General features: G+C 46.0%; 2 protein-coding genes and 1 pseudogene across 3 annotated transcripts; 1 reads left to right on the forward strand and 2 right to left on the reverse strand.

Moving 5' to 3' along the window:
* The first annotated feature begins 5083 nt into the window (after positions 1-5083).
* On the forward strand, positions 5084-95349 carry LOC115507663 (transmembrane 9 superfamily member 2-like). Of its 2 annotated transcripts, XM_030306126.1 has the most exons (17): positions 5084-5307; positions 15187-15254; positions 17073-17166; positions 22123-22250; positions 23173-23302; positions 39420-39547; positions 44374-44485; positions 57539-57618; positions 61511-61619; positions 62520-62652; positions 63895-64014; positions 64217-64274; positions 73906-74065; positions 75940-76088; positions 78590-78701; positions 80562-80733; positions 94844-95349. In XM_030306126.1, the coding sequence occupies exons 1-17, from the start codon at positions 5122-5124 to the stop codon at positions 94909-94911; spliced, it is 2007 nt and encodes a 668-aa protein (XP_030161986.1). In that variant the 5' UTR covers positions 5084-5121; the 3' UTR covers positions 94912-95349. The 2 variants fall into 2 exon arrangements, with proteins under 2 accessions (XP_030161986.1, XP_032448122.1); XM_032592231.1 differs by lacking the exon at positions 94844-95349 and having other exon boundaries at positions 80562-80930.
* Positions 95350-104023: 8674 nt separating this feature from the next.
* GPR101 (G protein-coupled receptor 101) lies at positions 104024-105517 on the reverse strand. Its single transcript, XM_030305143.1, has one exon. It carries the CDS (start codon positions 105515-105517, stop codon positions 104024-104026), a length of 1494 nt encoding a protein of 497 aa, XP_030161003.1.
* Positions 105518-132296: 26779 nt separating this feature from the next.
* LOC115506902 lies at positions 132297-132673 on the reverse strand (annotated as a pseudogene).
* Positions 132674-143427: the final 10754 nt, after the last annotated feature.

Here is a 143427-nt window from a genome sequence, read left to right on the forward strand (position 1 = left end):
CACCAAAATACTCCTAATGGCACAGGAGGGAAAACCCACGTCTCCCTGGAGTTTGGGGCATAGCCTACATTACAAAATTAATTTCTTTGGGGCACCTGGGTGGCTTAGTCAGTGAAGCATCCGACTTTGGCTCAGGTCATGATGCCGTGGTTCGTGGGTTTGAGCCCCGTGTTGGGCTCTGTGCTGACAGCTCAGAGCCTGGAACCTGCTTTGGATTCGGGGCCTCCCTCTTTCTCTGCCCCTCTCCCGTTTGTGCTCTCTCTCTCTCTCTCAAATATAACATTAAAAAAAAAGAAATTAATTTCTTTGACTTTTATCTTTTTAGAAAAGTTTGTATCTAAATTCCAATTAAAATACAGTGTCATATTAGTTTCAGATGTGCAATATAGTGATTCAACACTTTCACACACCATCCAGGGCTCATCACATGCACAAGTGCATTTCTTAATCCCCATCACCCATTTAATCCACATCCCCCCCAACCTCCCTTCTTATAACAATTAGTTTGTCCTCTATAGTTAAGTGTCTGTTTCTTGGTTTGTGTGTCTCTCTCTCTTGAATTTTATCTTTTTAAAAAATGTTTATTGGGGCGCCTGGGTGGCTCAGTCGGTTAAGCATCCGACTTGGGTTCAGGTCATGATCTCGTGGTTCGTGAGTTCGAGCCTGGAGTCAGGCTCTGTGTTGAGAAGTCAGAGCCTGGAGCCTGTTTCAGATTCTGTGTCTCCCTCTCTCTCTGCCCCTTCCCCACCTGCACTCTGTCTTTTTCTCAAAAATAAATAAACAATTAAACAAATTTTTTTAAATGTTTATTTATTTATTTATTTATTTATTTATTTATTTATTTATTTTTTCAACGTTTATTTATCTTTGGGACAGAGAGAGACAGAGCATGAACGGGGGAGGGGCAGAGAGAGAGGGAGACACAGAATCGGAAACAGGCTCCAGGCTCTGAGCCATCAGCCCAGAGCCCGACGCGGGGCTCGAACTCACGGACCGCGAGATCGTGACCTGGCTGAAGTCGGACGCCCAACCGACTGCGCCACCCAGGTGCCCCAAATGTTTATTTATTTTTGAGAGAGAGAGAGAGAGTGCAAGCAGGGGAGGGTCAGAGAGAGAGGAGGGGGGACAGAGGATCCAAAGAAGGCTCTGTGCTGACAGCAGCAAGCACAATGCTCGCTCAAACCCACAAAATGTGAGATCATCACCTGAGCTGAAGTCAGATGTGCAACTGACTGAACCACCCAGGTCCCCTTGAATTTTGTCTTTTAAAAGCTTTGCAAATTTTGCATTCTACACCACAATATAGCCCCATTTATTTTGCTGTTACTTTTTTTTTTAATTTTTTTTCAACGTTTTTTATTTATTTTTGGGACAGAGAGAGACAGAGCATGAACGGGGGAGGGGCAGAGAGAGAGGGAGACACAGAATCGGAAACAGGCCCCAGGCTCCGAGCCATCAGCCCAGAGCCTGACGCGGGGCTCGAACTCACGGACCGCGAGATCGTGACCTGGCTGATGTCGGACGCTGAACCGACTGCACCACCCAGGGGCCCCAACTTTTTTTTTTTTTTTTTTTTTTTTTTTTTTTAATTTTTTTTTTTTTCAACGTTTATTTATTTTTGGGACAGAGAGAGACAGAGCATGAACGGGGGAGGGGCAGAGAGAGAGGGAGACACAGAATCGGAAACAGGCTCCAGGCTCCGAGCCATCAGCCCAGAGCCCGACGCGGGGCTCGAACTCACGGACCGCGAGATCGTGACCTGGCTGAAGTCGGACGCTTAACCGACTGCGCCACCCAGGCGCCCCCCAACTTTTTTTTTTTAAATACATCATCCTAACAAGTGGGGTTTATTCTGGAAATACGTGGCTGATTCAATATTTGAATATCAGTGTAATACATCATATTAATAGTATTTTCTTAACATTTATTTATTATTGAGAGACAGAGAGAGACAGAACACGAGCATGGGAGGGGCAGAATGAGAGGGAGACACAGAATCCGAAGCAGGCTCCAGGCTCTGAGCTGTCAGGACAGAGCCAGACGCGGGGCTCGAACTCACAAACCATGAGATCATGACCTGAGCCGAAGTCGGACGTTTAACCGACTGAGCCACCCAGGCGCTCCTCATATTAATAGTTTTAATAAGAAACACTGCCAAGGGGTGCCTGGGTGGCTCAGTGGGTTAAGCATCTGACTCTTGATTTCCACTCAGGTCATGTTATCATAGTTCATTGGATCTAGCCCTGAGTCAGGCTCTGTGCTGACAGTGCAGGGCCTGCTTGGGATTCTCTCTCCCTCTGTCTCTGCCCCTCACCTGCTTGTTCTCTCTCTCTCTCTCTCTCTCTCTCTCTCAAAATAAAATAAACTTAAAAATAAAAGAAACACTGCCCCCAAAATTGGGTAAAATTCAGTACCCAGTCGTGGTAAAAACTCTCAGCAAACTAGGAAAGAGAAAGGAACTTTCTTAACCCGATAGAGGACAAGTATAAAAAGCCTATTGCTGATGTCACACTTCATGGTTAAAGACAGAATGCTTTCTCCTTAAGATGGCAAACAGGGTAACGATGTCTCCTCTCACTTATACTCCATATCCTATTGGAAATCCTATTTGGTGCGACAAGGCAAGAAAAAAAAGAGGCATACGAATTGGAAAGGAAGAAATAAAACTGTCCCTATTTATAGGTGGCAGTCAGGCCCCACTCTGCAAGAGTTCTTCAAACTGGGGGAGGGGGAGCCTTGGCGTTGGGCAAAGCCAGGCCTCCCTAGTGATTAGCTTGCTCAAGACTGCCCAGGGGCTTCTGCATTTGGGGGGCGGGGTGGGGGACAAGAAGACGACTCCTAGAGCGCGGGGCAGCACAGAGAATCCACCGGAGTGAACCGCCTCCATTTCAGGCCCAGCAGGTGGGTGGAGCTGGTGACAGTCACACACTGGGGACACCAGGAGGGGCTGTATCTTGTAGCTGAGAACGGGGAAGTAGCCTTCGGTGACGCTCCACTTCTTAACAGACACGGCCCCGGCCGGGAGCTTTAATGGAAGGCCTCAATGCCACGGTTGGAGTTGTACGTGAAGAAGGTGATGGTGGGAAAAAAGGATCGCGAACACGCTCACCGCGGCTCTTTGCTGCTTATCCGTCTCTGGCGTCTGCGGAGGGGCGGGGGGCCGGCGGCCCGTAGGTGACCTGGGTGGCACACCCGCCCCGGGGAGCGCCGTCGCGTCCACGGTCCCCTCGCTCGCCGAGCCGCCCATGGCTCGCTCAGCAGGGCGCCCAGTCCCGCAGCCATCCCGGCTCCGCAGGGCCCTAGGGCAGCCGCCAGTCTCCCGCGCCCAGGCCTCGGAGGCTGGCCGGGCCTCCTATTTACGCGAACACGTACACTTGTCATCCAAGGCTGATCCGAGAGGGACGGTAACGCAGTGGTGAACGTAAGCTTTGTATTCAAGCTCTGGTGACTTCTAACCGTGACCGCCCTACCGCTCCCTACCTTCCCTTTCCCGTTCCTCTGCACAAACGGGGTCCTTTTCCAGATGGCCTTATCCTGTTCTCCACATCTTTGCAAGGGCTTCTCCGGCCCGCGTGCTCAAGTCCGGTCTTTCCACTCTCCCAACGCCCCGAATTCTGATCCTTGGTACATTTTCTCCTCCAACCGTTCCTGCCTCCCTGGTCCAAGAGTTAACTCGCCAAATTCTACATGCCTCTGCTAACGGCCAGCTCGCTGCCTTTGTTCTGCCTCCAATAGTCGCCTGCCAATCGGCAGAGGACAGACCTCTCCCAAGCGAGGGAATTTGGACAGAATGGCGAGGCGCACTCGTCTCTGCATAAACAAGTGACCTCTTGTTCTCCAAAGCTCTTGAGAGACAAGGAGGAAAAAAAGGATCAGCTCTTCTACTGTCCTGGGATGTTGTCCAACAGAAATAGAATGCGAGTGAACCCATACTAGGGTCCAACCACTATGCTGTGCACTTGAAATTAATATAACATTTTGTCAACCATACTTCAATAAAAAATTTAGGATACGCCCGTCTGACATTCTCTAGGATGTGATTATTGTGGTTTTCTTTCTTCAAGTGATTTTTATCTTGAGGTTTTTCAGATGATCAATGAATCATAATATAATAAACATACTCTGCTTAAGTCATGCATGTGAAATAAAAGTTGTATCTCCCGGGTAGAAATGATGGCACAACTTATTTCACATTGAGTGACTCATGTATCATCAGAGACAACATAAAAATATTAAACAGCTTAACTGGCTAGTTTGTATCACTGAATGGCTTTTTGGGGTCTGCTGTATTTTTTTTTTTGCGGCATTTATGTTAAAATTGCTTTAACAAAAAAATATGACGCGAGCCACGTCACTGTAAATATTCTGTTATAGCAGCCACACTTTATTTTTAAAAAATGTTTTATTTAACGCAATAGACCCAAAATATTGTCATTTCGACCTGCAATCAATATACGAATGCAGAGGTTTGCACTCCTTTTTCCAGGCAGTCTCTGATATTGGGTGTGCATTTGACACTTATGGAACATCCATTTCGGACTGGCTGCATTTCTAGCGCCTAATACCCATCATCCTGTACGGTCTGGCCCCGGAATTCCCCCCCTTTCCCTCTTTTTGTCCCCCCCACCTCGCAGGAAGAAGTGAAGATGATGGGGGGCGAGGCAACTTTGGGGCCGAGGCAAACTCGGGGAGGACGCAAGACCCTGTGATGTGACGTTGAGATGCTGAGAGACCTCTCAGCCAGACTTCCCTGTCCCCCTCCCCCGCACCGCGAGACAGCACCAAAGGCAGCTCTCGAGGTACAGCCAACCGCTGGAAAGTGCCGGGCTGCGGGTGGGGGGATGGGGGAATGGGGGACGCGGCGGGGAGGGGGTGGAAGGCGCCGCGGGGACCCGCACGCATGCGTATTGAATGCGCTCGCAAACACTGCCTGGCGCCCTAGCAACGGGTTCCAAGCCACTGTCTCGCCGGAATAAGTGGCCTTCCCAGGAGTTCTCGTCCAACCAGCCGGTCTAGGCTCCTCCCGGTCCACGGTTCTTCCTTATCATTCCCGCTTCTCCCTTCCACTGGTTCAATCTCGCCTTCTGGTGTGTGTTCCCGAGCCCTGAGGCGGTTCCTAACATGAGTACTCGTTTCCGCATGGCAACCAACCCCTGGCGCCTCAGGCTCGCCCGGCCCGGGCTGAGGTGGCTGCTGGGGCTGGGGCTGTTCCTGGGGCTTCAGGCTTCCCGCAGCGCAGCTTTCTACCTCCCCGGGTTGGCTCCAGTTAACTTCTGCGAGGCATCCCGAGAGACTGCAACCTGCAAGGTGAGGACCCCTGGGAGGCAGTGAGATGTGAGGGGAAGGCTTTGGGTTGGGGTACCGGGCACACCAGGGGAGACCATGGTCGTGAGCTCTTGGACTCGGACCCGGAACGCCATAGCCCTGTCCATAGGTGTGTCTCAACGTCCCAGTCTCTGAGCCTCGCACTTGGGAGTATCTGGACCTTTCTTTTTCCCGGATTCTATTTCCCTCCCTTTTGGCTCCTGCCCCGTGCTGTGCCTTCGTCCAACTCCCGCTCAGCTCCTTCTCCCTCATAGCTCCTCCTTTCCCCCCTTTCCCTCAGCTCCCTCCCTTTTATCTCAGCTTTCCTCTTCTCTTCACTCTGGGCTCTGCTCCTCCCTTCCCACCTTCCCTGATAGCCTCCCTGTCCATCCAGGCCCTGCCCTTCCCCTTTCTCTCTCCTGTAGGCCCCGCCCCTCCACTTATCTCCCCACTCTAGGCCCCGCCCAACCACCCAGGCCCCGTCCCGCCCCTTTCCTCTCCCTTCTAGGCCCTGCCCCTCCGCGTTCCTCTCCCCTCAAGGCCCTGCCTCTCGCCCTTATTCTACCATCTAGACCCCGCTCTTCCGACAAGGCCCCGCCCCTATACCGACACTCGGTCCCTCGACTTTTATCTCTTGTCTAGGCACCATCCCTCCCCTCTCCTCTCGCCTCTATGACCCTCCACTCTGCATGCCTTTCCCTTCTAGGCCCTCCCCACCCCATTCCTCTCACTTTAATGCCCCACCCCTCCCCTTTCCTCTCCCCTTTGTGCTCCACCCCTCCTATTTCCTCTCCCATCTAGGCCCCGCCCTTCCACGCAGGCCCGGCCCCTCCGCTTTCCTCTTGCCTCTAGGCCCCGCCCCTTCAACCACGTCCCTCCCTCCCACATTTTTTTCTCCCCTCTAGGGTCGCCCCTCCCCTTTCCCTTCTCTAGGCCCCTCCATTTCATGCAGTCCCCGCCCCTCCGCATTCCTCACCCCTCTAGGCCCCGCCCCTGCAACCAGGCTCCACCCATTATCTTTCTTCTCCACTCTTGGCCACGCCCCTCAATCAGGCCACGCCCCCACTCTATTGGCCACGCCCCTCAAACCCGCCCCACCCGTCCAGTTTTTTCTCCCCTCTACGACTGGCCCCTCAACTTTCCTCTCCCTTCAGTGTTCCCGTCCTCTCCCCAGGCCCCTCCCCTCCCCTCCCTTCCCCTCCTCTCCCCTCTCGAGGCCCAGGCCCTCCACTTTCCTCTCCACTCTGGGCCCTGTCCTTCCACTAACGCCCCGTCCCTCCACCCAGGCCAGCCTGGCCACTTTCATCTACCCTCTAGGCCCACCTCTCCAACCAGGCCCCGCCCTTCCACTTTCTTCTCCACTCTAGGCCCCTCCACTCCCTGGTCTTGTCTTCTCTAGGCCCTGCCCCTCAACACTGGCGCCACATTTCCCCTCCCCTCTAGGCCCCGCCCTTCCACCCAGGCCCCACCCCTCCACGTTCCTCTACTCTCTAGTCCCCGTCCCTCCAACCACACCCTGCCCGTCCAGTTTTTTCTCCCCTCTAGGACTCGCCCCTCAACTTTCTTCTCCCCTCAGTGTTCCCATCCTCCAGCCCCCTCCCCTCCCCTTTCCTCTCCTCTCTAGGCCCAGGCCCTCCACTTTCCTCTCCACTCTGGGCCACGCCCTTCCACTATGACCCCGCCCCTTCACCCAGGCCTACCTGGCCACTTTCATCTACCCTCTAGATCCTGACCCTCTTTTCTCTCCCCTTAGGACCAGCCCCTCCTCTTCTACTCTCTAGGCTCTGACCCTCCACTTTCCTCACCCCTCTAGGCCCCGCCTCTCCATCCAGGCCCTCCCCTCCCCTCTATGCCCCACCCCTCTCATTTCCTCTCCAGATTCCCAGCCTCCACCCAGGCCGCTCCCCTCCCCTTTCCTATCTTCTCTAGGGCATGCCCCTCCACTTTCCTCTCCACTGTGTAGGCCCCACAGCTCCCTTTTCCTCTCCCCTCTAGGCCCTGTCCTTCCACGCAGGCCCTGCCCCCCTGTGTTCCTCTCCCCTCTGGTACTCACCCCTCCAACTACGACATGCCCCTCGAACCACGACCTGTCTGTCCAATTTTTTCTACCCTGTAGGACCCGCCCCTCAACTCTCCTCTCCCCTCTGTGAACCTATCCTCCACCCAGGCCCCTCCCCTCCCCTTTCCTCTCCTGTCTAGGGCCTGGCCCTCCACTTGCCTCTCCACTCTAGGCTCCACCCCTCTCCCCTCTAGGCCCGCCCCTCCAACCAGGCCGAGTCCATCGACTTTCTTCTCCCTTCTAGGCCCCACCCTTCCACATCACTCTCCCCTCTAGTACCTGCCCCTAGAACCGCGACCTGTGTGTCCACTTTTTTCTACCCTCTAGGACCGTCCCTCAACTTTCCTCTCTCCTCCCAGGAGCCTCCCCCCACCTCTCCTCTCTTGTCTAGGCCCTGGCCCTCCACTTTCCTCTCAACTCTAGGCCCTGCCCCTCCCCTTTCCTGTCCCCTGTAGGCCCCTCCACTCCCCTTTTCTCTCAATCTAGGCCCTGCCCTTCCATGGTCCTCTCCCCTCTTGGCCACGCCCCTCCAACCAGACCTCGCCCAACCATTCTGCTCCCCTCTAGGCCCCGCCCTTCCACCCAGGCCCCACCCCTCCACCTTCCTCTCCCCTCTAGGCTCCGCCCTTCCAACCATGCCCCACCCATCCAGTTTTTTCTCTCCTGTAGGACCAGCTTTTCAACTTTCCTGTCTATGTCCACATTTTCCACCCAGGTCCCTCACCTCCTCTTTCCTCTTCCCTCTAGGCCCCACCCCTCCCCTTTCCTCTCTCCTCTAGACCCAACCTCTCCCCTTTCCTTTCCTTTAGGCCCCTCCTCTTCCTTTTCCTCTCTTCTCTAGGCCCTGCCCTTCCACGGAGAACTGTGCTTCCAAGTTCCTCTCCCCTCTACCTCCCTCTATGTCCCGCCCCTCCCCTCCCCTTATCTTTCCCCTATGGCCCTGCCTCTCCACCCAGGCCCCTCTCCTCCCCTTTCCCCTTCCCTCTAAGCCCTACCCCTCCCCTTTTCTCTCTCCTCTGTGCCCAGGCCCTCTCCTTTTCTCTCCCCTCTAGGCCCTTCCACTCCCAGGTCTTGTCCCCTCTAGGCCCCTCCCCTCCACACTGGCCTCCCCCTTCCCCTTTCCCCTCCTATCTAGGCCCTGCCCTTCCACTCAGTCCCCACCCCTCCGGGTTCCTCACCCCTCTAAGCCCTGCCCCTCCAGCCAGGCCCTGCCCATCCACTTTCTTCTCCCCTCTAGGCCCCGCCCCGCGTTCCTATTCCTTGTAAGCCCTGCCCCTCCAACCATCCCCCCATCCTCCCCTCTAGGACCCGCCCCTCAACTCTCCTCTCCCCTATCTACATCCTCCACCCAGGCCCCTCCCCTCCTCTTTCCTCTCCTCTCTAGGACCCGGCCCTCCATTTTCCTACCACTCTAGGCCCCGCCCTCCCCTTTCCTCTCCCCTGTAGGCTCCTCCAGTCCCCTTTCCTCTCCCTTGTAGGCCCCGCCCCTCTGCTTTGGTCTCCTCTCTAGGCCCTTCCACTCCCCTTTCCTCTCCCCTCTAAGGCCCGACCTTCCATGCAGGCCCCACCCCTCCGCGTTCCTCACTTCTCTAGGCCCCGCCCCTTCAACCAGGCCCCGCCTGACCACTTTCTTGTCCCCTCTAGACCCCGCCCCTCAGCTTTCCTCTCTCCCCCTTATGTCCCCATCCTCCACCCAGTCCCCTCCCCTTCCCTTTCCTGTCCTCTGTAGGCCCTGGCCCTCCACTTTCCTCTGCAATCCGGGCCCCACCGTTCCACCAAGGCCATGCCCCTCCACCCGGGCAACTTTCCTCTTCCCTCAAGACCCTGCTTTTCCCCCCGGCCCCGCCCCTCCCCTTTCCTCTCTTCCCTTGGATTCACCCCTCACCTTTATTCTACCCTCTAGTCCATGCTCCTCCCCTTTCCTCTCCCCTCTAAGAGTCGACCCTCTCCTTTATTCTACCCTGTAGGCCCCGCCTTTCCCCTTTTTTCTACCCTCCAGGCCCCTCCCTTCTACCCAGGCCCCGCCCCTCAATGTTCCTCTCCCCTCTAGGCTTGGCCCCTCCACTCAGGCACCTCCCCTCCCAATTCCTACCTCTCTGTGCTCCCCCCCTCCCCTATAGACCCTGCCACTCCGTCCAGGCCCCATCCCCTCTCCCTTCTCCCTCTAGGCCCCAATGCTCCCTTCCCACCGCTCCCGTCTGGGTCCCACGCCTCCCACCTAACTCCACCCCACCCTCTTTCTCTTCCCTCTTGGCTGGCTGTCTTCTCTTAGTTCCTCTGCTTCCTCCTTTCTAGGCTACTTCTCCACTGCCCTTCTGGGCTCCTCCTGGGCCTCCTCCCTCTCCCCCCTCCCTATTGGCTGCTCCTCCTCCTCCTCTGTCGGGCTCCTCTGCTTTCCCCCTCCTTGGCTCCTCCCTCTTCCTGCCCCTCTCCCTCTCCCTATTCCTTTTCCCTATCCCTGAGCTCAGTGGGTGGCTCAGATCTCTTGCAGGTTTTTGGGTTCAAGTCCTGCCTGGGGCTCTGTGGTGACGGCTCAGGGCCTGGAGCCTGCTTCAGATTCTGTCTCTCTCTCTCTCTCTCTGCCCCTCCCCTACCCAGGATCTGCCTCTCTTTCTCTCTCTCAAAAATAAATAAACATTTGAAAGGGACTTATTTTTCTGTCTCCTAGTTGCCTGATCTAGTGTATGAGGGAGTGTTCTGGCATACCACAAGGGCACTGAGAAGCTCAGAACAGTGCTGGGTGTGGTTTGACTACATTCTTAACCAACTTGAAAGTTCTGGGGTTTTCTAAAGGCCAGTTGTAGGTGCAGCAAGTTTGCTCTTAAAACTTGGAATTTGCCTTTTCCTGCGAGAAGTATTGATAGTAATTTCCTACAGAAATGGCCTTTAGGGGCACCTGGGTGGCTCAGTTGGTTAAGCGTCCGACTCCTGATTTCGGTTCAGGTCATGATCTCACAGTGCATGAGTTCAAGCCCCACATCGGGCTCTGCGCTGACCGTGCAGAGCCTGCTTGGAATTCGCTCTCTCCCCCCTCTGTCTGCCCCTACCACGCTTGCTCCCTCTCTCTCTCTCTCAAAATAAACTTAAAAAAAAAAGAAATGGCCTTTAAAAAATATTTTTATGTCTGCTTTCTCTCTGGTGATACCTCATCTTGGCTCTCTATTTCAGCAGGCTTCCTAGCAAAGAAACATCTTTAATCATAACAAATATCTGGAGTTTCTTTTCTGTGAACTCTTTTCTTTTTAGGCTGTTACTTGTATCCCTAATGTGTTCTACTTTTTATTCTGAGATTTTGCCTTCTGTCTTTTGGTGAATCTCTCATTTCTAGGTTCAACACTCCAAACTTCCTTCACTTGCTAGTGTCCAGCCCCTGGATTTTTTTTTAATATTTAAAAATTTTTATTTATTTTTGAGAGAGAGAGAGAGAGAGAGCAAGCACGAGCAGGGGAGGGGCAGAGGAGAAGCGAGACAGGGGAAGGGGAGACCCATGAACTGTGAAATCATGACTTGAGCCGAAGTCGGTCGCTTAACCAACAGCTACCCAGGTGCCCCAAGCCCCTTGATTTTTTAAAAAAGTTTATTTGTTTATTTTGACACACACACACACACACACACACACTCACATGAGAGCCAGGGAGAGGCAGAGAGAGAGGACGAGAGAGACAATTCCAAGCAGGTTCTGTGCTTTCAGTGTGGAGCCTGACATGGGGCTCGAACTCACGAACCATGAGATTGTGACCTGAGTCAATACCAAGAGCCTGATGCTTAATGAACTGAGCCAGCCGGGCGCCTGTTGATTTTTTTTTTTTTTTTTTGGTTTAAAAATTTTTACTATTACAGGGGCGCCTGGGTGGCGCAGTCGGTTAAGCGTCCGACTTCAGCCAGGTCACGATGTCGCGGTCCGCGAGTTCGAGCCCCGCGTCAGGCTCTGGGCTGACGGCTCGGAGCCTGGAGCCTGTTTCTGATTCTGTGTCTCCCTCTCTCTCTGCCCCTCCCCCGTTCATGCTCTGTCTCTCTCTCTGTCCCAAAAATAAATAAAACGTTGAAAAAAAAAATTTTTTTACTATTACAAAAGCAATAGCTCCTGTTGAGTTTTTTTTTTTTTTAGTTTAAAATTTTTTACTATTACAAAAGCAATAGCAGACAAGCAAAAATAAGAAAAGAAAAGCATTTATAATAACTATAGAATTACTACTTCTGATATCTTAGTATGAATTCCAGGGGCATCTGCCTGGCTCAGTTGGAAGAGTTCGTGACTCTTGATCTTAGGGTCATGAGTTTGAGCCCCACATTGGGTGTAGAGATTACTTAAAAAAATAAAACCTTGAAAACCACATATATTGTACATTTTTTTCTCTATATACTAATATCCACATTTGTATATTTAAAAATTTTTTCATGTTTATTTAGTGTTGAGAGAGAGAGACAGAATGCCAGCAGGGGAGGGGCAGAGAGAGAGGGAGACAAGATCTGAAGCAGGCTGCAGACTCCGAGCCGGCAGCACAGAGCCCGATGCGGGGCTCGAACTCACAAATCATGACATCGTGACCTGAGGTGAAGTCACTCCACAGACTGAGCCACCCAGGCCCCCTGCCACATGTTTATTTTTAGTAATATGCATTTGGTGTTCCTTTGTGCCTTTCCATGCCTTAATAGCTCATTTCTTTTCAGTTTTGAATAATATCCCACTGTCTGAACGTACCACAGTTCGTTTATATATTCACCTACTAAAGGACCTCCTGGTTACTTCCGTGTTTTGGCAATGATGAATAAAGCCGCGCTAGACATCGTGTAGGTTTTTGTGTGGACGTAAGTTTTCAGCTCCTCTGGGCAAATACCAAAGAGTATCCTCGCTGGATTGCACGCTAAGGATATGTTTAGTTTTGTAAGAAATTGCCAAGCTGTCTTCCAAAGCGGTTGTACCATTTTGCATTCCCACTAGCAATGAATGAGAGTCCACCTGCATTGTTTACCAACATCAAATCATAGTATCCATGTTATTTTGTAACCCGCACTTTTGTGTTAACTCCATCTTTCCATATGAACACATTTTTAGGGGCACCTGGGTGGCTCAGTCGGTTAAGCGTCTGACTCTTGGTTTAGGCTTAGGTCACGACCTCACAACTCGTGAGTTTGAGCCCCGCCTAGGGCTCTGTGCTGACAGTGAGGAGCCTGCCTGGGATTCTCTCTCTCTCTCTCTCTCTCTCTCTCCCTCTCTCTCTCTGCCCCTCCCCCACTCGCGCACAAGAGCATGCGTGCGCTCTCTCTCTCTCTCTCTCAACAAATAAATATTTAAAAAAATAGAAAACTGGGGCGCCTGGGTGGCTCAGTTGGTTAAGCGTCCGGCTTCGGCTCAGGTCATGATCTCGCAGTTTGCGGGTTCAAGCCCCGCGTTGGGCTCTGTGCTGACAGTTCAGAGCCTGGAGCCTGCTTCAGATTCTGCGTCTCCTCCTCTTCTGTGCCCCTCCCACGCTCGTGTTCTGTCTCTCAAGAATAAATAAATGTTAAAATTAAAAATAAAATAAAATAAAAAAATAAAAAACTGATTTGTGGACACTTTTAAATTAGGAAATGGGTCCCTTGTCTGTGACATCGTTTTCCTGTTTGTCAGTTGCCTCTTGGTTTTGCTTCTTGTGTTTTGTTTTTGTTTCTGTTTTTTTGCCATTTCGAAAAATTGACTTCTAATTTAGCAAAAGAAATTTTAGGGTAGCTCAGTCAGTTAAGCAGCCGACTTCAGCTCAGGTCATGATTGCATGGTCCCTGGGTTCAAGCCCTACATCTGTACTGTCAGTGTAGAACCTGCCTGGGTTCTCTCTTTCCCTCTCTCTGCCCCTCCCTGACTCATGCTGTCTCTCAAAATAAATAAATAAATAAAACACTCTTTTTGGGTCTGAGTTTTGTGCCCTGTTTCAAAAGGTTTTAACTAAGCCAGCTGAGATTCTAACGTAATTCTCCCCTGGTTTCTTTTATTACTTTCACGGTTTAAATTGTAACACATAAAATTGATATTTCCTGGTGTAACGTATGAGGTAAGCATCCAACTTACCTTTTTTTCCCCTCAATCACTGAACAGTTGTCTTAACGCCATTATAGAATAATTTGTCTTTTTTCCACTTGATCTGAGAAACTATTAAGGTTCTTTTAAATACATTAAGCTCCAAATATGCATTTTAAAATATAGTTCAAATCTTATGTACGTTGTGTTTTGGGATTCTAGATAAGAAGTATCATCCTTAATTATCTGCTGTCCTTTTAGAAACTTTTGCCTGTTCACCTTCCCAAAACTATGACTGATAAATGTTGCTATTGCTGACTGCCTGATTAGATTTCAATTAAGTGAAGATACGATGCTCTTATGGAGTTATAGTAAGGCTTGTATTTGTTCCCAAACTTGATTTTCTACATCCTTTTATTACAAAAAATCTAACCATATGGTAAAGATGATAGCGGATGTTCATATTTTTTTTTAAAAAGCAGTTTACGGAATTTTGAATAAAATGATTACCCAAGTTCTGCTGTTCTAGTGGTTTTAAAAATCCTGTCTTGTAAATGATCAGGAAAACAGCTGAGGTCCAGGAAAGTAAGAAGAAGTATCCTGTGAAAAGCCAGGATAGATGTCCTAATATTCATGTACTAACTCTCAAGCTCTTTAACAAATCTGCTGATTTATTCCACAAATTGAGGGCTTGCTTTCTAGCAGATGGGGGTGGGGTGGGGAGAAGGGAGAAGAGGCATCACGACAACTGACAGTTGAAAAGAAAGACATAAAATCTTTACCAAGAAGTTTAAGTTCTTTGGTAGGGGTGAGGAATGTGGGTATTAGGAGTGTGGGTAACACCAATGGCAATTTGGCTTTGGAGCAAATGGTTCTCACTTCAGATACTGAGTAAGTCACGGAGTCAAAGCTGGCACAAGGATTAAAGTTCAAAGTGACCCTGAACCATCAGGGAAAGTCACATTGTGATCATCACGTTCTGTTTAAGATAGGAAAGAGTGAAGTGTATTTTAGAATGATTCTTATAAAAGTGGTTAAAATAATACAACAGGTAGCTTTCCGACACGGGGCTTGAACTCATGAAACTGAGATCATGACCTGAGCCGAAATCAAGAGTCAGATGTTTAACCGGCTGAGCCGCCCAGGTGCCCCCCTCTTTTAAAGAAAATAAGTATCGGGGCGCCTGGGTGGCGCAGTCGGTTAAGCGTCCGACTTCAGCCAGGTCACGATCTCGCGGTCCGGGAGTTCGAGCCCCGCGTCAGGCTCTGGGCTGATGGCTCAGAGCCTGGAGCCTGTTTCCGATTCTGTGTCTCCCTCTCTCTCTGCTCCTCCCCCGTTCATGCTCTGTCTCTCTCTGTCCCAAAAATAAATAAACGTTGAAAAAAAAAAATTTAAAAAAAAAAAAAAGAAAATAAGTATCTCATTTTCTTAACCTGAATTCCATGGACTCCAAGGGTCCTATGAAGCCTCTTAAAACAGAGCCGTGACTTTGGTGAATACGTGTGCTTTTCTGGGGAGAGGGGCCATGGCTTTCATCAAGTTCTCAAAGGGTTCTATAATTAAAAAGGGTTAAGATGGCCGAGGTATCTGAAAAATTTATGTAGTCAGAGAATCCAATGATTCCAGCCAAATGAAATGTTATGAATTTATAGCTACACTATGTTAAAAATTTATAACACTGTACTAAGTTATAAATTTATAATTGCACAGTTATAAATTGATGGGAGCAATAGACCCCATTACCTTTCAGTTACTTCATTATGTATTTTGCAAGTGCTACCTTATTTTATCTTGTATTATTAACGAGTGTTTTCTTTCCATTTTGTAGTCCACAGTAGCACTGTTTGTGAATAGATTGGACTCCGTGGAATCTGTCCTACCTTATGAATACAATACGTAAGTTATAAGTATTATAATTATGTCTGATATAATTGATATAATTGTGGTTATATCACAATTATGATATTATTGTGTTAAAATGTGTTAAAGAGATTTTTTAACGTTTATTTTTGAGAGACAGGGAGAGACAGAGCATGAGAGGGAGAGGGGCAGAGAGGGAGGGAGACACAGAATCCGAAGCAGGTTCCAGGCTCTGAGCTGTCAGCACAGAGCCCGATGCGGGGCTCGAACTCACGAACTGTGAGATCATGACCTGAGCAGAAGTCAGACACTTAACCGACTGAGCCATCTAGGCGCCCTAGAATGTGTTAAAAAGTTTTTAATGATAGTGAATGAAAGCCCTGGATATATTAAAGATTTATGGTGCTAATTTTGTAATAAAGGTAACAGGAACGAAATGATTAGAATATAGAGATTTCGGGGCGCCTGGGTGGCGCAGTCGGTTAAGCGTCCGACTTCAGCCAGGTCACGATCTCGCGGTCCGGGAGTTCGAGCCCCGCGTCAGGCTCTGGGCTGATGGCTCAGAGCCTGGAGCCTGTTTCCGATTCTGTGTCTCCCTCTCTCTCTGCCCCTCCCCCGTTCATGCTCTGTCTCTCTCTGTCCCAAAAATAAATAAACGTTGAAAAAAAAAATAAAAAAAAGAATATAGAGATTTCAATGTGAGACAAGTGTTTAAAAATTTAAGAAGTTGCCATATTTGATTTTTCTAAGAAAAGCAAATTATAAATTTACTACCTTTTGAAGTTACAAAAATCTTCACAGATTTGTAATGTATTTCTAAAACATAGGCTAGTTAGGTTTATCCTAAGGTACTTAATGAATGCACCTGCTTAGTTTAATAGTGAGCATGTATCACATAATCAAGGTTAAGATCAGTCATTTGAGAATAACAAAAAATGATGTACTTAAAAAAATTTTTTTAATGTTTATTTATTTTTGAGAGAGACGGACAGAGCACGAGCAGGGGAGGGGCAGAGAAAGAGGGAGACACAGGATCCGAAGCAGGCTCCAGGCTCTGAAATGTCAGCACACAGCCGCCCGACCTGGGGCTCGAACTCACAAACTGTGGGATCGTGACCTGAGCCGAAGTCAGATGCTCAACCTACTGAGCCACCCATGCGCCCCACAAATGATGTACTTTTTAGAAAAATAATTGTAACTCCCTTTGATATTGCTTTATTTCCATTAATGAAACAGAGGTAAAATCAGGTCTAATTTTCATTAAAATACCAAGTTAAATGTTAAATGTTAATATAAGCATTTAAAATATTACACAAACCCACCAACTGATTTTATCTTCTACCATTTTATATTTGATTTTGTATATTCACATTTACTTAAAGGTAGTTGTAATTCTTTTCAGGTAGTAACCATTTGATCTGTGAGTGAATTTGTGGGCATATATTTGAGGAGGGGTTTTGTTTCAGTTTTCCTTTGATCAGAACCGATAATTGCAGTTTCTAGATGTCTCAGGTTAGAATTACTACACATTTTAAGCTATTGTTTGCTTATTTTTATGTAATTTGAAGTTTAGCCCTGAGAATACCATTCGTTTTTTTCTTTAAGATTGTGATTACCTACATTACAGAAGTCAAGAGCAGTAACATGAGCATTTTAAATAATGAATTCATAGCTATAAAAGATTAAATAATTTAAAAAGGAATCTACAATGAAGTCTATAAATCATAATTAGACACCTCTGGGTCATGTTTTTAGAAGCATCTACCATTAACAGTGGAGACGCTAGACGGATTACAAAGATGGATTTCTTTGCTGATTTTTTTTTTTTTTTATCTTACTGAGCTTCTCTTCTAGCTTTGACTTCTGTAAAGACTCTGAAAAGAGAAATCCTTCTGAAAATCTTGGACAAGTGCTATTTGGAGAACGAATATCATCATCTCCTTATAAGGTGATTCAACTGATCTTCTTATTAAATATTATTTCAAATTGAATCTTTTCCAAACTGGGTGCTTAAAATTGTAGCAAAGAGTCTTGGTTTTATTTATTTATTATCATTATTTTTTTTAGTAATCTCTACACCCAAAGTGGGACTCAAACTTTACAACCCAAGATCAAGAGTTGTGGGCTCCTCTGACTGAGCCAGCCAGGCGCCCCGAAGAGTCTTTGTTTGAGATATTTTTCATTTTTTAATGTTTATTTATTTTTGAGAGAGAGAGACGGAGCGCAAGTGGGGGAGGGGCAGAGAGAGAGGGAGACACAGAATCTGAAGCAGGCTTCAGGCAGGCTCTGAGCTGTCAGCACAGAGCCGGATGCGGGGCTCGAACTCATGCACCATGAGATCATGACCTGAGCTGGAGTCAGACGCTTAACTGACTGGGCCACCCAGGCCGTCCCTAAAGAGTCTTTGTTTTAAAAGGAGGTCGGGAAAAAGGAAAGGAGATAGAAGGTGGTGTTGCCAGAAGAATGCATTTAATATGTGCTGTTCAAACTGTCTGAGGTTCCACGTAAAGGTTTTGTCTTTGAGGTTTTACTTTTGCTTTGTAAAGGAAAGAAGCTTAATTTATGGTTCCTGCATATTTTGGGTAGGGTGATATAAGCAGATGTAATTGGACTGTCGTTCTCTATTGATTTTGCCTTCAATATCTTAATAATATTGGGATAGAGTAAGGATCTTTTCATAAGCAGTTATGATTATGAAGGCATTAACTTTTTCCTTCCTTCTTTCCAAATTCATTGAAATATACTTGAAGTACAGTAAACTGTGTGTATTGAAAGTGTGTAGTTTGGCCAATTTTATTTTTCTTTAATTAACAAAGTTCATTTATTTATTTTGAGAGAGAGAGAAAGAAAGTGCATGTGTGAGTGGGGGAGGGAGAGAGAGAGAGGGAGAGAGAGAATCCCAAGCAGGCTCAATGCTGTCAGTGCAGAGCCTGATGCAGGGCTCAGTCTCAGGAACCGTGAGATCATGACCCGAGCCGAAATCAAGAGCTGGACATTTAATCAACTGAGCCACCGAGGTGCCCCGATTGTAATATATGTAGACACTTGTGAAACCATCAGGCATTAGTTTCTTTTAAAACTTTTTAGTTTGAAATGATTATAGATTCACAGGAAGCTACAAAAAAATCTGGAACAAGGAGGTCTTGGTACCTTTGCCCAGATTTGCCCAACGGTAACACCTTCCTGTTTTTAAAGTTTACTCATGTATTATTTCTGAGAGAGAGACAGAATGCAAGCGGGGGGAAGGACAAGGGGGGGAGGAAGTCACAGAATCCGAAGCAGGCTCCAGGCTCTGAGCTGTCAGCACAGAGCCCGACGAGGGGCTGCAACCCATGAACCGTGAGATCGTGACCCGAGCTGAAGCCAGACACTTAACCGACTGAGCCACCCGGGCACCCCTCTTTTCAAGTCCTTTAATTTATTGCTTTGATTCCAGTGTAATTAATGTACGGTGTTACATTAATTTCACGTGTACAATATAGTGATTCAGCAATTTTATACACTACCCAGTGCTCATCGCGATAAATGGTTCTCCGTACCCGTCATCTGTTTCACGCATCCCCCCGCCCACCTCCAGTCCTCTCTGTTTCTACCATGTTATTGCAATTATGTTACACAAGTGGACTCATGCTGCCTGCAACCTTCTTGGGATCAGCTTTGTTTTCTGTCAGCATCATCCCCTTGAGATCCACGTGGGCTGTGTGCGTTCACAGTAGTACTGCATGGTGTGGACATTCCGGTTTCACTATTTACCCCGTTGAAGGACACTCGGATTGTTTCTCTAGCGTCCGACTGTGATGAGTAAGACTGCTGTGAACATTTAAAAAAAATTTTTTTTTTCAACGTTTATTTGTTTTTTTGGGACAGAGAGAGACAGAGCGTGAACGGGCGAGGGGCAGAGAGAGAGGGAGACACAGAATCGGAAACAGGCTCCAGGCTCCGAGCCGTCAGCCCGGAGCCTGACTCGGGGCTCGAACTCACGGACCGCGAGATCGTGACCCGGCTGAAGTCGGACGCTCAACCGACTGCGCCACCCAGGCGCCCCATGCTGTGAACATTTAGGTGGAGGTTTTTTTGTGTGCGGCTGGGTTTTCATTTTTCCGGTGTAAACATCCAAGAGCGTAACTGCCGGGTAATGTGACAGTGGCGTGCTTAATTTTGCAAGAAACCGCCTTTTTCCAAAGTGGCCATACCATTTACGTTCCGACCAGCAAAGTAGGAGTGACGGCGTTTCTCTGCGTCTTTGCCAGCATTTGGTGTTGTCATGACAAAAACCGTTCTTGAAGTATAGTTGACATACAAGGTGTTGTCATTTTTTATTTTAACCACTCCGATAGGTGAGTTTCGCCCTAGCTTTCATTTGCATTTTCCTAGCGCCTAATGATGTTGAACACCTTTTCATGTGGGCGTTTACTATCTGTATACGCTCTTCAGTGAGATGTCTCCTCTTGGACCCATCTTCTATTTGAATTGGTTGTTCCTTTACTATGGAGTTGCAGAATTCCTTATATATTCCGGGTGTGATTCCTTTGGTGCAACAGTAGTTCACGAATTGTTTCTCCCAGTCTGCAGCCTGTGTGTTTATCATCTACTTTTTAAAAAGATTTTATTTTTAAGTAATCTCTACACCCAATGTGGGGCTTGAACTCACAACCCCAAGATGGAAAGTCAGATGCTGTACTGACTGAGCCAGCCAGGTGCCCCTTCTTTTCTTTTAAAGCCTATTTATTTATTTATTTATTTATTTATTTATTTATTTATTTAATGTTTATTTATTTTTGAGAGAGAGAGAGAGCACGAGTGGAGGAGGGGCAGAGAGAAAGTGGGAGACACAGAATCCGAAGCAGGCTCCAGGCTCTCAGCTGTTGGCACAGAGCCCAACATGGGGCTCAAACCCATAAACTTTGAGATCATGATGTAAGCTGAAGTCAGATGCTCAGCCAACTGAGCCACCTAGGCACCCCGCTTTATTTATATTTTAGAGAGAGGGTGCGAGCAAGAATGGGAGGGACAGAGGGAGGAACAAAGGGAAAGAGAGAGAGAGAGAGACAGAAAGAGAGAGAATCCCAAGCGGGCTCTACACGTGGAGCCTGACTCGGGTTTCAATCTCATGAGTGTGCTGTCATGACCTGAGCCAAAGTCAAGAGTTGACTCTTGACCAACTGAGCCACCCAGGTTCCCCTATTTGTTTAGTTTTAAGTCATCTCTATACCCAACATGAGGCTTGAACTCATGACTGAGATCAAGAGTTGCATACTCTTCCAAATGAGCCAGCCAGGCACCCTTATGTTTTCATCTAAAAAATTTTTTTTAACGTTTTTAATTATTTTTTTAGAGAGATTGAGTGAGCAGGAGGGGGACAGAGGGAGGGGGAGACACAGAATCCGAACCAGGTTCCAGGCTCTGAGCTGTCAGCACAGAGCCCGATGCGGGGCTCGAACTCACGAACCGTGACATCATGACCTGAGCTGAACTCCGATGCTTAACCGACTGAGCCCTCAGGCACTCCTCACCTTCTTAACAGAGTCTTTCCCAGAGCAAACTTTGTTAACTTTTTATGAGGTCCAGTAGTCAAGTTTTCTTTTTATGGGTTGTGTTTTTGGTGTCAGGTCGAAGGAGATGTGATACAGCCTTTAGGTCTTGAAGATTTTCTTTTACGTTTTCTTCTAAAAGTTTCATAATTACTTTATATATTTAAGTCTGTTCTATTTGAGTTATTTTGTATGAGGTATGAGATTGGGTTGAAATTCCTTCTTCTTCTTCTTCTTCTTCTTCTTCTTCTTCTTCTTCTTCTTCTTCTTCTTTTTCTTCTCCTTCTCCTTCTTCTCCTTCTTCTCCTTCTTCTCCTTCTCCTTCTCCTTCTTCTTCCTCCTGTGCCTGTAGATGTCCAATTGCTTCAGCACCTGCCGTTGAAAAGACTATCCTTCCTCCACTGAATTGCTTTTGGACCTTTGTCAAAAAAAAATCACATGGACATAGTTATGTAGATCTATTTCTGGGCTCTTTGCTGATCTCTTCCTTTGGTCTCTGTGTCAGGCATTAGCTTTTTGACAATTAAAGTTGCCCAACATACACTTGTGGCATACCACTGTCCTCATGGAAAAGTGAACTTTTTCAAGAAATGGTGTCCCTTGGAATGAAGAAACAAACATGACCGTATTAAAAAGAAAGAAAGAACCCCGAGAGTGTTCTCCGCAGCTGCCAGTAGGGAACTTTGGGATTAATCTTTGTGTGCTTCCAGGATATGAGGTGCTAAATATAACACTTTTCATAGTTTATGCTTGCTCCTGATTTCCTGATTAATAACATTGGCACTTTACCCTGAGAATCCCTCATAGCTAGACTTTGTAAACAAGAGGCTTCATATGAAAAATATCAGATATTTTGTTATCACTTTTTTGGGAACAGCTCCACTGAGAGTTTCACATACCAAATAATTCACCCACTTCAAGTGTCCAGTTTTTTGTTAAGTAAGCTCTACACCCCAGGTGAGGCTTGAACTCATGGCTCTGAGACGAAGATTTGCATGTTCTGTTGACTGAGCCAGCCAGGCACCCCTTAAAGTGTCCACTTCAATGTTTTTAGTATATTGAGAGAGTTGTGTGACCATGATTACAATCACTTCTGTTACCACTTTTAAGTGAAGGGTTCTATATGAGAGTTATTGAAGAAGGCAAATTGGTCTTAGTCGTGAAAGCATATTGTGTGTGTGTGTGTGTGTGTGTGTGTGTGTGGTGTAATCATTTCAGGTATAAATCGAAAGTTAAAGGAGATAGTGTTGAGGATGATGGCACACTGAAGTCTCTGAAGGAAAGGTTTATCTGTAAGATAAATTGCCTATTTTGCAACCCTTGATTTATAAAACTTAGTCAAATCTTTTAATCTTTTAATTATTTCTCAACAGTTTCCTTTTAACAGGACAGGAACATGCATAAAAGTTTGTGTAAAATCCTATGATACAGCAAATGATGACCAGGAGAAAAAGCTGGCCTTTTTGAGGAAAGGAATACGACTGAATTATCAGCATCACTGGTAGGTTTGGCAAATGAGAGGACATGATTTAATTTTTCAAGTCCTTTCAGAAGTAGTTTTTTTAAAAAAAGGAAGTAGGTTTTTAAAAATTTTTTTAAGTTTATTTTGAGAGACACAGGGACAGCACGAGAAGGGGGGTGCAGAGAGAGAGAGGGAGAGAGAGAATCCCAAGCAGCTTCTACACCGTGAGCACAGAGCCGACACAGGGCTTGAGCCCACGTGAGATCATGACTTGAGCTGAAACAAAGAGTTGGACGCCTGGGTGACTGAGCCACACCCAGGTGTCCCTAAAAAAAAGTAGTAGTTTTTTTAAGTTTTTTTTTTTTTTTTTTTTTAATTTTTTTTTCAATGTTTATTTATTTTTGGGACAGAGAGAGACAGAGCATGAACGGGGGAGGGGCAGAGAGAGAGGGAGACACAGAATCGGAAACAGGCTCCAGGCTCTGAGCCATCAGCCCAGAGCCCGACGCGGGGCTCGAACTCACGGACCGCGAGATCGTGACCTGGCTGAAGTCGGACGCTTAACCGACTGCGCCACCCAGGCGCCCCAGTTTTTTTAAGTTTTTAAAAAATGTTTATTTATTTTTGAAGGAGAGAGAGACAGAGTGTGAGTGGGGGAGGGGCAGAGAGAGAGGGAGACACAGAATCCGAAGCAGGCTCCAGGCTCCGAGCTGTCAGCACAGAGCCCGACGCGGGGCTCGAATGCACAAACCGTGAGATCATGACCTGAGCTGAAGTCAGACGCTTAACTGACTGAGCCACCGAGGTGCCCCAAAAGTAGTTTTAATAGGTCCTTGAAATTGTATGCTATTTTTTGTAACTTTGATTAAAAACTTGAACTTAAATCCATGCAAGATGATGTTGGTTTTGCTTGGTGTGAAACGCTTGTCAAAACTTTTATTGTTAAAATATTTGTATTTAGGATTATTGACAATATGCCTGTAATATGGTGCCGTAATACAGGGGATGGAACAAAGTGCTGCACACCAGGATTTCCGATAGGATGTTTTATTACCAAAAGTGGCGAATCAAAACATGCCTGCCTTATCCATGTAAGTGTTGAGAACTTACTTAGAAATATAAGAATACTGCTTCACTTAACAATTTGCTTTCTAGGATAGTCACTTAGCAAACATTAATGGGACACCTACCATCTTCTAGGTTTTGGGAATACAAACTCAAGTAGACGTGGTCTTTGTCCTCTAGAAGTTCACAGTCCTGACTAAGGAGATAGACCTGTAGACAGATCAATACAACAGAATGTTCTATGATAGGAGACTGAGAGACAAGGAGGATATAATGGAGGGAGTGAAAATGTATTTGTGAAATAAATGGGTGGGTGAGCATTTCTAGGAGGGAAATCAGTGTGATCAAGAACTTGGAAGTCTGGGGGCACCTGGGTGGTTCAGTTGGTTGAGCATCTGACTTCAGCTCAGGCCACGATCTCTCGGTTTGTGGGTTCAAGCCCCGCGTCGGGCTCTGTGCTGACAGCTCAGAGCCTGGAGCCTGCTTCAGATTCCGTGTCTCCCTCTTTCTGCTCCTCTCCTGCTTGTACTCTGTCCCTCTCTCTCTCTCAAAAATAAATAAACATTAAAAAAAATAAAAAAAATAACTTGGAAGTCTGAAACAGGATGCTATGATTGGGGGACTGTGAGTAGTTGAGCATGTCTGTGGCATAAGGTTTAGGGTTTGGGAGGTGCAGCTAGAGATGATGCTGGAAAGGTGGCTGGGCAGAAGCTGGGTCGTGGAGGGAGGTCCTGTGTGCGATATTACTTCCTACAGTGCCTGATTTAATCCTTAGAACAGCCCTGTTGCTAGGACCCTACTGCTGCCATTTTATAGATGATGAAACTCAGTCTCTGAGAGGTTAAGTGACATGACTAGAGGCATACAGCTTGTTAAGTGCAGAAGTAGGAATCCAGCTCAGAGCTTTTTAGCTTGGAAGTCCCGATCTCACGGTCGGCCTTGTGGCTCTCCAGCAGTCTCCACTGGGCCCCAGGGTAACAGGAGTGTCTTCAGACTGCTGTGGAGACTAATGAAGAGGCTTGAATGGCCGCAAAATAGCTCAGCCAGGACAGCACTGTTTTAATTTGTTTTACGTGTCAAGACTCGATGTGGGCCAGCGATGGGGACAAAGGGGAAGAGAGAAGGAAGAATATAGGATGACTGCCCAGTTTCTTGCTTGGTTGTCTAACTGATGGTACTCTTTTTTTGTTTTTTTTAATTTGTTTTTTATTTTCTAAAATTTACACCCAAATTAGTTAGCATATAGTGCAACAATGATTTCAGGAGTAGATTCCTTAATGCCCCTTATCCATTTAGCCCATCCCCCTCCCACAATCCCTCCAGTAACCCTCAGTTTGTTCTCCATATTTAAGAGTCTCTCCTGTTTTGTCCCCTTCCCTTTTTTTATATTATTTTTGCTTCCCTTCCCTTATGTTCATCTTTTTTGTCTCTTAAAGTCTTCATCTGAGTGAAGTCATATGATATTTGTCTTTCTCTGACTGACTAATGTCACTTAGCATAATATCCTCCCGTTCCATCCACGTAGTTGCAAATAGCAAGATTTCATTCTTTTCGATTGCCGAGTAATACTCCATTGTGTATATATACCGTATCTTCTTTATCCATTCATCCATCGATGGACATTTGGGCTCTTTCCATACTTTGGCTATTGTTGACAGTGCTGCCATAAACATGGGGGTGCATGTGTCCCTTCGAAACAGCACACCTGTGTCCCTTGCCTAGTAGTGCAATTGATGGGTCGTTGGGTAGTTCTATTTTTAGTTTTTTGAGGAACCTCCATCCTGTTTTCCAGAGTGGCCGCGCCAGCTTGCATTCCCACCAACAATGCAAAAGAGATCCTCTTTCTCCGAATCCTCGCCAACATCTGTTGTTGGCCTGAGTTGTGAATGTTAGTCATTCTGACAGATGTGAGATGGTATCTCATTGTGGTTTTGATTTGTATTTCCCTGATGATGAGTGATGTTGAGCACTTTTTCATGTGTCGGTTGGCCATCGGGATGTTTTCCTTGGAGAAGTGTCTATTCATGTCTTTTGCCCATCTCTTCACTGGATTATTTGTTCTTTGGGTGTTGAGTTTGCTAAGTTCTTTATAGATTTTGGATATTAGCCCTTTATCTGATATGTCATTTGCAAATATTTTCTCCCATTCTGTCTGTTGCCTTTTAGTTTTGCTGATTGTTTCCTTCGCTGTGCAGAAGATTTTTATTTTGATGAGGTCCCAGTAGTTCATTTTTGCTTTTGTTTCCCTCGCCTCCGGAGACATGTTGAGGAAGAAGTTGCTGCGGCCAAGATCAAAGAGGTTTTTGTCTGCTTTCTCCTCGAGGATTTTGGTGGCTTCCTGTCTTACGTTTAGGTCTTTCATCCATCTTGAGCTTATTTTTGTGTCTGGTGTAAGAAAGTGGTCCAGGTTCATTCTTCTGCGTGTCGCTGTCCAGTTTTCCCAGCACCACTTGCTGAAGAGACTGTCTTTATTCCATTGGATATTCTTTCCTGCCTTGTCAAAGATTAGATGGCCATACGTTTGTGGGTCCATTTCTGGGTTCTCTATTCTGTTCCATTGATCTGAGTGTCTGTTCTTGTGCCCATACCATACTGTCTTGATGATTACAGCTTTGTAGTATAGCTTGAAGTCTGGGATTGTGATGCCTCCTGTTTGGTTTTCTTTTTCAAGATCTCTTTGGCTATTTGGGGTCTTTTCTGGTTCCATACACATGTTAGGATTATTTGTTCTAGCTCTGTGAAGCATGCTGGTGTTACTTTGATAGGGATTGCATTGAATATGTAGATTGCTTTGGGTAGTATTGCCATTTTAACAATATTTGTTCTTCCTATCCCGGAGCATGGAATCTTTTTCCATTTTTTTTTTGTGTCTTCTTCAATTTCTTTCATAAGCTTTCTATAGTTTTCAGTGTATAGATTTTTCACCTCTTTGGTTAGATTTATTCCTAGGTATTTTATGGTTATTTGTGCAACTGTAAATGGGATCGATTCCTTGATTTCTCTGTCACTTCATTGTTGGTGTATAGGAATGCAATCGATTTCTGTGCATTGATTTTATATCCTGCGACTTTGCTGAATTCATGGATCAATTCTAGCAGTTTTTTGGTGGAATCTTTTGGATTTTCCATATAGAGTATCATGTCATCTGCGAAGAGTGAAAGTTTGACCTCCTCCTGGCCGATTTGGATGCCTTTTATTTCTTTGTGTTGTCTGATTGCAGAGGCTAAGACTTCCAATACTATGTTGAATCCCTGTCTTGTTCCTGACCTTAGGGGGAAAGCTCTCAGTTTTTCCCCGTTGAGGATGATATTAGCATTGGGTTGTTCATATATGGCTTTTATGATCTCGAGGTATGCTCCTTCTATGCCTACTTTCTTGAGGATTTTTAAAAATTTTTTTTAACGTTTATTTATTTTTGAGACAGAGAGAGACGGAGCATGAACGGGGGAGGGTCAGAGAGAGGGAGACACAGAATCTGAAACAGGCTCCAGGCTCTGAGCTGTCAGCACAGAGCCCGACGCGGGGCTCGAACTCACGGACCGCGAGGTCACGACCTGAGCCGAAGTCCGACGCTTAACTGACTGAGCCACCCAGGCGCCCCTTGAGGGTTTTTATCAAGAAAGGATGCTGTATTTTGTTAAATGCTTTCTCTGCATCTATTGAGAGGATCATATGGTTCTTGTCCTTTCTTTTATCGATGTGATGAATCATGTTAATTGTTTTGCGGATATTGAACCAGCCCTGCATCCCAGGTATAAATCCTGCTTGGTTGTGGTGAATAATTTTTTTTAATGTATTGTTGGATCCAGTTGGCTCATATCTTGTTGAGGATTTTTGCATCCATATTCATCAGGGAAATTGGTCTATAGTTCTCCTTTTTAGTGGGGTCTCTGTCTGGTTTTGGAATCAAGGTAATGCTGGCTTCATAGAAAGAGTTTGGGAGTTTTCTATTTTTTGGAACATTTCTATTTTTTGGAACAGTTTTAAGAGAATAGGTGTTAACTCTTCCTTAAATGTTTGATAGAATTCCCCTGGAAAGCCATCTGGCCCTGGTCTCTTGTTTTTTGATTACTAATTCAGTTTCCTTACTGGTTATGGGTCTGTTCAAAATTTCTATTTCTTCCTGTTTCAGTGTTGGTAGTGTATATGTTTCTAGGAATTTGTCCATTTCTTCCAGATTGCCCATTTTATTGGCATATAATTGCTCATAATATTCTCTTATTATTGTTTTTATTTCTGCTGTGTTGGTTATGATCTCTCCTCTTTCATTCTTGATTTTATTTATTTGGGTCCTTTCCTTTTTCTTTTTGATCAAACTGGCTAGTGGTTTATCAATTTTGTTCATTCTGTCAAAGAACCAGCTTCCGGTTTCATTAATCTGTTCTACTGTGTTTTTGGTTTCGATAGCATTAAGTTCTGCTCTAATCTTTATACTTCCTGTCTTCTGCTGGTTTTGGGTTTTATTTGCTGTTCTTTTTTCCAGCTTCTTAAGACATAAGGTTAGGTTGTGTATCTGAGATCTTTCTTCCTTCTTTAGGAAGGCCTGGATTGCTATATACTTTCCTCTTATGACCGCCTTTGCTGCATCCCAGAGGTTTTGGGTTGTGGTGTTATCATTTTCATTGACTTTCATATACTTTTTAATTTCCTCTTTAACTGCTTGGTTAGCCCATTCATTCTTTAGTAGGATGTTCTTCAGTCTCCAAGTATTTGTTACCTTTCCAATTTTTTTCTTGTGGTTGATTTCGAGTTTCATGGCATTGTGGTCTGAAAATAGGCACGGTATGATCTCGATCTTTTTGTACTTACTTAGGGCTGATTTGGGTCCCAGTATATGGCCTATTCTGGAGAACGTTCCATGTGCACTGGAGAAGAATGTACATTCTGCTGCTTTAGGATGAAATGTTCTGAATATATTTGTTAAGTCCATCTGGTCTAGTGTGTCATTCCAAGCCACTGTTTCCTTGTTGATTTTCTGATTAGATGATCTGTCCATTGCTATGAGTGGGGTGTTGAAGTCTCCTACTATCATGGTATTACTATCGATGAGTTTCTTTATGTTTGTGATTAATTGATTTATATATTTGGGTGCTGCCACATTTGGCGCATAAATGTTTACAATTGTTAGGTCTTCTTGGTGGATAGACACCTTGATTATGATATAATGCCCTTCTGCATCTCTTGATACAGTCTTTATTTTAACGTCTAGATTGTCTAAGTATGGCTACTCCAGCTTTCTTTTGTTGACCATGAGCATGATAGATTGTTCTCCATCCCCTTATTTTCAATCTGAAGGTGTCTTTAGGTCTAAAGTGGGTCTCTTGTAAACAGCATATAGATGGATCTTGTTTTCTTATCCATTCTGTTACCCTATGTCTTTTGATTGGAGCATTTAGTCCATTGATGTTTAGAGTGAGTACTGAAAGACATGAATTTATTGCCATTATGATGCTTGTAGAGTTGGAGTTTCTGGTGGTGTTCTCTGGTCCTTTCTAATCTTTGTTGCCTTTGGTATTTATTTATTTATTTATTTATTTATTTATTTATTTATATTTTCATCTCTTCTCCCTTCAGAAAGTCCCCCTTAAAATTTCTTGCAGGTCTGGTTAAGTGGTCACAAACTCCTTTGATTTTTGTTTGTCTGGGAAACTTTTTCTCTCTCCTTCTGTTTTGAATGACAGCCTTGCTGAATAAAGAATTCTTGGCTGCATATTTTCCTGATTCAGCACACTGAATATATCCCGCCACTCCTTTCTGGCCTGCCAAGTTTCTGTGGATAGGTCTGCTGCAAACCTGATGTGTCTTCCCTTGTAAGTTAAGGACTTTTTTCCCTTGCTGCTTTCATGATTCTCTCCTTGCCTGAGTATTTTGTGAATTTGACTCTGATATGCCTTGTTGATGGTCAGTTTTTGTTGAGTCTAATGGGGGTCCTCTGTGCTTCCTGGATTTTGATGTCTGTGTCTTTCCCCAGGTTAGGAAAGTTTTCCACTATGATTTGCTCACATAACCCTTCTACCCCTATTTCTCTCTCTTCCTCCTCTGGGACCCCTGTGATTCTGATGTTCCTTTTTAATGAGTCACTGATTTCTCTAATTCTTAAATCGTCCTCTTTTGCCTTCATCTCCCTCTTTTTTTTCTGCTTCGTTATTCTCTATACGTTTGTCCTCTCTATCACTGATTCTCTGTTCTGCCTCATCCATCCTTGCCGCCGCTGCATCCATCCATGATTGCAGCTCAGTTATAGCATTTTTAATTTCATTCTGGCTATTTTTTACTTCTTTTATCTCTGCAGAAAGGGATTCTAATCTATTTTGGACCCCGGCTTGTATTCTTATCGTGATTCTAAATTCTGGCTCAGACATCTTGCTTGTATCTATGTTGGTTAAATCCCTGGCTGTCGTTTCTTCGTGCTCTTTCTTTTGGGGTGAATTCCTTCGTTTTGTCATTTTGAAGGGAGAAAAGGAATTAATGAGGTAGAAAAATTGAAATTAAAAAAATTAAAATTAGGGGCGCCTGGGTGGCGCAGTCGGTTAAGCGTCCGACTTCAGCTCAGGTCATGATCTCGCGGTCCGTGAGTTCGAGCCCCGCGTCGGGCTCTGGGCTGATGGCTCAGAGCCTGGAGCCTGTTTCCGATTCTGTGTCTCCCTCTCTCTCTGACCCTCCCCCGTTCATGCTCTGCCTCTCTCTGTCTCAAAAATAAATAAACGTTAAAAAAAATTTTTTTTTAAAATTAAAATTAAAAAAATATTAAAATTAAAAATTACGCACGCACACACACACACACACACACACATACAAATTGAATAGATGATGCTAGATCCTGGTTGTATTTTGGTCTGGGTGTTGAAAGTGGTTTGACAGAGAAAATAAAAGGGGGGGAAGAAAAAAAAGGAAATCTTTTGAGAATTTGAAAACATGAATACACTGAAGTAGACTAAAATGAGATGATGCAGGTAAAATTGAATTTGAAAATATATACACAAAAGTAAAGAGTAGAGAAAAATTAAAGAAAAATATTTTTAATAAAAATTAAAAATAAATATGAATTTTTTTCTTTTTCTGTATTTAAGAAAAAAGAAAAGAAACGAAAAAGAGAAAAAAGATAAAAAAGAAAAAAGAAATCGTTTGAAAATTTGAAAAAGTGAATACACTGTATTAGACTAAAATAAAATGATGGAAGTAAATAGAATTTGAAAAAGTTTACATAAAAGCGAAAAATATAGCAACAAAAATTAAAGAAAAGTATTTTTAAAAGAAATTGAAAGTAAAAATGAAGTTTTCTCTTTCTGCATTCAAGCAAAAGAAAAAAAAAGGAAATTGTTTGAAAATTTGAAAAGGTGAATACACTGAAGTAGACTAAAATAAAATGATGGAAGTAAAATAGAATCTGAAAAAATTTACACAAAAGGAAAAAATATAGTAATAAAAATTAAAGAAAAATATTTTTAATAAAAATTGAAAATAAAAATGCATTTTTTCTCTGTGTTCAAGAAAAAGAATTGTGAAAGAGAAAGAGAAAAAAGGAAAAAAAAGAAAGAAATATGAATAGATGAACCTAACAGATTAAAGTAGGACTGAAATTGCTTTGTTTTCCCTTAGATGTTAGTGTATGTAGCACTTTATAGTCCATAAACTAAGCTGGCAGTGAGACTTGTGTTCTTGAGAGCCAGGTTGGCCCAGGTGGGCGGGGCTCAGTGTAACGGCTCCGCTCTCCACTAGATGGCGCTGCTAGCCTACTGGGGTGGATTGTTGCAGTGCTCGTAGGTGCCTATGCGCATGCGCAGGAGCGGTGAAAATGGCGCCACCCAGCCTCCCTGTTTGTTCTCCTGGCTCAGCAATCACGCACCCGTCCTCTGTCTTCAGCTCTCCTCCACTCCCCGCTTTTTCACTCTCCGTCACCAGGACCCAGGCAGTGCCTCTCTCCGAAGTTTTGTCTCAGATGCGGCTGTGTTCCCTGGCCCCTTCCGAAGGACTTCGGTTTTGACCCGTTCCACCCCTCTGCGGGAGGGTCTCACAGAGCAAAGGCCGAATGAGCAATGGCCGAATGTCGGCTGCACCCAGGAACGCGGGTGGGACCCCGCCGCTGCCGGAGCCCCGAGACTGCGGCCAGGTGCCAGCCCGCCCCAGAAAAAGTTCGCGAGACAGTGTAGCAGCGGCGTCTCGGGGATGATGGAAAATCACAACACACACCTGGCACCAGGCTTCCCCCTCAACGACCCTGTTCCAGCACCAGCGAATGTGGCCGTTTTGCGGGGTCTGCTGGGACCAGGTGGCTTCAACAGTCTACCAAATATCCTTCCAGGGGTGGAACCGCTTCTCCCCGTGTGGCCCGAGAACCTTCCGGAGCCCACCCTGCTCCTGGGGATTCGCCCTTCCCACCAGAGCACCGTCAGGTATCGAACTGCAGAGTTGCAGCCTTTGCTTTCCCCTTGTTTATGGTCTTAATGGAATTTAAGCCCTCTCCTTTCTCTTTTCTCCCTTTTTAGCTCAGTCCTGCGGCTGTTTCCAATTTTCCACTTTCTCTCCAGCTGCTTTTGGGGAGGGGTGCTGTTCCCGTATTCTCCCCCCCCCCCAGTCTCCGTCCTCTCTCTGCCCGCAAAAGCAGTTCCCTACCTTTTGCGGCTTCTCGCTCCCCAAATTCACCTCTCCGCGCCGTGTACCTGCTGAATTCTGTGGTTCAGGTTGTGCAGATGGTTGTGTTTATCCTCCAGTCAGTTTTCTACGTGTGTAGGATGGCTTAGTGTTGGTCTGGCTGTATTTCATGGACACGAGATGCACAAAAAATGTCCATGCTCTGACTGATGATACTGTCAACTGTTTCTTTCCAGAGAAGAGGGCAGGTGCTTCCTAAATTTCAGTCATTTGTACACCATCTTGGTTTATTTTTGCCAGATCTGAGGCACCTGTGTTATTTATCTATTTAAATTAAAAAATTTTTTTTAATGTTTATTTTTTTGAGAGAGAAAGAGAGAGTGCTTGGCTAGCTCAGTTGGTAGAGCATTTAACTTTTAATCTCAAGGTTGTGAGTTCGATCCCCACATTGGTGTAGAGATTACTAAAGATAATTAAACTCAAAAAAATTTAAATAGCGGCACCTGGGTGGCCCAGTCGGCTAGGCATCCGACTTCGGCTCAGGTCACGATCTCATGGCTCATGGGTTCGAGTCCCACGTCGGGCTCTGTGCTGAAAGCTGAAAGCCTGGAGCCTGCTTCGGATTCTGGGTCTCCCTCTCTCTCTGCCCCTCCCCTGCTCACACTCTGTTTCTCTCTAGCCCCATTATTTATCTATCTTTAAAAAAATGTTTATTTATTGGGACACCTGGGTGGCTTGGTCAGTTGAGTGTCTGACTTCAGCTCAGGTCATGATCGCCTGGTTTGTGAGTTTGAGCCCCACCTCGTGCTTGTGCTGTCAGAGGGGAGCCCACTTCTGATCCTCTGCCCCACTCTCTGTGCCTCTCCTTCACGCCCGCTTTCTCTGTCAAAAATACACATGTTTAATTTATTTTGAGAGAGAGGGAATCCCAAACGGGCTCCATGCTGTCGCTGCAGAGCCGAAAGCAGGGGCTGGATCCCACAAACCACGAGATCATGACCTGAAGCAAAGTTAAGAGTTGGACACTTAACCACCTGAGCCACCCATGCACCCCCTTCTCCCCCTCACATGCATAGCCTCCCCCGGGATCAATATCACTCACCAGAGTGTGGTACGTTCGTTATAATTGATGAACCTACATTCTTGCACCATTACCACCCAGTTTACGGTAGGGTTCACTCTTGGTTGTACATTTTGTGGGTTCGGACCAATGTGTGACGACATGTGTCCACTGTTACGGTATCATACCCAGTAGTTTCACTGCCCCACAAATCGCCTGCCTTTTGCTTTCTGCCTATTCCCGGGTAATGGCTGTCTAGCGCCCTCTACTGACGAAACTTTTTTCGGCGCCAGCTTGCAAAGGGAAACTAAAGGGCCTAGATGATTTTCACAGAGACCAAAGGGAATGGATTTGGAGATGAGGGGCAAAAAGACAAGGACTGGCACACTTTATACGCGTGTACTCATCAATACTGTGATGAAAGCGAGCCCTCTGCGTACCTCCAGAAATCTCTGGGTAGCTCTCTTCTCTCTGGTTTTCTGCCCCACACCATCTGGCCCCTCGGTGTCCCTGGACTGTGAACTTGTTGTCTTCAATTCGGGGAGCCTGCAGGGCGCTGCTTGGGGCCCCTTTCCTTGCACCACAGCCTGGGAACTCTCTCTGGGAAGTAAGCTTGATGCAGTAGTAGGGCTCAGCGTATTCGTTGCCTTCCTCTTGGTGATCACTCTCTTAATGTTCTTTGTTGTCTGAGGTTCAAAAACTGTTGTTTTCATATACTTTATTACCCATTTTGGTTTTAGTTGTTTAAAGTGAAAGCGTAAGCGGCGCCTGGGTGGCTCAGTTGGTTACAAGTCCGACTTCGGCTCAGGTCACGATCTCGCGGTTCGTGGGTTCGAGCCCCACGTCGGGCTCTGTGCGACAGCTCGGAGCCTGGAGCCTGCTTCGGATTCTGTGTCTCCCTCTCTCTCCGCCCCTCCCCCGTTCACACTCTGTAACTTGGCCCTTCCTTTCTTTTTAATTTTTCAGAAACTCTTTATTTTCTTCAAAATTTTTAAGTAGTTTCCACATCCAACATGGGGCTTGAACTCACAACCCTGAGATTAAGAGTCCCATGCTCTACTGACTGAGCCAGCCAGGCACCCCAGAGCCTTTTTGTTTTAGATGTGTCTCTTATATACAATGTATTGTTGAGTTTTGCTCTGTGGTAACTTCTGAAAGCCCCTTTCCTCTTAATAGGTGAGTTAAACATATTTACATTTATGGATATGACGTTTGGTCTCAGTTCTGCTGTATTATTTTATGCTTTGTAAATTATTTTTATATCCCACATTTTATTGATTCTAAAACTCTATTTTCCCATATTTTAACATTTATGAAATTAGGATGTGTCTCTTTCAGATGATGGGTTGTCAAAGTTTAATTGGCAATGTTTTTTCCTAGCAGCACATAAAATAATGATGTTTTATAATTGGTGGCATTTGGGTTCTGTGAAGTATGATTAAAAAATTTTTTTTTTTATTTTTTTTTTTAAATTTTTTTTTTTTCAACGTTTATTTATTTTTGGGACAGAGAGAGACAGAGCATGAACGGGGGAGGGGCAGAGAGAGAGGGAGACATAGAATCGGAAACAGGCTCCAGGCTCCGAGCCGTCAGCCCAGAGCCTGACGCGGGGCTCGAACTCGCGGACCGCGACATCGTGACCTGGCTGAAGTCGGACGCTTAACCGACTGCGCCACCCAGGCGCCCCTAAAAAATTTTTTTAATGTTCATCTTTGAGAGACAGAGAGACAGAGCTTTAGCTGGGGGAGGGGCAGAGAGGGAGGAGGGGCAGAGAGAGAGAGGGAGACGGAATCCGAAGCAGGCTCCAGGTTCTGAGCTGTCAGCACAGAGTCCGATGCGAGGCTCGAACTCACCAACTGTGAGATCATGACCTGAGCCAAAGTCGGATGCCCAACTGACTGAGCCACCAAGATGCCCTGTAGTATGATTTAAGTAGGCTCCATGCCAACATGGAGCCCAATGTGGGGCTTGAACTCACAACCCCGAATCAAGACCTGAGCTGAGATCAAGAGTTGGATGCTTAACCGACTGAGCCACCCAGGTGCCCCTGGATTGGTGCCTTTTATCAGTTCTGGAATTCTCAGCCATTGTCATAACTTTTCTTCTGTCCTTTTCAGACTCCGATTAAACCTAGGTTAAAAGTTTTTATTTTCTCCTCTGTGTCTCTTAATCTTCCTTCTGTATTTTCCATTTTTTCCTGTGCCGTGTTCTTCTGCCCTATCTTCTAGTCTATAAATTTTCTTCCTCACTTGTTTCTTCTCTTATAAACACAAACATTGAGTGCACTTGTGATGAGCACTGGGTGTTGTATGTAAGTGATGAATTACTAAATTATTTCATCCATAAACAAACCTCAAAAATACTGAAAAAAATAAACATAGGCATTGATTTTTTTTTTTGAGAGACAGGGAGTGCAAGTGAGCGAGGGGCAGAGGGAGAGAGAGAGAGAAGCGGGGCTCACCCGAAGCAGGGTTCGTGTTTGCCCTAAGCGGGGCTTGTGCTCACCTGAACATAGGGATTGAATTTTTAATTTCAGTAATCATCTGTCTCATTTCTGCAAAAATTTTTAAAAGTTTTTATTTATGTATTTATTTTGAGAGAGAGAGAGTGTGCATGCAAGCAGGGGAGGGGCAGAGAGAGAGGGAGAGAGTATCTCAAGGAGGCTCCTCACAGTCGGCGTGGAGCCCTACATGGGGCCTCCCATGAACCCTGAGATCATGACCTGAGCCAAAGTCAGACATTTAACCAACGGAGCTACCCAGGCTGAGCTGTCAGCACAGAGCCTGACGAGGGGTTCGAGATCATGACCTAAGCTGAAGTCAGAAGGCTCAACAGACTCACCCACCCAGGTGCCCCAACATACACATTGTTCTCAACAATTGTTTGTGGAGTTTCTTTGAGCCCTGGGGTCAAAGTACTTTCCTCCAGAGAGGATTTTCATTGACTTCTTCCAGGGGTTTTTGGGAAATACCAGTCTGGGGCCGCCTGAAAGCAAATTCACGACTTGACTTTCCTGGGGCCACTTCGGTGATGGGACTCCAAACTGCATATATATGTTAGGGCTGGCCTGTGGCCACAACTGTTCAAGGACAGTTCCCCCACTGCCTTTTCTGTTTAGCACCAAGGCCATCTTCCCTGTAGTCCTTTGGGGGAGGAGAAAAAGCTTGCTTCCTGTTCGTCTTTACCCTGAGGGTATTGGTTTTGAGCGGAGTGGGTGGTCTCAGAGCCTTCTTGCCTGGGAGGGCCCTCCTCGAGTTCTCTGCTCTTTATTCCAGGAGGCTACCCAAACTGTCTTTCCAAGTTTGCCCAGGTCAGATGTCCCCAGGGCAAGAGCACCATCAATGCTCCCTCACGGAGGTTACCTCTCTGGTTTCCTGCTTTAGAATTTGACATGGCAGTTCTTTACTTTCTTGTCAGCTCACGTTTTGTTTTTGTTTTTAATTTAAAAGACTTTACTTTGGGGGCTCCTGGGTGGCTCAGTCGGTTAAGCATCCGACTTTGGCTCAGGTCATGATCTCACCTTTCACCAGTTCATGCCCCACATTAGGTGAGCTGGAGTCCCACTTCTCTCTCTCCCTCCCCCTTCCTCTCTGCCCCCATGGGATTCTCTCTCTCTCTCTCTCTCTCTCTCTCTCTCTCTGCCCTCCTTCACTTTGCCCTCTCTTTCTCTCAAAAAAAAAAAAAAGAAAAATTCATTTCCTGTTATGTGAAAAGAAAGAAAAAGAAAACTAAGGCGAATAAAGACTGACCTACAGAGGATTATATGGGGCAAAATCTGAATTGCATCCCAATGGTTTTTGATCCAAATCCTCGTCTCTTTGCAATATACCAAACTACCTCTTGCATTTTTTGACCCCCTGTAGGATATTAGCTCTTAGGACACAGTTAAGAAGTGCCTGGCACATAGTAGATGTTCAAAAATATTTTGCTGAATGGACGAATGGATGAATGAAGCAAAGTTCCCAGCCTTGTGATCTGCTGGGGAACACAGTTGACTAGGGGATGTAAACGTGTGAATACACTGACTACAATTTGATGTGGTCCGTGACTGGCATACGAGCCCAGTGCTATGAGAGCACAGCATAAAGAATTCTTTGTGGTCATTTACCTGGTTAGACGTAGAGACTGTGGCGGAAGATGAGGCTGGAGAGAGACGTGGGATTCGGATCCTTAAGGGCCTTGTTACCACTTTACCCATCACATTGGACCCTTTTGTGTCCCCGAGTGGTGGAGATGCTGTTCCTGGGGTGATTTAATCCTCACAGTACCCATTAAGATAAGTGCTGTTATTGGGCGCCTGGGTGGTTCGGTCAGCTAAGCGTTCCGCTCTTCATTTGGGCTCAGGTCATGATCTCATGGTCCATGAGATTGAGCCCTGCGCTGAGTGCAGAGCCTGCTTGGGATTCTCTCTCTTTCCCCCCTCTCTCTCTGCCCCTCCCCCACTCACTCTCTATCTCTAAAATAAAATAAAAAAGGTAAGTACTGTTACGATTTCTGCGTCATAGGTGTAGAAACCGAGACACTGAGGGGTTAAGCGACTTGGTCACACAGGCTAGCGGATGCTGTACCCGACTTTCCACCTTAGGCGGTTTGACTGTGGAGTCCACATCCTTAACCACTGTGCTGTGCTGCTTGTGCCGCTTCTGTTAGTACAGATCATGAACATCCAATACTGATACATGGTATCCCTCCATCCTAGTGCATGCAAATCTGCTAGCTGCATTTTATTGCTCTATATGGTTATTCCATATTTCATTTCACTGTCCTGATGGTCTTGTTTTCCAGTTTCTAGTTATTTGCAATAATGGACAGCATTGCCGTGAGCAGTACTTACTCTCCACCCCAAGCTGATTGTGATACTCCCCACAGGGGCACTCTTTTTTTTTTTTTTAAATATTTTTAAAAGTTTATTCATTTATGTTGAGAGAGAGAGAGAGAGAGAGCGCACAAGCAGGGGAGGGGCAGAGAGAAGGAGAGACAGAATCCCAAGCAGGCTTTGCGCCATCAGCACAGAGTCCGATGCGGGGCTCGAACCCACGAACTGTGAGATCATGACCTGAGCCAAGATCAAGAGTCAGACGCTCAATGGTCTGAGCCACCCAGTCGCCCAGCCCCAGTAGGATCACTCTTACCCTCTATCATCACTGTACTAAAGGATCTCTAAAGTTCCTTCAGGCCTGTCACTCTCAGTTCTGGGATTTGCAGAGCCATGATTCTTAATCTAGGAGTTCTGCGTGTTGCAGATTACTCAATATGGTAATTGACAAGGTTCATTTGGACTCATTTTCTGAAGATTGAAGGGCCTGGGTGATGTAACAGCTAGTATTTATTCAAGGCTTCCTATGCTAAGCACTTCACTAAGTACTTTACATACATGATTCTATGTAGTCCTCAACAGTTCTATGAGCAATCTTATTTTTTTAATTAAAAAAAATTTGTTTAAGTCATCTCTATACCCATCATGGGGCTTAAACTCATGATCCTGAAATCAGGAGTCACATACTGTACCGACTGAGCCAACCAGGTGTCCCTATTGTCCCCGTTTTTAAAAAGAGGAGGGGTGCCTGGGGAGCTCAGTCTGTTGAATATCCGACTCTTGATTTCGGCTCAGGTTATGATCCCACAGTTTGTGGGATCAAGTCCTGCATGGGGCTCTGTGCTGACAGCATGGAGCCTGCTTGGGTGTCTCTCCTCCTCTCTCTGCCAGTCCCCTGCACGGGCATACTCTCTCTCTCTCAAAATAAATAAACATTAAAAAAATTCTTAAAAAAATAAAAAGAGGAAACTGAGGGTCCAAGAGGTTAAATGACTTGTTTATGGTCATGCAGCTAGTAACCAGCTGTTTTTAAAAAAATTTTTTTTTTCAACGTTTATTTATTTTTGGGACAGAGAGAGACAGAGCATGAACGGGGGAAGGGCAGAGAGAGAGGGAGACACAGAATTGGAAACAAGCTCCAGGCTCTGAGCCATCAGCCCAGAGCCCGACGCGGGGCTCGAACTCCCGGACCACGAGATCGTGACCTGGCTGAAGTCGGACGCTTAACCGACTGCGCCACCCAGGCGCCCCAGTAACCAGCTGTTTGATTGCAAAGCTCATATTGCCAAGCCCTTCGTTTGCTAGGGCTGCTCTAAAAACACACTATAAAATTGGGAGCTCAAACCAACAGAAATTCATTGTCTCACAGTTCTGGAGACTAGAAGTTCAAGATCAAGGCGTCAGCAGCGTTGGTTCCTTCCGAAGGTTCTGAGGGAGAACTGGTGGTTGCCAGAGGGGAGGGGTTGGGGGATGAGCAAAAATAAATGAAAGGGATTACGAGGTACAAGCTTCCAGGTATAAAAAAAAAAAAAAGTAAGTTATGGAGATGAAAAACAGAGAGAATATAGTCAATAATATTATAGTGTATCTCATTTTTATTCCATGGCCAGATTTTATTTTTTTTAGTTTTTAAGAAAAGTTCAAGTTTCTTTAAAATTTCTTTATCTTTTTGCAGCCTGAATTCAACAAAAGTAATATTTACTTCCTCTTCAACCACGTTGATATTACTATTGCATACCACGAGGACAGTGGAAGAAATGGGGGTTTTGCGAGATTGGTTTCTGCTAGACTTGAGCCCCAAAGGTAATTAGAGAATATCTTTTTTAATTAGCTCCATTCATTTAAAAATTAATTCAGAATATGGAAGTTCTCAACTAGAATTCTCATTTTTAGGATACATGTGTGATGTCACGTCAGACATACAATTTGAAAAATCAAATAGGCAATTTATTCCCTTCTGCCTGTAGTTAGCGTTTGAATACCATGTAATGTGAGAAAGAATTGACAGATCTGGAAGGGAATAGACCTACTGAGGGCATCCTTACTCTCTTCTTTACTTGCTGCCCTATGATAAAGAGCTTAGATTTCAATTTGTGCTTCTTCAGAGGACAGGTCTCTTACTGGAGTCTATTAGGCAGGTATCACCTGAGTATAAGGAAGACTCTACTAACAGTTAGAGTTCTCTAACTCTAATTAAATAAGTAATCCCAAGAATTAATGAGTACTGTATCCCTGGATGTTACAGAAAGAGCCTGGATGACCCAGGTGTTGGAGAGTTCATAAGTAGGCATCCAGCACAGTGTCTGGTCCCTAGTACGTAAGTGCTCAATGAATTGTAAAGGACATTGGGTAACAGACTCGACAGGCGACCTTTAATGTTCCGACTCTAAGATCCTATAGGATAAATTAGTACTCTTCCAGTAAGACAGGTAGAGAGGGGAATATGGCACACAATGTATAAAATCATGGTCCATTATGGGAAAAATATACAAAACCTGAAATATTAAGATGAGGAAGTTGTCCCTTGAAACTTCCGTGAAGTATATTAAAGGAGGCACATGTGGTATAATTTTCTGAACACGGAGCAAGGAATTAGGAAATTTGGATTTTTAGTCTCATCTGGTTCCATTTTGGAAGTGAACCCTAAGTTTGTAGAAATGAGTCAGACTTCATTATTTTTAAGGCCACTACCCTATCTTACTTTAGCCACGGCTGTTCCATCTGTCACAGATGATGCTCAAAGAGAAAGAATAGAAAATGTATCATGCCAAGCTTTTGACCATGGGTAGGTTAACTTGATCTGTCATAGGCTTAATTTCCTCATCTGTGAAAGGACAGGGCTGAATTAGGAGTTTTTCACATGGCCCCTGATGTATCAAACCCTGGAAATTTTTATTGACGTGTATTTTCCTGGGGAAAAGGATCAGGGCATATTTTTTGAACAATAGGGAATAAACATAGCTACCAAGAGAGGCCAGGAAATACTCATCATTGTCAAGGGCAATCACCCGTGCTTTTTTTGTGTGTACGTCACTTCTGATATCTGGCAACAGAATTTTAGGACGATGGACTGTGAGGTCTATCTCAGGATGGCTGCTCATATTCAACGTCATTAGGTAGTAAACATACAAAGTATGATCATCCAGGAAGAAGCTAGTCTCATCAGCTATATGAAAATCAAACTTAAGGCTTTACAGTTATACCTCATATTCTCAGACTCAGAGTAAAAAGTGAAGAAAATGGTTTTTTAGAGTAGCATGTATCTAGTCATTGTAAAGGTCATTTTTGTGGGCCTCTTGAGAACGAGGACTGTGTTATAATTAATTTTTTTTTTTTTAGAATTAGACAATCTGTTCAAGGCCATAGCAGTGAGTTAGGCCTAATGGTGTTCTAAGCCTACCATCTTGTGTTGTCTTTTAGGTACTGTACCCAGCTAAATTTGCCTGATGGTTACCATGGCTGATCGTTCCTTTTTCCTAGAATCACTTGCTTAATTTGGCTTTGAGAATACCATACCTCACTGATTTTCTCCTGTCTCACTAGTTGCTTATCAGTTGTCTCCTCATTTCTCCAACATCTCAATATTGGAGGGTCCCGGGACCGAGTCTTTGAACTTTTTTTCTTCTTTATATATACTTACACATTGGCAATCTTACCCTGTCTCCTAGTGTTAGAGCCCACATTGACTCTTTGATCTGTAGACTTGTATATGCAGCTGTCTACTTGACGTGTTCATTTGGATGTCTAATAGGCACTTCAAATTTAACACGGCCAGAAATGAACTTCTAATCTTTCCTCCAACCTGTTTTTCCTAGTGACTTCTCCATCTCAGTAAATGGCAACTACATCCTTCCAGTTTCTCAGGCCCCCAAACTATGGCCACACCCTTAACTCCTCTTTATTATTCTTCATTCATACCCTGTATCCATGCCAACCTTTGGCAGATAACGTGGCTCTCTTCTTAAAATATATTCAGGATCCACCACCAGTTCTCATCACCTCCACCACTATCATCTGGTCCAAGACATCATTATATCTCAAGTGAATTAGGGCAAAACCCTCGCTGGTCTCCCTGGTGCCACCCTTGACTTCCAGCAGTCTCTTCTCAATACAGCTTGCAGAGTATTCCTTTTGAAATGTCAGCTCATGTCAGCCTTCTGCTCAGAATCTTCCAGTGACTTCCCATCTCACTTAGAGTAAAAGCCAGTTTTGAAAATGGCCTACAAGGCCTTATACAGCCCACACGCAAGGCCAGTGGTTTAAAATAGGGCTTTTACATTGATTAGAGATCTTTTTTTTTAATATGAAATTTGTTGTCAAATTGGTTTCCATACAACACCCAGTGCTCATCCCCACAGGTGCCCTTCTCCATGCCCATCACCCACTTTTCCCTCCCTCCCCCCCCCATCAACCCTCAGTTTATTCTCAGTTTTTAAGAGTCTCTTATGGTTTGGCTCCCTCCCTCTCTAACTATTTTTTCCCCTTTCCCTCCTCCATGGTCTCCTGTCTTTCTCAGGATCCACATAAGAGTGAAACATATGGTATCTGTCTTTCTCTGACTTATTTCACTCAGCATCACACTCTCCAGTTCCATCCATGTTGCTACAAAAGGCCAGATTTCATTCTTTCTCATTGCCGAGTAGCATTCCATTGTGTATATAAACCACATCTCCTTTATCCATTCATCAGTTGATGGACATTTAGGCTCTTTCCATAATTTGGCTATTGTTGAAAGTGCTGCTGTAAACATCGGGGTACAAGTGCCCCTATGCATCAGCACTCCTGTATCCCTTGGGTAAATTCCTAGCAGTGCTGTTGCTGGGTCATAGGGTAGATCTACTTTTAATTTTTTGAGGAACCTCCACACTGTTTTCCAGAGCGGCTGCACCAGTTTGCATTCCCATGATTAGAGATCTTAATACAATTTTTGCCGCATAATCTCATTGATGTGAAATGCAGATATTTCATGTGCTGGGTTCAAGGCCCAGACTTAAACAGGGAACCTTGGTATGCATTATCGTGCAGTCATTGAATTTTTTTCTGTAGATGTTGTTTGTTGGTAGCCTTAACAATGATCATTTTTAAAATTCATAGCTGTTTCACAATACAATTTGGCTTTCAATGAATTCACCCTCCAAATACTTAGTAAGGACATATCATATGTCAGACACTAGGGTGACAAAAAATGAATGGGAAGAGGTGAACATGAATGGCATCCGCAATTGTGAGTGAATGGCGTTATTGCACATGTACTTGTAGAAATAACAGTCCCACAAGGATTGCATATTATTCTTTAAACAGAAGCCAAGGGATAAATTATATGTTGAGCAGATAATTCAAAAGGGAAGCATCACTACTTCTCCTTTTGATTTTTCCATCTCCCCTTTATTCTTCTTTTATTTTTTGCGTGATATTGCAGTCTCTTTATTCCTTTTTCTTAAAGATTTTATTTTTAAGTAATCTTTACACCCAATATGGGCCTCGAATTTACAACCCGGAGATCCAGAATCACGTACTCTACCGACTGAGCCAGCCAGGTGCCCCACGAGAAGGTTCTTAGCGACACATTTTCTCTTGCTATCTGAAAGTAGAGCGTTCCTCTGAAAGCTTTTGGAAGTCGAAATGTCAAAAGCGAAGAAGCAATTGCCATTCATTTATACGGAAAATTTTGTGAGCATTTCCAGACTCCCCAAATCCCCTTTCTTAGGCTTTTCTGATACCTTAAGGCACATCTTGCTAATGGATGCACAAAATAAGCCAAGATAAAGCGCAGATGCTCACACAGTTCAGAGCTCTGGGGGCTTGATGTCGAAATGTCGAGTGTAGTTCCCCAGGAAGGAGCTGGGCGGCGCCACTCTCGCTACTGGGTGGGAGGGGAACTGCCTCTCTAATGGCTCCCTGCAACACCAACACTGAATGCTCTTTTTGATTTTTCAGAAAAGTGAAAATCCTCTTCGGATTTCTTTCACTTAGTGAAAACAGGTACTAATGGAGGTCTTTCGTAGAAGCCAAGTGGCATAAAGTGAGCTTTGGAAAAGCAGGGGATACCTGTTTGATGTGTTGGGCAGTATATTGACTCTTATTTGAGTGTTAGGGACATTTAGAAACAAGGCTATTTTTTTTTTTTTAAGTAGGCTTCATGCCCAGCAGGCTTGAACTCATGCCTCTGAGATCAAGACCTGAGCTGAGATCAAGAGTCAGACGCTTAAGCACCTGAGCCACCCTGGTGCCCCAAAACAAAAGTATTTAAAATCATAAAGTTTTGGGGTGCCTGGGTGACTCAGTCGGTTAAGCGTCCAGCTTCAGCTCAGGTCATGATCTCACACTCCGTGAGTTCGAGCCCCACGTCGGACCCTGTGCTTAGCAGCTCAGAGCCTGGAGCCTGCTTCGGATTCTGTGTCTCCCTCTCTCTCTGCCCCTCCCCTGCTCATGCTCTGTCTCTCTCTGTCTCAAAAATAAATAAATAACATTAAAAAAATAAAATCATAAAGTTTTAAATACTAATTATAATGAAAGGCAAATTTTTTCAACCTGCTACTGTTACATTCCTGAATAGCCATGAATCGGAAATTTACAACGGTAGTTTGGTATAAAAATTACTTTCTCTTCCTTCCCCCCTTCTTTCTTAGCTATAAGCATTCAGGTGAAGGCCGCCTAGCCTGTAATGGACCCCCTATGGAAATTCCTGAAGAACATACAGAGAAGTTTAATGTAACCTACACTTACTCTGTGCAATTTGAAGTAAGTATTCCACGCCATCATCTTACTTTTGTTCCAAATCAGGTACATAACTATCATATACTTCATTAATATTAAAGCCTTAATTTTGATCATCAGGGTTGTATAACCCAGCCAAAAGCCCGAGAAAGTAGGTAAGTTCTTTACATTCAAACCAGAGGACCATCCTTAAAGGAATATCTGTATTAAATCTACCACATTTCAGGTACTGTGCCAGGTAATTTACTTTCTCCTACTTCCTCAGAGGTTTGAAGGAAGTACGTGGGAAACCGGGGGTGTTGCCTGGGCTTGGCAGGTTGCTCGAGTGGGACCTGAAAGGAAGAGTATGTTGTGGAAGAGACAGAGGATAGGATATGTAGTGAGAAGAGCCTCCATATTGGGCTCAGACTGACCTGTGGTTCAAATTGAGGCTTGGCCACTTACTGGCCACGTGAGCTTAGGTAAGTCGTGGGATCTCAGGCTCGATTTCTTCTCTGGTCATTTGTTCCTCGTTTTCAGAATATATAAAGACCTTAGCATTGCACAGAATAGGTCCTCAACATATGGCATTCGTTATTGTTTCTACACATTTAATTCTTCTTTTGTAAGTAGCTATTTTTATGAAGTGGTGTGTATCTTCAGTGGCTAGAGAGACGTACAGACTGACTATTAACAGTCTGGTGAATAATCTAACAGCTCTCTGATGCCCGTGTTTCCCAAAGGTTTTTCTGGAAACTGGTTGCTTCACATTTTATTTATTTTTGCTTTATATTTTATTTTCTTCATATTTATTTTAAATTCATTTATTTTGACAGAGAGAGGGAGGGGCAGAATCCCAAGCAGGCTCAGCAAGGCTCGGCGTGGCCTCGAACTCACGATCTGTGAGATCACGACCGGAGCCAAGATCAAGAGTCAGACGCTCAACCGACTGAGTCACCCAGGCGCCCCTTATTTTTGCTTTGTGTTTTAAAGGGTGTTAGGTGAGAAAAGGGTCCTGCGATGAGGTTACTTTGGAGAATGCTAGGTCAAGCAATGTTAAAACAATGCATTGAGAGTATTCATTATGTTAAAAAACACTGAATTTTCAAAAGATAATTATAATACTTAGCATTTCATAGACCATGGCAGAACTCATGGGGATATAATGTTCTTTAGAATATACAAGGGCAACACTGCACGTGGTGCCAAAAAATATACGACTTTGTACAAATGAGATATTTACATGTGCTGTTTTCACTTCATGTGTATGTCATGGATGTCTTTCCGTGTCAGTAGAGTCACATCCTTTTTAGTTTTTAATTTTTAAAGATTTTTTTTTGATTAGAAAAATTTCTTTATTGTTTATTCCTTTTTTGAGAGAGAGACACACACAGAGCATGAGCGGAGGGCGGGCAGAGAGAGAGGGAGACACAGAATCTGAAGCAAGGTCCAGGCTCTGAGCTGTCAGCGCAGAGCCCGACGCGGGCCTTGAACTCACGAACTGAGATCATGACCTGAGCCAAAGTTGGATGCTTAACTGACTGAGCTACCAGGTGCCCCTATTTTTAAATTTTTAATATTTATTTTTATTTTAGAGAGAGTGCATGAGTCAGGGAGAGGGGTAGAGGGAGAGAGAGAGAGAGAGAGCGAGCGAGCGAATCTTAAGCAGGCTCCATGCTCAGTGCGGAGCCCATGTGGGGGCTCAATTCCACGACCCTGGGATCATGAGCTGAGCTAAAAATGAAGAGTCAGATACTCAGCCGACTGAGCCACCCAGGCGCCCCAGAGTCCCATCCTTTTTTTTATTTTTATTAAAAAATTTTTTTAATGTTTATTTTTTACACACAGAGAGAGAGAGAGAGGGAGAGAATGAGCGGGGGAGGGGCAGGGAGAGAGGGAGACACAGAATCCGGAGCAGGCTCCAGGCTCTGAGCTGTCAGCACAGAGCCCGACGCGGGGCTTGAACCCACAAAAAGTGAGATCATGACCCGAGCTGAAGTCGGACACCCAACCGACTGAGCCACCCAGGCGCCCCCCCCATCCTTTTTTTAATTTGCTGCCTACTACATTTAATGTGTAGGCCATGATTGACTTATTTATTGCTTCATTGAGAAAAACAACCCAAATGTCTAATTTTTAATTTAGAAACGGTGGTTTAATGAACATTCTTATGTTTCTTCTTGTGTGATTATTTCCTAAATTTCAATTCCTAGCACCAGGATTATGTAGGTAAAAGTGTGTGCAGATTTCGAGAACACATTGCCAAATTCTTGTCCAGAGAAGTTGCTGGGCCCGAGGATGTGCTGTTTCCTCACATACTCAGCAGTGCTAGGTTTTTGTCAATATTTTAAAATTTTGCTTCAGAGTTTTATTTTATTTATTTATTTTTTAACATTTATTTATTTATTTTGAGAGAGGCAGAGTGCGAGTGGGGAAGGGGCAGAGAGAGAGGGAGGCAGAGAATCCCAAGCAGGCTCTGCACTGTCAGCACGGAATCCCATGCGGGACTCGAACTCACAAAACCGTGAGATCATAACCTGAGCCCTGACCAAGAACCGTCCTGTGCTTCCGAATTTTAATTCTGTGACTATACCAAAGGGAGATCGATTCATATTAAGCAAACCCCTAAGGGTCCAATGTATTAACCAGAATACCGATTTATTAATTTACATGGAAAAATATGAGTGCCAGGGACCACACCATTCATGTTAGCTGGTTAGCACATCTGCCTGTGATAACGATATATGAGAAAGCAAATAGAAATAGAATAGCATAAATGGAAAGTTTGTTGGTGAGCCTAGGACCCCAGAGCAAAAGGAAGTGGGTATTAAAACATGATATTCATGGCCCTCTAGTCCTCTGCTTGCCCATGGGCCAGATGTTTATATTCATGAGCTGGGTACTCTTAGTCCTGGACAGTATTACAGGTGTTTCATCAAAAGATTAACTTGGGGGCTTTCCTTTTATAGGGAAAGCCTTTTAAGACTATATAGATTTATGCATTTCTCTTTTTATTTTTTTTAAGGCAATATCTCATATTTTTGAGTCGGCTTTGATCATACTTGATTTGGTGTAAATGACTTATTTCTTAAAGCTTTAGATGTGCTTTCTTGAGACCAAGCCCTAATCACATTATTGGGGATTAGGTCTCAAATTTCTTCAAACATTTACAAATTGTGCTCAGCTTGTGTCATTTCTATACATGACCTGCCAGCCATTACAACATGATTTTTTCCTAATCTCAGTCTGAAAGCAATCGCACCTTAGGGCTGCCTTGCTTTTGTCCCTATGTATCACCTATGTGGTTATATCCATTTTATAAATGAGGCTACTGAAGCCCAGTGAGGTGGGGTAATTTTCTCAGGATCATTGCTGGCGGGAGGTGCAAGTGATATTCAAACTGTCTGGCCCCCAAACTCATAGCTTTTCTGCTATACCATTCTGGCTTTCCGTATTAAAGGTCTATTATATCTTCTGTCCACAGAGTTACTCTAAAGAAAATGAGAAACGTTTATATTAGAAATGCGTGTGTGTGCTTTGGATCATCTGGCTAGAGGTCAGGATTACTTGAGCCTACATCCTGCGGTTTACGCAAAGTACAATCGGTGAAAACAGGCAATTTACTAGTCCAATATGGTCAGCCTTCTGATCTCTGGATGAAATACAGAAGTGTAATCTGGGGGAAGGAATGAAATACACCCTGAAGAAATTAAAATAACCTTTCCCTAATGATTGAGAACATTATTAAAAGTCTAAGTTATTATCAGAAGTTGATCAGGGGCACCTGGGTGGCTCAGTCGGTTGGGCGTCCGACTTCAGCTCAGGTCATGATCGGTCTCATGGTCAGTGAATTTGAGCCCCGCGATGGGCTCTGTGCTGACAGCTCGGAGCCTGGAGCCTGCTTCAAATTCTTTGTCTTCTCTCTCTGCCCCTCCTCTGCTCACATGCTCTCTCTCTCTCTGTCTCTGTCAAGAATAATAAATAAACATTAAAAAAATTAAAAGAAGATGATCAAAGAACTGAAGCCCTTCTACATTTTTATCACTTATTTGTCAGCTATACACATTTAAATGTAGTGGCACGCCTGGCTGGCTCAGTCAGTACAGCCTGCAATTCTTGATCTCAGGGTGGTGAGTTCAAGCCTTGCTTTGGGCATGGAGCGTACTTAAATTAAAAAAAAAAAAAATTTAAATGTAGGAACTTTTATGCATACAGTAAAAGCCAAGGGAACGCACATCTAAATTGAAGTTCAGATTCACACCGGGAGCCTCCGTGGTATGGAGCTAGTGGACTGTCTGCCTGTCAGGAAGCAACTGTGGCTATCGACCGAGCTGAAGCTCAAGTTCAGATGCAGCTGTACCAAATGGGGGGATTTGGGGAAGTCACGTTATTTGGGGTTAGGGCTTAATCCCTTGTTCCTTAACACACCTACTTTTGGAAGCTTTTCCAGAAGAGGGAATTCTTTCCCTCTCCTTGAAACTCACTTAGGGTTCTTAGGAGGCCCTTGGCCTCAATAAGTGGCATGATGCAAAGGCCCAGACGCACCTGAGTTTGAAAACTGGCGCTGACGTTTATTAGCTGTGTGAACTTCCTCATCTGTAAAATGGGGATAAAATCATCACCTCCAGTGATTATTCTGGGGTATGTGAGCTCACATAAAATGTTTAGCACCGTGCCTAGCCTGTAGTTGGCACACAGTCCTTTCCATTCCTTCTTGCGGACACGGGAGCACTTGATTTACAGGTGTCTCACACAGCAGCGTGAGATTGTGCGGTGAGAAAACACCACGCCGCCATAGTCTGTATCTGAACACCAGTGCGTTGCCATTGTAGGCGGGGGTGAGCGTAAGGAAGCATGCGGTTACACATCTCTGGTGCTGTTCATTTTATGGTCTTGAGTTGAAAAATGCTTTCTTAACCCGGTGATAATGATGCACATCAACCCTTCCCAAAGTGCACTCCCTAGAACACGAGTCAGACAAGTTTGGAAAATGCTGCTTTCTACTACTTCCTTTCTGAGCTTCCCAAAGCACATGAGTAAAATATTTAAAAGTCTCCTAATGAAGAAATCTGTTGACTGAGTCTAACTCAGCATTTTGCAACCACACTGGACTCTGGAGTACTCTTGTGGAGTAAAATCTATATTGCATCGTGGCTCCCACTTGGGGTGTCTCAAGTGTCCATGGTGGTTGCATCTTAGAGTAGCTCACAAAATCTTATTGAAACCACAACAGAGCTTGAGTTTTCCGCCGACAAATAAGAAGCAAACCTTCATATGTTGGTAACTGATATAAAAGAACTGAAATCGCATTATAGCGTATGAAGGATTTTGTCAGCTGGGTTGATATCATTATTTATTGAATTGCTTCAGTGGTAATAACTACTTGAAGTGGAAATTGAACGTGAATTTGAAAATCACTATTTTTCAACCTCCAATTAGGTAATTGATTCAGGCCAATAGTATCAATGGATGTTAAAATCGGAGATGAACGAGCGTTAGGAAAGCTGGTTGTTCTCACAGTGGGAGAGTGTCACCCCACGCATGACTTGCTAATTGCAAATGGGAAAATATAAAAATAAGTGAGTGGATAAGGAAATAAATGAACACGAGTTCGTATCAGTATCTCTGACCATAATGCAGACTACAGCGTTTGGGCTAGCCCTCTCCCCTTGCTGACTGCTAACTTCTTTCTCTGATGCTGAGAAATATGGCCCCCATCTTCTATAATGTGTTGATTTATTTGTTTTTTTTAAAAATTTTTTTGATGTTTATTTACTTTTGTGTGTGTGAGAGAGAGACACAGAGTGCGAGTGGGAGAGGGGCATAGAGAGAGAGAGAGAGACAGGGAGACACAGAATCTGAAGCAGGCTCCAGGCTCCAAGCTGTTAGCACAGAGTCCGATGCGGGGCTCGAACCCATGAACCGTGAGACTGTGACCTGAGCCGAAGTTGGACGCTCAACCAACTGAGCCACCCAGGCACTCCTGATTTATTTGTTCAGTCCTAGCATACATGTAGTGTCAAAACTGATAACCCATACCCCTGTGAGAGATTAATTAATTAATTAATTTATAAATGGGAAATTCTGATACTGATTTTTTAAAATATATTTTTAATGTTTATTTTTGAGAGAGGGAGACAGAGCGCAAGCAGGGGAGGGACAGAGACAGAGGGAGACAGAGTCGGAAGCAGGCTCCAGGTTCTGAGCGGTCACCACAGAGCCCGAAGCGGGGCTCGAACTCACTGACCATGAGATCATGACCTGAGCCAAAGTCAGATGCTTATACGGCTGAGCCACCCAGGGGTGCCGAGAGACAAATTTATTAACTGGAATACAGTGTATCTATAGCACTCATTTTAGTAAAGAAATACCTTGTGGTTTTTTTTTTTTTTAATCTTTGAAAGCCAGCACATATTTCACACAGCTCATCTCACTTAGGACTAGCCACATTTCAGGTGCTGGATAGCCACATGTGACTAGGGGCTACTACCTTGGCAAAGATCTAGACCTCCGTGCTTCCTGGGAATTTCCCCTCGGGTCCACGCTTCCGCGTGTTTCCCCCCCTTCCTGCTGCTTCTCACTCTCAGTGCAGAAAATCTCACCAGGTCTCGTGACACGGATGGATTCCAGGCCCTTGGCTGGATGAACTACACTGTCTCACCCCGTGCGGACTGCGGAAGGCTTCCATGTACCTCTGGCACACGGGGTCGTTCTCGGGGTCAGTGGGGGGAGGGGCAGGCACAATCCTGATGCAGGGACGGGGCAGGGAGATATGGACAGGAAGCCACACCCCATGCATACGTCAAACCACTTACAGGTGTCAGGACCATGCAGCAGCTGGGGCCCTCGACCACCTGACACCTCCTTGAACCTCCTCGACAGCCACCTGCAAACTGCTGTTTGGAAGCAGAGCTCACGGTCATCGGTGAGGTTGTGGGCCTCAGCCCCTGGTCAGGCAGCTACTGGCTACAGAAAGGTCCAGAGGCGGTATAGTTTTTAGTTACAATTCTTTTCGGGTTTTTATCCACGTTTTTTTTTTTTTTTTTTTTTTTTGGGACAGAGAGAGACAGAGCATGAATTGGGGAGGGGCAGAGAGAGAGGGAGACACAGAATCGGAAACAGGCTCCAGGCTCCGAGCCATCAGCCCAGAGCCCGACGCGGGGCTCGAACTCACGGACCGCGAGATCGTGACCTGGCTGAAGTCGGACGCTTAACCGACTGCGCCACCCAGGCGCCCCTCTTTTCGGGTTTTTAATTAAGCGTCTTGTGGGGCACCTGGGTGGCTCAGTCGGTTGAGCGTCTGTCTCTTGATTTTGGCTCGGGTCACGATCCCAGGGGCGTGAGATCGAGCCCTGCGTCAGGCTCCACCTGAGCTTGGAGCTTGCTTAAGAGTCTCTCTCCCGCTGCCCCTCCCCCACACTAATGCACGCGCTCTCTTTCTCTCTCTCTCTCTCTCTAAAAAAAAGAAAGCATCTTGTGTATTTTATGTTTTCAGAAAATGATTCATATTCCCAAATGGGTATACAGTTTGGAGTTTATATAACAAATATTTCAGAAGTTATTGAAGGATGGGTCATAAAGATTAATATCTGAGTGAAGACCTTTTATTCATACATTTATATGACAGATATTTGTCGAGTGCCTACTATATGCCTAGCCTGGGAATTTTTATTAAGTAACTTCTTTACCTTCATTTTTCACACTAGTCCTCTGAAAGCAGGTACTGTTTTAAAACTCCACTTTATAGAAAAGAAAACCGAGGGGCACGTGGGTGGCTCAGTCGGCTGAGCATCCAACTCTTGGTTTCAGCTCAGGTCACGGTCTCACAGTTCGTGAGATCGAGCCCCGCATGGGGCTCTGTGCCGACAGCGCGGAGCTTGCTTGGGATTCTCTCTCTCTCCCCTCTCTCTGCCCTTCCCCCACTCTCGCTCTCCCAAAATAAAGAAATAAACTTAAAAAGAAATAAAAACTGAGACCCATAGAGGGAAAGCCACTTGCCAAATGGCTTTTACAAATGTAAAGGATTATAGACCAAGATTAGTTTGACTAGAGAGTCCAGGCTCTTGACGCAGCCTCTATAATACATGGTGTGAGTTTAAAATGGGAAGGAATTATGGCAGGTGAATTGGCCAAGAAGGCTTTATAAGAGAGGAGTGTGAGGCATTGTGGGAAGGCCAATGGACTGAGTTAAGAGACCTAGATTTTAGGCATTTGGAGAGGAGCTAGGGTAGGGCTTTCTGGGTAAGAGTGTACATGGGAACAGTACCTATGGGGAAGAGTGAACAAAAGTCCAATCGAAAGAAAATTGTCTTCATTTGCTTATTCATTCATCAGATGATAGTAAATGCATTTTATGTGCCAGGGATTAGGTGCTGGGGTCCCTAAAGGCCCAAAAGATTCAGTTTGACACCTCAGACTTTAATCGTTTATATGGTATTGGTAGGAAGTTTAGAAAGATAGACTTGGGCCAGATTTTGAATGGCCTTGAATGCCAGGCTACGTATTACTATTCACAATACTTTTATTTCAGAAACTTACCGTTTTTATACCACGAACCAAAGGTTTTGTGGCTTCATTCTAATCACATTACTCTTAGCTATGTATGTGACTTACATAAGCTTCATTTGTGGGTTGGCCTGGGATCCTAGCCACATTTATAGCATTGGGTTTTTGTTCCCCCTGCAAAGCATATTCTTGATTTGTAGGCAGCATGGGCCAGTAACTGAATTGAGAAGCAGAGAATTTTGGTGCTGGCTTGCCTCAAGCTCATACTGTGACCTTGAGCAAGTTCGTTTTGCTCTCTGAACGTCAGTTTCCCCTGGAATAAAATGAGACAGTTGAAATGGATGTCCTCTTTTTTTTTTTTTAATTTTTTTTTCAACGTTTATTTATTCTTGGGACAGAGAGAGACAGAGCATGAACGGGGGAGGGGCAGAGAGAGAGGGAGACACAGAATCGGAAGCAGGCTCCAGGCTCTGAGCCATCAGCCCAGAGCCCGACGCGGGGCTCGAACCCACGGACCGCGAGATCGTGACCTGGCTGAAGTCTGACGTTCAACCGACTGAGCCACCCAGGCGCCCCTGCACTTCAGTTTTATTTTATTTTTTTTTTCAACGTTTTTATTTATTTTTGGGACAGAGAGAGACAGAGCATGAACGGGGGAGGGGCAGAGAGAGAGGGAGACACAGAATCGGAAACGGGCTCCAGGCTCCGAGCCATCAGCCCGGAGCCCGACGCGGGGCTCGAACTCACGGACCGCGAGATCGTGACCTGGCTGAAGTCGGACGCTTAACCGACTGCGCCACCCAGGCGCCCTCTGCACTTCAGTTTTTTTTTTTTTTTTTTTTTTCAACGTTTATTTATTTTTGGGACAGAGAGAGACAGAGCATGAACGGGGGAGGGGCAGAGAGAGAGGGAGACACAGAATCGGAAACGGGCTCCAGGCTCTGAGCCGTCAGCCCAGAGCCCGACGCGGGGCTCGAACCCACGGACCGCGAGATCGTGACCTGGCTGAAGTCGGACGCTTAGCCGACTGCGCCACCCAGGCGCCCCTGTCCTCTTTTTTTTTAATTTAGAGAGAGAGAGCATGACTGGGGGAGAGGGGCAGAGGGAGTGATGAGAGAGAGAGAGAGAGAGAGAGAGAGAGAGAGAGAATGAATCAGAATCTTAAGCAGGCTCCATGCTCAGTGTGGAGCCCGACATGGGACTCGATCCCAGGACCCTGGGATCATGACCTGAGAGGGGAACTCAAGATCCCGACACTCCACAGTCTGGGCCACCCAGGCGCCCTGATGTCTTATTTTAATATCAAATGTTTTCTCTGTCTCCCTTTACTACTGTAAATTCATATTTATAGACACTAGATGATTGAACCTGTCTGTACACCTAGTTTCAATAAACATCAGTATAACATCCTAACTATAATGTAAAAGAAAAAAAGTAATTTTTTAAGAAAATAGCATGTATTTCAGTACGTATTTCAGTCCCCGTCAGATGCATGCACCAATGTGTTTAATCAGTGTAAATGTCAGGGCTGTGAATGCAGATGAATATGAGAATAGCGTCCATTGGTAGCTCAAGTTCCACATCTTTCCGAGAGAGGGCATGATTTTCTGAGATGTTGATCAACTCGGTTCTGTGTTGTGCTCGTCTCCCAGGGAAGTGCCGTGTGGGTCCCGCCTTCTCTGCTGCTTCATCCCTGAAGTATCCCCTACGCATCCTCATCATGCCCCTTAGGGGGTGCTGCTCCCTCTGTTGCAATCACCTGGACCAGAAGAAACCCCAGCTGTCTGCCCATTTGATTCTCTGAGTCCCTGCGTGAATATTCTTTGAGTGACATCCATCGTGGGGGGTCCTGCGTCAGGACTCAAGAAGTCTGGTTTTGTTTCTACTTTTGCGGCTCGGGATCTCCGGTAGTGAACACGAAGGACTTGTTTACCGGCTGTGGTTTTGTGAGAACTGCCATGTAAAGAAGCGGAATAGCTCATTAGTGTTCGGGGGATTGAGGAAGTAGGTTTCACCGCTTAGTTACCTTTCTGCGTTTGTCATTTTGCTCTCAAATGTGCCTTAGGAGTTTTAAATCGTTCCTTATTTTCTTAGGGCAGAGTACCACGTGTTAGGGTCTGTTATTGCCAGCAGATGGCGATGTTTGGTGCAAAAACTGTCAGGCTTACCAGCTGCAGATTTTTCTAGGCTCTCTTAGTATTTAAAATTCAAACTTCATGGTGCATATTGGAAAGTATCTCTCCTTTTTGAAAGACCCGATATGAATTAACTTGCTTAAGGCAATGGGTAGGCTGGTGAAGAGAAGCCTGTAATTCAAATTTTTACAAATTAAGTCACATTTGACGACAGGCCCAGTATTTTAGTAGAACAGCTAAGATGTATGTTTTTATGCAGTGAGTAGTTGATCTCTTGATTTATCTGTAAATTCTGATTTCCTATTTATAGGTTTTAAGTGATAATTTATTTTGAAACAGTTTCAGACCACAGAAGGATTGCCAGAACAATACAAAGGGCTCCCCCAGTCCCTTTAATCAGAACCCCCCAATTGTTAATATTTTACCTCATTTGCTCCATGGTTCACCCTTCTCTCTGTGTCCATTATCATTAGTCTTTCTCTGAATCCTTTGAGAGCTAGATGTTCTATCGCCCCTAAACGCTCCAGAGTCCCCCAGACAAGATCATTTTCCTACTAGAATAGCATACAACTAGCATATAACTCTGCAAATCAGGAATCTGTATTGCTATCCCATTACCATCCCGTCCACATGCATCCATTCAAATGTTGCCAGCTGGCCAACAATGTCACTTTTTCCCTTTGTGGTTTGAGGTCCTGTCTAGGAGTATGTGTTGTTTAGTTTGTGGTCTCCAATCCAGACCCGTTCTTTAGTCTTTCCCTGTCTTTCACATCCTTGAAATTTTTATAGAGTACAGACCTTACAATCTGCAGGATGACCAGCAAACTGGGTCTGGTGGTTCTTATTTAAAAAAAAATTTTAAAAAACTTTTTTTATGTTTATTTAGTTTTGAGAGACAGAGCACAGTGGGGGAGGGGCAGAGAGAGAAGGAGACACAGAATCCGAAGCGGGCTCCAGGCTCCGAGCTGTCGGCACAGAGCCCGACGTGGGGCTCGAACCCACAAACTGTGAGATCATGACCTGAGCCGGAGTCGGACGCTTAACTGACCGAGCCACCCAGGCGCCCCCTGTCTGATGGTTCTTTATGACAAGGCTCGGGCTGTACGTTCTTGGCAGGGATCGCACCACAGACCTGATGCTGCATATGTCAGGAAGTACGTGATGTCAACCTGCCCCATCACTGGTAATGTTAACCAGGATCACCTGGTCATCAGGTTTTAACTAAAATCCATCATTGAATTAAAACCCAATTAAAATCTATCATGTGGGTTTTTTTTTTTTTTTTAAGTGGCATACTTTAGGGGCACCTGACTGGCTCCGTCAGTGGAGCGTTATCTCTTGATCTCAGGGTCATGAGTTCAAGCCCCATGTTGAGTGTGGAGCCTACTTAAAAAAAAGTAGGAAAAAAAGCAGTGTATATTAATTTTTCTCCATATTCCAACTCTAAACTTCGGGAAAAACACCTAACGCCCAGTTTTAAATAATAAGTCATTTCAAACATTACTTCGTCAATTTGTACCAGCATTTTCCTTTTGCTAAAAGCATGTTACTGATTTGAGCGGTGATTACACTGTATTAATGATGTAAGTGTTTATTGGGGATTCCCAGTTCCGAACTTCATCTATTGGGGCTGTTTTGTAAGAAAGCTACTGACAGTTTGAGGTTGATCACATGTCACAGAAACAGCTTGATTGGTAATTGTATTTTCTTTCTTTTTTTAAGTTTATTTCTTTATTTTGAGAGAGAGAGAGAGAGAGAGAGAGAGAGAGAGAGAGAAAACAGGGCTGGGGCAGAGAGAAGAGGGAGAGGGGAAGAGAGAAAAGGACAGAGAGAATCCTAAGCAGGCTGCATGCTGTGAGCACAGAGCCTGACTCCAGGCTTGATCCCACAAACCGTGAGATCATGACCTGAGCCAAAATTAAGAGCCGAATGCTTAACTGACTGAGCCACCCGAGCACCCCAGTCATTGTATTTTCTTATGGTTTATTCAGTATTGAAAAGTACAAAACTTAAAAACAAAGCATCTTTTATAAACTTGTTGCTACGACATCTCAAAATACTTAACATATAAAAATGTAGGGGCACCTGGCCGGCTCAGTCAGAAGAGCATGCGACTCCTGATCTTGGGGTTGTGAGTTCGAACCCCATGTTGGGTATAGAGATTACATAAAGAAGTAAACAAACAAATACTGAGTCTGTTTTTTTTTTTAAAGGTGCTATTTCTGGTGAACAGTGGCAAGCTACAAGTACTTTCTTCCTAGTTCCTTCCTGAAATGAAGAAGAATATCACTTAATAAAAATAAGATAAAAATGTCAGGACACATCTTAGTATTCCAGGAAGTTAGTAGTAAAGAAAAGGCGAAAATGTATGCAGAATAACTTTCTGTCTGTTTTAGGATTATAACCAGCAGAAGTCACTAGAAGTTTGGTCATATAACTGTATATTTTTGTTTGTTAGGAAAACAAAAGCATCAAGTGGGCATCTAGGTGGGACTACATTTTGGATTCCATGCCTCATACCAACATTCAGTGGTTGAGGTAAGTACTTTATTTTTTATTTTTAAGTTTATTTTCTTTAGTAACCTCTGCCCAACATGGGGCTCGAACTCAGCATGCTGAGGTCAAGGGTCGCATGCTCTTCTGACTGAGCCAGCCAGGTGCTTCTAGGTAACTACTTTATTTTATGTATGTATGTATGTATGTATGTATGTATGTATGTATGTATTTATTTTTAAATGTTTATTTTTGAGAGAGAGAGAGAGAGAGAGAGAGAGACAGAAAGACAGAGAGACAGAGAGTGAGTAGGGGAGGGACAGAGAGACAGAGGCAGAATCTGAAGCAAGCTCCAGGCTCTGAGCTGTCAGCACAGAGCCCAACGCGGGGCTCAAACTCACGAGCCGTGAGATCATGACCTGATCCAAAGTCGGACGCTTAACCCACTGAGCCACCCAGGCGCCCCCCCCTAGGTAAGTACTTTATAAAACAAAGAGTAGGTAGCTTCAGTAGGAGAAATGTAAATATATATTTGTATTAAATATACATATTTATATATATATTTATACCTTATATATATATCTTATATAAATCATATATATATCTTATATATATATCTTATATATATGTACATATATCTATATCTATATCTATATATCTATATATATCTTTAAGTTTATTTTAAGAGAGAGAGGGAGAGAAGCAGAGAGAAAATTCTGGGCTGAAAGCAAGGAGCTGGACGCGGGGGTCGAAGCCATGAGTGGTGAGATCTATATACCTATGTGTTTTAAAAAGCTATTTTGTTACGGGAGATGATCTTGAGTGACACCTTTTCCTCCCTGTGGCTGGTGTCCCCTCTCCTTCCTCGCACACACCTCTCCACGTGCACAAAGAAAGAGAAAAAGGAAGACGGGCCTTAAATACACGCCTGCGTATGCCGAAGGGAAGAGCGGCTTGAGGTGTCTGAGAGGTGCCTTGCGGCCTGCAAAGAGCACGGGGGGCGCGAAGTGGGCAGGGTGTGACTGCGGAAGGGGACACCGCGCGCGAGCCGGGAGGAAAACACAGTAGAGACTTGTGCTCCTGGGTTCCGAAAGTCTGAGGAAGAGGGCCAGGAGGAAGGTGGAGGCATTACATGTGAGACACCGAGACCTTTCAAGGGGCGCTTCATTCCCTCAGCGGGGCGGCTGACAGAGAGGACCGTGTGGGGGGCGAGGTGTGTCGGGGAGGGGCTGCTCGTGCCACTGGTGTGCTTCCTCGTTCCCGCGAGGCGGCCAGACGCCCTGTTGGGCTCTGGGGCAGACGGACTTCTGCTCCCGCGAGGCTTTGTGTTCGGGTGGATGCAGAGGACACGCGCTTGATCGCTCGGGAAGCTTCATCGGGGCCCAAACCGCAGAGGTGGAAGTTTCAGCCTGAAATGGGGGGAGGAACCAGTTGAGAACGTGACGATTGGGCGTGACTGTGGCCAAGTGCTGAGGGAGGTGGGGGGGTAGGTCAGTTTGGGGTGGAAGAAGACTACGAAAGTAAAAATGAAAGTGAGGGAGGGTGTGGTTCCGAGTATGGTCTCTTGAGGTGATGACCCTCCTTATGTACCCATTGCCTTTTAAGTGAGAATAACACCCCCCGCTCCTGTGTTTCTACACTTATTCCTTCGTGTCTTCCTGCTTTCCCCCCTCCTCCTCCTCCTCCTCCTCCTCCTCCTCCTCCTCCTCCTCATTATTATGATCATATGGGAGCTTTTCCAGAGTCTTCTGTTTGGGCAACTGTCCACGTCCCATTTTCTCACATCCCCAGAAGTCTCTTCGGGTAAAATTTATTTAAATGGTTTCTCCAAAGGGATTGGGAGACCAAAGGGCCTCCAGATACACTGTGGGGGCTAATCTCTAGTAGTATTCGTATTTATAGCATAATAAGGAATGTACTTTGTTTCAGCCATGATCTAATTCACTTACCACATTAACAGACGTTTTAGACATCAGTCATCTTTAAAATTTTTTTAATGTTTATTTTCGAGGGAGAGAGAGAAAGCATGAGCAGGAGAGGGGCAGAAAGAGGGGGAGAGAAAATCTCAAGCACACTCCACGTTGTCGGCTCAGAGCCCCACATGGGGCTCGAACCCACGAACCGTGAGATCATGACTTGAGCTGAAACCAAGAGTCAGACGCTTAGCCGACTGAGCCACCCAGGCGCCCCTGAAAGTTTTTATTTATTTATTTATTTTGAGAGGGACGCCTGGGTGGCTCAGTCGGTTAAGCGTCCGACTTCAGCTCAGGTCATGGTCTCGTGGTCTGTGGGTTTGAGCCCCACGTCGGGCTCTGTGCTGACAGCTCAGAGGCTGGAGCTTGCTTTGGATTCTATGTCTCCCTCTCTCTCTCTCTGCTCCTTCCCCACTCATGCTCTCTCTCTCTGTCTCTCAAAAATGAATAAATGTAAAAAATTTATTTATGTTCGGCATGAGAGTGTGCACACGCAAGCAGGGGAGCGGTCGAGAGAGTGGGAGACAGAGAATCCCAAGCAGGCTCCGCGCTGTCAGCGCAGAGCCTGGCTCAGGGCTCGAACTCACGAACCGTGAGACCATGACCTGGGCTGACGTCGGACGCTCAACCGACTGAGCCACCCAGGCGCCCCTCCTATGCTGTACCTTTTATCCCTGTGACTTATTCATTCCATAGCTGGAAGGCCGCACCTCCCACCCCCTGCACTCATCTTGCCCATCCCCCCACACCCCCTCCCCTTTGGCAGCCACAAGTGACTTATTTGTTTTATAACTGGAACTTTGCACCTCTTAATCTCCTTCATCTATTTTGCCCATCCCCCCATACTACCTCCTCTCTGGCAACCATAGACATCAATCATCTTATTGGCATCTTTTTTTAAATTTATTTTTGAGAGACAGGGAGAGTACAAGCGGGGGAGGGGCAGAGAGAGAGGGAGGGAGACAGAGGATCTGAAATGGGCTCCGCGCTGACAGTAGAGAGCCTGATGTGGGGCTCAAACTCACGGACTGTGAGATCATGACCTGAGGGAAAGTCAGATGCTTAACTGACTGAGCCACCCAGGCTCCTCCTTATTGGCATCTTTCTAGAACAGTGTTGGTCTTTTCAGATTCTGGTGAAGCTTTGTTGATGTGTTCGGGTTTGGCTGGGTGGTGGGATGGCAGAAGGGATTGGTTTTGATTTGGGAATAATTTTGAAGTTTAAATTTTAGAAACAGTAAGAGCTGGGAAGTACAGTGACCATGGGGTCATTACCCTGAAGCTCATAAAAAGACCACAACCTTGGTCTATCAGTTAAGAAGTCAGTCAGCCATTAGTTCAACCTTGATTCCTGGACTTTCATTCTCAGTTCCATGCTCTGGAATTGAGTTTCTGTTAATTGATCTTATTTACTTCTTCTTGCTTCTTTTTGGGAATGTACCCTTAAAAAATTCTAAAATCACCTTAAGAATAATGTTGCTTATATTGCTTTATTTGGTTTGGTTTTGTTTCTTTTTAGTGTTTATTTTTGAGACAGAGAGAGACAGAGCATGAGCGGGGGAGGGGCAGAGAGAGAGGGAGGCACAGAATCCGAAGAAGGTTCCGAGCTGTCAGCACAGAGCCCGATGTGGGACTTGACTTCACGAACCGTGAGATCATGACCTGAGCTGAGGTCGGACTTAACAGACTGAGCCACCCAGGCGCCCCTATGTTGCTTTATTTGTAATACAGTTTTGTGGATTATGTGTATTAATACATAATGTCAATATATTGTGTATTATAATATATTAAGTTCATTTAATATACTGATGTATTCAGCTTTTGATCTAAGTTTAACCTTGGAAAAGTGATCAGCATGATGATAATTTGAATGCCTTTCTTTTATATGTACCCACATTTTCTTCTCACGGTTTAAATAAGGAACTTGAGGTTTAACTTCTCGTTTTTCTTCTTTAAATTTTCTAGTATTATGAATTCCTTTGTTATCATTCTCTTCTTATCTGGCATGGTGGCTATAATTATATTGAGGACTCTTCATAGAGATATTATCAGATACAATGAGATGAGTTCTTCTGTAAGTAAAAATGCACATATTTGATTCAGCAAATATTTGAATGCCTACTCTGTCCACTTGTCAATGTTATATTTTTACTTAGGGCATATAATACCTCGAATACGGCACATTTCGACGTCTAGCAATTTAGCCTATTATACCAAATCAGAAAGTATAGAGTTGCGTAGGTTCTATCAGAAAGTATAGAGTTGGGTATGCTCTGTAAAAGTAGAAGTCAGTTTATTAGAGAGGTATTTGTTACCCACTCTGGTTCTATTCCTTTTTATATGTTTCTGAACTTTTAAAGTATTATTTAATGTTTCCATTAATTTGGAGTATGAGATAAATGTATCAAACATTGCAAAATGTTATCATTTGGGTTAAATTTAGTTAAAAAAAATCTTTTAACATTTATTCATTTTTTGAGAGACAGAGTGAGACACAGAGTGTGAGCGGGGGAGGGGCAGAGAGAGAGGGAGACACAGAATCGGAAGCAGGCCCCAGGCTCTGAGCTGTCAGCACAGAGCCTGATGCGGGGCCTGAACTCACAAACTGTGAGATCATGACCTGAACCGAAGTCAGACGCTCAACCAAGTGAGCCACGCAGGTGCCCCGAATTTTAAATTTCTATAAAAATTGGCCGATTCCCTCTGTATATTAAATCATTTCACTTTCTTCATGCAATTAAGCCAGGTGTGTTCCTTGTATGAGGAACACATTCCCTCTAATGCAAAACTTAGAGTAAGGGAGTGCCTCATTTGGATGGCAGGATCACCTACCTTCCAGAGGGCTGCTGTATCCTGAATGAGCCATTGGCTTCCAGTTAGTCTGTCTTTAGAGGAAAATTCATTTCCGTCTAAGTTTGAGAGTTCTGGTAACTTTCTGCCACAGTGTGTTTACCAAAGATTTTCTCATATGCAGGAAGACGCCCAGGAGGACTTTGGTTGGAAGCTGCTTCATGGGGATGTATTCAGACCACCAAGGAGTAGAATGTTGCTGTCAGTTTTCCTGGGCCAAGGAACACAAGTTTTGATCATGACGTTTATCACCTTACGTAAGTAGGCTCAGATCGATATGCGTCATCTTAAACATTCTTAGTGAACTGTTGCCGTATGTTAAATTTTGATCCACGTGTACAAAAGGGCTTTGAAAATACCCTAAAGTTTAAGAAAATGTATGTTTTATGGTACTTACAATTCTATCTTCTCAAATCAAGGATAGGAATCTGAATATGTTCCTGTCTCCGGGACCTTTCATGGCTTCTTCAGTTGTGAATAATTTATTGCGCTGTCCAATACACAAAGTCCTTGCTTTGCAAAAGAGAAGCTTTCTTGAAAATCAGCATGTGGGTAGAATTATATTTTAAGTGGACTAAGGGAATTCATAATTAAACACTAGCATTTTGAAATGCTGTGGCAAGCCTAAGTGCTGGTCTTTAAACGTATAAACAGAATGGCATCTTTAGGAGGCTCACAATGGCTGTTGAACCCTGGCTGCCTTCATGTATAAAGTAAAAATGGAGCCTGTCGATTTTTGATGGCCAGAGTGGTGATTTTCATAAACAAGGCTGCTATAAAAAAAAAAAAAAAGGCTTGTTAGGTGTTTCAGATGTCAGTGCTAACTTCAAAATTCAGCTTTCAAGATTGTATTTTCCTGAGACCAAGTCTCGCTTTGATTAAAAAAAATTTTTTTAATGTTTATTTTTGAGAGAGAGAGAGAGAGAGAGAGAGAACAGGGGAGGGGCAGAGAGAGAGAGGGAGACACAAAATCTGAGGCAGGCTCCAGGCTCTGAGCTGTCAGCACAGAGCCTGACATGGGGCTCGAACTCATAAACTATGAGATCATGACCTGAGCCAAAGTCGGATGCTTAACCGACTGAGCCACCCAGGTGCCCCACTGCTTTGATCTTTTCTTTATTCTTCCCCTTGAATACAAGGAAGCAGAAGGAAATGTTTGTGGGAAAATGATTTTCTGTTTAGGGAATGATACTAGAGTAGGGGGGATTGTTTATTTAATTTTGATTTAAATGGTGAGGTAAAGACTAGATCCAACTTGGAAACTGAACTTCACTTGCCTTGTCTTGAAAATCACACCTTTTCATTAAGACAAAATTGTCATTAGTTAAGGGAATAACATTCATTCACAGTGTCACTTAAGATCTCACATGACAGAATATCCTTGTGTGCTGTTACACATAATATGTCTTAATCAGTGGGTCTTTAATTTATTACAAAGTCTTGTGTGCTTCTGAGGCTATGATCGTAACTGGTTTGATATTTCTTTTTTGTGCCTTTAGTTCTGGCCTGCCTTGGTTTTCTATCCCCCTCCAACCGAGGCGCTTTAATGACCTGTGCCGTTGTGCTCTGGGTCCTTCTGGGAACCCCTGCCGGATATGTGTCTGCAAGAATGTATAAGAGTAAGCATTACATCTGCTCTCATTCCAGTAAGTTCATGCGTTCAGTGTAGAAATTAAAAGGCCGTAAAACACAACATTTGAGAATCGCATGGGGCATTTTAGCCGACCCATCCAAAGGTACTTGTGTCCTGGTCATAAAGTAGGTCTAAAGTGGACTGAAATCAAGTTGCGACAGTAACTCTTCTGTCTTTTCCTTCCTCAGCACTTAAAGGTGTTAAATGGAAGACAAACTTTTTGCTGACGGCACTATTATGTCCTGGGTGAGCATTGCACGTTCTCCGTTCTCTATGCAATTACACTCTTCCTTAGACTTCGTCTTGGAGAAATCATCGTAGGCGATAATGAAGGGTCGAAGGGAGAGGAGTTTTCTGTAGCGGCAGCATTCTCTCTTTGTACAGCGTAGCCTCGAGTGCAAAGAGATAGCCAGGGTGCTGCTGTATTGAATTTTGATCTTCGGTCTTGGAGCACATTTCATAAATGCTCATCTCAGTTATACATCTTGCATTATATACCATATTAGAATGGCAATTTAGGCACCACCTGTGTTTGTCCCCTTGTCGCTGCCTTCTGTGATTCTTTCTTCCCGTCTCCCCTAGTGACTGCAGTGTCATTAGTGACTGCAGTTCGGGGGTAGAGTCATTGTCCAAGGGGGAGTGGGCGGGGCCGCACAGTGGCCGTGTGAGTAGCGCAGTCAGCCCCCTAGTTACAGACCTGCGGGATTGGTGGCCAAGCCGGGGAGCAGGTGTTCAAGGTCACGTGGGATGTCAGTAACAGAGCGCTATATATAACCGAATGTTCCCCCTGCATCCCGTCCTGGGATCTTCCCACAGAACCTCGCTGATGAAGTGCTGACTCACTTAGGGTTTCATCTCCTTAGCTCGGGCTGCCCTACCAAAATCCATAGACTGGAGGGGCGCCTGGGTGGCTCAGGCGGTTGGGCGTCTGACTTCGGTTCAGGTCATGATCTCGGTTTGTGAGCTTGAGCCCCGCATCCGGCTCTGTGGGCTCTGTGCCGCCGGCTCAGAGCCCGGAGCTTGCTTTGGATTCTGTGTCTCCTTCTTTCTCTGCTCCTCCCCGACCTGTGCTGTCTCTGTCTCTCAAAAATAAATAAATGTAAAAAAAAATCCCATAGAGTGGGGGGGGGGGGGGGGGTGAAACAAAACAGTACACATTTGATTTCTCATAGTTCTGGAGGCGGAAATGTTGGAGATCAGGGCACCAACAGGGTTGGGTCCTGGTGAGAAGTCTCTTCCTAGCTCTTGACGACTGCAGTCTTGCTGTTTCCCCACATGGCAGGCAGAGACAGTAAACTCTCTAGTGTCTCCTCTCATAAAGGCACTAATCCCATCATGAAGGCCTCATCTAAGCTTAATCACCTCCCAAAGGCCCCACCCCCAAATACCATTACCTTGTGGATCAGTGCTTCAATATATGAATTTGGGGAGGGGGACACAACTCAGTCCATAGCACGGTTCATTTCTCATATTCTTTCCTTGATGTTATGAAGGAAAGGTCTTTTTAAAAAAGGTTTATTTATTTTGAGAGAGAGAGACAGACAGATGGACAGACAGCACAAGTGGGGGAGGGGCAGAGAGAGAGGGGGAGAGACAGTCCCAAGCAGGGTCCGCACTGTCAGCCAGGAGCCTGATGCCGGGCTCGATCCCACGAACCACGAGATCATGACCTGAGCTGAAATCAAGAGTCAGATGCTTAAACGACTGAACCACTCAGGCTCCCCACCTCCCCCCCCCCACTTTTTTTGTTTTTTAAGGAAAAACTAGTGGATTCTATCTTAATTGTCATGTACTTTAGTTCCTATTTGTTACAAAATTCCCATGTCCTTGATGCTAGAGGTATGTCCCCATAGTGGAAGAGGTCCTATAATGAAAGTTATACATAGTAAACTCAGTTACATTATATGCTGATTGGTGACAAAGGGAGAGCAAAATGCTTTAACAATGCTCTGTGGCTGTGCATGATACCGTGAATGAGGCAACGCAGTGATAGATTCTGTAGACCCATAACCTTTTATCTCCATGTGGCTTGTTTTCCTTGAAACTCCGGGGAAAAAGAGGAGATCATTGAGAGGATTGAACATTACGAGTTTGCACATCAAATACAGGAACCTCAGAATTTTTGACTTATTTAAAGTAAGGACAATGCAGTCCCCTCCCCCTCCCCACCTTGACTAGAGCCATCTGCTTTTCCTGTAACTGTTTTCAAGGGAACTAGAATGGGTGGTCTTCTCTGAGGTGAATGCTTTATTACATTTATGTAAGAAAGCAATGTCCTTGACAATATTTCAGCTATTTGTTGCTTCAAGCTCAAGACTCAAATGAATCCCACACTGGATAAATTTGGCAGCAAAGTGCCATTGTGCAAGTGTCATTATACTGGGTTGTACTACAAGGGGCAGCACGTGCAGGAACCAGTCCACAAACCGTCCGCTGTTCTCTGCTTTAGTTCGTTACTCATTCGGCACACCCAGCGTGGTCTTTTTGGTTGTGTTTTGCTTTCGTTCTTACCCTATTTAAGGCATTATCCTAGGCACTGTAGAGGAAATTAAATACAAATTGTCTCTGAAACTGTCTTCGTGGCTTAAGAGGACTAATAATGGCCCAGCGTTCATCACACATGTTCCATCTTACTGTAAAAAGAAGCTACATCATAGAAATAGACAATGTAAGGGGCGCCCGGGGGGCTCAGTCAGTGAAGCGTCCGACTTCGGCTCAGGTCATGATCTCACGGTCCGTGAGTTCGAGCCCCGCGTCGGGCTCTGTGCTGGCAGCTCGGAGCCTGCTTCGGATTCTGTGTCTCCCTCTCTCTCTCTGCCCCTCCCCTGCTCCTGCTCTGTCTCTCTCTGTCTCAAAAATAAATAAAAACGTTAAAAAAAATAAAAAAAAATGTAAAAGAATTAGAATATATCATATCGCTAAGCTTGATGAGCCAAATTGAACAATCAGTGTCTGAGAAAAGCATTAGCATTCCCAATGCGCTATGAGCTGTTTTCATCATGTTTTCCGTGAGATTGATTGTGAAGCATGTTTTACACAGAGAAATTCAAAAATTCGAGTAGAAATCCATAATTACATGGCTCAGGTTTACATGGACTTTGCGATGACGCGGTGTCAAGACACAGTTTTGTCAAAGTAAAAAAAAAAAATGTTTTTGATTTGAAAAGCAACTGGGAACAGTGGTTGTGTCCTGGGTGGGTTTTCGGGGGGCTGGGGGACAGGAGTGTGAAGGAGACTATTTGTATTAGATTTACTTTTCGCTCTTTTTTTCCCCACCTTTTTGCATCATGTACCATATGCACGTGTTACCTGTTTTTAAGTAATTTCATTATGAACAACAGTAACACCAACTCAGAACCATATATTAAAGGGGAGAGGTAGTGCTAGAAGCTGACGGCACAGGCTTTAGAGTCGGACACACACACGCGCGTGTGCACGCACGCACACGTACCCTATACTGCAAACGTATAGAGTGGTTCATTTCCCAATTCTACCTCCTCCTAGTTACCGGGCCTTGAGCACATTGTGAGTAACGCTGCGACGAACATAGGCGTGCAGGTACGTCTTTGAGATCTTTGTCTTCTGTTCCGTCGCATAGATATTTTCTGTGGTGCCATTTCTGTTCCCTTGTCATCTATTTTACCATTTTTTTTTTTGAGTTATTCTCTTAGTGGTTACCTTACAGATTACAATTAGTGTCCCAATTTACACCAATCTAGTTCGGATGAATCCCAGCTTAATTTCAATATTAGACAAAACTTTGCTCCTATCAAGCTCCTTTCTCACCTCCCTTCTTCGTGCTGTCACTGCCATACAAATTACGTCTTAATACTTTGTATGCTCGTCAGCGCAGATTTAAAATTATTGAGCTACGCAGGTGTCTTTTAAATTCGGCAAAAAAAGAGCTTCAGATAATATTTACTAATCATGGCCTGTTGGGCAAGTGATGTTACCTCTCTAATCCCGGGTTTCCTCATGGGTCATATGGGAATAATGGTATCCCTTTCCTCCTGGTTGAGCTGTGAGGATTAAACGGGATAACGTACGTACTGCGTTTGGAACAGTGCCTCGCACATACTAAGTGCTCAGTGAATGGTAGCTGTGGTTATTAGCAACCCTTCTGCTATCATGCCTTTGCTCATGCTGTTCCATCTTTCTGTGTTGTTCCACCTTTTTGTAATCACTTCTTTCCAACCCTCCGATGCCAGATTTCTATTCATTGTTTTAAGCCCCAGCTCAAATGCCACCATTTCCATGTTTGAAATTGTACAGTGTCTCTCCCCATCGCTATACTACTTATCACAGTGTTCCTTAGATTACAGTTATTTGTGATATGTCTTATTCTGCATTCTAACGTTCATGAGGGTGAGTATGAGGTCTTATTCATTTCTGTATCTTTCACAGTGTGTAACCAAGTGCCTTATACAGAGTATAAGTGCCTTATATGGAATAAGTACTCAGTAAATAATCACTGTCTGATTGAATCAAGTGAATAATTTAAAAGTGCAAAACAGATTCAGTTTCCTAGTTCTGTTAGTAGAACTAAATGCAATTAAAAATTTTTAAATTAAAAAAAAATTTTTTTCAACGTTTATTTATTTTTGGGACAGAGAGAGACAGAGCATGAACGGGGGAGGGGCAGAGAGAGAGGGAGACACAGAATCGGAAACAGGCTCCAGGCTCCGAGCCATCAGCCCAGAGCCTGACGCGGGGCTCGAACTCACGGACCGCGAGATCGTGACCTGGCTGAAGTCGGACGCTTAACCGACTGCGCCACCCAGGCGCCCCAAAAATTTTTAAATTTTTTAAATTTTATTTTAGAGAGAGAGTGTGAGTGGGGGAGAGGGACAGAAGGGGAGAGAGAGAGCATCTTAAGCAGGCTCCACACTCAGTGGAGAGCCCAATGAGGGGCTTGATCCCATGACCCTGGGATCATGACCTGAGCCGAAATCAGGAGTCAGACGCTCAACTGACTGAGCCACCCAGGCACCCCTGAATGCAGTTTTAAAGCAGTAAACAGGCATGATACAAAGGATAGATTTCCCTCAAGTGGTTTAGGGGCCCTCTTAGGTCGATGGGAGAGAAAATCGTAAGGTACTGGCATTCTTATTTCTTAGAAAGTAGTAGGTTGAAAGAGAAGTTCGGTGCCTCGCAGTGTATAAATGTGTGAGTAGCTGATACAGTGCCATAAATGGGCAGTGTAGAACTGGCTTCAAATTTATTATTTAAAAAAAAATCAGGCTTTACATTTAAGAGGAGAAGCATTTAGACTAATGAACACTTATGTTCCCTAGAAGAAATGGAAGAAAGTAAGATTATTAAACTATATACGTTTCCTTCATGTAACCCCAAAAGTGGTAGGAAGGGAAAAGAAGAGGCAGCATAGTTTGATGGTCATGCACCCAAACTTAACAATTAGAAGAAGCAAGTCTGAATTCCAGCACTTAATATTAGGCAGTCAGTATTAGCTAAGTGACTTTGGGGAAGTCCTGTCCCCTTCCTGATTGTCCATTTCCTTGCCTGTGATGCCTGTGTCACAGAGTCGTTCAGAGAAATAAATGAACTAATGGATTGTGAAATTGTTTTGTGAGCTATAAAGTATTTTTGGTCACTCTTTTCTTCTGTGTTCCTACTGCTCTGTGTTTATCATCTGCTATAGCATTTTCCGTGTCGTGTTGTAATTTATTTGTTTATCTCTGTCCCCCACTAGACTGAGCTTTGCAGAGCAAAGATTTTTATTTATCTTTGAACACCAGGGCCTAACACATAGGTACTCAATAAATGTTTGATGAGTGTGTGAATAAATGTTTCAGGTAGGAGATGAACCCAGATGACCTCTCAAGTTTCCTTTTAGTTTTGCTGTTTAAGATTCCATGAAAAGGTCTAGAAATAATTAGAGACCAACAAAGGAAGAACTATTTAGAATATAAAAACTTGAAACTGAAGGGCAGTTACAGAATTGTTAAACACATATTAACATTCTAGAGTGTACTTTCAAAAGGGAAATCGTTGAGACAGGTTAATTGAGTTTATGTATAAGAAGGGAGGTTATGATTTGTCAAGTGAGAAGTAATTTTTTCTGGCCATGGAATGATAACGGCTGAAATGAATCTCTCAAAAGCTAGGAAATTTGGCAGAGGAATACTGTGGCTAAACAAATTCATTAGAGCAGAAAGGTATTAAGAAACATTTGAAGAAGTATGGTTAAATCATGGGAAACCAGCCTCCCTTATTAAGATGCCAGAAACCAATGAGACCTAAGGTGGAGGTTTACTGTGGTTGTATTTGTTGTTGTTTGAAAGGGTTAAAACCACAGCTCCAGCAGGGGCAAAGTATGAGCCTTGAAAAAGCACAGTCAATGTCCCTACCGACATAGATTTAGTACGCAGAAGAGATCGTACACACAAGGCGGGGGTGGGGGGGGGAGGTGAGGCAGAAATAGTAAAATGAAGGAACAAATGGCTGAAGTCAGTTTATCATGAGAGATGAGGAACATCCAAAAAAAAAAAAAAATGATCCCGAATCAGAAATTGGAAGGCAACATTAAATCCTAGAATTGGAATGGACCTTGAGAGAACTTCCAACTACAGGACTAAACCAGAGATTCCCTCGACGGGAGACCTCAAAGCCTTACCTGGTGCCTCATAATGTGGATGTTACCATGTTCCCTCTCTCTGGTCTTTGACTAAATGTCTGGGGGAAGGGAAGATACACCCGATTGGTGGTGGGGGGAGGTCCCCACCATAGAGGCTTTAGTATAGCATAGTGGGATGGAAACAGCTTGCCCTTAAAGAATCACACACACACGTGAATTCGAATCCTAGCTCTGCCTCTTATCAGCTGTCTGACCTTGAGGAAATTATTTAATATCCCTAAAAGACATTAAGAACTCTGTCTAGGGGCGCCTGGGTGGCTCAGTCAGTTAAGCGTCCGACTTCGGCTCGGATCATGACCTCATGGTATGTGAGTTCGAGCCCCGCATCAGGCTCTGTGCTGACAGCCTGGAGCCTGTTTCCGATTCTGTGTCTCCCTCTCTCTCTGACCCTCCCCCACTCACACTCTGTCTCTGTCTGTCTGTCTCTCTCTCTCGAGAATAAACATTAAAAAAAATTAAAAAAGAACTCTGTCTATTCAAGTAACTTCTATTTTGCATGTGCCTGGGTTGTCTATCTAATTTTCCTTTCTTTCGTTTTTTTCTTCTGTTCAATTTTTTTTCTTTTTCCTCCAGTTTTGTTGAGAAACAATCGACATACATCGCAGTTCAATTTACATATATTGTGAAATGAGTCCCACAAAGGGTTCGTCTCACGTCCGTCATCTCACGTAGATACAATAAAAAGAAAAGAAAGGGAAAAAAAGGAAAACAAATCTCTCCTTGTGATGATGAGAACTCTTGAGGATTTACTCTCTTAGCTTCCCTGTCACACGGCCGGCCGTGTTAGCTGTAGTCATCACATTGTACATCACGTCCCCAAGACGTACTTATCTTCTAACTGGAAGTTTTGACCACCTTCCTCCAATCCGTGCCTCAACCCTGGCCCCAGAAACCACAAGTGTGATTTTCTTCTTCTAGGAGTTTGGTTTGCTTTTGTTTGCGTTTTAGATTCCACGTGTAAGGAAGATCATACGGTGTTTGTCTTTCTCTGACTTATTTCAGTCAGCATAATGCCTTCAAGGTCCATCCATGTTGTGGCAAATGGTAGGATTTCCTCACTTTTTAGGCCGAATAATATGCTAATGTATATGTGCACCACACCTTCTTTGTCCACTCATCCTTCGATGGGCACTTAGGGTGTCTTCATTTCTTCTTCTCTTCCCCTCCCCTCCTCCTTATCCTCCTTCTGACGTGGGACTCAACCCACGAGCCTTGAGATCATGACCTGAGCTGTTACCAAGAGTCGGACGCTTAACCAGCTGAGCTACCCAGGCACCCCTAATGCTGCTTTCTAAGACATATCATTAGCTTTATATCCCAACCCTTTTACTGAGGTTTTAGTTCTCCTTGTCATATTTCTAATTCCTCTTGCTTCATAGTTGCAGTGCCTCCTCTAATCTCTCCGAGGATGTCAGTCACAGATTTTCCTTTTTAAAATTTTCTTCTGAGCTTCAGGGACCTTCTCTGAGAGACTAGACCTCCAGTCTTCTGCTGGGGTCAGGAAGGGAAGTTCCTTGGCTCTGCAGACTCGGGAGGGAGCCGGCAACCCTGTCAGTGTCTTAGGCTGACTTCCAACCAGTCCTGGTTTTAGCCACTCCTTCCCTCCCACTTCCAGAGGAACCCGGCGCTACAAATCCCTGAGCCTTTGTTGGAGCTCCTTGGTGTCAGCGGAGTTGCCTCTCAGCTTTCCCTACGGACGACTCAGGATCCCAGGTCTCCCTGTTCTACTAACTCAGTTACTACTTGTCCTTCTGCTGTCTGCTTTACAAAATGGGTTGCTTGTCTCCTGTGTCCCCCACCCTTGTGTATTCATACCCTTTTAAAGTTCTTTTACCATAATTTTATCAGAGTTTTGAGGAGGGAGCAGAGCCAAAGGTGTGATTTCCATGTACCATCTTTGACCAAACCTCTTAATTCTTCATGTGTTTCATATCCATCACTTGGGTTTTAACCATCACCACATTATACTGTTTCTTACCACTTTTTATCTAGTCTCCTGGTCTCTAGTTTCTCTTCCTTTAGGTCTGTCCTTTGCCATGCTGTGGACTCATCTGCCGGGAAGACTGTATTATGTACCTCACAGCTTTGAGCGTAAAAACCCTCCGGCCGCTTCTGGACGTCCGCATTCCTTACCCTGCCATTCAAAGCCTTCCACAATCTAGCCTCCGCCCACCTTTTCAACCTCATGTTTTAGGCTTTCAGAAACACTCGCATCCATATGGTTGTCCATACTCACCTGTAGCACTGAGCCAACTTGTCTGGAACAAATAGGGGCACGACAACTGGGCTTGCCTGGTGATTTATCCAGTAGATTCAGCAGCTGACCTGTTGATTTTGAGCGATTGACTTAAAGCTCTTGCTTTAAGTGAACATTTATTGGACTTGAGGCTTGTAGCCTATTTCAGTCTAGGATTCTAAAATCTGTCTTTAGGGGCGTCTGAGTGGCTCGGTTGGTTAAATGTTCGACCCTTGATTTCTGCTCGGGTCGTGATCTAGCGGGTTTCGTGAGCTCAAGTCCTACATCGGGCTCTGCACAGGCAGCTCGGAGCCTGCTTGGGATTCTCTCTCTCCCTCTCTTTCTCTCTACGCCCCCCCCCCCCACGGTCTTTGTCTCTCTCTCAAATAAAAACTTCACAAAATTAAAAAAAATCTGTTTTTATTATGCATTTTCTTTTTTTTTTTTAAAGTTTATTTATTTATTTATTTTGAGAGAGAGCACGCAAACGGGTGAGGGGCAGAGAGAATCCCAAGCAGGCTCCGCACCGTCAGTGCAGAGCCCGATGCCGGACTCCATCCCACGAACCGTGAGATGAGATCATGACCTGAGTCGAAACCAAGAGTCGGACGCTTAACCGACTGAGCCACCCAGGCACCCCTAGTCTATGCATTGTCTTTATTGTGTTCGCTCTATTGCATATTGAGTTTTTCCGTGGCATATTACTCCCCATCTCATTTATTTTCTGCTGGACTCTGGGGGTGCCAAGAAGAGTAGGATGTGGAAATGATGTCCTATAATGAACTGCTATCTTATTATATGGTATTGGGTTTAAGTCCCAGCTCAATGACTGGTTTCCCACAGTGAGATTTACTATTCTTTTAGGGTATAGCCTTATAATTTATTATATCCTTCTCACCAAAAGAACGTTCTGATATTCATCTCAAGTATGAGTTTAACATTTTCACGAAAGCATATTGCTTCCTGATGACTCTTTTTCTCCCCAGTGTCGTCTTTGCCGACCTCTTTTTTATGAACGTGATTCTTTGGGTGGAAGGTTCATCAGCTGCCATCTCCTTTGGTACTCTGATAGGGATTCTTGCAATGTGGTGTGGAATTTCAGTACCCCTAACATTTGTGGGTGCGTACTTTGGAGCCAAGAAAAAGGTAAATTTCTAAAATACTGCTTTTGACCATTGACTGATGTCTGAAATAATACCTAAACGTGTATATTACTATACATGGAATGTGAAATGTACCCTTGGAGAAAACTACGAAGAATAATCCTATTTATTTATTTCTTCATTTATTTAAATGTTTATTTTTTTTTTTTGAGAGAGAGAGAGAGAGAGAGAGAGAGAGCATGAGCAGGGGAGGGGCAGAGAGAGAGGGAGACACAGAATCCGAAGCAGGCTCCAGGCTCTGAGCTGTCAGCACAGAGCCTGACACAGGGCTTGAACCACAGACCGTGAGATCATGACCTTAGCCGAAGTTGGACGCCTAACTGACTGAGCCACCCCAGCGCTCCTAGAATACTCCTTTTTAAAAATATTTTATTTTTAAGTAATCTATATACCCAGCATGGGGCTCGAACTCACAACCCCAGGATCGAGAGTCACACATTCTTCTGACTGAGCCAGCCAGGCATCCTGGGATAATCATTCCAGAATAAAACATTTAAAAATGAACAAAAATGGAACCCAGTAACCCTTTAAAAGATGTTATTTAAAGTACTCCCCACTTTGGGGCGCCTGGTTGGCGCAGTCGGTTAAGCGTCCGACTTCAGCCAGGTCACGATCTCGCGGTCCGTGAGTTCGAGCCCCGCGTTGGGCTCTGGGCTGATGGCTCAGAGCCTGGAGCCTGTTTCCGATTCTGTGTCTCCCTCTCTCTCTGCCCCTCCCCTGTTCATGCTCTGTCTCTCTCTGTCCCAAAAAAAAAATAAATAAATGTTGAAAAAAAAAATTAAAGTACTCCCCACTTTATAGGTTGTTTAAATTTCTGTCTCTGTTGGAGAAAATTAAAAGGATATATAGTAGTAGGAAGGCTGACTTTAACCGAGTCAGAAAAGTATACAGCGGGGGAAGAAAGCTAAGGTACAGTCTGAAAATGGAACTGTTGAGTTTATAGATTTGAAGTTAGCTTATTCTACATACAGGGCAAAGGAGCAGGACACTGAAAAGACTACTCTGCAAAAGGAATGTATAAAGACATAGTGTGAGTTTGCACACTGTGTGCAAAGGGAGAAATCAGACAACACAAAACGGAAGCTGGAGGTCCACACAGAGCAGAAAAAAAGAAAAAATGTCTGAAAACTACCGACAGATTTTAAGGGAAATGCGTGAGACAAATTCTGAGACGACTTTTTGACATGTATTACTTCATATTGGAACAGGCACCACTAAATGTTGTCCGGTCTCTCCCTTGAAACTGACAGGAGATGATAAACATCGTCGTTGCCTTAGCTGTGTGCTTTCTCGTGTGCTGGCCACTGGCCACGTGTGATTTTTGAGGGCCTGAAATGTGGCTGCTTCCAAACTGGGATGTGCTGTGAGGAAGTGGAAGATCCACAGTGGATTGCAGACCGAACAGCAGCGGCCAAATAGAAAACATCTATTGACTACTTCTTTTTTTAAACAGTTTTTTGTGATGTGTATTTATTTTTGAGAGAGAGAGAGAGAGAGAGAGAGAGAGCGCGAGCGTTGGAGAGACTGAGCCTCCCAGGTGCCCCTACTGAGTCCTTCTTATAGCAGTGACACACGCAACTGAGAACATTTGTTGGATCCGATGAAATGGATTCACAAATTAATTCCACCTGTTTCTTTTTACTCTTTAAAATGCGGCTTCTAAAAGATTTAAAACTGCCTATGTGGCTTGCATTATCTTTCTATAGCACAGTGTCGGTCTAGCCTCTGCCCACATGACTGCTCTGGGAAGTGTTCTGCGTCCAGTTCCGATTCAGGATTCTGTCTTGTGATTATATGTCTATAAATTCACTTCAATTTCATGTCATTCTGATTTTCACTGGATTTCTCTTCGAGCAGTTTAGGTTTCCAGTTTGCACGAACCAGATTCCCCGTCACATTCCTCAGCAGAGTTTTTTTACGAAACCACTGTTTGGCATCATGATCGGTGGCATTTTACCTTTTGGCTGTGTTTTCATTCAACTCTTTCTCATTCTGAACAGTATTTGGTGAGTACGGTATCGTCACAACCTCAAAACATCTTAATTGTTGATAAACGAAGTTTCCTATATTTCAAGGAGGTTAGAGTCTGGGTATGGCAAAACTTCATTTGCCTCTGGTTTTATCCAGGAAATAGCCCTCTGACCCCTGGGGTGGGGGGGACTTCCTAGGGAACTGAGACTTAATTCACAAGTTTTTAAAGACAGTTTTTGATGGAAATTTCTACGCAGGTTTCCTTTTTTAAAAGCAGTAACCTCTTTTTAAGCCTTTCCAGATGACTTACAAAGTTGGCTCACACCACACTTCTCCGAGCCTTCGCAGGGGGTGGGGCGGGGGGGGGGGTGTCCCTTGGAAGGAGGCACCTAAAGACCGGAAGAGGCAGCCGTGATGTGTATCTCTTTTCCATACCGACCTTCCATGCAAGAGTTCAGAGTTCCTCTGCTAAAAATACTTTGAAGACTTACAGCTTCAAAGACTTACTTTGAGCTGTAAGTCATGTTTTTCGGCTCTCCTTTCTGTCAACTGTTAGTTCTGGTGTCCTCACAGCTTTCCTCGTTTTATCTGCTGCTTTGAATCTGTTGGGGTTTAAGAATTCTGATAGCCGGGGCTCCTGGGTGGCTCAGTCGGTTAAGCGTTCGGCTTCGGCTCAGGTCATGATCTCACAGTTGGCGAGTTCGAGCCCCGTGTCGGGCTCTGTGCTGACAGCTCAGAGCCTGGAGCCTGGTTCAGATTCTGTCTCCCTCTCTCTCTGCCCCACTCACGCTCTGTCTCTCTCTCTCAAAAATAAATAAACATTAAAAAAAAATCTCTAAAAAAAGAATTCTGATAACCAAGGGGCGCCTGGGTGGCTCAGTCTGTTGAGTGACCGACTTCGGTTCAGGTCATGATCTCACAGTCCGTGGGTTTGAGCCCCACGACGGGCTCTGTGCTGACAGCTCAGAGCCTGGAGCCTGCTTTGGATTCTGTCTCCCCCTTTCTCTCTGCCCTCTCCTGCTCATGCTCTGTCTCTGTCTCTCTCAAAAATAAATACATATTAAAAAAAATTTTTTTTAAAGAATTCTGGTAACCAAGACAGAAACGCACGTAAGGTGAGAACCCAGGCTTTCCAAAGTGCGACAGTTTTTACTTGCAAAGCTCCAGGTCCGTGACAGCTATTTCAGTTTCCCCCAGTCCCTTTTTCCTTAATTCCTGATTCTTGACTGCATTCTGGTTTCAGGAGCTGGGCAAGTCGGGTGTCGCTGCAGAGGGAGTTTTGGAGATGGGGCAAAGGCCCCATAAAATCAAATGGAGTAGCCAGCTGTGTGTATTTCTAACACTTTCATCCCAAAGCAATCTTTCAGACAAAGCTTTCAAGTCCTCAAAAGTGAGGTTTAATCATGCACATTAATTGCTCGCTTTTTAAACAGCATTGTGGCAAATTGGTTTAAAAGATAAGCAGTAAAATCTGTTACCTTGTCAGCAACGAAATATTTAACATGCTGCAAAATAGATTATGTAACTGTATTTTCCAGATGTTTTTGATGGGATAATTTTAAAGTGAAAACTAAAAGCTTCTTTGGACAAGTTAACTTTTGTTTCAATGAAAAAGAGGGTGCTTGCTGTGTACAACATTGTATATACTTATTGTCTATATACATGATGCTCCCCAACCCCCATTCTTCGTCCTTGCAACCAGGTATATACTCTACACGAGATTTAAAAAAATTTTTTGACGCTTATTTATTTTCGAGAGAGAGAGAGAGGGAGGCAGGCAGAGAGCAAGCGAGCAGGGGAAGGGCAGAGAGAGAAGGAGACACAGAATATGAAGCAGGCTCCAGGCTCTGAGCTGTCAGCAAAGAGCCCGTTGCGGGCCTTGAACCCATGGACTGCAAGATCATTTCCTGAGCCGAAGTCAGATGCCCAACCGACTGAGCTACCCAGGTGCCCCTGACTCTGTGGGGTTTTTTTGGTCGTATAATGTATTTGCTGATATTTATGGCATTTATAACCTTCCATTGCTAAAAAGAAAGCATGGCTTAAAGTGTGCGTGAAGAGGGGCGCCTGCGTGGCTCAGTCAGTTAAGCGTCCGACTCTTGATTTTGGATCAGGTCATGATCGCAGGGTCGTGCGATCGAGCCCTGTGTCAGGCTAAGCCTGCTTATGATTCTGTCTCTCTCTCCCTCTGCCCCTCTCCACCGCTTGCTTTCTCTCTCTCACTAAAAAAACAAAACAACCATAAAATGTGCATGAAGAAAATGATAGAGATACTGATGGTTCTTTAGTGAAAACTGAATTGCACGAGCAGAGAAATAGGGGTAAGTAGGAACACGGATTCGTACTGGAGGAGATCAGGCCAAACTCTGAAGCCACATTGGTCGGTCAGGGAATGGTTTTTGGATGTTGGATGGATCGATGAAGGTCTGGAGTGAATCTCTCAGGTTCGACAAACGTGACCGTCTCTTGTATTCATTTGGAATGGTCTTTCTGTGTATTGTGAAGTTAATTTTAAGGCTATCATTTTTATTTTCAGGTCTCATCAAATGTACTTCATGTTTGGCTTCCTTTTCTTGGTCTTTATAATTCTCCTGATTACCTGCTCAGAAGCTGCGGTTCTGCTGTGTTATTTCTACTTGTGTGCTGAGGTAAAGACCTAAGAAACGAATGCATCTTCTCCTTCCCAAACTCGCACTATTGGAAGCACATGTTAACTACCTGGTTTCTACAACTTGGGATCAGTTTCATATTGTGTTTTCCTGATGACACATGTTGATTTTGATGCAGCTTTGATGGAAAGTTAACGCTACTTTGATGGAAAATCTAAACAGAAAGCAATTTTTCTCCGGCTAGTTACTATAATTGCTGCATAATATTCAGTTAACATAGAAAAAAGCAGGGAACTGATTTGATATTTAGACATACAAAAGATCTGGCTCAATTGGTGTTTTGTTGTTTTTTTTTTTTGACAATTGAAGTTTTCACAGCTTGGGCCAGGATTGCATTTTATGGGTTTGAGATTGCTGCTAAAGGCCTTTTCTCTTACTTTTGGTTACCATGGGCAGAAGTAGTTTTGTCTACCCCACTGTACCCCCACTTTGTTTCTGATGTCCTTCTGGGTAACTAAGGTGGTAGTGAACGTTATTTTCTTAAATCCCCTAAATCCCTCTTGTTTTGGTAGTTAAATGTGACTCTCTAAACGTAACAATAGAGAGTTTTGGGAATGAGGATCATATACATGATGTTCTTAGAGCATTTTCTTCTTGAGCTACAAGTATAAGGGTGAAAAAATTAGAATTTTGTATATATTATACTCAGCTTCTCAGTTCTACGGTGTATTTTTTGTCACAGAAAACCCGCAACAATCGTGAATGAAGTATATACTCACAGGCAGATGATGTGTATATTTCTGTTTCTTAGAAGTGTTTTGAAGGCCCCCAAGACCACCCACATGTCTGGCGGTTCACTGGAAAGACTCGTGGGACTCAGCACACAGATGTACGCCTGGCTAGGGCTTAATATAGCCAGAGAACACACAACAGGATCGGCAAGGGGAAAAGACACAGGTGGAACCTGGAGAAATCCACGTCTAGTCTTCCTGTGCTTTTTCTTTTCCATGAGGGGACACACCAATTACGTTCCCTTTTTCAGCGATAAAAAATATAGTCATATATGTGCAGTGTTTCTGCCCAGGGAAGCCCATTAGAGACTTCACATCCAAGGTTTTTACTGGGAGCTGGTCACATAGGCACCCTCTGCCTAGCAATTACAACAATTCCAGACCCCCAAAAGGAAAGCATGTGTTCGCCATAAATCACACTGTTTGTACGGCCTAGGTATAGCCAACATGTCTTATCAGTCAGGGGATGATTAAATGCCGAATTCTCAGATATAAGCCAAGGGCCAACCTTGCAAGCAGGCCCTTCTAAAGATAGCAACTTCAGACCTGCTACGTTAACTCTTTTCTGCACTGTAGGTTCCCTTGGCCCTTGACCACAGTGCCTTTACAGTAAAATGAGCATCAGTTGGAGCCGTGGGGAAGGGTGAGGCAAACCTGTGTATTGACCTCAGTCATGCCCCCATGGGTCCTGAATTCAGCTGGGTGAGACAAATCCCATTCACCATAAAGCTCTATATGCAGTTTCTGTACTAACCTTTGTCTACCTGGCCCGAAACATCAATTCAGGCCCAGCTCCTGCCAGTAAATTGAAGCTGACCCGAAAGCCTTCCAAGGCTGAGGCAGTGTCATGAGAGAAAGGATGCGTGCATTACAAGTACGGTCCCCGAGGGCACACGTGGTCCCCCTGGAAACAGGGAGTTTATCAGTGTTAAGGCACCCCAAGCAGAACGTACATTAGTCCGACGGTTTCTTATAAAACTTCCCCTTGGATTTCTTCTAATCCATAATCTAATGGAGCCTGTTTCATGTGGTTTGTTATCACAATAATTGCTAACCCGTTTAGAGTTAGGTTTCACCTAAAGTGAATTTTTTCTACTTCTTTTTGCAGGATTATCACTGGTGGTGGAGAGCCTTTTTCACTAGCAGTTTTACAGCTGTTTATCTTCTGATATATACAGTTCATTACTTCTTCACCAAACTTCAAATCACAGGCACGGCAAGCGCCATTTTGTATTTTGGGTACACGATGGTCATGGTCCTGATTTTCTTCCTTTTCACAGGTAACCACAGAATGACTTCATGCATTTCACACTCTCTGAAGAGACTTGGAGATAGCCATAATGTGATAAGCATCAATTAACGACTAATGGGAGGAATAGGGAACAAAGTCATCATGTTCATTTTTATGCTTTGGGGATAAAAGATTGTAAAGCCTGGGAAACCGGAGGGACCTGATGTACTTAGCTTCAAGATTGTCCCTTGTGAATGTTTCTAAACAGTAGGGATGTGTTCCAAAGCACATAAAGGGTTATGTGTAATCACCTTTGAATAGCCTCCAAGCATAAAAATGAACTGACTTGAATAACTTTTAAATTAGCAAAAGTAGATGAAGCAAATGTGTGGCCATATAAGCAATTAGATGTGAGGGACAAGATGTATACTCCCCAGGATTACTCATTTGGGGTTGTTATTTGGGTTCAAGATGTGACAGCAGCCTTTCTGTAGATGAAGGCTTGTTGAAGTACGTGACAAAATGGAGTGGTTTATAAAATGATCCGGTTAAGGAAATTATGAGGTCAGAGAGCTTGGAACCCTTTTCAGTACAAGTGAGGCAGTGTTCCATCTCTATCTGCCTCACGTTTTTAAAAAAAGAGTTTATTATTTTATATTTTATTTTTTTAGATGTTATTTTTAAGTAATCTCGATACCCAATGTGGGGCTTGAACTCACAACCCCGAGGTCAAGCGTCACAAGCTCTTGGGGCGCCTGGGTGGCTCAGTCAGTTGGGTTTCTGACTTCGTCTCAGGTTATGATCTCGTGGTTTGTGGGTTCTAATCATCAGTGTGTCCACTATACTGACAGCTCGGAGCCCCAAGCCTGCTTCGGATTCTGTGTTTCCCTCTCTCTGTCCCTCCCCCACTTGCGCTCTGTCTCTCTCTCTCAAAAGTGAATAAACATTAAAAAAATTAAAAAAGAGTCGCATGCTCTTATGACTGAGCCAACCAGGCACCCATCTACCTGCTTCACTTAAAAAAAAAATGTTGAACTTATTTTTGAGAGAGAGAGAGAGAGAGAGAGAGAGAGCGCGCACAAGCGGGGGAGGGGCAGAGGGAGAGGGGGACAGAGGATCCAAAGCAGGCTCCATGCTGACAGCAGCAAGCCCGATGTGGGACTGGAACTCACAAACTGTGAGATCATGACCTGAGCCGGTCGGATGCTCGTCAACTGACTGAGCCATCCAGGCACCCCATACTTTTTCTTCATTTTTAAGTTCTAGTTTTAGCTCAAGTCACAGGTCATTTTGACAAATTTTAAGTTACTGTCTCGGATTTTAAGTCTCAGGTTCAACAAATGTGTAAAAATGCACAGTGGAAACTTGTCAGAAATCCAAGCCGAGAGGGGCGCCTGGGTGGCTCAGTTGGTTAAGTGTCCAATTCTTGGTTTCGGCTCAGGTCGTGATCTCACAGTTCATGGGATCGAGCCCCATGACAGGCTCTGTGCTGATAGCCTGGAGCCTGCTTGGGATTCTCTCTCTCTCTCTCTCTCTCTCTCTCTCTGCCTCTCTCCTGTGTGCATGTGCACTCTCTCTCTCTGTAAAAAGAAATAAACTTAAGGGGCGCCTGGGTGGCGCAGTCGGTTAAGCGTCCGACCTCAGCCAGGTCACGATCTCGCGGTCCGTGAGTTCGAGCCCCGCGTCGGGCTCTGGGCTGATGGCTCAGAGCCTGGAGCCTGTTTCCGATTCTGTGTCTCCCTCTCTCTCTGCCCCCCCCCCCCGTTCATGCTCTGTCTCTCTCTGTCCCAAAAATAAATAAACCAACAAAAAAAAAAAAAAAAAAAAAAAAAAAAAACAAATAAACTTTAAAAAAAAAAAGAAATCAAAGCCCTGAGACAGGTGTAAATGTCACCAGAGAAACCAAGGCATCTCGGTGGCGGCTCCTTTTTGATACCGTATTACCTGTGAGCTGCCGGTCTCAACTCCTCGGTACACAGAAGGCTGTGCAGACTTCCTCTCGTCTCTCAGCCACTGGACATTCTACACCCCTCGTGTCTTCTGTTTTGGATTTCTCCCCCAGGGACTGACTGGCTTTTATATTTGGGTGATATGGAGTTGGCTGTGTTGAGCACGGTAATTTCAGGCTTCTGTTTTCTTCATTACCTAGCACTTTGACTCCGGTTGCTTTTTTTCTGGAAGCCTCGTATTACAACAGCTTCTTTCCGAAGGTAGGTGGAATCCCGGATGGTCACACTGCGGGCAGAAATCTTCTCCCATTGGTTGGCTCCACCGTTTGCGGTGCCGTCTGTCACCCTCCCCCCGAATTCTGACTCGTGAAGGTTCCCGGTGATCCCTTGCCAGATCCAGTGGCCTTTCTCTAGCCTTCACCCTCCTGGGCTTCTGCAGCTCACTCCCCAACACCTATTCTTTTTTTTTTTTTTTTTTTTTTTTTTCAACGTTTATTTATTTTGGGGACAGAGAGAGACAGAGCATGAACGGGGGAGGGGCAGAGAGAGAGGGAGACACAGAATCGGAAACAGGCTCCAGGCTCTGAGCCATCAGCCCAGAGCCTGACGCGGGGCTCGAACTCCCGGACCGCGAGATCGTGACCTGGCTGAAGTCGGACGCTTAACCGACTGCGCCACCCAGGCGCCCCATCCCAACACCTATTCTGTGGAAGTCTCTCAGTGTGATTTGTGTCATGTTCCCTCTGCCCCTCTGGGCTTTCTTTTGCTTCCCTTCCCCTATCCTGTCACCTACCTCTAGCCTTTATGCAAGCTTCAGTCTTCAGCATTTCAGTCTCCTCTTTGTACCGCCTCCCTGGCGGAGCCCGTTCGGTCCTGTGGCTTTGTTTACCTGCTCGATGCCGACAGCTCCCGAGTCAGGAATTCTTAACATAGCCCTTTCGTGCCCGATAGCCGATTAAACTTCCCTAGTCGTGCTTCTTCGGAAGTTTCTCATCTTTGTTCATTCTGCCCAACTCTTGCTTTTGGTCTTGGTCGAGGCCTTTGTTCCCTGATGCCAGAATTGCTCCGACAGCCTCCTATTCAGTTGGCTGGACCCAAGTCTCTTCTTTCTAGCCCACTCCGCACAGTACCTGATGGTGAACTTCTGTCGTTTTTTTTTCATTATATTAATGCAATTCGGTCCAAGATTAATTTTAATATGTCAACACATATTTATAGAATGCTTACACTGCACAAGACACTATGCCGGGTGCTGGGGACATAGGGGTGAAGAAGACATAGGGGTCCCATGTTTTTGTGGCCCTTATATTCTAATGCAGGGAGACAAGCAATTATTAGTTGGATGAGCTTCATGAAAGAAATGATGTTAAAGAAGAGGTGGGTGGTCAACTGTTCCAAGCAGAGGTGACAGTGTGTTCAGAAGTCTTGACATAGGAAGGAATTTGACATCTTCAAAGAACACAGAGAAGCTTAGGATGGCATTAGAGGGAGGGGGGCTCTGGGAGACAATAGTGATGTTAGAGAGGTAAGGAGGGGTCAGATCTTACAAGGGTCTTAGAAACTATATTAAAGAATTTAGATCTTATTAGAGGAGCCATAGGAAGTTCAGGGAGTTTAAACAAGGGACTAATGTGATTGTATCATTCTTCTAATTAAATGTTTGTTTATTTTTGAGAGAGAGAGAGAAAGAGCGACCAGGGGAGGGGCAGAGAGAGAGGGAGACAGAGGATCTGAAGCAGGCTCCGTGCTGACAGCAGAGAGCCTGATGAGGGGCTTGAACTCATGAACCGTGAGATCACGACCTGAGCTGAAGCCGGACACTCAACCGACTGAGCCACCCAGGCGCCCATCATTCTTCTAATTAGAAAACTTTAATAGTGACGTATGTCCTTGTCTATCAAGGGTAAACTGACCTTGGGGGTTGGGCCCCTGTTCTGCCTACTCAGTGTATTTTCTAAGCCTCCTCCAGACTGTTTGAGCACGGAATTGGAATCTCCTTGAGAACAGGGACTATGTCTTATGCCTATTTTGTATCCTTCATTGTGCAAAGCACATGTTTCTTCTTGACTTGTGTAGAGTGTGAAAGAGAGGAGATACCATTATGGCGTGGTGTTTCCATATCTTTTTTAAAAATTACATCATAGGTATGAGAAACCTCCCAGGTAAATTCTGGTTATCGTTCGTATCAGAAAAAACATTAGTAAAATTATGAAGTGTGTTTTTGACGTCTATTTTCTAGAATTGTTTTTTAAGAATCCCTGTCTGCTCACAGACCTGTAAATGGCATCTCCTTACATTTCATCATCATATAGTTTTTTCCTGTTGAATTGCTTTTATTTTTTCATTATCATTGTATTTTGAGGTTCACGGCAGGAAGCAGGTCTTATTGTCTATGTTCATGTTGTTTCACTTTTGAGGAAGGCATCCTCAATTAAATCATTAGTCTTGAGAATATAGATGTACACAAGAGTACGGTTATTAATTGCTGATTACTCTTTCTTGCTGTAGACACATGCTTCTGAAAGTGATTTTTTTATTAAAAAAATTTGTTTCTAATGTTTATTTTTGACAGAGAGAGAGAGAGACAGAACGTGAGCAGGGGAGGGGCAGAGAGAGAGGGAGACACAGACTCCGAAGCAGGCTCCAGGCTCCAGGCTGGCAGCACAGAGCCCGACGCGGGGCTCGAACTCACAAACTGTGAGATCATGACCCGAGCGGAAGTCGGATGCTCAACCGACTGAGCCACCCAGGCGCCCCTGAAAGTGATTTTTTTTTAATGGCAACTTGGAAATTAGCAGTGTCCACTCATGGTAAAAAATGCTGAGGAGTTTCACACTTATTTAGAATAATTATGCATTCATCCGAAGCTATTCCTTGCGATCACCACATTTATCTTTGGTATTTGGATTCATCTGTGTCATCACAGCAGAAGGCTAGGACTTCACAGCTGTCATCTTTTAATACTGAGTATTGTGACTCTAGGGAAGACTCTGTATACACTATTTCCATGTTGCTACAAATCCTTTGTTTTTATTTATTTATGTATTTATTATTTTATGTTATTTATTTTTTAATTTTTTAAACATGTTTATTTGTTTTTGAGAAAGAGACAGTGTGAACAAGGGAGGGGGGCAGAGGGAGGGAGACACAGAATCGGAAGCAGGCTCCAGGCCCTGAGCTGATGCGGGGCTCAAACTCACAAACCGTGAGATCATGACCTGAGCTGAAGTCGGATGCTTAACTGACTGAGCCACCCAGGTGCCCCTATTATTTTAATTTTAATTAATTAATTTTTTAATTTTAAAGTTTATTTATTTTTGAGACAGAGAGAGACAGAGCATGAACGGGGGAGGGGCAGAGAGAGAAAGAGACACGGAATCGGAAGCAGGATCCAGGCTCTGAGCCATCAGCCCAGAGCCCGACACGGGGCTCGAACTCACGGACCGTGAGATCGTGACCTGAGCTGAAGTCGGACGCTTAACCGACTGAGCCACCCAGGAGCCCCTATTATTTTAATTTTTAAAGTGTTTTATTTATTTTTGAGAGAATGCAAGCAGGGGAGGGGCAGGGAGGGGGGACAGAGGATCCAAAGTGGTCTCCGTGCTGACAGCAGTGAGCCCTATGTAGGTCTTGAACTCATGAACTGTGAGATTATGACCTGAGCCGAACTTAGGCCCTCAACCGACTGAGCCACCCAGGTGCCCCTTTATTTATTTTTTAAAAATGTATTTATTTAAGTAATCGCTACACCCAACATGGGCCTCAAACTCGTGACCCTGAGATCAAGAGTCACACAGTCTACTGACTGAACCAGCCAGGCACCCCAAATAAGTTAAAGGCTTAAGAAAATGAATTGAAATAATAGATTTTTATATTGATAGGAAGGACAGAAGATCACAATAACCAATTAAGATCTAACCTTAGGATTCCTTCTCTAAAAGTCTATAGTGCTATGTTGTATTATAACGTATAGCCTAATGTAAACCTGGCTTCCATGGATATTGGGTAGTAAATGAAATATGTGATGATGTATATTTTAGGCAAGCAATGAAAAATGCTTTCATTTAGCCACAATCTATTATTCAGCCATTGAGAGCAGTGGTTCTCAACTAGGGGTGAATTTGCCCCTAGGGAACATATTTAGCAATATCTGGAGACTTTTTTTTTCAGTTTTTTAAAAATGTTTGTTTATTTTATTTTTTTTTTTTTAATTTTTTTTTTTAACGTTTATTTATTTTTGGGACAGAGAGAGACAGAGCATGAACGGGGGAGGGGCAGAGAGAGAGGGAGACACAGAATCGGAAACAGGCTCCAGGCTCCGAGCCGTCAGCACAGAGCCGGATGTGGGGCTCGAACTCGCGGACCGCGAGATCGTGACCTGGCTGAAGTCGGACGCTTAACCGACTGCGCCACCCAGGCGCCCCAAATGTTTGTTTATTTTTGAGAGAGAGAGAGAGAGAGAGAGAAGGAGACAGAGCGAGTGGGGGAGGGGCAGTGAGAGAGCGAGGGAGACACAGAATCTGAAGCAGGCTCCAGGCTCTGAGCTGTCAGCGCAGAGCCCGACGTGAGGCTTGAACTCACCGATTGTGAGATCATGCCCCGAGCCGAAGTCGGATGCTTCACCGACTGAGCCACCCAGGTGCCCCTGGAGACATTTTTGATTGTCATGACTGGGCGGTTGGTAGTGACATCTAGTGGGTGGGGGCCAGGGATTCTGCTAACCATCCTACTATGTGCAGACCAGCCCTCTACCACAAAGAATTATCTGGCCCCAAATGCCCAACAGTGCCACCGTTAAGAAACCCTGGTCTAGAGTTGAACTATTTCTGAACCTCACTTTTACCTGGGAGTTGATGCTGTTTTCAAAAGACAATTTTGATCGTCTCAGGAATCAAGATTATGTTTAGAATCTGAGACTCCGAACCACCAATCACTGTGCGGTGTTGAAGCCAGTGTGGTACAAGGAGCGTTTGAGACCCAGAAGAAGTGTCGGCCAGGTGCAGAGTGCCTTTCTGGTGGCTTTCTCACTAAGTGTCTGTGCTTTGAATATATTTCTATTCATTAAAAGAGCCTTACGACGCTCAATATGTTTTGAGAGTTTCTATTGTGTAATAGTTTATCAGTGTAAGATGAAATATCCTGAAGGAAAAGTCCAATTACCTTAACACACAAATGTTAGCTCTAGTGGGCCTTTTGTGTTTTACGACACCAAGTTGTCTCTGCCTTATTAAAGTTTTCGGCTCTAAAGGCCAAAAAATCAAAAAAAGGGATAAAGACGTATTAATGCTGATTGTTAACTGACAAACAAATATTTATTAAGCTTCTATGGGCTTGGCAATGTGCTAATAGGGAATACGGAAACACAGATCTGAGACTATTTATTTTTTGTTGAGTTGACTATGTACCAACTGTTTGCATATATTTATCTCACTTAATTTTCACCTAATTGTCTAATTATCATGACATGTTAGGTCATGTAACTCCCACTGTATGGGTGAGGAAACTGAGACCCAGAGAGATTAAGTGACTTGTTCAAAGTCACTCAGCTAGTACGCGTTGGAGCTATGATTCAGTCAAACCCAGGTTGGTCTGACTCCAAAGCTCGTTCTCGTAAATACAACTCTGCATGTCCTCCTCAAGAGAGAGACTCTCCTTGGGCGGAGGCCAAACCAACAACGGAAGAATGCCCACGGACTCTCCTCTGTGGTCCTCTGTTTGACCAGGTAGATTGCTCTTAATGGGGAGAGCTGATCGGCGCACGTAAGACAATACAATATCGCCCTCGGGAATCCATGATGAAAACAGAGTATCTCAAGTGTTTCCCATGCCCTTTTGGCCCTTCTTTCAAAAAAATAGAGGCACAAAAAACAAACAAACAAAAAAATAGAGGCACATTCTTCTAGTTTTTCCTCTGGAATAGTCTCATTACTTCTTCAGTCCCAGCTCATTTTGATTTCAACTTACATTTATGGCCCTAAGTGCTAAGTGCTGTAGAAATGAGCAGGACAGAGTCCCGTCGATTCTCAAGGATATTGAAAACTTCCGGCTCCCATTGTTTTTCCCAGCGCAAGTGGTTGCTGGCCTCCTCCAGCTCTGGGCCCCTAGTAGCCGGTATTCCTCTAGTTTGGAAGGGAAGCTTTCCTTTTCCCCGGAGGGGAGCAGAATCTGCATTCTCTGGCGTTCTCGTATTGTGTATTTTCCATTCTCTGGCATCTCATACCTGAACTGATGTCTCCTCCCTCCACCCCAAGCTTTTTGTGTCCAGCTGGTGCTTATTCTTCGAGGTCTTTCTGCACAGAGCAGTTCATGGTCACCTCAACCTGTATCGATCTCCCTAACCTGGAACAATCGGACGGGGTTGGCTTTGAGCTCCAGCTGTATTGCTTATTGGCTGGGTGTTGTGAGGCAAGTCAACGGGCTGTCTGAGCCTCTCTTTCCTCGCAGAGTGGGGAAAATCCTGGTACTTACCTCGGAGACTTCAACTCAATCTGATTGCACGTGTAAGCACTTAACCCAGAGCTGAGCATGTAAGTATTTAGGACACAGCAGATATGCTCATCATTATTAGCATTATTATCATCATATTGTCGTCGTCATGAACTACAAGTTTGGTCGTCTCATTCTCTGGCTTATGTGCCTTCATTGGCTCCCAGGCGCCTGCCTGATCAAATCCAAACTTCTTAACTCGCCATTCCCTATTTGGCTCTCACCTACTTTTTCTCCTATATGCTGTCTTTGGTGTTCCCTTAATTTGTACTTTTTTTTTTAATTTTTGAAAAATATATTCAAAGTTTATTTATTTATTTATTTTTAACTAATCTCTCTTCCCAACATGGGGCTCAAACTCACGACCCCAAGATCGAGTCGTGTGTGCTTCTGACTGAGCCAGCCAGGCTCCCCAATGTTCCTTTCATTCTTTGATGACACATCCTTAATGTCCCAATTCTTCTACCATGGTTCTCGCTGTTCCTTAACACTACCGGGGTTTAATTGTTCCAGGCCTTTATGGGTACTTTTTGCTCTGTCTCGAATAGCTGTCTCCCATCCTCCAATGCCCCTGAGTCCTGCTTTAGAGTACCTTCTCTGTGATGCCCTCTCCAAATTCTTGCCATTCATTCAAGAAGTATATATTGAATACCTACTGTGCGTCAGTCCTTAGAGGCCGGGACTGTAGCCGTGAGCAAAACTTTATATAACGGGATAAAAATCTCTACCCTCATGGAGCTTACATTGCTATGCAGTTCATTCAAACGGTTCAGTTTAACAAACGAGTGTCGTCTGCCTACAACATGTTCAGCACTATGCCAAGCACTGGGGGTACAAAACTGAGCAAGGCTTAACCCCTAGCCTCACGGCTACAGTCTGGAGAGAGAAGACCTCCAAATCATTTCCATGCATTGTGGCAAGGAGCCTAGTAGAGTGAAGCCCAGGGTTTTGTGAAAGCCCTGAACAGGGCCTCCCAGCTCAGGCATAGGTGGTGGGGGGAGCGAAGGAGATCAGAAAAAATTTTGCTGGAGAAAGTGATAGAGTGGAGTCTTGAGGGAAGACTGAGTCTTAACAGAGTGAAGGGGGAACTGACAGGCTGAGCAAGGCATGGTATGTGGAGATCTATAGGTAACTTTGGGCTGCCGGAGTTTGAAATGTAAGACATGGGTGGGGCGCCTGGGTGGCTCAGTCGGGTGAGCGTCCGACTTCGGCTCAGGTCATGATCTCGCAGTCTGTGGGTTCGAGCCCTGCATTGGGCTGTATGCTGACAGCTCAGAGCCTGGAGCCTGCTTCAGATTCTGTGTCTCCCTCTCTCTCTGACCCTCCCCTGCTCATGCTCTGTCTCTCTCTCTCTCTCTCTCTGTCAAAAATAAATAAACATTAAAAAAAAAAAAAGAAATTTAAGACCTGGGATGGCAAGTGGCAAGAACAAGTCCTAAAGAAGTAGGGTAGGGCCCAGTCCTGGAGGGCTTCGTGTGCCAACCCTAAGGAGTTGGAATTTTTATATCCAGTCGTCGTTTTCAAATGTGGGTGTGCATCCCATTCATTTGTGAAAATTATTTAAAACCAATATATCTGATGCCCATGGCCTATCGCACAGCCCTGAATCAGAATCCTTGCTGATGTTTATTTTTAACAGCTTAAAAGGTTTCTCCTACACTCAAGAGTTTGAGTGCTTCTGCTATGGGAAACAATGTAAGGTTTTAAGTAGAGGCATGGTAATCAAAATTGTGCTTTGGAAATCTCACCGTCACTCTGACAGAGTGGAAGATAGATTTGAGAGGGAGAGAGAGAGAGAGAGAGAGAGAGAGAGAGAGAGAGAGAGATTGGAGGTAGAAACAAGCCGAGAGAGTTTTCTAGATGAGAGACGAAAAGGATGTGGCTGGAGGCCCAGTCGCTGTGCAGTTGAGCAGACGGATGGAGGGGGTGATTCCAAAGGTCATAAGTAGTTGGAATTGGCAGGTCTTGGTGATGTGATCCACAAGATGTGGATGCAAATGAAGAAGGATTTAACGTGTTGTCTATGTAAGTAGAGATAGGAGTGTGTAGACATCACCTGAGATCAGTCCCTACGAGAGCCCTTGTCTGTCCTTCCCATTGGCCAGCAAGGGCCAGGCCCGGGGAGAGTGCTTCATGAATACTGAATCAAACATGGCTGAAGGGAGTCACGACCCTCAAGACTCTCTTCTCCAAACAAGCTTTCTCTTCATTCCTTCGTGCAACGCACGGCCTTAATTCCAACTTCAGGAAAAGCTTTCGTCTGCATGGTTTACTCAGTGCTGCACATTCTTAAATTAATGTGTATTGGAATTTAGCGCCCACCGTGGCTGTGGGAAGACCCTTTAAAGATTGGTTATATTGAGTAGAATGTGCTAGAACTGCAATTAGGGAAAAGACAAGGGGAAAAATGGGCTTCTCTGCTTGTCTTGGAGTGCCTCATCAAGATTCTGTGGTGAGATTGTCTTTTTCTTTTTTTTTTTTTTTTTTTAATGTTTATTTATTTTTTGGGACAGAGAGAGACAGAGCATGAACGGGGGAGGGGCAGAGAGAGAGGGAGACACAGAATCGGAAGCAGGCTCCAGGCTCCGAGCCATCAGCCCAGAGCCCGACGCGGGGCTCGAACTCACGGACCGTGAGATCGTGACCTGGCTGAAGTCGGACGCTTAACCGACTGCGCCACCCAGGCGCCCCAGAGATTGTCTTTTTCTTATGTATCCCCTGACCTAACGATAAAAGGTTATGAAGCTTAGAAAGAAACCGGGACATTTCTCGTATTGCGTTAGTACTTTCTCTGACCTGAGGCAAAAGTAGACAGAGACACCGAAGTGATCGTTGTTCTCTCCCTTTTTGGCCCGTCTCTGTTTTTCTACCTTCAAATTGTGCTACACCCAATTGAGTGGTAGAAAAAAAAATATTTTAATTTCTCCAGATCCTTTTAAGTTATTTTTTTCAATTGTGTGGCTCAATGACCTTCAGAAGAAGTTGGGGCGCCTGGGTGGCGCAGTCGGTTAAGCGTCCGACTTCAGCCAGGTCACGATCTCGCGGTCCGGGAGCTCGAGCCCCGCGTCGGGCTCTGGGCTGACGGCTCGGAGCCTGGAGCCTGTTTCCGATTCTGTGTCTCCCTCTCTCTCTGCCCCTCCCCCGTTCATGCTCTGTCTCTCTCTGTCCCCCAAAAAATAAATAAACGTTGAATGACCTTCAGAAGAGAAATTTCCCCACCTCTCTTTATACTTAATTATGTTTGCTTACATATAATGAAGGAAGGTAGGAAGGCAGGCAGGCTAGTCCAGAGGTTCTTTTTTAAAAAATTTCTTTTAATGTTTATTTATTTTTGAGAAAGAGAGAGAGCACGAGCGGGGGAGGGGCAGAGAGAGCGGGAGACACAGAATCCGAAGCAGGCTCCGGGCTCTGAGCTGTCAGTACAGAGACCGACGTGGGGCTGGAACTCATGAACCGTGAGATCATGACCTGAGCCGAAGTCAGGTGCTTCACGGACGGAGCCACCCAGCCGCCCCGCTAGTCCACAGGTTCTGAAACCCTGGTTGCATGTTAGAATCACCTGGGGAGGTTTTAAAAATCTTGACACTTAGATTGCATCCCAGATCAATTAAATCAGAATCTCTGGGGGTTGTGACCCAGGCATTAGTAGTTGTTAAATCTCCCTAGATGATTCCAGGGTACAGGCAATCTTGAGTCCTACACTAGTCAAATAAGCCCCATGTGACCATATTTTTCAATATGAACCTGTTTTTCAAATCAGAACATGAACGGCAGCTGTAATTTCTTGTAATTTCTACTCTGACGGGCACGCTCATGTATCTTACCTTTTTCTCTCAGGTCAAGCCTGTTATTTGGGTGGGAATATAACTCCTTTTCACTTAGGAGGAGCAGGAGAGATGGGTAGCTTGTTCTATATCATATAGCTAAGTGCCTGCCTGACTCCAAAGTCAGCTGACTGAGCTCAGTCGACTATCAGAACAGTGTGAGGGTTGCTGGATATTTGTGTTTGGGGTAGGAGACAATGTGGGTATTGTAAGTAGAGCCTCAAAAAGTTGAAAATTCATAGACATTTCCGTAGTTTATGGGGATAATATGCAGCAAACTGAAGTCAGGAATGTCTTAGATTCGGAGGCATGTGTTGGCTACACATTGCCGTCTCCTGAACCCTTAAAGTTGCTGGATTCAGAAGAGGAAGCTTAAAGTAGGAATTAGGTAGATTTGTGTCACTCCGGAGCCCATGGTCTTAGTCACTGTACCGTACTGACTGCTGAAAAGGAGCTTTGAAGGGAGGGAGGGAAGTGGCAGGACAGTGCATTGGATGGGAAGTTATTCTGAGCTTGGAGAATGGCAAAGAAAAAGGGACCAAATCCTGCCTAATGCTTTCTGTGGTTAAGATGTTTTCCTAGACAACTGAATTGTCTTGGGGTGCCCCGTTAGATTATAGGATCTGGGAAAGAGAACTGTTAGAGTTCTCTTTGATTGAGTCATTGAACCTTAATATCTGAGAATTGCTTTTATAACACGAACATCCATGAAATCCTATGGTAAAGAAAAATTTGCCCAGAATTGTATCACTGTAAATATAAAGGTATTTTCTTTTGTCCACGCTCTGCTCTATCTGGTCCTTGGGTTTAAGTGTATATACCGTGTCCACACTGGTGAGTTAAGGTCTGGCTTACCTAACACCATATTACAGAGATTGCCCCATGCTGCTTTAAATTTGTCATTTCTTAAAATGTTTCATTTAGAGAGAGAGAGAGCAAGCAGGGATGGGGCAGAAAGAGAGGGAGAGAGAGAATCGCAAGCAGGCTCCGTGTTGTTATCACAAAGCCCAAGGCAGGACTTGATCTCACAAACCGGGAGATTATGACCTGAGCGACCATCAAGAGTGGGACGCTTAACCAACTGAGCCACCCAGGCACTTTTGACGACTGTCTTATTTCATTGAGCAATTAGTCCAGCATTGAGCTAAGTCACCTATTTGGGGGCATTTGGTTTGTTTTTCATTTTTCAATATCATAAATCATAGTATTATGAATGCCATTTTTGGATGTAATTTTTTTCCCTTCTATGGGGTCATTTCTTTTAGATAAATCCCCAGAAATTGGATATTTCTCAAGTTTAATAAGACAAAACTTTGATTTATAAAACTAATATAGGGGCGCCTGGATGGCTCAGTTGATTGGGCGTCTGACTTCGGCTCAGGTCATGATCACACACTCTGTGAGTTCGAGTCCCACGTCGGGCTCTGTGCTGACAGCTCGGAGCCTGAAGCCTGCTGTGGATTCTGTGTCTCCCTCCCTCTCTTCCCCTAACCCACTCGCATTCTGTCTCTGTCTCTCTCAAAAATAAAGAAAGAAACGTTAAAAAAAAAAAAACAACTAATGTATGTCCAGGGTATGCAAGTAAATAATAGATTATTGCCACTTTTGTTACATAGAATGATAACGGTTATTTACATTTTCTAAATCGAAGCAAGTTCTACCAAGTTTATTATATTAGGAACAAGCCTTGGACCTCTTTGTATCCTTTTTGAAATAGAGAACTTAAGCTACTCCAGCCCTTCTGCTCATCCTCTTTGCTCGGCAAGAGAGCCTGGTGATTTTTTTATTTGATAAGGTACGAGTCTCGAGACTTAGAGAATCAGTGGCCCGCCTCAAAACTGACATGCTTTGGTTTGCTATAGTGTCTGGTTAACAAGGATCTTTTTTCATTTTCTTTCAGGGACAGTTGGGTTTTTTTCCTGCTTTTGGTTTATTATTAAAATCTACAGTGTGGTGAAAGTGGATTAAAGAACGTACCCAGGGGCTTCCAGGCACATCACCGTGGCTTTGGAATATACACATCTGTATCTAAATGAACATCTATAAATAGATATCACTTAAAAATCTCATTGTCTGGCTTCCATTTGTATGACACAAAATACCGAGTGTGTGGAAAAAACAGGTTGGGAAACAGGTTTATTCAAAGTCAGACCGTTCTGAAAAGATAGCATAAAAAAGCTTCAATTGAAAGCAATTAGAGCAAGGGAGGCACATTTCCTTACAAAATGAAAGGTGAGCACACTGGCTTTTCAGATGAAATGTTTTTTTTTTTTCTTTTTCCTTTTTCTTCCTCATTTTGTATACGGCGTCAGAACTATTGTCAAATAAACGTTAAATAAAACGTGAATTTTTCTAACGTCAGTGAATTGGACAAACTGTATTCCATTCTTGTAGTTGATCATTTTATCTATCTATCTATCTATGTATCTATCTCTATGCCCATTGTGGGGTTTGAATTCAGGACCAAGAGTCACGTGCTCTACTGACTAAGCCAGCCAGGTGTCCCTGGATGACCATTTTAAAAATGCACATTGGTTTAGCATATAAAGTTTATGAAATACCAGATACCGCTGTCATATTCCTCAATTAAATCTGCACATTTCTGGTTATTGGTTGTCTTTTTCTGTTTGCTGTCCTTTGGAGGTTGAGAATGTTCAAGTTTGACTTAGCTGTGTGTAGATTAAAAATCTTGGGACTCAATTTTCTTGGATTTATTTGCTTTGACTAAACAATAGTCAGGTGTCATAACTCCCCAAATGTCAGGAATTTGTGTGGCAAATATTCTCCCAGCTTGCCGTTTTGGGGAAGCAGTCATGAAAATCATACATTTCCTGTGATAAATTTTATTGATAATTATTGGCCTTATTGGGGAAAACGTTTGAAAACAACGTACACATATGCTTCAATTCATGAACATTCTCAAAGCCGTCCTTAAGCTGAGGAGTACTTGTTTGTGTGTGTGTGCTGGGGGGGGGGGGGGGGGGGGGCAAAGAAGTCGGGTTACCCTTGAAGGGGAGATTGAAATTCAGAAGGACAGGGTCAGAGAGTTGCATTCTGAAGGAGAGTTGGGGGGACGTGGAACTTGACTGGTTTCCTCACGGAGGGAGGTAATTCCCGAACCACTAGGATGCCTTTGTCTACATTGAAGGATCAGGGCTCTGATTGGTGGCAAATAGGCCTGGGACCTGGAGCTGGCCGGTGAGAGAGGAGGGAGTGGCTACGCAAGGTCAAAGGTGTCTCTTAACAGTGGAATTTTCAGATCCTCTCGACTTTCTTCCATTCAGTCTCAGAATCATAGGCTGAGCCCTGTGAGGAGTAAGTGCAGTTACGAGATTCATTGGAACCAATTCCATTCTCCTCTAAATACTTTGAACTAAGCAGTTGTTATAGTGAGCTTCGGGGGACTCTTCTCCCGCCGGGTTGGCTGCCTGATAGTTTTATTTAAGCTCACAAGCCCTCCTACTTGCATTAATGGTAGTAGTTTGCTCGAAAGGCAAATTTATTAAAAGAATGAGATCTTGCCATTTGTTACGCATGGATGGAGCTAGAGGGTATTATGCTAAGTGAAATAAGTCAGACAGAGGAAGACAAATACCATAGGCTTTCACTCATACGTGGAATCTAAAAACCAAAACAAAACAAATGAACAAATAAAACAGAAACAGACTCATGGATGCGAGAACAAACTGGTGGTTGCCAGAGGGTAGGGGTGTGGGGGGATGGGCAAAATAGGCAAAGGGGATTAAGAGGTACGCACTTCCAGTTATAAAATAAGTCACGGAGATGAAAAGTGCAGCAAAGAGAATACCATCAATAATAGCGTAATGATGTTGCGTGGTGACCGACGGTGACTATACCCACCGTGGTGAGCGGTGAGTAACGTATAGAATCGTTGAGTCCCTACGTCGTACACCTGAAACTAATATAACATTCTAAGTCAACTATGCTTCAATAATAAGGGCTAAAGAGACAAAGGCAAATCTATTTTTGCAGCAGGAAAAAGTCGCCGCCTAGACATGGCATTCACAGGTTAAGGTGAAGGTAGCCACATGCGGTTCTCATGGCAGCCATCTTTGAACATCTTGAAATACAATGTGTCAGTCAGTATTTAGCTTGATTTTGGAGTGAAAACTGGAGAAGGGCTCTTCACTTTGATTGAAACGGAGATGAATAGTTCCCTGAGCCTCTGCGTGTGGGCCCTGAATGCCACTCGGGAAGCACGAGGCACGCGATTCCTTGAGCTACTGCTGATGAAATGACAGAAGAAGAGCTACGAGTACGTCAAGCACGTCAGCTCCAGACGAACTCGCGGGCTCTTAAGTTTTAGACATATTTGACTATTTCACCCGTGTCCCGTGTGTACATATTTCATGGTTGGCGTTCGAGGTGTCACCGTTTTCTCACCCTGGGGCTCCAGGGAATATGCACTTGCCCTCTTGTCCCCCAGACCTTGGTGAGCCGCGGTGGCTGTGACCGGATTGGGTCCAGGGAGGTGTTCTAGTCCTGACTAGCGGGGCACCGGGGGGTCAGGAGCCCAGTGGGGGGTGACCCGGGTGCTGGGCAGTACTGTTTCCTGAAAATGAAGGCTATTCCCTGCCCCGCCCCGCCCCCCCCAACCTCATTGCCTTGGGAATAAAGACGGGCACTGGTAGCCCCACAGGCCACCCGCTCTTTCTCCACTCTGCCCACCCCACCCTCACTTTGACATCCTTTTCACTTATAGAGGGCTAGGCACCCGCCCCTCTTCTGCCAAGCCCATCAGGACGGCTCCCCCGTCCCACTGCGTACTTCTTAGTATTTCTTATATCGGGATAGCACAATGGGAAATCTCAGAGCCCCCGTCTTTCATTCTGTGTAATACGGTTAGTTCATCCCGCGTCTTCCCTTGCAGCGAAAGAGGAGGCACGAACAGCTGGTTGTGTGTCTCCCTCGCTGTCTTCCCACATAATGACCAGATATGCACATTAAAATTAGACTTTATTTAGCATATTTAAGAAGAATACCAAGGACAGATTAACAGCACCTATTTAAGAAACACAAACATTACTCAATAATAATTAGTTAAGCCACAAACATCAAACTCTCTGCCTTCCCCAAGCAGGAGTCCGTTATTCCTGTCCACCAAAAAAAAAAAAAAAAAAAAAAAGCATTGTAACCATTTTAGAAACGATCCAAATTAAGCCAACCAATATATGAAACCTTGTCCTTGGGCAGAGTCTCTGAGACACTGGTCCGTGTGACAGTATTGATTTATGAATTTGACTGGGGTGTGACGGGGTTTCTCTTCTTGCCGGGTGAGGAGGACAAAGCCCCACCCCTTTTGTGCACCTGAAGGTAAGCTGTGCCAATGGGAACCTGGCCCCAGGATTGTAGCTTGGCAATCCTTTGAAAAGGCACTTTTAAATGACAATTTTTTGGGGGGAAAGGAAAAGGAACATTTTAAATTCAAGATTTAAAATACTAAGGAGAACTGTTTGTTGACTGAATGAAGATTTCTATTGTTTTCAGTCTCAAAGTAGCACATACAATTTGGTATTAAAGGCAGTTTGAGAAATTATTCAGTGAGGGTATCCATATATACACAGTTTTCTAGTTGTAATATTTTTGTTCTCAAAATATAATAAACTCGTGGTTCTTTTTGTCTGATGCAAACGCTGTCGATACACGATTGTGATATTCTCAAACACCTTAGCTGTGACCCCTGGAGGAGTCCCACTACGTTATTTACCCACCCGTGCTCTGTCTTCTCTCTCAGGTGATCGACCAAAGAAAAAAACCTGAGCAGCCTTTTTCTGCTTTGGGCGCTGCTCTACGGGGCGGGGAGGGGTACGATATAGACCTGCTAAACGCAAATCCTGTCGGTTCACAGTAATTTTTTTTTTTAATCCTGCTAACAGGACTCCAACAGCCTATCCGGGGGTCTTTGCTCTTTGAGGGGGAAAGGATTGTCTTCTCGGATTCTGCATTCTATACGTTCAACTCGTGGACTTGGCATACCAGTTGGTATACCACACTTGGCATACCAGTGCCAAGAGTGTCGTGGAGAACTGCCAGCGGGGACTTCAGCCGAGATGATTAATTCGCATTAGTGACCAATTGTACCAGAATGAGTTCTCACCTGTCAGAGACTCTACCAGGGGCTTGAGGAATTAAAGGCACCGTTACCCGCTACCCCACCTTGGAGCCATGTTATACAGCCTGTAGTATACACTTTAAAAATGAAATTTTACAAACGAATGTACTACGTTCTACTTCAGAAACGGACCAAGGTGTGGGTCACACAGAGAATTCCGCATGCACTTGATTAACGTTACATGTACATCTACCCATTTTTGAGGATGACACTATCTACGAACACACAAGATCTAATATCTAGCACCTTATCTCCAAGAACACTGGTATTATATATACAGTTACAGCTTACAATTCGGAGAACTACTACAGAGAGAAATACACCACCGAAACGGACAAAAATATCAAATTTTTAACATCAGAGTTGTAACACGGATGAAGCAGGGGTGGGGGGTGGGGTGGTGGAATCCACTCAACTTTAAAGCACCGAACCGAAACCAGTCTCGTTTTTGGAATAAGGGAGATCCGGTAATGAACCCTCAGACACGGCGAGCCTCTGGCGAGTGTGGAAATGATGCGGTCTCCTCTTGGTGCATGTGTGCTTTGAGATCGAAGAGCTTTGGGAGGTGACGGTGGGAACGTCTGACTCCCGTTGGCAACCTTTGTTTACCTCGAGGGTGCCTACTCTACTTACCAAAGAGCGGTGAACTTGCCGGTGACGCGGCAAATCAGTGGTCAAGTTCTGCAGATTGTGGCTTTCCTACTCCTGCCTCCAGCCAGTCTTGTTGCTTTTAGCAGAAGACTGCTGCCAGCAGGCAGGGCACTGGCCGTAGAGGAAGAGAGCGTTTGGAAGTAACTGGAAAGAATTTATCACAAGGGCTTCCGTTCTTTCTACGTTTTCGGCGGCGGCCTGTCTCCTTATGCCTAAGCTGGGAGGGGCTTCGAGGGGGGTCAAGAGCACCTGTCCGGCCCACAGAAAACGAGAGGGACAGAGATAAGGAGGGACAGGGTTAAAAGCCATGACTGACCAGCTTTTCTCTCCTTATCTTGGTAACTGGCTGGCAGCCAACTGTTCCTTTAATCTTTCGTCTGCTCTAGGAGGAAAAGACGTTTTGCTTTAGAGAAGCCTCTCCTGACCGCATGGGTTTTGTCTTAAAGAGCAATACAGCAAAAAAAAAAAACATGAGGGGAAAACACTTCTTTTGATTTTTTTTGTCCTCAAAATGTGGGGGAAGGCTTCCTCCCAACCACCTCGAAGGCTTCGATTTGGGGGCTCTCCAACTAGTTTAATCTCGTACGTTATTCTTTAAGGTGGTATGAAAACGAAACCTTCTGAAGTAACTTCAGCTCGATTGGCTAATTACGTATCAAGTAAGGCGTTAGGCACCTTGTAATTTTATCGGTAAGGGATTTTTTAGTGTTCTGTGGGGTTTTTTTTTTTTTTCTGAAATAAGTGGACGGTGGTCCACAGGATTGAATGTGCCCCCGAAGATGGGTGGCAGTGGGTGCTTTTTTGGGTAAGAAACAAGGTGCCTACCTCCTAAATGATAAAATGGCCCTTTTCCTTACGTCGGATTTGAAGTTGATATCCCGTCATCTCTAAATTGTATTGGACGGAAACATGCCTTTAACTGCTGGCCACTCCTATCCTTCACTTCTCTCCTTCCCTGCTTCCTTGGGCCCCCGGGGTCCCTTGGAGAATGTGCCAGCTCTGGGTGCCGGAGGAGGAGGGGACGCATGGGAGGGGGTGAGCCCACGGAGCGTCCTCAGGGGCCAGCGCAGGCAAGGGGGAGGGGGGGTGAGGCAGGTGGAGGCAGGGGTGTGATGGGCAAGAGGGAGGCAGGGAGCTGGCAGCGCAGAGGACTTCCCAGCAGCTGCCGTCGGCGGTGCCTTCGAGAAGATGGACCCTCGCATCATAGAAGCCCTGGGCTTGTTCCTTATTACCGCCTTCCCAAGCTTGTTGAAATTGGTACGTTAGCGAGAGCACCTGCGGCTCCTTGGCAAAACTGGATGCTTTATTATTTTTAAATAAGGAAATCATTAAGTTGGAAATCACATCATTTCAAAGTCTGGTTCGTCTGGCCCCTGTACTTTAATGGGATTTTTACTGCACATATGAAGTGGCCTTGGCAAAAGAATACATCCTTTAAAAACATTTAGGGAGAGCTATTGCACATGAGGATGTGTGAGGCTAATGATGGCTTTTTTGCGTGTGCTTCCAGAGTTTTAAATGACAAAAGAGTATGTGCAGTAAAACCTCATTAAGTTGATAGTGTTTTATTCGCAATGGCACAAAATTTGAAGCAGTTGCTATCTCGAGCTAACTAGAGGCCCCATTGTTCATTAAGCAGAAAATGTCAGCAAAGCAGAGTGCTCTCGATTCGAAGGTCCTCTTTTCCAGTCTATTTTCAAAAGGTTTTCACCTTTGAAAAATCCAATTTGCCGTAAGAACAGACAGTGACTAAAACAGGGAAGAGAGGAACTCTGAGAAGGAAGTTGGCGAGTCCCGGCGCCCTGGAGAACGTTGTGTGTGCTGTTAAATGAACTTACCACGCTCGTACAGGTTGTGGTTCCATTCTGATTATGATTTTGGCAAACAATTTTCTCTGATACACTTGGAAGGGGTTGAGCTTTAAAAATAAAACGAGAAGTTCAGTTTCAACATAATATTTGGGGACACTTACGTTTGAAAGCCTGTCTCCTACCCAGGTAAGCATTTCTACCCAAAGGACAGGCCGGAGCTGTTTGGAACTCTTGACCATGACAGACCTCCGAGGCGATACCCCTCCCCCCATAACAAGGCCGCCCACACAGGCTATTTCCGCACCCAGATATCCTTTGAGGACGGGGCAGTGTGAGAATGTGGCAATGAACGGGTGTCATAAATTGACGACTCTTAATTCGCTTCATACATTTTGGTAGAAAAATGAACGATAGCGGGAGGGTAAACAGCAGCCCGCGTGTCTTGTCTCAATTGCCACACACTCCAGGTTAATGGGGTTGGAATTAGTTAAGTTTATCGTGGTCATACTGAGTTGACGGGCCAGCTTAATACTGTTTGCATCAATCCCGGCCTCCTTTCCTAAATCCTGAACATGGCAAGCCCAAATCTCCAGGCAGACTTATTCACAGCTCAAATAACGCTGCTGTTTACCTCTCCCCCTTGAGAAGCTCAGGTTGGGATCTGTGAGGAGGAAGAGATAAAGAAAATATCAGTGAGCCGGGCATTTACATGGCTGAAGTTTGAGTTCTAATACAGACACGGTAACTGCACAAGAATGAGGCTAAACTCTGAATGTGGCCTTCTTTATATACAACCGTCCGATGAACATTTTTTCAACCAAATCCTCCCACCTGTGCCCCCACCCATATTAACATTGGATTTCTGCATGAACAGTTGACTGGCCACCAGTCGGCTTTAATTTGACCTTCAGGACGATCAAAAACACTCTCTTGACCGTCTTGGGGGCCCATGTTATTTGGTCATGTCGACGTGGTCTGGGCCCCCAGGAACACACAGGGATCTCCTGACCCGGAGTGATTTCAGGGTCGGAGATGTGAAAAGCCCTCCCTCTGCACTGACCCTGGGGATAATTTAGATATTGTAACGGTCTTCCCAACGCAATACATTTCAATAGCAATAATCGGGACATGTCTGACCCGAATGCTTTGAAACTAGGGTTGCTTGAAATAGGTCGGATGCTTGCTAGGTATTGAGAAACATTCCTCTCTGCTATTTCTGACTCTCTTGTATTTCTCTTCCACATCTGCGGGGAGCTTAAGGGCTTTAAGGGAGAGCCACAGGTAGAAAAAACCCATGCGTGTGCCTGGGGGAAGAAAAATGTTTATTCTGCCTCGCTTGCTCCCCACGTGGAGGTCACGTTTCTTGTCTATGATCCCCTTGACACAAAAGAGATTTCTAATGGGCACGTCACTCTCGATCGGGAGTGTGAGTTTGAGAAACTTTTGGCCACTCCTAGTTACATTTCTTTTTTTTTTTTTTTCTGGAAAAATCTGTTTGACCGAAAAGGCCTCTGGGACTGGCAGAGGAGATGTTGCAGATTCTGATGGGCATCCCAATTCGACCACAAGAGGAACATTACAAAGTAGTGGCGTGATTCCTGTCCCACTGTGGCTCAAGTAGGAGACAGAACGAACACCGTTTTAGTGTCAACTGACAATTTTCCATGCGTAGGGAATGACCGTGGTCCCAGCCCATGCACAAACCCAGGGTTTTACAGAAAAAGAAAAAAAGCCAACTGTTTAGCCTCATGGATGTGTGTTATTTCTCTAACTGTTCCCTAGGACCGGCTTCCCATTTCAAACATGCCCTAATATCCTCTTCCACTTCTCTGGGTCCCTTGAGAGGATCTGGGAACCTTCTTCGTATCTTCCACACACGACGCCCTTTGTCTTAGGTTCCAAAACAATCTTTGCACCGGACTGTGGGTCTCTTCAGTTTACAACACTGATCAGTCAGTCAGGTTCTGCTTCCTGGGCTCCAGGAACGATTTGGTCCACTGCTTTTCTTTCAGTCGAAGCTAGGCTGTAGCTCTCACCCATAATCTCTTGACCCGAGGGCCTAAAAGTCCTCAGGTTCACAGGCGTCATCCTCCTCTTCCTCTTCCTTTTCCCTCAGAGCAAAAGCTGGGACGTTGTAGCTCTGGGGAGACAGATCCAGGACCAAAGTGGATAGCCCTTGTTGCCTTAAGAAATTTAGAGCCTAATAATTTGGGGCGGGGGGGGGCGGGGGGGGGCGAGAAATTTCAGTCAGAATCCTCAAGTCCGTGCTTTGAGGGGCACACTTTTAAGGGAAAGCTCCAGTTCCTACCTCTTCCGTATATTTATCTGTCTGTCTGTCTATCTCGTGGTGAGAAGGACGTGTGCAACACCTTGGCCTGAAATGGTACGGGTTGGCGTGAGTGGGGCTGTGGGGGGGTCCGTGTGAAACAAAGCCGCTCCCGTTTTCCGCACTGTGGACAGTTCAAGGTTTGCCTTCCGGCTAGCTTCAAGGCAAAGTGGCGGAGTCGTGCGAAGGGACGGTCTTGCCTTCGGTCCCTCCCTCTGTGCCGGCTTCTGTTCCCGGCAGGTCCGGGTGGCTGTCTTCTTTCGGGGGCTTTTCCTTGCAGAAGAACTTCTTCAGCATATCCTGGATTTCCTTCTTGATGGTCTTGTGCATGTAGCCGTAGATGTAGGGGTGCACGCAGCACTGCAGGAAGAAAAGCCAGATTATTATGGTGATCACCCACTGGGGCACCTTGGTTTGGACATCCACCCACACGGCCAGAACCGCCAGAAAGCAGTAGGGCCCCAGGGAGAGCACGTAGGAGAAGACGATGAGGAAGATCACTTTCGCAGCCTTGCACTGGTAGCACCTGGGCAGAGGGGGGTCGCCGGTGCTGTTTCGACGACTGGGCGGGAGGCTCTCGGGGATGTTCACTGCCTCGACGTCCTCCTCGCTGAAGTTGAGGTCATCCTCGCCGAACTCCGTGTCATCTTCACCCAGGTCGACGTTGCACTGGCTGACCTCCACGCGGCCCTTGTCCGCCTTCACGCTGCCGGCGGGTTGGGGGCCACCGTCCCGGCCCTCTGAGCTGCCTTCGCTGGCCACCGAGCCGCCGTCCCGGACCTCCTCGCTGCCCGCGGCCGCCACCCTGCCCGCACTGGCCTCCGCGCTCTCTTCCTCGGCCTGCACGCCGCCCTCCTCGGCCTCGGCCTCACCTCCGTCCTGGCGCCGGGACGCAGCCCTCCTCTCTCCCTCTTCGTCCTCGTTCTCCACACGATCCCTGGCCCGAACCTCCAAGCTGTGGCTCCTGACGTTGTACAGCAGGGCATGCTGCCGCCGGGCGGCACCGAACACCACGGAGTAGCAGGCAATCATGACGACCAGCGGCAGGATGATGAAGGACACCACGCTGAGAATGGTGTAGCTGGGGCTGGCCCCCCAGATCATGGAGCAGAGGGCGTTGCGCTGGTCAAAGGCAGCCTGGCCCCAGCCGTAGAGAGGGGGGGTGCTCTGCAGGATGGCCACGATCCAGGTGCCGTAGAGGAGCATGTAGCCCCGGCGGGGGGTCATCTTAGCGGGGTAGGAGAGAGGGTGGATGATGGACAGGTAGCGGTCCACGGACACCACCACGATGGTGTTGACACTGGCGAAGGCGAACAGGTGAGTGAGGCTCACCAGCGCGGTGCAGAAGTGGCTGTTGAGGGGCCAGAAGAGAGGCACGGAGGTGGCCACCACCCAGGGGGCCACGAGCGAAATCTGCAGCAGGTCAGTGACCAGGAGGTTGAAGATGAAGCGGTTGGCGACCTGCAGCAGCTGCGGCTTGCGCTGCAACACGAGCGCCAGCACGATGTTGCCGACGAAAGAGGCGGTGAGGAACACGAGCAGCACGCTCGAGCGGATGATGCCGTGGGCCAGGCTGATGGGCATTTTGGACAGGGGCACGCACGTGTGGCTGCTGTTGCTTTCGCGCGTGCTGTTGGTGCAGGTGGACGTCATGGCGACAGAGGGCGGGCGGCGGAGGCGCGCCGGGACCGCACTCAGTGCCTGTGCCGGGGACCAAAGAAAACACGCGGGCCGGGTTAGTCACCCCGCCGAGCGGGGCCGCTTCGGGGACCCCCGCGCCGCGCCAGTCCGCGCGTGACCGCGGCTCGTCTGAACCTCCTCTGCCCCTCCGGGCCCCTCCGCCCCTCCCTCTCGGGGTCTCGGCGCCACCCCCCACCCCCCACCCCCCACCCCTACCGGCCCCTCGGCGGGCGCGCGCGCGCTGCGTCTCTCTCCCACCGTCTCTGCATCTCTCCAGCGATCTCTCCCGCCGGCGCATGCGCGCGCGCTGTCTCTGCCTGTTTACGTGTCGCTGTCTCTCTCACCCCAGTGTCCCGCACTAGCGCACTCGTCACGTGTCTCTCGGGGGGTGTGTGTGTGCCGCGTCTCACCGGTTTTCTCCGACTCTCTCGCCCGCCCGTGTCCCGCACGCTGTCTCTCCTTCCCGGTCTCTCGCTAGCACGTGCGCGCTGTCGGTCTCCGTCAGTCTGTCGTGCTCTCTCTTGCCTTTCTGTCTCTCGGTCACTCCCGTCTCTCCCTCCAAGTCTCGGTCAATGTCTCTGACTCAGTCTCCCTCCCCATCGCCCCCCCCCCCAATCCTCTTTCGGCAGCGCACTCTCTCTGTAGCTGTGTGTGCACGTCTCTCTGTCTCTCTCTGCCTTTCTCCCGGCCTTGTCCCCGTCTCTCCCTCCGTCTCTTTCTGCTGCGCTCCCGTCTCTCCCTGTGTCCCTGTCACCGTCTATGTCTCTCGCTAGTGCGTGCGCTCCTCCGTCTTTTCCCAGTGCGGTCTCGTCTCTCCCCGTCTCTCTCAGCCTATCTCCTCGACGATCTCTGTGAGTCCCCGGTGCACCTGTTCACTGTCCCTCGCTGCGTGCGTGTCCCTGTCGGTCTCCGCGTCTCCCCAAGCCTCCCGCTTCCGCGTCTCCGTCCATCTCTTCTCTACCTCTGTCTCCCCCGTGTCTCCCTGCGGTTTCTGTCTCTCCGCGCGCGAAGTTCCGTCTCTGTCGCCGTCCGCCTGGTCTCTCGCCGTTGGCTCTAACGATCTACGGCTGTCTCTCCTAGTTGTCCCTGTCTCTCGTGGCTCAGGCTGTCTCGCCAGCGCGTGCGCTTGGAGAATCGGGATCTCTGTCTCTCCCTCTGTCCCCGGGACTCTCGCGGAACACTTTCTTCGTATGTTTCAGCGCGTGTGCGTCTCTGTGGCTCTCCATTTGTCTCCGACGAGCCCTCACCTCGGTTTTTCTCTGTCCCCGATCTCTATCTCTCGCTTGACTATTTTGCCATGGAAACCAGCTGCCGCCCTGGCTACCGCGGGCTCAGGCGGATAAATCTCCCAGTTTCTCAGCGGCACCGCCGCGGCTGGATGCGGGGAGGATGCCTCCCGCGACCCCCTCCCTGTTCGGCCCCCTCCCCGAATCCTCCGGTCCTCCCGCGGTCTCTCTCGGCGGCGGCGGCGGCGGCGGGGGGCGGGGGGCGGGTGAGGAGGGGGAGCTCGAGGAAAGCAGGAGAGGAGGCAGGGGTGCCGGGCTGACGGGAGAGTCTGAGAGAGGCAGAGCTGGAGACGCTGGGAGGCAGAGAGAGAGAGAGAATGAAAGGAAAAAAAAAAAAAAACCAAAAAACGAGACCCGCAGAGACAGAAAGAGGATGGGAGACAGAGACAGGATGAGAGCCCACCCAGGGACGCAGAGAAAATGACCGAGAGGAAGAGGAATGGAGACGACGAAATGAGAGAGGCAGCGAGCGAAGGAGAGGCGCGGAGAGACAGAGACAGGAAAATCGAGGAAGGGCAGGCTAAGAAAGGGAGGGTGGGGAGCAAGGGGGGGGCGCGAGGCCGCGTGCGAGAAGTGCGAGGCCAAAGGCGAGGGCCGCGGGGCGCACGGGGGGCGCGTGGCGGGGCTGCCGTCGGGGCCGCGGCGGACCGGGCGTCCGGGGCGCTGGAGCGCGGGGCCGGGGAGGGCGGGGGGGTGCGGGCCGCGGCGCCGGGGAGCCGAGCCGGGCCGGGCCGCTTACCTGTTGCTGGCGGAGGCGTCGCGCCGCGGGAGCTGCGTGCCGCTCCCTCGGGGACTCGCCGCGCTCGTCCGGGCTGCCTCCCGAGGCGCCGGCGGCGGGGAACCCGCGGCGGGGCGGCGGGGCGCGGGGCGCGGCGGGACCGGGGGCGCCCGAGCCCGCACGTCGTCCGGCCGGCGCGCAGCGCTGCGAAGCTCTGAGCGGCGGCGGGGGCGCGCGGCGTCTTAAGGCGGCGCGGGGCCCTCACCTTGCGGCGCCCCCCTCCCCTCGGCCCCCGCCCGCGCCGGTGACGCACGAGGCCGCGGGCGCCCGGAGGAGCGGGGGCCCGCGGCGGGGGGAGAGGGGAGGGGGGAGGGGGGAGGGAGAGGGGCGCGCGCGCGCGCGGCCGCGGACCCCGCTCGTCTACTTCTCGCCCCGCGTCCCCACCCGGGCGGCCCCGAACTCGCCGAGGCCTCACAGACTGGGGCTTGTCGCCGGGACGGATTTTCGGGCAGACCTGTGCCTCCCTTGCCCCCGGATTGCGGGCCGGGCCCCGGCCACAGACCTGCACACTTCTTCCAAAGAGGCGCAGAAACCCGGTCCCGGGGCCTCGGGCCTCGACCTTTGAAGACCCCCCCGCCCCCCCGCTCCGCTCCTTTCCCCTCCCCCTCCCAAAGTAAGAATTGCCCCCGGGCCCGAGAGAGGAAGGGTGACTTTGATGTCACCAATTTTCCACAGTTTTCTCTGGCTCCCGGCAAGAGCTGAGCGGTAGTTCCTTTCGTGTGGGTTTGGGGAGCTTTTCGTGTGAGAGAAGCCGCTTCATGATCCACGGTATTGTTTGATGGAAGTCTGTCTGTAAGTCAGCCACCCCCGCCCCCACCCTCCATGCCAGGTAGCGTGGCACTGTGGTAAGCTGTTCACGCAGAGAATGCCGCCGAATCCGCACCTCAGCCTTGTGAGAGTGGCACTGCTATTACCTTCGTTTTATAGAGACAGGAGCCGAAGCCAAGAGAGATTCCCCTACTTGCCCAAGTTCAAGTCAATGTGGCACCTGCTTTATTAACCAAGACTTTCCGGTCTCCCCCAAACACATACGGGGTGTTTGCTCTGTGCCACGCCTGGGCAGATACCAGGGCATAAGGCCTTCCCCCCCCCCCCCCCCCACCTACCAAAAGAAGAAAAAAAAAAGGGAGGGTCAGGCCTGGGAAGGTAGCCGTGTACAGGGGTCATTTGCATCTGGTTCCCGAGGGATGAGGAGACAGTTTTTCTAAGCAGGACCGAAAGGAAAGCATGTTCTGCAAGAAGGAGACGCGCTGGCAGAGATAAGGCTTCAGGAGAGAGCTGGGGGCCAGGAGAGGCAGCAGCGCGGTGAGCTTCAGGAGGTAAGCTGGAAAAATGGGGCAGGGGCCGATCCTGAACGGCCTCGAGTGCCAGTCTGGGGACTGGCGACTGTATCCTGAGATCCCTGGAGGGCTGCTGAGGGTTTGCTTTATGCTGAGCCATCTCGAACGTACAGGGGTGTCATGGGAATAAGAAAAGCACCTCCTCCCATGTTCCCACCATCTAGCCTTAACAATGATAAACATTTTGCCATTATCGTTCATTGACGGTTTCTGTGCAGGGTGATGTGATGAGATTGCTGTTTTTCCAGGGTCCTGTAGAAGCGGGACTGGGGTGGGGGTGGGGGAGACACTGAAGGGAGAAAGAGCAGAAAGGAGGCTGTGGCAGGGGACCAGCTGGGTCTTGAGAGGTCACCCGGAGGGGGCCGAACGGAGACCCACAGAGAGGCAAGATTGACAGCGGTGAGGGAGAAGGGCAAGGAGGTGTTGGAGAGGGCCGACAATGAGCACAGGGTTCTGAGTCGGTGGATGGGCTAGAGAGAGATGCCCCCCCCCCCCCGCCAACTCCTGCACCCCATGCCTTCTGGACAGGGAGACAAGGCAGGTGTCTAATCAGGCTCCAGGACGCTCTTTGGATTTTAAGTCCTACATTTGCTGTAGATCATTTGTCTTTTTTCTGCTAGGCCTGATTTTATCTTCCCAAGGTTGAATGGTATAAACCTGGTCGTTTTTCCTGGAGACAGCTCCCATGATAATCGCTCACAGTTATTAATTCCTAGCCTCACGCTGGCCGTGGTACAGAATCCTGTGAGAAGTGGCCAGAGCACAGGCCAGTTCGGTCCATCCTACCCTCTCCTGCTCCTCCCTGTGGTCCCGAGAGTTCTCTGGACTGCTGGAATCCGCTGGGGGACAGGGCGCAAACCTCTAGGTACATATTAAAGGTGGGTGCCTCAGGGTGGCAGGCTCATGGAGGCTGCAGCTGCCTCCCTGGGGACTAAGCGGGCAGAGGGGGGTGTGGAGGAGCCCGAGCGGGATGAGGCCTCTGGAACAGGCCAGTCGGCCTGCAGGAGACGGCAAGAAAGCCGGGGAAGCGCCGGGAAAGAAATGAAAGGCGCTCTTCTGGACAGGGACATATTTGAGGGTTGTAAATCCTCAGGTGTCTGGTTCCTCTTATTCCCTCCAGGCGTGAACAGAGTTGGTGTCCTTGAATTTCAAAGGCATTCAAGTATCGGCATCCCAACTGGAGGTATGTGGGGGGCCTTGGAGAATGTGGATTTGGCTTCAGGCCCTGCAGGCTCTGATTCTGATGGCCTTGGAAGAGCCCTTCAACGGACAAGCCTCCTTAGATTCTGGAGAGGTTCTTTGGGACGAGACAGGGAGAGTTTGGGGTGATGGCACAAGAAGCCACCTAGTCCTTTTCTCTACCTTCATAATTCAGTAGCAGCAGAAATCAGCTCGGGATAGTGGTATTAATGAGGTGGGGCTGGAGAGCAGGAAGTTTCTAGAAAGGGGTCTAGGGCCTGATGACAGTCAGACACAGCAACATTGGCCAGCAGCATGCCAGCCCCGTCTTGTTCACCTCATCAGACTGCCCCGATGGATGTAACCAACTGCTGGACGAGGGAAATCGCAGGCCCACAGCCCAGCCAGGTGTTGGTTCTAGAAACAATGGAGGTACAAGGGTCCTTGAGTGCCTACCATGTGTCGGGCCCTATGCTTGCTTTATCCTACTTAATCCTGGAGGAAACTCTGCGAGTTACAGATCAATACAGTATTTTTAGAATCCAAGGTATCATTTATCATTAAGAAAGAAAAGCTGCAAATTTAGCTGTCACATCACTCATAGCAATATACCTCTTGATTTCAAAGATGCTAAAGTAAAAAAAAAAGAAAAAATTAAAAACGTGCTTCAGAATCTGTGTGTGATAGTTCCATCCCTGTCCTTACAGAGAAGTTCAATAACTTACCCAAGCCACACAGCAAGTAAGTGTTGGAGCTGAGAGGTAAAACCTGTTCTGACCCCGACGCGAGGACATTTCCTAGACGGCTTCCTGGAAGGCTCAAGAAGCAAAACAGAAAGGCTCCCAGAGACCCAGCTCAGGAGAAAGTTTGGAATCCAGGTGAGTTGCCAGAATTGTGGGAAGACAAATGCAGTCGTGCTGAAAATGGCTTCTCTTAGTAGGATACATGGCTCCCATAGGTGGTGAAATGACGAGATGAGCTCATCTAAGTTCTAAGTCACACTCCTTCTTGCTTCGCGGGTTCGTAACAAGTCAGCGGGGAATGATATATGGTTTCGTTCTGGAGGGCCTACCCAAGGGGGCGTTTTGAGGCCATCCCTAGAGGTTGTGTTTGCAAAACCCAGGGGAAATTAAGTACCATCTGGGCGTGAGCTAATATTGCCCACTTTGTAGGCTTGGGCAGGACAGAAGGTCTGGATTTCAAAGTCACGTCTGTCCAAATCAAATGGTTTGCAAGAGAATATTGGCAGGAAATAACTGGATGGATTAGAAATGAAGAGCAGGAGACCTGATTTCTAGTCCTAATTCTGGGGCTAACTTGCTGTGTGACTTTGAGAAGATCCCCTCCCCTCTCTGATCTCAGTGTTATGAATCTACCAAATGAGGCGAGGGCAGGGTTAGATAATCTCTACGGGTCCTCTCAGTTTCGGACTTTTGATTCCGTCTACTTTCTATCAGGGTGTTATTAAAAATCCTCTGAACTGGGACACCGGGTGGCTCAGTCAGTTAAGCGTCTGACCCTTGGTTTTGGCCCAGGTCACGATCTCTCACAGTCATGAGACCGAGCCCCTCCAGGCAACACGCTGAGCGAGCATGGAGCCTGCTTGGGATTCTTTCTCTCCCTCTCTCTCTCTGCCCCTGCCCCTCTCAGATGCCTTCTCTAAACAAACAAACAAACAAACAAACAAACATACGTTTAAAAAAACTCTCCAAACTAATCCAACCCAAATCTTTAAAATGTGACATCTGGACTTCTGCTTCTGGCAATGAAATAATGATTGTCACACACTGCAAGACAGGAAGTACAGGACAATAATCCTCAAGAAAAGAGAGATAAATGAAGTGAGCCCTACCATTGGCCCAGTTTACTACATAGAGAGAGTTTCCAGGGTGGGAACTCCGGCTGAATCTGAAAATCTGCCTAACTTGAGGAGACAGAGTTTAGAATTCAGGGAGGTGAGGGTGGCTAGAATTTACAAGGTAATATACTAGAGAGGAGCTTTCCAGAGGGAGAAAGAGAGAGCAGAGAGAGACAGAGAGAGAGAGAGAGCACGCTCGTGCTCCAAAGATCTGCAAAAGGTACCCCTCAGGTTTTTGACCAAATACTGATCAGCACATGTGTGTGAGAGAACTACCCACGGCTGGGGAAAGAATGACACAAAAGGAATAGGTGGAGGGATTTCTAGGGCTCACACATCGCTGGCTATAGCCCAGTTTCCCGGAAGTCAGAGAGAAGAAACGTCATACCGTACAGGGTTATCAGTGCTCAGAACGGGATTGCCTTAGTAGTGGAGCCAAATTAACCTCAGTCTAAAGTCTGTTCTGATCCCACACGACAAAGCTTAAAATCAGGCTTTTGAAAGGACTGAACAGTTTCCAAGTATCTTTACCACAACTCAGAGCAAGGCTCGGAAATATGTAAAGGAGTACACAAATTATCTAGCAGCCAACAGCATAACATTTGCAAAGCCCAAAGTCCAATCAAACATTACGCAGTATGCGGAACAGGAAAATGTGGCCCGTAATGGGAAGAAAACCCCTTAGCTAGAAAACAGACACAGGTGATAGAATTGGGAGACAAAGACATTAAAGTGGTTTTTTGAAAAACAGACTCCATACGTTCAAGAGGGTGGAGGACAGCATGGGCACGTGAAGGAGAGACATGGAAGAGAGAAAACAGACTCAAATCTGGCTTCTAGAGTTCAAGAATATAATGTCTGAGATAAGAAACACACTGGATGACATTGTTAGCATGCTCGACACCACAGAAGGAAACGTTTGTGAACTTGAAGCCACAGCAAGAGAAACTGCCCGAGATGAAACCGAAAGAAAAAAGAGAAAAAAAGGAGCAAGGCAGCAGTGAGCTGTGGGACAATTTCAAGTGTAACTGAAGTCCCACAAGGAGTTAGGGAGACAGGAATATTATTTGAAGACCTAATGGCCAAAACTTTCCCAAAGGGAGTAAAAAGTAGACAGCCCTGGATCCGAGAGCCTCAACAAAACCCAAGCCCCACAGATCGGAGGCAAACCGTATCACAGCGCATCCTAATGCTCGTTTCTCCGCATAGGTCATGAGGATTTGGAGAGACCGTAATCTTCACGCACTGCTTTTGGGATGGAAAATAGGACAGCCACATTGGGAAGTGGGTTGGTTAAAAAAAAAAAAAAAGTTAAACATACACCTACTGTATGACCCAGCCCTTCCACTCCTAAAAGAAATTAGAACATTCTCCCGTGGCGTACCTGAACGTTTACAGCTCCTTTATTTGTAACAGATAAAAACTGGCAACAGCTCTGATGTCTACCAACAGGCAAATGGCATAGTCACACATTGGAATCCCATTTGCAGCTACAAAAGAGAACAAATTGTTAATAGATATGGCAACATGGGTGAATGTCAAAATGATTATGCTGAGCAAAAGAAACCACACACAGAAAGAGTACATAGTGTGTGATTCCATCCACAGAATGTCTCAGAAATGCACACAAATCTAAAATGACCTAAAGTGGGGCGCCCGAGTGGCTCAGTCGGTTAAGCGACCGACTTCGGCTCAGGTCGTGATCTCACAGTCTGTGAGTTCGAGCCCCACGTCGGGCTCTGTGCTGACGGCTCGGAGCCTGGAGCCTGCCTCCGATTCTGTGTCTCCCTCTCTCTCTGACCCTCCCTCGTTCATGCTCTGTCTCAAAAATAAATAAACATTAAAATAAATAAATAAATAAACATTAAAATAAATAAATAAATAAATAAATAAATAAATAAATAAATAAATAAAATGACCTAAAGTGGGGCGTCTGGATGGCCCGGTCGGTTGAGCAAAGAACTCTTGATTTCGGCTCAGGTCGGGATCTCACAGTCGTGAGGTGTAGCCCCGTGCCGGGCTGTGCACCGAGTGCAGAGCCTGCTTGAGATTCTCTCTTTCTCTCTCTCTGCCCCTCTCCCCTTCTCGCACGGGCACGTCTGCTCTCTCTCGCTCTCTCAAAATAAGTAAATAAACTTTGAAAAATAATACGACTTGAATTTAGGACAGACTCTGACTTTACAACGTGGCTGCTTAGCTGCTACGCGACTTTGCTTCCCTGTTGTAAGCAGCTCTGAAAACATATCACTGACGTGCAAGGCATCTTATACACCTTATCTCATCTAATTTCCCAACGGTCTTATGAGATGGGTATTGCCAATATTTCTCATCTTCTAGACGAGAAAACCGAGGCTCAGAGAAGCTGTATAATTTGCTCAAAGTCCCCCCAGTAACATGTGGAAAAACCTCAGAGCTCGCTGTAGCTGCTTCGCTTTCCTGTTCAGGTTTCCAGAACAGGAAACCCTCTTATCTTTGGAACCACGCTTACTCTTCTTGAGTCAACTTGCCCAGAGGCTCAAGAGTTTCACAATGTGACCTTGGTGAAGTATCAGGGGCCGGGAGCATTGGGCCGGCCTGCCGCATTCTACATGTATTCCTTGGTGGAGGGCTTGGGTGGTTAGAACTGACATATTGCTAATCGGTAGTGAATATTCAGAGCTCCAAACGCTTCAAACCTCCCCTGGCTGTGCGTTGAAGTGCAGGGTCTGTGGAGTTTTTAAAGGCTGGTTTATATTTTGTTTGTAATTGAATTAAGACATTTGGAAGTTCGACTTCATAAAACAGTATGAACCCTGAGTTTGATGGCAGCTGAGAATCAGCAGAGAGCCCCCGGGGCCAGTGGGTTGACCAGAGAAAGGCAATTCTAGCGTGTTCGGGTGCCGTCCTTGAACAGTTAGCGTTGCTTGGGGGTTGTGGCGATGTTGCCAGAACGCCTCAAGATGGAGTCTACAGAAAATAGGATTATATTTCCACGTTTAGGAAAACATTTCTGCCATGCTCAGATATCAGCATTAGAGGGGGGAAATAGCAGCTTGTTCAAGCCAAACTGTAATGGCCATAGACGGTTTTGAGTTTTTGCCCAAGTGAATGCAAAAGGTGGCACTTTTATGGAAGATGCGTGTGTGTCATCCTTCAAAGGGAGTATTCAGTGCTTACAGTGAGGTGCCTGGCGACAGTCGGTACCGGGTTTGTGAGAGCCGACTGGTAGGTCTCCAGGAAGTTTGCAGGCACCCGTTAGAAGTTATATAAACCTACAGTTAAATGAATCACCTTCAAAGCACAGGTAAGAAATCCTCAAAACACACCACTTCCTAATTATTTTATCACCTTTTCCTACCACGTGTGATCTCGAGGTTATTTACGTCCATTGTGTCCCCATGATGCACATGCTTTATAATGGCATGCCTCAACACATCTCGTCCCAGCTCTGTATCTCCCGACACCACGTTGGTCACTCGAAATGGGTCAAGGGACCCTTCTCACCATGGAAATAATCAAACACTACAAAGGAGGGCTTCTTTCTCTGAGATCCAGATGTTAAACATTTCCCAACACATCACTGTCCGTAGAACACATTACTTTTTTTATCCAGCTTTACTGAGATGTAATCCTTACGCCCTACACCCTATTTAAAGTGTACAGTTCAACCGATTTTAGTATCTTCATGGACGTGGGCAACCATCACCAGGGTCAGTTTTAGAATATTTTTACGGCCTCAGAAAGAAACCCCATACCCTTTAGCTTATAGTCCCTTATCCCCCGCTCTACACTTCTCAGCCTTAACCAACAACGAATCTCCTTTTCATCTCAATAAATTTATCCGTCCTGGACATCTCATGTAAACGAGATTACATGATATTTAGTCTTTTGTGACTGGCTTCTTTCACTTAGCGCAGTGTTTTCAAGTTTCATCCACGTTGAAACTTGGATTCGACTGATACATCCACGTATGTATATCCAACTGATGATATATATCAGTACTTCATTCCTTTTTCTGACCAAGTAATATTTCCTTGTATGGATAGACCACCATTTCCTTCTCTGCTCATTAGCTGCTGGACATTTGAGCTGTTTATACCTCTTGGCTGTTGTGAATCGCGTGGCTATGAGCATTTACGTACAAGTTTTTGTTTGAACACCTGTTTCCAATCCTTTTGGGTCTATGCCTCGGAGTGGAATCGGTGGGTCGTATGGTGATTCCTTTTAACGTAGGATCTGCTGAATTGTTTTCCACAACAGCTGCACCCTTTTGCGTGTCTGCCTGCAGCGTATTGGGGTTGTGATTTCTACGCGTCCTTGCCAACACTTGTTATTTTCCATTTTTTTTTAAATTAGAGCCGTCCTGGTGGGTGTGGTGTGGTATCTCGTGGTGGTTTTGATTTGCATTTCCCTAATGATTTCTTCATGTGCGTACTGCCATTTGTATATCTTCCTTAGATAAGTGCCTATTCAGATCCTTCTGTGGAGCACTTTTAAAGTGTCTCTAATCCTCATAACAGCCTTGCATGATTCCTACCTTACAGGTAACCGAGACTCAGAAACACTCGGAAAGATTGAGCCACTCGCTTAATTTGTACACAGCTCGAAATGGGGCTGGGATTTGTATGTGTCTGGCTTGCAAAGCCATGGGCCTCTATCACACCACATCATTTCCGTGACTCTTGATCTGTTAGCCGATGCTTAAAGACTAATACTCTTGTCCAGTGAGCGTGCTCCTGGTTCTAGACCTGGCTGGGTCCCCGGGTCTCCATATTCTCATTCCTCAAAGGAGGAATTTGAGTGGATGACCTCCATGTCACTCCATCGGTCTAATGGCAAAATTGGCCCTTTCGTTTTGTATGCAGATGTCCCGAGGATTTGTACAAAGGAGGCTTGATTGCTCCGTGTGTTATTTTGAGTGGTTAATGGGATTCTTTTTCTCAGTGCATTATGTTGCACTTGCCTACACTGACGCTCACCTGCTCCTTTTCAGCCCACTCACACAGCCTCTCAGCATCTTCCTGCAGTTTAATCTAAAGAGCTTAACATGTTACTACCCAGAAGGGTTGGGTGTTGCCTGGAAACCTGAAGTTTTTACGAGGCTGACTTTCTCCACCTAATTTTCGAGTAAGTCAAATAAGCTGGATCTCCATCAATCTTTGTGGGGGGGGGGAGTCCATAGTATCTACACTTCTCTCCTTAAGAGAAAGTCAAGTTTATCCCCGTGTCCTTGTCCTTATGCCCACTGCTTATCCGTGACACAAATATGCTCTCAATCCCATAGTGATTTGGCACTATATCAAACAGCTTCTATTCTCACGTTCCCTTTTTATTCATGCTTTTTATTTACTGCTTATTTGCATTTTAACTGCTTAAAATTTTCCGATAGATTGGCCAGGCTCGACTTCATCTTGTGTAAACTGAGGTCTAACTGGTCATTGAGCTCATTGTTCGTTATACAGATTAGGCATTTCCCAGCCTGTGCCCCAAGATCTCTTTAGGACCCTACCTTATGGGTGGAACTCATACTGTCAATGTGCCCGCCTTCGTCATGGGGGCTACTTGGTAAGGACAGGTTGCACCTTCTGCCCTAATTTCATTGGGGACACTTTGCCACTGTGTTCTAGTGAAGGCTACACTTTTAGCCTATTCTGTAGGCCTTGGACATCCTCAGCACTTGCCACAGTCTAGTCTCGCAGCTTGGACACTTCCAGTGAGAGCTTAGGGAACAGACATCGCAGTGATATCCTGTGTGGTATCACTTCTTGGCCTCCCGAGCATGGCTGTTATCCCAACTGTCAGTTGTCCTCACTGATCATCTTGCTGGCATTCTTCCTAGACTATAACTGAAGAGGCTCTTGGCTTTGGCTTTCAGGTACCTTGCCTGGTTTCTCGCCAGTTCCCTCAGTCCTTCCTGATTTTCAGTTTGCCTCTGCCCTGCCCCTTTTGGGTAGTGTCTTCGTTCCCTTCTCTTGAGCCACCTTTCCATTTGGAGAGGGAGCCCTTTTCACACTGCTCCTCTCTTACTTGGCTACTTGTTGCTTGAAGATAGTTCTTTCCAAGTTTCTGGTGTTTGAGATTTTTTGCCACACACAATACCCTTTCTTCAATTCCTCTTTTATTTTTAAAAAAAAATTTTTAACGTTTTATTTATTTTTGAGACAGAGAGAGACAGAGCATGAACGGGGAAGGGGCAGAGAGAGAGGGAGACACAGAATCGGAAGCAGGCTCCAGGCTCCGAGCCGTCAGCCCAGTGCCCGACGCGGGGCTCGAACTCACGGACCGCGAGATCGTGACCTGAGCTGAAGTCGGACGCTTAACCGACTGCGCCACCCAGGCGCCCCTCAATTCCTCTTTTAACTAATGCTCACATTTGGTCAGGGCTCCCTTTGCTGCAACGAAGTAAACGAGTGTATGGTGGATTTCTTTGGCTTTCCCTGTCCCACGGGGATGGTGGCGCTGGTTATTCTGACATCAGCGTTTTCAAAGGCTTCACTCACTATGACCTGATCAGTAGCCATTAGTGATTATAGGCCCAGGGTGCAGGAGGGTGATAGGTGAAACCAATGGGTGCTTCGTGGCAATCTGTGGTGTCAGAGAATCTGGCTTCTGGCCTGTCTCAGTCACAATTTCCCCGTATGATAGTTAGAAGGCCATTTCCCTCCTCTGGGCTCAGTTTCCTCTTTTTAATGAGGGGACGACCCACAGGAAGGACAGGGATATATAACTGAGGTCCCAGTGATTCGGTTTCCATTACCACCTGTTTAACATGTACCTTTGCCCACGAGGAAAGCGTTGCATTGAGACTTGGGCAAGGGTTTTGGATCCGTCCAGTGTCTGAACCTTGGAGTCAGCATTTAGATCTGGACTGATGGCTGTGGTTGGGCTGTCTGGCTCTGGAGAAGAGGGTCCTGAAATCCCATTCTCAGTTCTACCATGCCCTGCCCTGTACTCTGGCTCTCCGGTCTTTTCCACAATGGTCTGAGGAGCAGAGCCAACCAAGCCTACTGTTTCTTTGACAACAGTGATTCTTTTTTTTTTCTGGATCAGGGTCCCCTTTGAGAAGCTGATAAAAGCTAGGGACCCTGTCCACCAATGAACGCATGTACCCGCATCCATACCCACAGAGACATGTACCAGTCTGAACCCAATCGTAGAGTGTTCGTGATCTTTGAAGACAATCCACAGAGTCTGGGTTCTAGGGACCCTCGGTTAACCCCTGCTCTACAAAATGGCTCCTGGCCTTCACGGAGCCCAGCATCCTCCCCTGCCGCTTGGTTGTGCTCTGACTTTATGGACTAGGACCAGTGTGGGTGATCAGCGAGCCACCAGACTCGATCCAGAGCCTTGACTGTATCGGGAAGGAGCCAGCTCCCTCTTGGACGGTGATTCTGTAGCTGAGAACTTGTGCTAAGCTCTGCCAATGATAATAAGGAGAGGGAACGGGGGCCAAGTGGGCAGATTCTCACGGCATCTCAGGTCGAAGGGCTTGTCTGGCCAGAGACTTGCTGGTGGGTGTGGAATGGCTGGGAAGTGCTTCTGTGGTTGGCAAATGAGGAGGAGAATCCACGCTTTCTGCTATAGCAGCCAAGATCTATGAACGAATGGCCAAGGAATGAGTAAGATAAAGGCCCAAGTGAGAGGGATGTATGTTCAGATGAAAAGTGGCTGAGTGAGGGTGAAGGACTGCTCCTGGGCGAAATGAGCAGACTTAGAGAGCCAGTGGCCTAAAAAAGAAGCAAGCCTAAGGAAAAGTAAATGGTGGGGGAGGGGGGATGTTTTTAGGGAGAACTTCCCTCACACTGATACTCTATTTCTTTATGGAGAGGTCATGGTTTCCTTTGTCGAGAGCCCGCTCATCTGTGCCATGGAACTGTGAGGTGTCAGGGGGATGTTGAGACCCAGAGAGTGGAGATTAGAAGGAGCTGGGCAAAGGGCACTGGCGTCGTCTGGTGTATGCAGATCCCTCCTTAATGTACCTGCATTTGGTCCATTTTGAAGCACGATGTCCGTGCTGGAGGCTGAGCTGTGTTGAGTGCCGGCTGTACGCACCCTCCGTGGTGAACATTTATGGAGGGTAACTGTCCAAGATATGGAGCTTGTGAAAGAGCTCTGGCTAGACTGGCAGCATCGGGGAAAAGCTCCTTTGGAGCCAGCAGGCAGAAGGAAAAGGGGTCAGCTAATTGGAATTAATTGTGTCAGCCTGGGGCATCTGCTTGGCATCCTGAATTTACCCTTGGCATTGGACCCAGCCAGAGAGTTGGAGCGGCAGCGGGAGTGTAACTATGGCGGGAGGAGAGTCCTGCTTTTCCTGTGGTGTTGTTCAGGTGGCACAAGGCAATGGGGCTTAGAGGCTGAATACCTTCTTTGGCTCAAATGTAGCACTTTCCCTGCCTAAGGCAACGTGCCATTTCTGTGGGTGGTTGTAGGTGAGCTCATGGGGAAATGGCCAGGGAAATGTTTGTAATCAACCACTTCGGGGCGGAAGGGCGAATTGCTGCTAATGAACCACTCGCCATCACTTATTTGCCCCTCCACAAATAGGCAGAGACAGTTTTGGCTGCCCAGAAGTTGTTTCCCTTTCTTCTTGGACCTCTTTTATCCTCTTTATGGTCAAGGACTTTCAGGAGAGAACTTGGGAGAGTTGGTCACCAGAGTGAAGGTGCTGAGGACGCGTACCAGGCCTGTAGAATTAGTGAACCCCCTAGGTTGCTGGGGGCTCTTTGAGTGCCTTTAGTCTTCACTTGGGTCCGTGGGCCCTTCAGAAGACTTTGACTTGTTCTTCAGCTTTTGCCCTCCAGCGCTAGACCGGGGTACCTGGCATCACTTTTGCTCATTCGTGTTGGCAGGCCGTGCTCTGCGTCTCAGACTCAACTGCCGGAGCCACGTCCAGCGGAGGCAGTGCCAGAAACGCAACAGCTCATGTTCTGTTCCGCGGGCAAGGGGAATGGGGGCTATACGGAACATACTAGAGTCCGCTGTACTGAGTTTCTGCTTCTAGCGCGAACAGCCTGTTCCGCAGCCCCCTACGCGGGCACCGAGGACTTTGCCTCAGAGTGGCCCTGGCAGTCAGCCTGGCCATGCGGAAAGTGCCCTCTGGGTTGTGGACTAGGGAATGTCAAGACGCTTGGTCAGCTGGTCGTTACAAGGGCATGGGCAAGAGCAGAGACACCAGGAAAGATAATGTGGCACAGGAGCAAGAGAACTGGCGGGAGTAGCGGGTCCCCAGAGAAGCCTTCCTTCCTGACGACTTTCAACTTCCGAGCTCCTCCTCTCACTTTTTAATTATTTTTTTTTTATTGTGGAAATTCTCAAACATGTGCAAAATTAAAGACAATAGCTTTATAAGCCCCACGTACCCATCACCCGGCTGAAGCCATTATCAGAGCCGGTCGTGTTTCATTTCATTCCGACCCACTTCCTTCTCCCATCCCCTGGAGCGCTACGACAAAAACAGCTTTACTGAGGCATAATTTACAAACCATAAGACTCACCCATTTTAAGTGTAAAACTCAATGGCTTCTAGGAATTTTACAGATTTGTACCACTGTCACCACATCCAGTTGTAGAACATTTTTTTATCACGCCAAAGAGATTCCTCATATGCCATTTCTGGACATTTTATATACACGGAATCATACAATACGCAGATTTTTGCAACTGGCTTCTTACACTTAGCATAATGCTTTTGAGCCTGTAGAATGTATCAGTAGTTTGTACGTTTTTTATGGCTGAATGATATTCCATCGTAGATGGGCATACCACATTTCATTTATACATTGACCAGTTGATGGACCTTTGGGTTGTTTCTACTCTTTGGCCATTATCAATAATACTGTTAGTAATATTCACTCCTGGAACATGTTGAAGCAAACCTCTGACATCATTTCATCGGTGAATAGTTCAGGATGTATCTCTGAATTAAGCACAGCAGCCTTTAAAAAAACCAACCATAAACACAATGCCATTACCACATGTGAAATAATCAACAATAATTCCTTTAAAAGCTTTTTTTTAAGTTTATGTATTTATTTATTTATTTTTAGAGAGAGCACGGGCAGGGGAGGGTCAGAGAGAGAGGGAGAGAGAGAATCCCAAGCAGGCCCTGCACTGTCAGCAGCACAGAGCCTGATGTGGGGCCCAACCAAACCCACAAACCGTGAGATCATGACCTGGGCTAAAAATCAAGAGTCGGACGCGTAAGTGACTAAGCCACCCAGGCGCTCCTATTTATTTGTTTTTGAGAGAGCGAGCGAGCAGGGGAGGGCCAGAGAGAGAGAGGGAGACAGAGAATCCCGAGCAGGCTCTGCGTTGTTAGCGCAGAGCCCGATGTGGGACTCAAACTCAGAAACCGACCTGAGCCGAAGCCAAGAGTCTGATGCTTAACCGACTAAGTGACCCAGGTGCCCCAACAATAATTCTTTAATAATCCAATCAGTACTAAAAGTTCCAGTCATCTCTTAGATGCCATAGGATTTTTAAAGTTATAGTTTGTTCAGATCTGGAGCTAAATAAGGTCTTTAATTGAGATCGCTTGATATAGATTTAAGCCTTCTTATCTACAGGTTCCCCTATATCCTGTCTCTCCAATTTATCTGTTAAAGAAACGAGATCATTTGTTCTGTAGAGTTTCCCAGAGTCCGGATCTTACTGATCGCATCCCTGTGATGTCTTTCAACACGTTCCTCAGTCCTTTGTATTTCCTGTAAGTTAGTAGTTGGACGGAAGCTTCATCAGACTCCGGTCTGCCTTTCGGCAAGACCCCTTCACAGAAGGTGCCATGTACTTCTGTCAACAGATGAGCGGCGTCTGGTTGTCCCTCTCTTGGCGATGTTAACAGCCATTGCGGATCATTACCTAGATTCAGTTGTTCGTGAGGTGGACCATTTTCTGAAGGGATCCTGGACGAGGCTCTGTCCTTTTCAACCAAAGCACCTCAGGGAGCTCGCGGAACTCTTGTTCAAACTGAGGCAGCAGCTCCGTGTGATGAGGTAGCTCTGCAAACTCTGGAGCCTTCGCAGGGGTGTGGGCTTTGGATGGAGCCACTTGGGTGGCCTGCCATGGTCTATCGAGACCCTTTAGGCCTTCTTCCGTGTCCTCATCAGTTTGGGCTGCTGTAAGAAAACAGAAGTTAAACAGCAGACATGTATTTCTCCGCGTCCTGAAGGCTGGGAAGTCCAAGATCAAGGCACATTTGGTGCCTGGTAAGAACCCATTTCCAGGTTCATAGCTGTCTTCTCACTGTGTCCTCACATGGTGGAAAGGGTGAGGGGAACTCTCTAGAGTCTCTTTTAGAAGGGCACTAACCCCGTTCATGAGGGCTCCACACTCACGACCTAATCGCCTCCCAAAGGCCCCACTTCCAAATAGCCTCACACTGGGGGTTAGGATTTCAACACGTGGATCCTGGGGAGACACAAGCATCAAGACCGTAACGCTCCGTCTCTCCAGCTACTGGGTTCTGTAGTGTCCCCGCTGCCCTGTTGCGTTTCCAATTTCCAGCATCCCGGCCGCTGTTCTGCCTTTTTTTCATCATGCTTCTTCATCAGCCCTTGCTTTCTCCCCCTCACTGCCCATCTTTCCATTTCTGACCAGTGACAGCCAGTTTGGGCCCTGCATTATGGGGAAGAGGGAGAGATCTCCAGCCCAGCACATCTGATTGCTCCACGGCACTCGAAACACATTCTAGCAAATTGTGGAGAAGACGGGAATTGGCTGGACAGCAGTGTTTCCTATTAGCATTAATTTGCATTTGGCTTTCTGTAGCGTAGGTGAGTACCTGTTATCAAAATGCAGGTGCAGAAAGAGACAGAGGCAAACCAAGAAACGGACTGAACTATAGAGAACAAACGGATGGTCACCGGAGGGGAGGGGGTGGGGGGATGGGTGAAACAGGTGACGGGGACCAAGGAGGGCATTTGTCGGGGTGAGCCCCGGGTGACGTGTGGAAGTGCCGAATCCCTATATTGTACACCTGAAGCGAATGTTACGCTGTGTGTTAACCATGCCGGAATTCGCGCGGAAACATAAACAAACAGAGATATGAGACGGGCTGCAAACGAGAAGAGTGGATACCAGTGGTGAACGTTGCATTGTGCAAAGGAAGTGATTCACATTTTCACGACTGCTGTTGTCTTTTTAGCAACTGTACCGGTCAGCGGGCCGCACTGTTTCCAATAAACAAACCCAAAAACCAGAAGAAAAAGCAAACAGGGCCACCCTGTTTAATTGGTGGAAAGTGACTGATGCTGCAGGCGGAGACGCGATCATAATTCAATTTCACAACTGCCCGAGAGCTGCTAGTGCCCAGTGCTGACACGACCTCTGCTCTTGTGGTTCTCGCCAGCAACCTGGGAAGACACACACACACACACACACACACACACACACACACACGAGACAGCCAGAGAACGGGAGGTAGAAATGAGCAAGTTGCTACAGGATGGCTCCTACAGTAAGTGCCGGGGGGGGAGGTCAGAGGCAGGAGAAGCTGGTGTGGGCCGAGGGAGTTGGCACAGGCTTCTGGAAGGAGGTGAGACCCTGGCATCGGCAGCTCATACCGGTGTGCTTGGTGCCACCTCTTAACCACTGGTTGCGTCTCCCTTCTGCTCTGCGCGCGGAAAGCACATCTTGCAAATGTTGACAAGACCCGTGCCTGAGAGTCTGAAAGAAAAGGGTCTGAGTGTCTCGGGCCACCGTGGATCCTGTGCGGAGTGATGACCTCCTGACTTAAGTGGGGGAAGTGTCCCTCAACCAGTCTGAGATACAGCAGTGAAAGGGCACCAGCGGAAGGCTTTGGGGGTTATTTCCCAAAGGGAAAAGGGATTAGAGCCCGAGTTATTTCTGTGAATTCACACGCGTCCTTTCAGCTCTGACGGCTCCTGCTGCCTTGAAGAAGTATGTAAGCAGCCGTGTAAGCAGAAGCCTGTGTTCCCCATCAGGGAGGCCTTGCGTTCGGTGAAAAGACACGCGGCTTCTGCGCGAACCTGGACGGGTTCTACGACCCCGTGAGCCACCGTTTCCCCATCTGCAGAGTGGGGCTGAGAACGCCTCGAGGGATTCTTCTGCGCATCGAGGAAGATGATCAGCGTGAAAGTAGCCAGGGCAGCGACGGCAAACAGTAGGTGCTATTTTGACCATTTGTGATGCCGTCCTGGGGCGTCGCACACGGGAAGCCCCCTTGGTGGGGCACCGTTGCATCTGAGGCGGAGGGTGCCTCGGGACACAGGCAGCCCCCAGGGGCTGTGAGGTGCCGCAGGAGAGCGTCTGAAGGCGCCCGCTCATGCTCGGCAGTTTAAAATGACATTTGCTTGAGCTCCCGTAGGTGTTACGGATGCTTCCCCCTCCTTCATTTGCGTTTTGCTGGGTTGTCATCAGACCGTATCTGATCGGGTGTGCCGGAGAAGTGCGGGACCGCGCAGGGTGGCCCGGGGGCGGTGCGGGCGACTAGCGGCGCTTCGGGAGGGCTGAGGAAGACCCGCTGGGGTCCCCACCCTCGCGGAGGCACCCAGCTCCCCGACCTTGTGCGGCTCACACCTTAAGCAAGCTGTGCGCACGGCGCCCTCTGGTGTCCCGGCGCGGTCACTGCGCCGGTGCCCGCGCCCGGAGCCCGCCGGCCCCCTCGGTGGGTGATTGCCGAGACCTCCGCCCTGCCCCGCGCCTCCGCCTGCACCCCTCCCCTCCCCGGTATCCCGAGCCCCCCTGGGTGCACAGAACGCGGACCCGGGGGCGCTTCCAGACTTTTATTTCTGTAGCGAAACTGTGCCTAAGACGGGGCGCCCCTTGGGCGCTGGGCTTGGCCGCGCCTGTCCCGAGGGCGCCACCTCCTGCCGATGGCAGAGCGTGCAGCTCAGCGCGGCCGAGGTCCCCACCGCGCCCTGATCCCGACGCTGCTGCCGGTCCCTGGGGGCGGCGTCCCTGCCGGGCCCCGTCTCGCGACGCCCTAGCGGCTGTCATCTGCTGCCCCCACCCCCATTTTCGTTTCGGGAAGCACTCAAAGGAGGGGGGGCACTTATCTCTCTGCGGCCCATTCGTAACTAAATGTCATCTGCAGCCCCGGGCATAGCCTCTTCTCCTCGGAAGCCAGAAGGTGCCCGCGTGTCCGTAGAGCGTGGGTGCTGCTGGTTAGAAAAGCCGGTATTTGATCAGACGTAGAGATTGATTTCCACCCCCACGCAGCGTCTGCCGATTGCTCGGCAAACTATTAAAGTAAACTAGATTTAACAAAGGGAAAATAATTTTGCAGGGGCCTGCTGTGCCGAAATGTGGGTTGCTATCGGCACCGGAGCTTAATGAGGACTGAATTATTGTTAATACGTGGACGAAATTTATAGTGCATCATTAATACTTTTGAAAGGCAACATTCCAGGCATTGTTACCTCTCCCTTCTGCAAATGTGGATGCGATTCAAAATGTGTGCCTGAATCGCCTGTGCGTGTTGATCGACAATCTAATTACCATTCCACTTCTGAATTTGGCCATGGGGCTTGTAACACCGGCCTTCACTTTCCCCTTGCTCGGTGTTCTTAATGCCACCGAGATTTCTCTCTGCTCCCTCCTAATGAGTTGGGTTATTGAATAGCAGAGACTGGGAGGATATGCATTCATCACTTCAAATGTTAAAATGTTTTTAACGGCAAAAGTAAGAAGGAGAATTATTATTGTCTCAATTATGGCATTATCTTCTCTTACTTGATTCCCCCCACCCCGCCCCCCGCCTCCCCTCTCCTTTTATGTAAACTCAGCAGGACAGGTTTATCACAAGTATAGCGTTCCGATTCAGTACCCATCACCAAATACGTTTTCTGTGAAAGGCAGATCTGTAAGAGGTTGGAAGGAGGAAATGATAAGAGAAATACAATTGCAAGAAACAATTGCGTGTCCCATTTAAGAAAGTCCAAAGCTTGCAGAAGCACTTGCATTGCGTGGATCTTCTTAAATGTGTTTCTTCTTTTTCTTTTTCCCTTACGTAGCCCTTATATTTTTAATTTTATTGTTGCACGTGTGTGAAGTTCGGAGGTCAAACTTGATTTCTTCTGCCAGTGTTCAAATGCTTCGTTTCCCTTTGTAACCGTGCAACCTCTGCTTCCTTTGTTTGTTTTGTTTACTTGGTCTTCCTGGGAGATTGGGTTGGTCGGTAAGCCTCAGACTGGACTCCCAGAAAAGGCCATTGGGTGTCTTCGCGCTATTGCTAGTACTTTTCAAGATGTGAAGGATAAGGGGAGTGGCCTGACTCGCTGTGTCCCAACTCTTGATCTCCGGGCGTTTTTTTTGGGGGGGGTGGGGAGCTGGGCCAACCCGAGGTCACCCAGGCATTGTGGGCAGCTAGGAGTTAAAGCTTGGAATCTCATTTCCACCAAGGGCTAGTACTGTGAGCACTTCTTCTATGATTCTAAGCCTACGTTTCCTCACGTGGAAAAGGAGAACAGCAACCTGTAGAGCTGAGTGGGGGTCAGAGGGGTTCATCAAACGGGCAGCAGGGAGAGTTCAAGTTATTGTTGTTCTTTCTACTTTGTTGAGATTGTGAATCCTGAGCAGTTGTGCACACGTGTGTGTGTGTGTGTGTGTGTGTGTTTGTAGGAAGGGAAAAGAGAGAGAAAGAAAAGGAAGTCTTGCATTAGAGGAAAGACATATTGTGCTTGTGAATTGGAAGAACCAATATTATTAAAATGTCCATGCTACCGAAAGCAATCTATGCCTTCAGTACGGTCCCTGTCAAAATAACAATAGCATTTTTCACAGAACTGGAACGAATAATCACTAAATGCGTGTGGAACCACAAAAGCCCCTGAAAAGCCAAAAGAAATCTTGGGAAAGAAGAATAAAGCTAGAAGCATCCTGCTTTCTGTTCTCAAACTACACTCCAAAGGTATAGTAATCAAAACAATATGGTACTGGTACCAAAACAGACACATAGATCAATAGAACAGAATAGAGAGCCCAGAACTAAACCCACGCGTATACGGCCAATTAATCTACAGCAAAGGAAGCAACACTTTACAACGGAGAAAAGACAGTCTCTTCAATAAATGGTGCTGGGGGTGCCTGGGGGGCTCAGTCAGTTAAGCCTCTAACTCTTGATTTTGGTTCAGGGCATGATCTCGCAATTCATGGGATCAAGCCCCACATCAGGCTCTGTGCTGACAGTTCAGAACCTGCTCGGGGTTCTCTCTCTCTCTCTCCTCTCTTCCTGCCCCTCCTCTGCTTGCTTGTGCGTGCTCTCTCTCTCTTTCTCTCTTTCAAAATAAATATATAAACATTAAAAAAAGAGATGGTGCTGGGAAAACTGGACAACTACATGCAAAAGAATGAAACTGGATTACTTTCCTTTTTAAAAAAAATGTTTATTTTATCTTGAGAGAGAGAGAGAGAGAGAGTGAGCAGGGGAAAGGCAGAGAGAGAGGGAGAATCCCAAGCAGGCTCGTTGTGGTCAGCATGCAGAGCCCGACACAGGGCTTGAACTCATGAAACTGTGAGATCATGACCTGAGCTGAAATCAAGAGTTGGCGACTAACCCACCTGAGCCACCCAGGTGCCCTGAAACTGGATTCCTTTCTCACACCATACACGAAGACGAACTAGAAATGGATTAAAGATCTAAATGTAAGACCTGAAACCATAAAACCCCTAAAAGAAAACGTAGGCAGTAAACTCTTGGACATCAGTCTCAGTAATACTTTTGGATTCGTCTTCTCAGGCAGGGGTAAGAAAACCAAAAATAAACAACTGGGACTACATCAAACTAAACACTGAAGGAAGCTATCAACAAAACAACAAGGCAGCCTATTGAATGGGAGAAGATATTTGCAAGTGATACATCCTATAAAGGGTTAATATCCAAAATATATGAAGAACTCGTACAACTCAACACCAAAATACAATCCAATTAAAAACTGGGCAGAGGACCTGAATAGACATTTTTCCAAAGAAGACATACAGATGGCCAACAGACACATGAAAGCATGCTCAACATCACTAGTCGTCAGGGAAATGCAAATCAAAACCACAATGAGATATCGCCTCACGTCAATCAGAATGGCTAGAATCAAAAAGGTAAGAAATAACAAGTGTTGGCAAGGATGTGGAGAACAGGGAACCCTTGCACACTGTTGGTGGGAATGTAAATTCGTGCAGCCATTATGAAAAACAGTATGGAGGTTCCTCCCCCAAATTAAATAGAGAACTACCCTATGATCCAGCAATCTCACTTCTGGGTATTCATCTGAAGAAAACAAAAACACTAATTTGAAAAGATAAGTGCACCCCCCCCCATGTTCATTGCAGCATGATTTACGATACTTACGATACAAAAGCAATCTAAGTGTCCATCCATACATGAATGGATAAAGAAGGCGTAGTATACACAATCACAAATGTGTGCGTGCACACACGTGCACACAAACACACATATACACGCACGCGCACACACCGGAATATTACCCAGCCATAAAAAAAAAAAAAAAGGAATGAAATCTTGCCATTTGCAACAACATGGGTGGGCCTACAGGGTATTAAGTGAAGTAAGTCAGTCAGAGAAAGACACGTAGGATTTCACCTATATGTGGAATCTAAAAAACGGAACAAATGAACAAACAACCAGAAACAGACTCACAGACACAGAGAACGAACTAGTGGTAGCCAGAGGGGAGGGGGTGGGGGCATGGGCAAAAAGATGGAGGGCATCCAGAGGTACAAACTTCCAGTTCGAAAATAAATAGGGGATGAAAAGCATAGCATAGGGAATATAGTCAATAATATTGCAATGACTTTCTTTTTTTTATTTTTATTTATTTATTTTTTATTTTTTTAATTTTTTTTTGCAATGACTTTCTATGGTGACAGACGGTAACTAGACTTACTGTGGTGATCATTCTGTAATGTATATAAGTGTTGAATCACTATTCTGCACACCCGAAACGAATGTAATATTGTATGTCAGCTATGCTTCAACAATAAAAACAGAAATCTTCCATTAGAATTCTTTTCACGTAGGAATCGTGAAGTGCAGTGACTCCTAGGACAGAGAGACAGGAGCATTTGTGTTCAGTGGGGACGAATGCCAGGGTCAGCGTTGTGACAGAATGGAAATATTTCTGAGCTTCTCAACCCGCGGACAAGGCTAGATTGGATGGCTGAGGACTTTTCCCGAAACCGACAGGATGCTGAACCATCGTCAAGTGTACCAATCAGGTACAAGGAAAACAATCTCCAAAACAATGAGAAGCACTGAAACCAGGGCAAGAAGAGCGGAAGTTAGACCCAGAAATAACTCTGCGAGTGAGGGCTGTGGTCAGTGTTTGGCAAAGGAAGAAAATGAAATACCGTTCTGTGGAAATACAGAATTTCTCAAGAGCCTCGCCTGAAAGCACAACCCTATCGATGGGTACATTCTCACATACATGCACATTGCTCCTTTCTGTTTGGAAGCTGAGATTGATATCGTCTCTGTAGGATTCGGCTGAAAGAAAGAGATTTCCAGAATCGAAGTTCCCTCTTGCCCGAACAGTATTAGCGGGCCTGGAATGGGTTTTATTCCGGGGGAAGCTTTTTATTCATACGTTCGCTTTACAGACACACACCAAATGCCTGATCATCAGGAAGATTTTAATCTTCGCAAGGCGACAAGCAGTTTTGGTTGCTATGGCATTTGTCAATATCATTTCCATTACACAGCCTCTTACAGAACCTTCATTTCTATAAAACCTACTCAGGATTTCCGTCCTACTGCTGCTACTTTTTTGTTGCTGTTGGCCAAATATGTCGTGGTTATAGTATTGACAAAGCTTTCCTGGGCAACACCAACTCCCTTTCTTCAAGCATTAACAATACCAGGGTAGCTGTGACATTGCAGTTCTTTAAAACTCTCTCGGGATTTCTGTACAGATGACGGCTTTGAATCTGGCATTCTTTTCTGCCAGGCTAGAAAAGTAAGCTTTTGCAAATACATTGAAGGGGAAATTAATTTGTAGCTAAGTGGGAGTGGGGGAGATAGGTGACATGTTATATAAGCTTCTAAAATGTCTTGTTCCTTCAACGGGTACTCTTATGACTAAAAGTTGATTTCTCCTGGAGGTGGGGTTAGTTTTCATCAGAAATGTGATGGTCTGTCTTACATTAGTTATTAATTGGTAGAATCTCTGTTTTGCGTGTGCCCCGGAGAGGGTGGGATTAGCTCTTTGTCCCAGATTGGTTTTGAAATTGAGGCCGATGATCCCATTCATGCACCAAAGGTGGTATGGAAAAGCTATCAGGCACACCATGACGCTCTTTGGGGACAACGGGGCAGGCTCCCAAGCTGGTCCATTTAGCTTGAATGAAGGAAGACGCTAGTGCCTTTGGTTTTATTGAGATTGGGGCCTGGGGTAGGGGTGAGGGTTCCTACACACGGGCTGAGGTTCCGGTGGTTCTATCTACCCTGTCAGCACAAAGGGGGGGATTACCCAGGCTTCCTTATGGGCTTGCTCAAATGTGGGACAAAAGACAGAGGAGGAGCGAGGCTTCAAAGATGTCAGCAAGCAAAAAAATGGAGTCAGAGTCTTTTTTTTTTTTTTTTTAACAGGCTCCAGGCTCCGAGCCGTCGACACAGAGCCCGACGTGGGGCTCGAACTCACAGACTGCGAGATCATGACCTGAGCCGAAGTCGGACGCTCAACTGACGGAGCCACCCAGGTGCCCCAGACTCTTTGTTGTTGTTGTTGTTGTTGTTTTGTTTTAAATCGACATATCCTAGTTGCTTTATTTAATTTTTCACTTAAAACAAGACCAAAATCAAAACCTTCCAACTTATACTTTTCAACCTGAAAGAATCAAAGAATAGCTATAATTCTAAAATAGCATCAATACAGCCAATATTATTCTTGTGACTATTAATGAGCTATACTGAAACAAGGTAAGATATAAATACCTGGCTTTGTACGTAATTTGAAGTGTTGCCACTAAAATCAATTACAGGTGTTTATTCTGAAAGGCATTACTAGGAAGGTTGCAGACTCAAATGCTGATGATGGTTTCAAAATTAAATTTATAGAATACCCGGAAATAGGTTGCATTGTAGACCTGTAGACAGTTTTCAAACTCTCATTAACAACAATTTTTTAAAAAGGCGTAGAAGGCTACTCTTTTCATATAAATTGGGAGTTTTAACATCTCCCTTTAGTGCCTTCAATTGTCACATGGCAATAAACCAAAGACCCGCATAATTTCAAATGATGACAGATACTCTTTAGGCAAAATTCTCGTTTCAGTACGTTTAATGTCGTGTACATCAAACTAGAGTAAAAAGATGACTATGAACGAGGTGTAGCCCCTGTATTTTCGTGAACAGCACCCCAGATTACGGCAAACCCAGTTTACATTCCACCATCAAGTGCGGTTCTCCCATTAGTTCACTTTGTGATGGCTCATTAAGAATATGTTCAAATGCAATAGTCTGATCATTACCCCTCAAAGTATCCAGTGAAAGGTTAGAGCTTGGAGGAAATGGAAGACGCTGAACCCGCTGTACTGCCTTGAATTCCATTTGTAATTTTATCTTGGTTGAGCTGGAAATTTTTTTCTGGTATTTCAAGAGGATGACTAGGCAAAAGTTCATTCTTCACACAAGGAAGACCTTTTCGAAGAAGATCATGACTTTCATAAAGGTCCACTTGCTCAAAGTTCAGTAACTGGAATGCTGTCCTTTAGCTGTGATCCGAGACCTTTGACATTCATCTTCAACTTGCTCTGTGAACAGTCTCTCCGCCCTGTTATCATTAGCTGGATACCTTGTTCAAGAGCCCAGCATTGTGTATTTTACGAAGTGACATGAATGCCTTGTTCACCATCAGTGATGTCTGGAACTCTGAAGAGAATAAGGAGTGCCTGGCTGAGACCTTGTATTGTGGCATTAAATACATGCAGAGAGAAGTGTGACCTGCGTTTATATTTTGGGTATCTGTGAGGCAATAAATTCCCGGTGTTCCTTACCCCAAGGGGGGCAACCTTGGATAAGGAATTGTTGCCACTGGTCAGACCAGAGGGCCAGATCAGTGGAAATAGCACAAGAGTCTGTAAAAATGTGCGTATGCGACCGATTGTTGGCCAGGTATTGTCTAGTGCTAAGATGATGGCCTGAAGTTTGGCTCATTTTGCTGACAGTGGCGTCCTGTCTTTGATCAGGGACATCCAGGTTAGATGACAGACAGCAGCTGTCCAGCAGCACTGCTGAATGTAAAGGGTACAAACTCCCTTTTCTGATCACTCAGTTGAACTCAAGGGGCTCCCCATGTGGTCACTGAGCATAAGAGAGGGATACTATTTTTCGGCACCATCGTATCTGTTAAGAAGACGGAGGAAGGGGAGGGCCCCCTTCTTAGAGGTGAGATATACCAGAGGCCAGGTTTGTAAGTATCAGGGAAGTATCATTTTCGTTTCATAAGAAGGGGTGTTGCCTCCACGATCAAAAGAATATTGAGTCACCTGTGAGAGTTTCCGTCTTCAGAAGGGCCCAGTATACAGCTAGCATTTGTTGCTCCAATGACGTGTAGCATGGGGCCGAGAAGAAAAGTTGTTTTGTACTGCAGAAAAACCAGGTTCTTCTGCATAGACAACTTATAAGCCATCATAGGTGGTCCAGAGACTCTAGAAGGCATGAGAGGAGGTTGCTAAAGCCACTACAGTGAAGGACACGAATGGGAGTGCCTGTTGTTTTGTAGAGCCTTGTTGGAGGGAGCCCCATTCAAGATGAACTGATTTGTAAGTAACAGCATAAAGTGGGCTGAAGCAAAAAAATTTAAACAAGGAATATGTTGCCTCCAGAACCCAAACGTGTGTGAAAGATGTTTGGCTTGTTTTAATGATGTAGGTGCTGGGAATGTCAGTAGTTGTTTCCTAACAGTATCAGCAATGGAGTGGCCCTTGGCTGACCAAACGATTCCCAGTTATTTGAATACCCTGATTGAGTGTGTCAAATGCATCTCTTTGGAGATGATGTCATCAGTGTGATATCATACCTCCGCTCTTAGGGAAAGTTGGATGGCTGCAAAGGTGGCGTGCAATGGTAGGGCTGTTGAGATTCTCTGTGTGTAGCTGGGTAAAGGCCTACTATGTCTCTTTGACGATGAGGGCAAACTTCAGCGGAGAGACTATTGAAAAAAGCACTGAATAGAACATATTCAGCAAATCTACAATAGCCAAAGATGTTTCCAGTTGTGGGTTGCATGGAGTGAATAATTTCAATAATATTGGGTGTGTATGTGGCAAGTGTATAGGAAAGAATTTAACCGTGTCCAAAGGCAGGTCCAGCCTTCGCCCTTGGCTTCTTAGAGGTGGTGTCTAAGCCCTTGAAGTGGCATGCCTAATGGGAATATCTTTGTTTGCCTTGGGGCCTTGGGCTATACCAACAACGCAATTTAGGGTGAGGGCTTTGTGTCACAGAGTATCAACTGACCTCTGGAGGGGCTGGATATTGAGGTCGGCCACACGGATGGCCGACCAGCTTTGTGTGGTCAAGCCCCAACAAAGACTTTGGACCCAAGGCTCAGGTGAGCTCCCCTGATTGGCAATAGCCCATGTGTATTGGCGCATTCTGGATGCCAGGAAAGTAGTACTGTCCGTGACTCTGTGGAGAGAGGACAACTGGAAGCTCCACATTTGGAACTTTCTTAGACTTTGCCTTGCGCATCTCTTCCCTTGGCTGGTTTTAGTCTGTATATTCTTTCAGTGTAACAAACTATAACTGTGAGTATAACAGCATTTAGTTATCCCTATGAGTTCTTGTTTTCAAAGTTGATTTATTTATTTATTTATTTATTTATTTATTTATTTATTTTCTAATGTTTATTTTTGAGAGAGAGAGACAGAGCGTGAGCAGGGGAGGGACAGAGAGAGAGGGAGACACAGAATCCGAAGCAGGCTGCAGGCCCCGAACTGTCAGCACAGAGCCCTACGCCGGCCTCGAACTCACAGACCGTGAGATCATGACCTGAGCTGAAGTCAGACGCTTAACTTATTGAGCCACACAGGCTCCCCTATTTATTTATCTTTTAAAGTAATCTCTACACCCAACGTGGGGCTCAAACTCATGACTCCGGGATCAAGAGTTGCATGTTCCAGCCAACCGGGTACCCCAAAGATTTTTTTTTTTTTTTTTTAATTTTAGGCAGGCTCCACACCAGACGTGGGGCTTGAACTCACTACCCTGAGATCAGGAGTCCCATGTTCTATTGACTCAGCCAGCCAGGTGCCACTCTATGGATTCTTCTAGTGAATTACTGAAGCCTAGTGTGATCGCAAGAATGCTTAAACTTATAATTGGTGTCAGAAGTGAGGGCAGTCTTGTGAACTGTGCTCCCTGTAACTTTGGAGGGGCCTCAATCAGGGGTGCCATGTAGTTAAGGTTGAAGCAATCCACTGTTGGGCACTGTTCATTTTAATCAGGCCTGAGCATTGGCCAGTTTGGGCTACTGGGTATGATTAACGAATTTTAAACAGCAGGGAAGAGGTCCATGTGATTTAATTTTTATCAAGCCAATTGTAACTATGAAATATTTAATTTTATTTTGGTTTATTACTCATTGGGTCAGAGTGGCTATGCCCACTCTGGGCATGGATGACCATGGGCAATTTAGCCAAGATGGTAGTTCTGATGGTTAAAGTGGGGCATACCTCTTTGTCCTTTATTTCATATTTGGTAATTCCCCTAAGCATGTAGAGATCCCCAGGTATAACTGTAATTTGGGCCCCAGCACCAGTTAGGGCACGAAAGTTTGCCACTTGGTGCATTTCAGCAGATGTTAATTTATTATGTATGTTTTCGAGTGCAAAAGCCAATAAGAACCCTATTATTTTTGTGTTGCATATGTTATTTTGGTAAAATTTGGATTGATGATTGAGTCAAATTTCAGGCCTCTGTTTCAGTTCGTGTACGTATTGCTTATGGCTGCTTTCCTGCTACAATAGCAGATTTGATGAACTGTAACCGAGATCGTATGGCCTACGAAGCCTAAAAAGTTACTCTGTGGCCTTTTACGAAACCTAAAAAGTTACTCTGTGGCCTTTTACATAAAAAGTTTGCTGACGCCTGTTTTAAACAGTGGCCCTGATCCTGAAACTTCCCTGCTTTGGAACCGACAGTGTCGCCTTTTTGCTTATTGGAGACTCTCCAGCCGGCCAGCTCCGGCCCCCGTCTCACCTTACCCTCTCACTGAGCAGAGAGAGAGGAAGCTCTTTTAGGCCAAGAGCTGGGCCTCTGGCTCCTCTTGTAGATCCTGCGTTGCAGAGCCACTGTTTGGCACCCTAGGGCCATAAGAGACGTTCGTAGAATTAACGGCAAGTAGGCACTCGGTAGGGTGTGGGGGGGGAGCGGACTCTGAACAGAGCCGAGCTCTACTGGGCTTCCACTGCCTCCCATCAGATGTGCGCAGGAAAACCCCACATCAAGGCAGTTCTGGATTCTGTCTGCAGGCACCGTAAGGTCCGTAGGTCTGAGCTCTTACTGCTGCTTTTGATAACTGCAGCTATCATTTATTGGGAACTGACCGTGTGCCAGGCATTTTGCTCAAGGCCTTATTTCATGTAATCTTCCCAGGCCCAGGAGGTCAGGACGGTCAGTTCCACTCGAACTCCTCTTTCGAAAAAATGTGAAGTCGTTTTCCGACTAGTGTGGCTGATAGAGTCGGGAACAATCTGAGCCTAACACGAACTTCGTATTTGCTCACGCGTGCTTTCCTCCGCAAGACACACGAGTTGAGCACAGGAAACCGCACCCACCTGAACCGAACCACACAGGGATACACAAAGCATGTGCGAGCATGTGCGAGCATGCACGGACACGCCCCTAGACATCCCACAGCTCTCTCAGTTCCCCACGTGTGATGGGAGCCACAGCAGTCCGCAGCTGCTCTAGCCCCTCTGTCCGATTTTAGATCGCCCTCCTTCCCCTGCCTGGCGAGAATTCACAGGCTACAGCCCTTCCGACAGCCATCTGCACAAGCAAACCTCAGGTCTTTTTAAAGTGCCACATTTGTTGTCGTATTTATGTATTACTTGACCATTTAACGTGCACAAAATGGCCATGCTGTTTTTATTAGGTTCCTGTCTTCCAGAACATGTTGCTGATGAAGGTTTTGAGCTGTTGTGCCTCTCAACTTATCTCTTCCCGTGAATCCTGTGACTTTGAACGCACAATTTGACATAGCGTGGGATTTTTAGGAACGCATACATCACGTTGTAGCAGAACCGACTGTCCTGTAATTACTCCCATTTTGCAGGTGGTAAAACTGAGGTCTTAAGAGGCAAAGCGATTTATTCAAGGTCACATAGCTGGGAGGTTTTGGAGCTGGATTTTGAACCCAGAGCTCTGTGATTCCATAGCTTAAGCCCTGAATTACCCCACTGCATTGATTTACAGGCCATAATCGAAACTACTTTTGGCTATTTCTGTTTTTAATTTTTTTTTTATTATTTATTTGAGTGAGAGAGAGAGAGAGCGTGGGAAGGGCAGAGAGAGAGAGAGAGAGGGAGACACAGAATCTGAAGCAGGCTCCAGGTTCTGAGCTGCCAGCACAGAGCCCGACACGGGGCTCGAACTCACGGACCGTGAGATCACGACCTGAGCTGAAGTCGGACGCTTAACCGACTGAGCTACCCAGGCGCCAGGGCTATTTCTGTTTTTAAAACAGAAATCGGAGAGGTCTGGCAGAAAGTAGGCAAGAGACTTTGCTTTACTTCTTGTGATTGTTTTGTTTTGTTTTGTTGTTGCTTGGGGGTTTGACAAATAGACCTCAGGATTCTGTTGCTTTCCACACTTTTCCGCTTGAGGTACTGAGACAGGGTGGAGATTGGGAGCAGGGAGTGAACAGGAACCTCTTATAGAGGGCTGGAGACGAAATCAATTCTCTCCTTGCCTGGAGATGCAAACATAATGGAAAGATCTGGGCGTCATAAGAGACCATAGAGTGAGTCAGCAAATCAATGCCGGTTTGTTTTTTGAAAGCTAATGTGATGCTGTGATGTGTAATAATAACAGGAATACAACCTGCAGGAATCATAAAATAACTCCTTAGCATTGATCAGGGCCTTATTAGAATGGTGTGATCAGCTTGGGGTCTGTAATTGAAGAGGGAAGCGAAGAAGTCACAGAAGAGAGAGAGGGCTTGTCCCTGAATCCTGTATGCCGCAAGGACTCTGCACATAGACTACCCCCCCCCCAACTGCTGCAGTGGGTGTTGCTGTGATGTCATACTGAGCCTATAGGCTCTGAGAGTGAAAGATGGGGGCAGGGATGGGGTGGGGATGGTTTTCCAGGAGGCAGAGAGCCTGAGTAGCAAAGGCAGAACAGGGGGTGAGAGCGAGGTAAGCCAGAAAGCTAGAGACTAGGCAGGACAGCCGCAAAGGGACATAGGGTTGACCCCAACCTCCGGCAGGAAGCATTGTTTACACTTACAGCTGGGAGTCTGGTGGGTTTGGCAAGAGAGGATCCGAGCATATGGCTGGGTCAGGACGGGAGGTGGCCGAACCTGCCCCAGGTGGCGAGCATGAGCTCAGAACCAAGGGCTGGACTCAATTGCTAAAAACTCCAAAGTTCCTGGTTGGTTAAAATGAAATTCATTTTTAAAATTGAAAAATTGAAAAACTGAAAAACTCGGAATACAAAAGCAACACCTCATTGGGGCGCCTGGGAGGCTCAGTCCGTTAAGCGTCCGACTCTTGGTTTCAGCTCAGGTCCGTGATCTCACCGTCTGTGAGTTCGAGCCCCACATCAGGCTCCATGCTGACAGTGCGGTCTGCTTGGGATTCTCTCTGTGTGCCCCTCCCCAGCTCATGCTCTCTCTCTCTCTCTCTCTCAATAAATAAATAAACTTAAAAAAAAATCAATGCATCATTATTGTCAGGACTTTATAAAGGAAAGCAAAAGAAGAAAATACCAATTCCTTCTTATCCTATCACCCAGAGATAAGGTACTGGTAACACACCGGGGTGTTTTTCTCCTAGGTTTTTTTTTTTTTTTTCTATACATGCGCAAAGGTGTGCGTCAAGTATTACTGTATTGTTAAAGAGTTTAGCCCCTGGAATCAGACTGCCTGGGTTCGAATCTGAGCTCTGCCATTTAGTAACTAAGTGTCCTTGAGCGAAATCACTTCTCCTCTCAGACTTTCAACTTTCTCGTCTGTAAAAATTGGGATGATAACAGTAACTGTCTCACAATTGTTAGACAAAATCACAAGTGTGATTGTGGTACAGGTTAACAGGATAGGTACACCGCATGAAACTTCAGGGTAGAGCTTGGCCCTACCCTGGGCACTCAATTATTTTAGTCATTCAATGACTATGTTATGTATGTTATATATATGGTATATATTAACTTAGTGATTGTTCACTGAGCCAGGCACTGTTCTAGGCACTGTGTATACAGCAATAAACAACAATGGAAACCTGTCCCTACTGCATATGTAGTTTTGTGTTTTGCTTTATTCACTAAATTATATCATGGGCGTTTCCCTATGTCATTAAAACATTCCTTGAAAACACCACTTCCATTGGCTGCATTGGTTAGTTGCCTGACCTCCCATTGTTGGACGTTTCGGTTGTCCATTTGGTAGACCATTATAGGTGAATATCATTGTATGGAATTCTTTCCTCCGGCGTGGGATTCGGTGTCCTGACTTCCTTCCTGTCAATACTTTGCGGGTACTCCCCACCTCCCCCTTCCCCCACCAGCTATCTGCTTTTCAGAAAGGTTTTTACCAATTTCCATCATCTTGGTTAGACTGTTCCCTCCTCCTACTTTTTTTTTTTTAAACTTTTATAGAGGAATTCGTTTTCTAAGGTCTTGAGGAACTTTATGTTTTCGGGTATGAGTAGCATCTGTGAAGAAGAGGAGGAAGGTGAACCATTCGGGGTATGAAACGTTCTCTGTCACACTGAGGTGCTGGTAATGTAACACTTCAGTGGGACTGAATGAAATGCCAGGCACGCTGGCATCTAAAGGAGACTCAGGGTGCGCCTGGGTGGGGCTCAGTCGGTTAAGCGTCTGACTCTTGGTTTTGGCTTAGGTCATGATCTCACAGTTTTGTGGGTTCAAGCCCCGTGTTCAGCTCTGCGCTGGCAGTGCAGAGGCTGCGTGGGATTCTCAGTCTCTCCCTCTCCCCGCTTCTCTCCCCTGCTCGTGCTGTCTCTGTCTCTCTCAAAATAAATAAGTAAATACATAAACTTAAAAATCAAGTAGACTCAGGAAGCCAGAGAAAGGAATTTCTAATGTTGGTATTTGAGGTATTTGGGCACCATGATGGGAGAGAGGCACTCTTGCCTTCTGTTTGCATGAAAAGTAAATGAGGTATCGTATGTGCCTCAAGGAGCTTCCTCTCTGGTAGAGAAGACTAGACGAGCACTCATAATTGTACTCCAGTTAGACTGTGCTATATGTGTAGAGAGAAAGGTGATGTAGTTTCCTGATGGACTAGACACAAGGTGTAAGAGCACAGAGCGAAGGGTGTGGCAAGGATGGGGAGAACCCTTTCGTAGATGTTGGGTTGTGTCGTACACAAAGGCACCTGGCTTAGAGAGCAAGGGATTGGGGACTAAATATGACCCACGCTTCATTCACTGTGCTCATGTCTAGCGGAACAGGGTGCTGTCTATGTAGAGGGGCAAGGGGCACCTTTTAAACTTGCACAACGATGCCATGTGAGCGAGTATCAGCCCTGTATGTACTTGGTGGAGGAGTGCTCATGAATAAGAGTAACCTGGGCGATTGAGCCCATGACCTTTAGAGAACACAAACTCCTAGAAGGCTGGACTGTTCCTCAGGTGATCCTGAGACATCATCTAGAGTGGGGGAGTCCCCACTTGAGAGTTATTGCTAAGGCAATTAATGGGAGCCTTCACTAGGCAATGTCATGATCTGCTTGGTGGTTTGGAATGGGCCTCCCACTGGGAAGTGGTGTTTATATCCTCCCCCAATGAAACTGGGGGTGATGATGACTTTGACTCATAAATTATAAGGGAAGTGATGCTATGTGCCTTCTAAGGCTAGGAATAGAAGGCCATTCAGTTTCCAGCATATTCATTTGAATATTTACTTTTGGAAACTGAATCAACACATAAGAAGTCTGGCTTCCCTGAGGCTACCAAGCTGTGAGGAAGCCCAAGGCACATGGAGAGGCCACATAAAGGCACTGGTTGACAGTCCCAGCTGAACCTAGCTTTTAAGTCATTGCAGGCTGGGGAGCAGATATACGAGTGAGAAAGCCTCCAGATGATTCCATTTCACAAATGTTCAAGTCTTTTCTCAGCTGAGGTTCCAGACATCAAGGAGTAGAGAAGAACCTTCCCCTAAATCCCGACCCCTGGAATCTATAGGCATAACAAAACAGTTGTTTTACCCCACCACATGTTTCGGGAAGCTTTTAAATGTAGCAATAGATAGCTGGAAAAGTTACTCTAACGCTCTGGGGAGAATGGAATGGATGGAGTAAGAGTAGAATTGAAGAGACCGGTTGAGAGCAGCTGCTGTAGTCAGGGTAGCCTGAGCTAAGATTGTGGAAGAGGAGATAGAGAAAAATGCATGCACTTGAGAGAGATAGGAAGGAGGTAGAATCAAAAGTGCTTAGTGATGGAGCACCTGGGTGACTCAGTCGGTTAAGTGTCCGACCTCAGCTCAGGTCATGATCTCATGGTCCGTGGGTTCGAGTCCCACATCAGGCTCTGTGCTGACAGCTTGGCACCTGGAGCCTGCGTTGGATTCTGTGTCTCCCTCTCGCTCACTGTCCCCTCCCCCGCTCGTTCTGTGTTTCTCTCTCTTTCTCTCTCTCTCTCAAAAATAGATAAAACATTTAAAAAAATTTTTAAAAAAGTGAGCCCTTGCAGTGGCCTTGACAAAAGATGGTGGTGACTTGCAATTGGTAATTTCCAAAGGGGAAAGAAAGGAGAAGAGGGACCAGACTCAAGACCAATTGAAGGGGCAGATTCAACAGGCTTAAAACTGGATTGGATTCTTATGACACAGAAAACACAAATCATAAAAGAAAAAAATAATAGACTGGCCTTCATCAAAACTTGTAACTTCCTTTCACCAAATCGCACCACTCAGAAAATGAATAGTTAAGTCAAAGACTGGGAAAAATATTCACAACACTGGGACAAATGACTGATATCCCGAATCTATAAAGAACTCTTATAACTCAATAATAACACACACAATCCCATTGAAAACGGGCAAATGATTTGAAGAGAGAGTTCCCAAAGGGAGCTAATGCAAATGGCTGATTAACACACACGAGAAGGTGCTCAACATCATTAGTCATTAGGGAAACGCAACTCAAAACCATGGGATACTGGGGCGCCTGGGTGGCTCAGCTGGTTAAGCATCCGACTCTCGACTTTGGCTCAGGTCATGAGCTCGTGGTCTGTGGGTTCGAGCCCCGCGTCGAGCCCCACTCTCTCCCTCTCCCTCTGCCCTTCTGCAGCTCTTGCACAGTTTCTCTCTCTCTTAAAATAAATAAATCAACCAACCATGGGATACTACTGTACATCCACTGTCAGTGGGAATGTAAAATGTAAAATGGTACAACCAGTTGAGAAAAAAAATCTGGGAGTTCATATTTCACTAAGCGTACACCGATCCTCTGACCCAGCCATCCCCCTTCTAGGATCCCTGCTAGGGATTTCCCAAGAGAAATGAGCTGGAAGTATATTTCCACATTACCTCCAACTGGAAACAACCCAGAGGTCCATCATCTGGCGAAGGGACAGGCAAAGTATGGTCCAGTTGTGTATTGGAGTTCGACTCAGCAATAAAAAGGAAAGAACAACTGCATAGTTGAATCTCTACGAACGTGAAAGAAGTCTCATCCGAAAGAGGACAAGGCTCTATGTCTACATTTACATCAAGTGCTAGAATAGGCCGTGGTGAAAACCATCATGACGGTGGTTGCCTCACGCGTGCGTGGCGCACCTTCCTGAGGTGATTGAAATGTTCTATGTTTTGATAGGGATGTAGATTATCCTGGTGTGCGCGTTTGTCAAAACTCGTTGAGTCTGACACTTGAGATGTGTGCACCGGGGCGCCCGGGTGGCTCAGTTGGTTAAAATGTCTGACTCTTGGTTTTGGCTCAGGTCACCATCTCGCGGTTCTGGGGGATCAAGCCCTGCGTCGGGCTCTGTGCTGGCGGTGCAGAACCTCCTTGGGCTTCTCTCCCTCTCTGTCCCTCCCTCCCTTGCACGCACGCCCTCTTTCTGTCTCTCTCAGAATAAGCAAATAAACATTAAAAAATTTGTGCATACCTCTGTATCAGTGTTGCTTGTAAAAATCACAAGCAAGCAAACAGATGACGGGCTATAGGTGCCTGAGATGAGACCTGCCTTTAGCAATTGCGGCGAGTTGGGTACTGTAGAGGCTAGGTAGTCCCCTCCCTTCCAGTAGCAGCTTGGACTGACTGGTTGCAGGTGAGGATGCCTGGCATGAAAACCACCCTCATTGGTCTGAC

The sequence above is a fragment of the Lynx canadensis genome, chromosome X (genome assembly GCF_007474595.2).
Source record: "Lynx canadensis isolate LIC74 chromosome X, mLynCan4.pri.v2, whole genome shotgun sequence".
In the NCBI taxonomy this organism is placed as follows: domain Eukaryota; kingdom Metazoa; phylum Chordata; class Mammalia; order Carnivora; family Felidae; genus Lynx; species Lynx canadensis.

Bases quoted from the DNA above. Each gene is read 5' to 3' on its own strand.
- LOC115507663 (XM_032592231.1), top strand. From the start codon at position 5,122: ATGAGTACTCGTTTCCGCATGGCAACCAACCCCTGGCGCCTCAGGCTC. The intron at 5,308-15,186 runs GTGAGGACCCCT...TCCATTTTGTAG, and splicing joins GAGAGACTGCAACCTGCAAG to TCCACAGTAGCACTGTTTGT. The intron at 62,653-63,894 runs GTAAGTAGGCTC...TTGTGCCTTTAG, and splicing joins CATGACGTTTATCACCTTAC to TTCTGGCCTGCCTTGGTTTT.
- GPR101 (XM_030305143.1), bottom strand. From the start codon at position 105,517: ATGACGTCCACCTGCACCAACAGCACGCGCGAAAGCAACAGCAGCCAC.